At 49.2% G+C, this 131,442-nt stretch overlaps 2 protein-coding genes across 6 annotated transcripts; one reads left to right on the top strand and one right to left on the bottom strand.

Moving 5' to 3' along the window:
- Nucleotides 1-46,630: 46,630 nt before the first annotated feature.
- Nucleotides 46,631-92,666, bottom strand: RBPJL (recombination signal binding protein for immunoglobulin kappa J region like). Of its 4 annotated transcripts, none has more exons than XM_075901288.2 (12): nt 92,331-92,665; nt 78,956-79,070; nt 66,536-66,661; nt 62,696-62,766; nt 58,048-58,163; nt 54,509-54,683; nt 52,849-52,986; nt 50,443-50,552; nt 49,810-50,007; nt 48,634-48,789; nt 47,816-47,919; nt 46,631-47,151 (listed from the first exon to the last, which is right to left on the bottom strand). In XM_075901288.2, the coding sequence occupies exons 1-12, from the start codon at nt 92,350-92,352 to the stop codon at nt 46,878-46,880; spliced, it is 1,605 nt and encodes a 534-aa protein (XP_075757403.2). In that variant the 5' UTR covers nt 92,353-92,665; the 3' UTR covers nt 46,631-46,877. The 4 variants fall into 4 exon arrangements, with proteins under 4 accessions (XP_075757403.2, XP_075757404.2, XP_075757405.2 ...); XM_075901289.2 differs by having other exon boundaries at nt 49,810-49,950; nt 92,331-92,664; XM_075901290.2 differs by lacking the exon at nt 66,536-66,661.
- On the top strand, nt 78,902-113,957 carry MATN4 (matrilin 4). 2 transcript variants are annotated; one of them, XM_075901286.2, is made up of 12 exons: nt 78,902-79,038; nt 80,644-80,695; nt 97,727-97,844; nt 100,943-101,512; nt 104,569-104,691; nt 105,740-105,862; nt 106,731-106,853; nt 107,418-107,540; nt 108,646-109,059; nt 109,571-109,723; nt 110,987-111,091; nt 111,623-113,957. In XM_075901286.2, exons 3-12 carry the CDS (start codon nt 97,769-97,771, stop codon nt 111,679-111,681), a joined length of 1,869 nt encoding a protein of 622 aa, XP_075757401.2. In that variant the 5' UTR covers nt 78,902-79,038; nt 80,644-80,695; nt 97,727-97,768; the 3' UTR covers nt 111,682-113,957. The 2 variants fall into 2 exon arrangements, with proteins under 2 accessions (XP_075757401.2, XP_006121967.3); XM_006121905.4 differs by lacking the exon at nt 80,644-80,695.
- The last annotated feature ends 17,485 nt before the right edge of the window (nt 113,958-131,442 follow it).

Below are 131,442 nucleotides of genomic sequence, written 5' to 3'. Positions count from 1 at the left end.
CAATGGCTGCCTACCCTGGAGCTCTGAGGATAAGGAGTGAGGGCCAAGGCCTCTCCAGGCTCATGACTTGTGGCTATGCTCTGGCACAGCATCTCAGCACAGGAGCATGAGAGGTGCAGAGAGCAGGGCCTTGCGGGGGCTTCATCCGTTCTGCAGCCCCACAGCCAGCCGCAGGGAGTGGGTGGCATTTTCCTGAATTGAGAAAGAACATATTACCCTTTCCCTCCCCCCCAACAGCCGAAGAACCTGGCTCTGAGGTGGGTAGCAGGAGGAGAGGCTCATGTGTCTAGATTTCCAATTGCAGACAGGCAGGGCTGGAAAGAGCTAAAACAGTGGTCCCCAACGCGGTGCCCGTGGGCGCTATGGCGCCCGCCGGGCCATTTCTGTGCACCCGCCGAGTGATTGGGGCCGGCCCTGCTCCTGGGCACACGGCACAGGGTCAGCGCCAGCTCCAGGCGTGCGGCACATGGGTGGCCCCGCCCCCAGATCCACGGTGCATAGGCTGTGCTGGCCCTGGGCACGAGGCGCATGGGCATTGCTGGCTCCTGGGTGCAAGGTGCATGGGTGCTGTTGGCTCCTGGGCGTGCAGCGTATGAGCGGCCCCGGCCCTGGGTGCATGGCACAGGAGTGGCGCCGGCCCCGGGCGCGCAGCACATGGGCGGCCCTGCCCCCAGACCCGTGGTGTATGGGCTGTGCTGGCGCGAGGCGCATGGGTGCTGCTGGTTCCTGGGCACGTGCCGTATGGGTGCCCCCAAAAGGTTGGGGACCACTGCAGAGGAGCAGCCAGCAAAGGGAATCAAGTGTTCCGCTGTGTTCCATGGGTACTTATGCATCCTCTCCCTATCACCACGCTGACCTAAAGGGAACAGAGCGATGTGGTAAGGCAGGGACCGGGACTCAGGAGATCTGGCTCTGTCACTGACCTGCTGGGTGACCCTGAGCAAGTCACTTGTTTCTCTCTGTGCCTCTTTCCCCTCCCACCCTCTGTCTGTCTTGGGTATGTCTACACATCAAAGTTATTTTGGGATACCAGAGATATCCCAAAATAGCTACCCCGTGTCTTCAGAAGCCACCTGTTATTTCAAAATATTTTTCGAAATAACGGGCACACTATTTTGGCATCCCAGTAACCCTCATTCCACGAGGGTTAAGAGATGACTCAAAATAGCCTATTTCAAAATAAACTCGAAATAAGCTATGCAATTTGCGTAATGCAAATTGTATATTTTATTTCGAGTTTACAGTGCAGTGTAGACATAGCTTTGGATGGCAGGTTCCATGGGCCAGGGACCCTCCCTCACTGTGCTAATACCATGCCTAGCACAGTGGAGCCTGGAGCTGTGCTGGGGCCTCACAGTGCTACCATAACAACGTGTGCTGAGCTGAGGCAGGTAGCAGTGGACCATGCATGCATTTCTGGGCCCTGCCAATATGAGGGAGATGCAAGTCCATTCAGGGGAGCTCATCAGAAGGGACAGGGCACCTGGACTATGTCTACACTTGCTGCGTCTTGCGCGAGAAATATGCAGATGAGGCTAAGCGTGGAATATCACCGAGCCTCATTTGAATAAGTAATGAGCCACCATTTTTGTGGAAGAGGCTCCTGTCTACACTGTGTTCTGGGCACCTGTACTGGTAGGAAGAGAGTCCTAGGGCTTTGAGGAAGGAAAACAGGCAAGTCGCCTTAGGGCATAATTAAAAGCTGTTGTTCTCAGTGTTCTCTGTGATCCCAGGGTGCAAGGGGCCCTTCTTGTCAGGACATTATTTTCCGGGAGTCCAGCCTAAACACTTCTCTCCCGCTGTTCCTCCCTGGATACCTGCCACCTCCTTGCAGATGGAGTGAGTGTGAATCAACCGGAGGCTGTTGCCAGAAAATGCTCTATTGAGGCATTAATAGGAGTATCATGTGTACACCACACCAGGTAGTTATTCTGCTCTATTTGGCACTGGGGCGGTGTCAGTTCTTATGCAGTTTAGGGCCTCTTGTTTAAAATAAAAAGGCCAGAGAGAAACTGGAGCATTCAAAGAAGAGGGATCAAAAAAAGAAGGGTTTGGGACCTTTACAAGACACAGTCACTCAGGGCTATTAATTGCACCAGCTTCAAAACAGAGTGCAAGCCACCTAGAGTGAGAGTGCACTATTAGCAGAAACATAATTAACCTGTGGAACTCACAGTTGCATGACAGAATATTATATTGAAACAACTCGATTAGTAGGCTTTAAAAAGGAAGCATATCGTAGTGAGTCACAGCAGATGTGATTCAGACATACTAACATAAGGGCTTCAGAGTTTCTTCTTTAGGTCAGTTATTGATCAGCAGGGGAATGAACAACTGGTAAAACCCTTTCCCCCCACACCATGCTAGTGTTACACAGCAGTGTTTTATGGAGGTTTAAATCTCTGAAGCATCCTGTCTGAGATTAGACGAACTGTTGAGCTGTCTGGAGACATGATGTCCCTGTTCTTGTTGGAACTGGGCCTGAGCCATGAAATTTGAAGTCTGGGATTTGGGTCGGGCCTGTCTATAGTTTCCTTGTGAGAGGGGATCTAGGGAGAAAGGTAGTCTCTGGGTCAAAAGAAATTCAGGTAGTCTCTGGGTCAAAAGAAAAGCTGAGTGAGCTGGAAAGACTGGGAATGTAGTGAGTCTGCACATCTACAGTGGAAAAGAGGCAGAGGGACTGGTCATTCTCCTGAGGGAGGGATAAGCCATGGTTCCAGCAGCAGCACATTAACACTGGAAGTGTCAGTAAAACGTTCAGGATGAATTGCTGTGTGCGCTTACCTAAACACCCACCAAGGATAATATTTAAAATCTCCAATGCAAAGTTAATTCCCACTCGTTTTGTAGTTTACTGCCATCTACTGGGCTAACTCTCTCCCTGCGTCCCTGGGACCTCACGCCACCAACCGCCCCAAGCTGCTCTGGGAAGGTTTTGTTTTGTGTCCATGATGTCATGGTGAAAAGGAAATCAGTAGGGAGCTTTTTCCAGCCATGGACCTGGGTGCCCTCCATCGACTCTGGAACATGCACAGTGGAGTGAGATAAGCACTCGGCATGCAGCCTACGCCTGCCACCGCATTCAGATTACTCGCGTCTATGTGCTTTGCAAGCCAATGGTGGTTTTTTTCCATCCTGAGTAAAAAGGAAAAGGGCAGGTGGAAGGAGAGCAGTTTCCACACTCCTACTACTCACCAGCTCAGCTCGGCCTTGGCAAAGGGACAACTCCGCTAGACAGTGGGCATTTCACTGGGGTTGTCCTGACAACCATAAAATCAGGTGGTAAACAGACACCCCCCATCAACCTCACTCCAGCTACTGTGACTTACCTCATTTCCCCGTATTATTGCTTTACTTTGTCCAACAGGTTGTGTGCTGAGAGCCCTGGGCACCCCTAATTGCTTCTGCTACGACCTCTGCATCAAAATCTGCAGTGCTGTAAGGGAGCCAGGGGCCTTGTCTAGGAGAGGGAATTGCCTTCATGGCAGCTATTAGCAGCCATCTTTGAAACCATGGTAAGCTCTGCCAGGGCAAATGAGAGGCTTAGCCTGGCTATACTATGGGTTACATGGCTGCAACTGTACTGACAGTGGGGAGTTAGAGCAAAAATGAGCTGTGGATATTTGCATCCACATCCAGAGATGTGGATACCCGGGGATATAAAGTGGATACCCATGGATTTGCTATACATTCAATTTTTAAAAATCTCTCAGTTTTGGTAACCTCTGGTGGGAGAGTTGCTCTTTAAGAGCTGCGGGGGGCAGGGTGGGAAGTGTCTTCTGCCCAAAGCCCTGTTCCTTCCTGGAGCGTGGAGCTTCCCCGCAGCCCCGCCCAGGGGCCTGGCGTGACTAGCTCCTCTGGACAGACTTCTACCAGGAACAAGTAGGTTTTATAATCTATGGCTACCAAAATTAGTACACAAAAATAAGACTTGTTACTAGTTGAATGGAAAGGTCATGGATATTAATGATGATCAAATAAAAAAGTTTAATCCCTCCCCCTCCCACCCCCAGTTCACTCTTTATAATTAAGAGTGTAAATGGTTAATCGGTTAACTGGTAAGCCTCACCCTTAACCCGTGCCAGTCAATTGATAGGGGCTGGGGCCGCTTTTCACCCACTCCAGGCAGATTACACACTGTGGTAGCCCCTGTTGGTGGCAGGCCTGGCTCAGATCCCCTTGCTGCAGGTTACACACTGACTCCTCTGCAGTGGGGCCAGCAGCCCCTGCTGACTCCGCTGTGGGGGAGCCTTCGCTGCAGGCCCTGCTTAGGGTTGCCAGATGGTTTCAACAAAAATACCGGACACACTTGACATGACATCACAATCGACATTCCATCTTATTTAGAAAATACCAGACATTTATATTTTCTCAATGTGTTTCCCAAACAGAAAGCTCACTGTCCGGTTCAAAACTGGACACCTGGCAACCCTACTTGCGGTATAAAGCCTATTTAAGTTTTATAGTGCAGAGCCCGCAGCACGTGTAACCGCTAGGATTTTTAGCGGTTACATTTTTAAACAAATGTTTACATCCCTATTTATAATACCGATACATGACTTTGTGCTGCAATAGATCTCCCTAGCGTATGCGTACATTCCCAGGCTTGTTATTGTAGGGTTACTGCGTCTGAGCCCTGGGCGGCACACACTGCTCACTGTTTGCTCACTACAGGATGGAGACCGAGTACTGGGGCACACTCTACTTTGTTACTCTAGGGTTGTTGTCAAGTGTGGAGCCGCGTGAATTCTGTGCTGTGTGCCTGCTCCGGCTTGTTACTCCAAACAAAGCCAGGCCTTGCCCTGAGGCCCTCCCCTCCTGAAGACAGTGGGACTCATCTGTGTGAACTGGAGACAAGTGTTTATTCCTTAAAGAAGACTGTGCGGCCTTGCATTTGGCTGTGATACAGGGAGCACCTTCCCCAGACCTGAAGGGGGGCTCTGTGTGTGTGGCTCAAAAGCTGGTTTCTCTCACCAATGGAACTGGGACCAATAAAAGGAGACCACCTCGCCCACAGTGTCTCTCTAGTATCCTGGGACCCACATGGCTACACCTGTACGACAGCCAAAGATGGCACCAGTTATGTATAAAGGGCAGACCACATTCTGGAAACAGGAGTCTGGGGCTAGTTTGGGCCTTTTGGCTTCCTCCAGGTCCATGTGGTGCCTGTGGATTTCCTGCCTACAGTTGTGTGGCTCTTTTAGCACAAGAGGGCTCTCCTAAAGGTAGTAGAGAGTTCCCCTAGGAAACCACAGTGCTTATATTAAAGCTAAAAATGTGTTCACTTTTTTTTTTGATTGTATCCCTTTGGTATATATAGTCATGCCAATTTTCTTCCACAATTTGATCTGAGGAAGTGGGTCTGGCCCACGAAAGCTCATCACCTAATAAACCACCTTGTTAGTCTTTAAAGTGCTGCATAGTCCTGTCTTTTGTTTCAGCAAGACCAGACTAACACGGCTACATCTCTATTACAGCCAATTCCAGGGCTCCTTATTCTAAAGAGGAGGCTGTTTCCTTGCTCACTTTCACCCAGCCTGCCTTTCAGTTGAGATCCCTGATGTCCCCGGCTCGGAGATGCAGCAACTGATCTAGTGAATCGCACGTGTCACGAATCTGACTCTGGATCCCAGGGGGCACCGTTGTTCATTGGATCTGGAGAGTCCTGGTCTTCTTCCTCTCCCCCACTGCACCTACTGTGATTCAGAAGGGCTGAATGCCTGCCTTTGCCCCGTTTAAATCAATGAGCACATCTCTCGTGTCCCTTCGTTCACTGGGATTGTCCCAGTGACAACGGGTCTCCATATGTGGGCTGAGCGGGTGGGTCTCAGTCCAGTTTTAGGTGAAAAGGTGCCCATGTCTCACAAGCAACCACAGCCACCTGCCCCAAGTGGACCCTTGGGGTACGTCTAGACTGCAATGCTATAGCTATAGACGTCCAAAGAACGCGTCTGCTATTTCGAAATAACGGATATGCTACTTCGGCACCCCTCTAAACCTTGTTCCATGAGGAATAAGGGATGTCTCAAAAAAGCACTTTATTTTGAAATTTGGCGATGTGCTAAATTTCAAAATAGCCTATTTAGAAATAAAGTCAAAATAAGATATGCAATGTGCGCAAATTGCGTATCTTATTTCGATTTTAGAGTGCAGTATAGACAGAGCCTTTGTTGGAGGGCTCTGCTGGGGAGAGGATTGAATAGGCCTTAGTGATAGAACTACTCTTACCCTTGGCGGGTGAGGCTGGCAGAGGCTCACCTGGGAAGCTTATGTTGCTTCTTTCTGTGTTGTCCCTGCTCTGTAGATTAAAGTGGGCCTTGTAGCCACTGGGACTCTCAAGCTGGGCACTTTTCACTTTCTTCCAATCTGGAAGGGACCCATCCCCCCAACCTCCCACACAAATGGGCCTCGTCTCTCTAGCTTCCTGCTCCTTTGTTCTTCTGAGCCAGCAGGCCCCCTCTATCCCTGCTGAAGGGCAGGCACTTGCTTTCCTCTTCCCCTCTCTAAGGCCCTTGCATGCTCCCCATGGTTGCCAGCCGGCCTGCCGCCAGCCCTCCTCGCAGAGACGCCTTGTACACAACTTAATCAACCAGACATGGCAGGAGCACAGGCTTGCGCCCATGCAGGTAAACACAGCAGCGGGGTGTGTCAGGGCTACGCGCCAGGAGATAGCACACTGAACAGTGATAGGATCCAGGGCTGTCTCCGGCGTGAGCCTGGGGCTGGCGCTGGGAGATTGTTTTATGGGTCAGAACAGATTTTTAAAGCTAGGAGAAAGCCTCCCTGAGGTCTGTTAGTCTCAGAGGGGTAGCCATGTTAGTCTGTAACTTTGAAAACAAGTAGCCCTGTCGCACCTTGGAGACTAACAAAATTATATGTAGTGTCATGGGCTTTCGTGGGCAAAACCCACTTGAGTCAATAACTCTGGTCTATTAAGACGATCTCTTTGGGCCCCAAGTCAGTAGAGGGATCTCTGGGGCACTGTTAACACAGCACAGACTGATCCATTTCATGAGGTGCCTCATGCCACCCTGGTCCTACCTCAATAACAGTGGTGAATGAACCACCCAGAGCGAAGGAGCAGCTACTCGCCTTTCCGCCTGAGAGGAGGAGCCCGAGCAGAAGACTCCCGAGACAAGTCTCTTCCTGTCCTTTCAGTAGCAACTTCTCCAAGCCCTCAGGGCAGCCCGTTCTAATACTCAGCAGCAAAGCTGTCTGGCAGTGGCCTAGTCAGACTCCTGGTAAATGGGGATGCTGATGTTCACACAACACACAGCCACAGTGTGAAGCAGCAGCTCCCCCCCCCCCGGCCATCTGACCTCAGCTGACGTGGCACTGTCACCCCTTGGTTCTAGTCCCTGCGATCATGGCGAATGGTTGGAGTTAAGCCCTTAGCACAGAGGTGGGCAAAAGGGCCTCCGCGGGCTGGATCCGGCCCGCCAAGAGGATTGATCCGGCCCGCGGAGGCCCTGCTGCTCCCCCGCCCCCAGGCCAATCAGGCCTTGGGGGCAGGGGAGCGCGTGACGTCTCCTCCCACCCTGCAAGCAGCGCGTGACACTTTGAAGTGTCGTGTGCTCCTCACAGGACGGGGGTAGGGTGGGAGGATGTATTGCTCGCTTCCCCTACCCCGGGGGCGGGGGAGTGTGTGAAGACTCTTCCTGCCCTGCCAGGGGCATGGGTGCCTAGTGGGAAGGGGAGGGAAAGGGGCCAATTATGGTCTGGGGGTGGGGAAGCCCAGAAGCATTCTGCCCTGCGCCTTCTGAGGTGGCCCCCAGCCAAAAATTATTGCCCACCCCTGCCTTAACATTTGAGGGAAAGCCTTGATTGAATTGGACACAAGTTGGTTCTTGTTCTGTGTCATGGCATACAAGCGCAGAAATTGAATGAAGACATAAATAGACTGGCTGGAGGGCTGCAATATAACACTGCTTAGAACTCAGAACAGGCAAGAACTCCAAAACAGAGAGAAACAAAGCAGGCTGCTCTTTAAAAATGGCACCTCGCTGTAGACTGGCTGCCACTAACGTGCTACCCTATTGAGATTCCTAGCTTGCCTCTTTTAAAGTTACAGCTTGCATTTCCAACACCATCCGCAGTACACCACAGCTCTTAACTGATGTGACTCTGGGGCCAAATCCTGACAGGGACTTTCAGAGAGATGCCTTGTGGCTACTCATGGGCAGGTTGTTCCTGGTACTTCCCAATGCTCAGCCTTCCTGCAGACTTACTCCACTAGAGCAGGGTACCACTGAAGCTGGTCAGTGCCCAGAAAGGAAATAACATTTTGGAGGTGTGACGTAGTGGGGGTACTTGCTGGGCTGTGGTGACCTCTGCTGTCTGGAGCAAGACCCAGCAGGGAAAACCTTATTATGCAAAGGTACCATATGGGTTGAACCAGCCTACCCCCCATGGGGAGAAACAAAGGAAGGTGGAATGCTGCCCTGGCTGGGGGGCAGGGCTGGAAGAGTGTGAGTTAGTTGCGGGCTGGGAGCATGGAGGAGACAGCCTAGGGAAAGGGGCTGGAGTTTAGGGGCCCAGTCTCCCCCATCTCAAGGGGGCCTGAGGCATCCTAGCCCAGCTCTGTGACCAGATTACATCTGTGCTGTGCTGTATCCTGGAGAGGCAATAAACTTCCTCTATTCCACCGGCTGGTGCAGTCTGTTTGTGCCATTTCGGGGTTCAGGAGACGGGGGACCCCCAACGCGCCGTCACAGGAGGAAAGGCAGCACTGGGGGTAGAGGAAGGTTTTTGACTGTATGTTGCCAAGAAACATGACACAGTTCCCACTTCCTCCCAACTGTTCCTGTTTCTAAGGGGAGTTCCTACCTGATAGTGAGTGGAATTCCATTCTGGATGCTCCTGGAGCCTCACAGGCCTTGAGGCAGATTGGATGAGTCTGCCCAGATCTCGCCTATGGAAAAGGGGTGTGTGCGCATGCTTGTCTCCCCCCGCCCTCCTTCATCTTGCCCATGCTCTCCCTATTGCTCTGTGCTCCGCATTTGTGCTTTCACTGTTGCTTCTGCCTGGCAACTCTCACTCTCTCTCAATTCTTCTGTCACTGCTCAGGCTCTTTGCAAGCTGCTTGAAATGTTTACCTGCAAACTTGCTGGAGGTTTAGGGGCTAAACGGCAGAGGAGGGAGTGCCTGGTTAGAAATGTGGCAGTCTCATAAATACTAGCTTGCAATGACTGCTTTGTGGTTTGTACTTTGACCAACGTACCAATGAGCTAAGGAAGAAAGAGCAAGATTTGTCCATGTGCTTAGAGCCCTGCACAGATACAAAATTTGTATCAGCATCGGGTTCACAATCTGGGTATGTCTACACTAGCTCGTTAGTTCGAGCTAGGTAGGCAAATGAGGGCAACTGGAGTTGCAAATGAAGCCCGGGATTTAAATATCCCGGGCTTCATTTGCATGTTCCCAGGTGCCGCCATTTTTAAATCCCCCTTAGTCCGAACTCCGTGACCGCGGCTACACGCGGCACGGAGTAGGTAGTAGGTGGTAATTAGACATCCTAATTCAAACTACCTACTCCATGTCGCGTGTAGCCACGGGCATGGAGTTCGGACTAAGGGGGATTTAAAAATGGCGGCACCCAGGAACATGCAAATGAAGCCCAGGATATTTAAATCCCGGGCGTCATTTGCAACTCCGGTTGCCCTCATTATCCTACCTAGCTCGAACTAACGAGCTAGTGTAGACATACCCTTTGACTGCAAAAATGATCTGTGGCTTTCCAGGGTTTTGCATAAGCATGTGCTGCCTCTGCACCAAAGAGATTCTGCCTCTTGTTGAGGCTCCGGGAAAGATCAGCAGTTCTCAGAAGTTGGAAGAATCCAGAAATTCAGCCTGATAGCAGAGAGTGATTGTTTTGCATGAACTGGGCTCTCAGGGTAGTGAGTCCTAATCCTGCTCTGTCTTAGACCTTCCCCTAGCACCATGTCATTTCCTCACTGAGCAATGCAAGTCCTGTGCCTTGTTCATACACTGGTGCTCCTGCTGTCAGACACCACAGGAGGAGAACGGTGTGACAGCCGATCCAGGAGCTAGATCGCTGGGCGGTTCCCTGCCTTGGGGATGTGTGCTTACACTGTGCTTTGCAGAGAGATGTGCTAGCTGGTGGGGCTGATTTTACTTTACAATGCTGCAGAGTTTCTAGCATTTACATAGTGGCCATTAGCATCATTTGAAGGGGAATGTGACAGACACACAGCCAGGTTTGCTCAGGGAATTGTTTTAACCCTGTCCCAAATCAGAGTGGCTGTGTCTAGACTGGCAAGTTTTTCCGCAAAGACACTGGTCCGTGCCAATCTAGACGCTCTTTTCTGCAAATGCTTTTAATGGAAAAACTTTTCCGTTAAAAGCATTTGCGGAAAATCATGCCAGTCTAGATGTAGCCAGAATGTGTTAAGACCCCCCTGCATTTGGGGAATGGGCATGGTGAGTAGCATTATGAACCAGGGAGAGCCAGCAATGATCACAAGGCTGCGTGCTGCATGGCCAGATATTCATGCTGGCAAATACCGGCTCATACCTAGGAACCAACAGGCTGTATAGTTTGCAGAGAGGCCTGGGTCTGCCACTGGTCTGGGCTCAGGGAGCCATTCGCCCACCATTTATAGTCACTGCAACACACGACACATAGTGATAGGGGATGTTGTTTCCTCTGTAAAGCACAGGGAGGTCCAACTTCTCTGCATAGTGAGGTTCAACCTAGCAGAAGAAACATGACATTGATTCGCCTTGAGCTGGGTTCCTTGGGATCGTCACAGCCATAGGCTGGCCTATTGGTTTGTTTATACAGGCAGTCCCCGACTTACGCGGATCCGACTTATGTCGGATCCGCACTTACGAACGGGGCTTTCTTGCTCCGGAAGTCGGGGCGAGAAAGCCCCGTTCGTAAGCTGCTCCGGTGCCCCTGGTCTGCTGGAGACCGTCTCCAGCAGACCAGGGGCACCGGGCGGGTTCCCGCGCTTCTGAGGCTTTGCCAGAGCAAAGCCTCAGAGGCGCGGGGAACCACCGCTGCTGCCGCTTCAATCTGGGTGCCTGTGGTCTGCTGGGGACGGTCCCCAGCAGACCACAGGCTCCCGGACTGAAGCCGCAGCCGCGGCGGGGTCCCTCGCCTCTGAGGCTTTGCCAGAACAAAGCCTCAGAGGCTCTGCTCCCCGTGTCCCTGGTCTGCTGGGGGGGGGGGGCAGCTAGTGTGCTCCCCCCCCCCAGCAGACCAGGCTTTTGTTTTGGACTCTGGGGCAGAGCAGCTGGGGCGCTGCTGATTGGTCCTGCAGCGCCGCTCTGGGCACTACTGGACCAACCCGGCAGCACCCCAGCTGCTCTGCCCCAGGTCCTGATTCAGCCGCTGCTGGTCAGTTTCAGCAGCGGCTGAATCAGGATGCCTGGGGCAGAGCAGATGGGGTGCTGCTAGGTTGGTCCAGTAGCACCCAGGAGCGGCGCTACTGGAGCAACCCAGCAGCACCCCAGCTGCTCTGCCCCAGGCGTCCCCAAGTCAGCTTCTGCTGAAACTGACCAGCGCTGACTACAGGAAGCCCCAGGCAGAGTTGCTCTGCCCGGGGCTTCCTGGAATCAGCTGCTGATCAGTTTCAGCAGCAGCTGACTTGGGGACGCCTGGGGTTCTTAAGTTGATTCTGTATGTAAGTCAGAACTGGCGGTCAGTTTCAGCAGTGTCTGAATCTGGACGCCAGTTCCGACTTACATACAGATTCAACTTAAGAACAAACCTACAGTCCCTATCTTGTACGTAACCCGGGGACTGCCTGTATATCGCAAAATATTCTATCCTGGCCTCACCATTGGTTGTCTGGTGCTGTGTGTTCCATTGCTCTCCCCTACAGATCAATGGCACTGAGATACTCGATGCTAGATATTTACAAACAATTGCAAGGGGCCAGATTTCCAAAAGACCTCAATGCCCACCATAAACACACCCAAAAACCTGGCCACATGCTTTGGGGACCAGGTAGAAGCTCTTCTCTCTGGAAAAATCGAGCCCAGCATCTCTTGGGATCAAATATTTAGACCCAAACTGACGTGGAATGAACCAGTCGTCTCCCGGCGTGCTGTCTGTGTGTGCATGCACAGGGCTGTTTAGTGGTGTGGCTAGGGTGTCAGGCATGGGGTGAGGAGCTTACCCTGTGCAGGAGTGTTTGTATCTGAGGAGTGCTATGCATTTGACCCGCCAGAGTGAGTATTCCCTGTGGGCTATTTCTGGGCAGTGGTTGAGGTAGGAGCCCAGTTCACCAGCCTGGGGCCAAAATTCTTCCCATTGCCTGAAAAACTGAGTTCCACCTTTATCTTCCCCTGGGTTATTATAACGCACTGCTCAGCTCCATCTCCCACGGGCTTCACTGCCATTCCTCAGTGGGTCTGGCTCCCAGGAGTGTCAGCGTTGCTGGCTGGAGGAGAAACTTTCAAGGTGCTCTTTGCTCAATATTGACTTTAGTTAAGTGAAAGGCCCATTTTATCACCGGCTGCTTATCCCAGGCTCACATTGGAAATGGGGAGTGGGGAGTGGGGGACGTGGGCCCCCAGAAGCCTGGCGCTGCTGCGAACAATGGGCTCACTGTTTGTTTGAACTGTGTTAGTCCTTTCAAAAGCCTCCAGCAAGGGGTTTTCAGCACATTTCTATTCCATCACTCAGGTATAATTACACAGGATAACAAAGAGCCCTTCAAGCCCTCTGCAGAGTGCCGGCTTCCTTCTGGCAGAGCTGGAACGGGGGCCAAGGAATTCCTGCGAGGCATTGGGGCAGGGGTGTGATGGAGGGCAGGGTCGAGGGCTGAGTGTGGGGCGAGTGGGTGGCTGCTGTACAGGCTCATGTGTTCCTGGTATCCAACAGGAGATCACAAGCTGAGTGCAGAAAAACCCACCCCAGGGGCACTCCCTCTTTCCCCCCACCCCGGCTTTATAAAGTTCCTCCACTCTCAGAGTACCCCGAGAGGCCCATGGATGGTGGATGAAACCTTGTAAGTCACCATGGGGAGCTGTGTTAAAGTCAGAAACTATCACAGTGATTTACACCACTCGGCCCCTTCTACTGCACCATTTTGTCTGTCCCTGGCATGGTTACTTAACAAGGGATTATCTGTATTATCACCTGTGCCTTTCAATCCCTGTGATAGGGCTTGGCTCTGACTCCCACGGGCTGCGCTCGCTCTGTGTGCGGGTGCCCCCTCCTGGATAGGAGCTGAACTGTTCTGGCTGAGCTAACAGCAGGAGATGCAGGCTGCAGGCAGCTGTGACTTGGTTCCAGGCAGGTACCACCTAAGGGTGCCAACAAGAACATTCCTTTCTTTCTGAGCTCCTTGCAACAAGCAGCAAGAAATACCACCGGTTAATGCAGGTGATTATTATTATTTTATTATTAACAATTATGAAAAATAATATAATATCAGGAGGAGAGGGGCTAAGAAAACGGACCCCTTATTTTTAAAATACAATGTTGGCCCCCCTAGCACCAGCTCACCCAGTTCAGGAAGCTGCTGGTGCAAAAGGACACAGAAAAGCATGCCATATCAGCCAGGATGCCCTGCAGTGGCTCAGTCAGAGGGATCGCTGATTTATCTTGTCACCAAGGCAAGCTAGGCAAGATGATCTCTTACAACAAACATCACAGCGATGGGAAGGCTGAAGGAATTGGGCTTGTTTAGTTTGGAGAGGAGAAGACTGAGAGGGGGCATGATAGCGGTTTTCAAGTACCTAAAAGGGTATTATAAGGAGGACGGAGAAAAATTGTTCTCCTTGGCCCCTGATGATAGAACAAGAAGCAATGGGCTTAAACTGCAGCAAGGGAGGTTTAGGTTGGACATTAGGAAAAACTTCCTGTCAGGGTGGTTAAGCACTGGAATAAATTGCCTTGGGAGGTTGTGGAATCTCCATCTCTGGAGATATTTAAGAGTAGGTTAGACAGACATCTGTCAGGGATGGTCTAGACCAGCGGTTCCCAACCTTTTCCAGATGGACACCCATTCTGACAATTCAGGAAGACTTGGTGACCCAAGGAAATTCAAAAACGGGGAGAAGAGAGGGGGCAGAGCCATCTGGGGAGACACTTGGTGACCCTTTTGAAAAGTAATGGTGACCCATATTTGGGTCCCAACCCATAGGTTGGGAAACACTGGTCTAGATGGTGCTTGGTCCTGTCATGAGGGCAGGGGACTGGACTCAATGACTTCTCAAGGTCCTTTCCAGTTCTAGTGTTCTATGATATTCGAAGGACCTTATATTCCCAAAGGAGCCCTGAGTTACCCCAGGGCAATTGCAGTTTAGCGCTCACTACAAAGCCAATCCTTTTGTGGTCAATCCAAAAATGAAATAGGAGTTAATTGAAGCAGGCACGCATGCGCGCGCGCGCGCACACACACACACACACACACACACACACACACACACACACACACACACACACACACACACACACACACACGTTAAAATCCCAGATTTCAAAAGGCAATGGAAGCTTCTATAAAAAGCCATCACTGTATGTCACATCCTCAGGGCTAAGTAAACACTGGGGATCTCTTGCTTATGCTTAGAAAACTTTTCTCTGGGATGTCCAAGCAGCTTAGAGATCTTGTTCCTTTGTCAGGAAATGTAATTCCCTTTCCCCTTTTCTGAGCTCCCAGCTCAGCTGATAGGAGGAATTCACTTGCAAGTCTCCAATTGTGTGTGTGAATGTATATATCAGGAGCAATCAACAAAGTCTTTTGTCACCTGATGTTCCACAATAGTTGGTCTGGTGTTGATGGTTCATCTTTGTCAGGCAGGAGATAACCCCTCCTTTTGGAGACTGATATTTCACACTAGTTAATGCTTCTCTCCCACCTGGTGATTTACAGTTACAGAGACTTACAGTGCAAACACTTACATGTTACCTTCTGAGATGGGGTACAGATGCTGCAAGTGAGACTAATGCTTCTGGCAGTTTACAAACATTTAATAAAGCCTAAAGCTAAGCACATTTTTATAACACTAAGTGGAGCTATCTGAACAACACTAGCGCCCAGGTGAGCAGACTGGCTCCAGCTCTGTGTTTGTCAGTGTTTGGTTGACATATGGGGCTGTGGCATGAGCTGGTCTGCCAGCATTACACTCTCTGCCTCCGAGCTGTTGTCTCAGAATGGCAGAGATTTCTTGCCTGGCCTGGCTTGACAGCTGCTGACCAGCAGCCTCCCAGCCCGGTGGCTCAGTCAGGGCCTATAACGGGGTTGCAAGGTGGCCTGGCATTGCATTCATCTGCACTGGGATCTACTTCAGTGCTCCAGTGACAGCCTGGTGGGATGAGTTCCTCCCTAGCTACAGCAGCTGTCTACAGCAGCATGTTGGCTGGTGGCAGGAGCGACTGGTGCATGTGGGGTAAGAGATGCAGGGAGGGCCACTCAGAGGGGCAGGGAGGGGTCATGTGGGGGCACCCCGTTTAGAAATCAAAATGTTGGCGGGGACATAGGAGGGTGACAGTGGGGCTGACAGCCACTGCGGGCCTGGCAGCAAGGTGTGTGGGGGGCTGACTCTGTGCCGCAGGAAGGGGCAGAGCCTTGGGCAGAAGGGGCGAGACTGAGGGCAGTCAGTCCTTAGCACGGTCCAGAGTGCACCACTGGGCCTTCCCCACCAGCCCCCAAAGCCACAGGGCATGGTGGAGCGGCACTCCTGCGGTGTTTTAAAGGGGCCCAGAGTTCCCAGCTGCTCCTGCAGCAGCAGCAGTGGCTGGCATCTCCAGGTTCCTTTGAAACGCCAGGCCACCTTTGCCCCCCTCCTCTCGCTGGTGGGCATGGAGGCAGAGCACTTTCAGTGCTACCAGGAGCCTATAGCTGGGGGCTGTGTCCTGTACCCGCAGCCAGAGAGGGAGGCAGGAAGTCCCAGGCCTTCCTGCTCTGGGGTATCCTGCTTTTTGTTAATCCAGTTGTGAACTGGAGCCGGTTTGATTAAGCTCCTTTCCTACTGCCCCTGGCATGGCTCTGCTCACACTTGGGAGCCTCCAGCTGCTCCCCCTCCAGCCGAAGGCTTTCAGCTCCCCTCCCAGGGCTCAGTGTGTATCTACAGAACCCACTCTGTTCTCTACCATTCAGGCAGGCAGCTCCTGGCAGGCCCTGTGCACAGGGCGGTCTGTGTGCTGCCTCCTCAGTGCCCAGGCAGCTCAGGGAAGAGGAAATTACCACTCAGCACCGACCCGCTCAGGGGGGTTCAGTACAGAGCACCGAGGTCTCTGTTGGATGTAGGAGCTGTGGCTGTGAGGGACAAGGGAGGTGCAGGCTGTGGGGGTCCAGCTGCAGCCAGGTCCGGATTTTCTCTCCAAGCTCAGCTGATTCAGGCCACAAAACTCTCTGGAGACAACGGCACATGTGGGCTCTATAACATCTACATCTCCCTGCATGGCTCTGGGGCTTAATCCTGGCCCTGGGCTGAGGAAAGGGGAGCTGACAGACTTGAGGGACCTTCCCCAGAGCCAGGCACTCCCATATCCCCGTTCTAACCAATCCCCCTCCATTGCCCCAGAGCCAGGCCTCCCCCAACTTAATGCCTCCCTCCTCCCCCAGAGCCAGGCATTCCCAGCCCCCCCAACCTAATGCCTCCCCCCTCCCCCACAGCCAGGCCAAGCTAATGCCTCCCCCTCTCCCCCTGGGCCAGGCCAACCTAATGCCACCCCCCTGGGATGAGGTTTACTGGGGCTGCCGACAAAGGGCTTTGATGTCGGCAGCGAGCGTCCAGACTAGCGCGCTGAGCCGACAAACAGCTGATCAGCTGTTTGTCGGCTCAGCACGGTAGCCATGTAAATTTAAATGAAGCCGCGATCATTTATATTGCGGCTTCATTTGCCTTTGCCAAAAAAACAAATCTACATGGCTCCGTCGACGGAGCCATGTAGTTTAGACATACCCTGACTGTTCACAATGCTTGTTTGCTGCCTGTAATTTCACAGCAGCCTCTGGCCTAGGGTGCTGCTGAGGAATGGTTGGTCATTTGCTGTGTCCTGAAAGATGCTGCATCATTTCAGCGCAAATTTCCCTCAGGTGTGAGCGGCTCATGCACAAGGCGCCATGACACTTGAGTTTTAGCTTCATTAAATGGAAGCTGTCTGACAACTAGTTTAATAGGAACGTGTCCAGCAGCAGCTGGAATCCACATGACTCAGGGGTGGCTAGAAAATGACTTTGTTACAAATTTTGTGCTAATTAGGGAGTCTCTATGTGACTGGAGGAAACACAGGACTGAGGCAACCCTGGGCAGTGGGGGCTCGCCAGGAGGATATGCTGCTGCCTTGTCCCAGCCACGGCCAAGGAAGGCCAAGTGCTGGGTCCAGGGAGAGCCAACAACCCTCTTTGTCCTGCTCACCTCTAATCCTGCTCCAGAGCTAGGTTTGCCCTAGATTCTCATACGTCTAGTTCTCAACTGTGTGCACCTGAATGGGAGAACTCCGTGCTGCCTCTCTGGAGATAGTGTCACCAAGGCCCTCACTCCCCAGTGACTCCATTAACCCTTGGTGTGTCTGGGCCTGGCCACACATGGCCTCTGTCCTTCCCTGGGCTGGTTTTGACTGAAGGGTTATTCGTTCCTGACCATTTCTCCTTTTCTCTCACTGGGGCTTGTGCTGCTGCAGCCACTTCAACCCCAAGAAATCCTCAGGGAGTGAAGCACAGGAAAGGGCAATTTCTGGAAGTGGAGCCTTTTGCTTCTGGAGCTGGTTCCCCAGAGCAAGTCAAGCATCGTATTCCTTTCCCATGTGCACTGGGCTCTTGTTAGCCAGGCCCAGGAGGGAGCCCTCCTCATCAGACACCCATTATTAAAGGGCTCAGAGCTGGACCAGAACAGGTCCCTAAGAGCCAACATGTACATTGCACGGTGAGGCAGGAAACAGGACGAGGGCTCTGAAAAGGAGCTGACAGGAGCTCAGGGCTGAGCCTGAAGTATGGTACAGTCTGTTGGCCGCATATGCCAGGACCAGACAACTCTGTACCATGCTCCTGGCCTAATGCCCCACGGGGTCTCCCAGGGCTGAACTCACTTCCTGGGAACCTATTTGCATTTGACTGGACTCTGCCCACATGTCAACAACTTGGGGTTTTAATCATCCATTTCCCTGTTGGCCATGCCCTGACGTTCCCAGAACTGCCACATGCCGTAGACTCACTCACTCTGATTTATGGAGTCACTGGGTTGTCACAAGGCCCCAGCTGGGCACCCAAAACACCAGGAGACTTAAGTGGGAATTAGCAGGGGTCAGTTTCTATGAAAATGAAGCTCTTGCTGCCCTAGTCTATGTGTGTCCTGGTGATTTCAGAGGTTCCCTTTCTTCTCTCTAATCCAGATGGAGGGAGAGGAAGCAGTGGGCGGGCAACCTGTGGCCCATTGGGGTTCACATTGATTGTGAAAACTGTGTGTTCCTGCGCTGCTACAGTTCAGTGGGCACACCTTGCAAATTTTAGGTGTCCAAATGCAGCAAGCAAAACTACCTTATCCCGGGAGACCAGCTTGGCTACGACAATCTTGAGCCCACTGAGATGAAGGAGGGCCACACATGCGGCCCATTCACTAGCCTAGTACTGGAGTAAGGCCTAGTAGTTAAAGTAGGGAGGACTGGGAGTCAGGACTTGAAAGTAGGAATAAGAGATCCTCCGGAATAGGGCTTTATTCCGGAGGATCGCGCCAGTCTGGACGCTCTTTTCCGGCTTTTCCCCAAGCCGGAAAAAAAGTGGCGGCCATGTTTATTTAAATTCCGCGGGGGATATTTAAATCCCCCGCAGATTTCCCTATTCCAAAGTTAGAAATTAGCATGCCTCTTCCGGAGAAGGGGCCAGTGTAGAGGTAGCCTTATTGTTTAACAACACACATAACACAGCTGTGTTCTTCTAGACACTTGCACCACAGACAGATGTATCATGTCCTCCTGTCAAGCAGCAGATTTAGCCTTTCTGGTTCCCTGAGATCTCTCAAGAATTCTTTAATAGCAGCAGCTGCTGCGACCAGCTTTAATAGGGGTGGAATCAAAATCCCCCACCATGCTGACCTGCTACAAAAATGACTTTTTTCTGTTCTCCATGAGAAAAATAGGCCAAAATCCTATGCAATGTAATTACTGAAATCAGAGGAGATACACTTGGGAGCTGCTATCTCAAAGCACCTCAAAACCCGGACTAATCCCCCCACTGGGACTCAGGCATTTGTCTTGGAAGTGGAATAAATAAGGTCACATGGCAAGGAAGCCACATTAGAGAAGGGTTGGCCATTTATTTGGTCAAGTTAAACAAGACACAATTAGGGATAATTTATTCCCTCAAATGTTGGGTTTCTAATCCCATTCCTAGGGGAGCTAAGATATGGGGTGGGGACCAGTTAGGCCGCTGTCTTGTTTACCTTGGCTAACACTTTTCTGAGGTGGTTGTTTCATAGATCTTACTGCTTCATAGTCTTCCAGCTGAACTTTCTAATGTGGCTTATTTCAACTTCTAAAGTGTTTTGGATCAGATACAATTTTTACAAGGCGCCATGTGTGTGTTCACGTGAGCCTATATGTATATATATATGTGGCATACAGCTTTTGCTTGAGTTAGTTCCTCTGGAGAGGAGAAGAGTTTTATTTGATCAGACTTTGCCCTGGTGTACGTTACAAACTTACGTTGGTAATTAATTGCTCACAGGGAGTGGAAAATCCACACCTCCCAGATCAACATGGTTATAGTGACCAAACTCCGGATGTAGACAGTGCTGTGTTGACAGGAACGCTTCTCTGGCGTACATAGCTGTCACCGCTCAAGGAAGTAGCTATGCTGAGGTATGGTGACCATAATTACCTATGCTGAATATGGGACACCTGGTCAAATTACTTGTACTTCATGCAAGTTCAATGGCAATCGATCAGAACTATGCAGTACAAATGTTCAAATTACCATCAAGTTGACTGAGCCCCCCATTAGAAAGAAATACCGACTAGTTGGGAGGCTTTATTTATCTTCTTATATTTAAGGCTTTAGGATTCTCATGAGAAGAGATGACTCTCTCTCTCATCCTGCTCCCCCCATAGCTCTTTCACACACTGGGGTGACATGAACCCTTCCTTCCCTTCCTCCATACCTATCTGGGCCCCCACGATGGACCTGTCTCTCCTGGTACCAGGTGCCATGTATTCCCAAGACAACATGTGGGGAGGGCAGCATGCAGGATCGCAGCCTTCCCGCCGCCCCGCCGCAGCAGCATCTAACAGCAGGGGGAAGGGAGGAGGGATGACCCGGACCATGTCTTTATGGAGCTCATCTTCCCCCACCCCCCCCAGTGGCTGGAAACAACTCCCATTCCTGCCTGCCTGCAGTGTCAAAAGCCAGCTAATACCTCAAGGCTGCTGCTGGCCATCTACATGACCCAGCCACCTCCTATGCCCTAGCTACAGTGTGGGCAGGAAGGGGTTAAGCCCTCAGGATTAATTGTGTAGCAGGGCCCAGAGACCAAGACTGCCAGGGCTTCAGCAAACCCAACCAGAGAGGGGGGCCAGCAGGAGCTTAGGAAACAGGGCGGCCCCGTGCCTCTTAGGGGAAGGACCCAGGATGAGGGGTTGGGGGAAGAGGGTGCTAAATCCCTACCGAGGGGGCTACTATGCAGGGTCAGGGTCTGAACAGACTGGAAATTGCTTCTTCCTCCCCAGCACCACGCGAGTGCTTATCTGGGGGAGAGGCTTCCCTGTGCCAGTGCGTGCAAGACTTTGGCATGTACAGGGAGGGCTCAGTTCCTCCTGACTAGCACCCTCGGCCGGAGAGTCTTTCTTGAGCTTTTCCATGACACCAGCCCAGCCAGAGGTGGTGGGGGGAAGGAAGGAGCCTGCCAGTCAGGCTGTTGGTGAGCTGAGCACTCTGACCAGGGGCTAGTTTTCCACACAGTGCTGGGAGAGGGATGCGCCCCACTGTGGGGAGGGACATGGAGGAGCAGGGCTGGGGAGTGGGGGTGGAGGGGCAAAGCAGGGAGAGGGCAGCAAGAGCACGTTAAGGACTAATGGACGGGCAACAGAAGTGACACATGACTGACTGGCACCCACCCACAAGCACCAGCCATGGCACCCAGCAGTGAGCAGCCAGTAACGGCTGTAAATGTGACCGGGCATGGGGCCCTGCTGGCTGAGAGCTGCCCTTCAGCAGGGGCTGTGCTGACAGACCAGTATGAGGAGTGGCTGGCCAGCCCCACATGCTGCAGCTTTGCCCTGACACCAGCCTTGCACATCCACACGCAGGGCTGGCCCACAACATTTTGGCACCTGAGGCGGGGAGCTCAAATGACGCCCCCATGCCCCCTCGCTTGGATCAAAACTTTGAAAGGTCTCAATTCTGCCTTCTTCCTGTTCTACTCCTCTCATGGTACTGTTCTGCCACCTACCCCAATAAAGGAGAACTAACAGCAGCAGTCACAATTTTCTACACTCTGAATCCTAGTGGCGCCCCCCCACACACAGTCTGGCACCTGAGGCGGCCGCCTCAGTTCGCCTCATGGTAAAGCCAGCCCTGTCCACCCTGTCCTTGGCCCTGGGATCCTCCTCTCCCATTCAAGCAGGGATCTTGCCAGTGACAGGACCCACCAGTGTTGATGGGGGGGGGGGGGGCGGAGACAGAAAATACGGGACAATTTGTCCATTTTTAAGGAAAAGTTGGGATACCTGCAGGAGGGCTTAAATGCAGGACTGTCTCTTTAAAAAGGGGACGTCTGGTCACCCTACACAGAGGAGAGACAATCTCCCATTGGCGCGGTGTCACTCAGCTGTAAGTGTAGACAGGGGGTTCCTTCTGTCCTTACTGCAGTAGTTGGCCATGATGCGGATGTTGTGTAAAAACCCCAGATACTTCCCTTTTTCCCAACGTGCTTCCTCCTGCTAAGTCATCCAGCCAGGTCACAAGCCCAGGGGCACCGCACCACAGCCATGTCATGCTGAGCAGTTAGCACAGCGCTCACCTGGGACTTTACTGTAAGCACTTTCCAGTGAATCCGTCAAGAGGTGCAGGTTGGCTAGAAAAGGGGAAGATTCCCCAACACAAGGGTTCTCAGACTGGCAGTTGTGAGATTATTACATGAGGGGGGTTGTGAGCTGTCAGCCTCCACTGCAAACCCTGCATTGCATCCAGCATTTATTAGTATAAAATAGGGTTTATAATTTATAAGTGGGGTGGCACTCAGAGGCTTGCTGTGTGAAAGGGGTCACCCCATTATAAAAATTTGAGAACCACTGCCCTAGCATTTAAACCTCTGCATAAACCTCGCTACCAGAGAGTCAGTCAGAGGAGCTGGGAAGGAAGATCAAAGGAGACCCAGTGTTTATTTTAAGCTACTGGAATGTCTAAATTAATCGTTTTAATTCATCCTGCTGTACTTTGTTCTGACTATTGAAAATGGCAAACGCTGCTTGGCTCCATGAAATCTAATGAAGAACTGGCTGTTTGCCCCTTATTCAGGCTCCAAAATGGGGAAACGGGTAAGTTCTGGATATTTATGACCATTTGAATTTTAATAGCAGCAGATTTGATTCCATTTCTCTCTAAGGGTTTAGTAAACAATGTCATACTTCAGAGTCTGGGCACCTACCACAATCAGGACTTTGTCCATTTATCAGCCGCAGCTCCCAAAACATGTACCAGAGACAGGTCAGAGTCATTCACCTCGCTTTAGAGATGGGCTGCAGAGGGGTAGCCAAGTTAGTCTATAACAGGAAAAACTTAAAAAAACAACAGATAGTCTAGTAGCACCTTAAAGACTAACAAAACATGTAGATGGTATCATGAGCTTTTGTGGGCACAGCCCACTTCTTCAGATGACTGTAGTATTAGAAGTCCAGATCCAAGAAGGGGGATCACAGATGGGGACACTGAAGCACAAAGAGGAGAAATGACTCTAAGCTCACACAGCAAGTGGCGGGGGTGGGAATAGAACTAATTTGGCAAGGCAGCCCCCTCCAAAGGGGACTCCTATAAAGTCCCTGCTAGATGTCAGCTTGGATACCAACGGGATTAGCATTCACCTTTCTGGATGTTGCGCAGCTGAGACGTGATGCAGGGCAGGCTGCCATTGATTTTAATAGTGTGGGATCAGGGCTCTGATTGCTGGCAGTTTTTGGAGTGAGTGTGTTAAGTCCAACCCCAGTTAGGAAAATGGAGATTTATATTGAGAGACATTCCCCTGCACAAGTGGGGAAGATGTATTCCTTCTATGCCAAACCTCCATCCATACAACAGACGACCGGGTCTGCAGCAGCTGCTGAGGGGGAGGACCTCCTAGCAGCATGCCTGCAGGTGGAGAATGGCACCTGCCTCGTACTACCAGCTCAGAGATCCCCTGGATTATGACCAGGACTGGATAGACACTGTGGTGCCTGGCCAGTGCATGGGGCTGCCCACTCTGCTCATCACCAGTCAGGTGCTCCAGGAGATGAGGGCAGCCTTGTCTCCTGTTTCTCTTAATTTCCTTAGGCAAGTCCTTCAGGAGGATGCTCCCCACCCATCCCATACCCCTGTCACTCCTGTCCTCCTGGAATTTATCATTGGGCCCCTTTCTAGTGGGCCTTCCTAGCTGCCCTGACACACCACAATATCCAGCCTGTCTGCCTCTGAACCACACCCAAAGAACAACTGTACAGGCCGATGCTTCATGCCAGCCATCTCCTCGCTCGTGTGTCCCATCCCAACACCACGTGGGGAGACTTGATGCCACCTATGCAGGGTGAGGAACCTGGGGGGAGGGGCAGTCTGTACACCATGCTGGTTCTGTGTCCCATGGGAGATATTGGCAGCTCCTCCACGGGGCAGTGAGCATGTCCTGTACCTGGAGCAGCTCACAGACTCCACTGACAGTTGTTCCTATTGGGGTGAGAGGGAGACCCTGGCCCACACCTGTGCAGGGTACATCAGACTGCAGCCCTTTTTCTACTTCCTCCAGATCCCCTCACTGAGGTTCTGGCTCCATGTCCTCCTGCGCCTCCTCCTTTATGTGCACCACGCATGGCCCCACAAGTCACAAGACCATCCCATCAAGGAGGAGGATGCTGCACAGGGTAGGGAGGGGGGCGCTCTGTGAGGGTGGAGCCTATTTCAGGTCCCATATTCTATCACGCGTCTAGGCAGAGTTCCTCTGGGTAAAGTTCACTGACTACCCCGGTGCTTTTGAGGAGCAGCGGGTGCCCTCAGGAGCTATCCTCTGGATTTCTCATTTTCAAACTCTCACCTCATTCCCTTGAATATTTTTTCCATTTGTTGCCTCCACTAATCAATTGTAACCTGGGCTTAGTGGTTCTTCCCCTTTAATATAGGAGGAAGGACCTTTCTTTGAAGGAGGCCTAGACCTGCTGGCCCCAGTACTGCAAATGGAGTAAGTAGGCTAGTGTGACACCCGCCATCCATGAAACACAAGACAGAAGCAGCTCCAGCACCTGCATTACATCATCGCAGGAGTAGCTCATGGGCTAATTGTACCTTTTGGGGAGTTATTTAGCTATGGAAATGGGCCAGCCACCTCCCAAATGCCTCTTCATTGCTTGAGGTGGCCCTGCAGGTACCCTGCCTCAGTTTCCCTCTTCAGTTCAGCACGTCATAAATCAACCTGCCCAAACTCTTCTCTGATTCAGCTACATCCCTCTCTGGCACTGGATTCACTAAAATAACAAACAAACAACCCCCCCAAACAAACACAAATTAAAAAAAAAAACCCTCAAAATCCTCAACAAGTCCATATGCCCACTCTACAGCTAGGGGTCTGACTGAACCGAAGGCAGTCTTCCCAAAGACTCAGGAGTTCATAGAATTATAGAATCCTAGAACTGGAAGAGACCTCAGGAGGTCATCACACCCAGCCCCCGTCCCCTACTAGAACTCCCTCAGTCCTGTAGCCTCTCCCCACAGCCAGCCCCTGCCATGTAGCATCCTGCTGCTCTTTATAGGAGAACCAGCTCTTCCATGCACAATTTGTTCTAGGAGGAAACATGCCCCACCAATTCTGGGTGTGGCTCACAGAGCTAATTGGATTGGGCTGGGTGGCTCCAGCTCTTAAAGGAGCAGCGTCTCACCAATTACAAGCAAGTCCCGATTAATTTGTCTGTGGTTATTTCATCCCACATGCTGACTGCTCATGGCAGGAAATTTCCTACAATCTCACGTGCCTAAAAAAGCTGAGGGTATAACTGAGGTGGCCAAGGCAGGTTACGTGATGCGACACAGCGAGACCTTCAGCCAGTTTCAATGGCAGTGAACAGGCCAGTAAGGGGAGGAAGTTGTTAGTGTAAGCGGGGGAATGATCCTGCTATTGTGGGGAACTTTCCTGGCTTCTATACCACCCCGGTGAAATGAACCAGCGAAAGGATCTGAGTCCCCGCTCCCACTTCCTTTACCCCACGGCTCCCTGATCCTGAGGGCTCCCCCTCCACTCTCCTGAGTAGCAGAGCCCTTGAAACCCCAACAAGGCTGGGCCCAGGTTTCCTGGGGCTTAATCCCTGACCTTGTAGTCACTTGGGGCAGGAGTTAGGGTGTCCCCACTCCGAGGTGCTCTCTTTACACTGCAGGCCTTCTTGGCCCAGCGATCACTTCATAAGGTTCAAAGCAAATACAATTTATTAAACAACAACTGATTAAAGAGAAAAGAATAAGACAAAATGAGAATGGTTAAATGAGAACACACAGCCCTGCTCGGTAGCACAGGGACATCAAAACAGCAGTCTGCAGAGTGTAAGGACAGTCCACAGTCTCTTTCTTAGAGGCCCTGGATATGCTGCAGGGGGCTACAGGCTGGACACGCTAGCTCTGGTAGTGACCACACAGTCTCAAGCTCGAAGTGGCCAGACCCCTCTCCCAGTCCAGAGCCTTTCCCCACACTTTGCTGGTCCCAGGTGCTCACCACATCCAGCTGCAGGCTGTGCTGCTTGGCCAGTTCCAGCTCCTTGTGTTGCTTCTCTGTTCCTTTTGGCTCTCTGAGCACTGCCAGTCTGCTGCTCAACACAGGGTCTGCTCTCCTTGAGTTGTGTATGCCTGGCTCTGCTGCTGCAAAAACTGCCCCTCAGCACAGCTTGCTCCTCTTAGCAGTCTCTCCGCTCTCTGTTCCTTTGGCAGGACGACTTCTGCATACAGCTTGCTCTGCTCTCTCAGCTCTCTCCTTGCTCAGAGAGACCCAGAACAATCCCTGCTCACAGGGAGGACGGGGCCTGGCCTCTCACTGTCCTCACTGGCCTGTCCAACCTGTCAATCAGGCTGAGCTGGAGTGTTGGCTGCTTTCCATTGTCTCTGGGGTCAGTCAGTCTCATGAACTCTTCCCCTTCAGATACTGCAAGCTGGCAAACCAAAAACTCCCACAGAGTTTTAGTAAGGGGTAACAGTCCCCTTACATTAGCAAATAGTCAACAAAACTGAGACCAAAGCTATGTCTAGATTGCTGCTTTTTGTCGGAAAATGGTACGCAAATTGCGCTCTGCATACCTTTTTCCGATTTGCATACCTTTTTCCGATTGTTTTTTCAGAAGAAGCTTTTCCAAAATTTGGCCCGTCTACACTGGGCCAAATTTTGGACAAACCCTCCTCTTTCAGAAGAACCCTTCTTCCTGGTAAAATGAGGAAGACAGGACTTCCGAAAGAGCGTGTCTGCTCTTCCACAAAAAATGTTGGAAGAACAGACGCATTCTCTGGATGTGGCGGAGTTTTGGTATCCCGGAAAAACTCTGTAGTCTAGACATAGCCCAAGTGGACTCGCTAGCCTGGTCCAGCTGCTCCATGGGGCGTGTTCTGCTCAGCAGCCAACAGAGGGCAATAGGGCAGGATCCAAAGTGAGAAGTGATTTTCTCAGCCTGCATCAGTGTTAATGGGGCAGCTGGAGAATGCTCATGGTCATGGCTGTCAGTGAAGGCTCCTAGAGCAGGCAGCTCATTGCTGCCACCCAGACAGAACAGAGGCGCCCCCAGGAGGAAAGCACCACTGTGAATGAAAGCAAACAGGCTGAGGCTGGCTGGGCTGGCATCCTCTGGGCACAGAGCCCTGGCCGGCCTGCCACTAGTGTTTGCTCACTGCTGCTGCTCTGTGTAGTTACTGAGCAAAGAGTAGCTGGAGTGACTGGCGGTCCTGACAGCTAAGGCTCCCTGCATCCAGGGCAAGATTCATACGGCTCAGGAGGGCTTTAAATGCACCAGAGGCTGCCTTGTGCCAACGGGGCCTCAACACAGCTTGCAGGTGCAGTGAGATATCTCAGTTGCCCAAGAGTCTGAGATGTGGTGGACTTGATGCCAACGAGGTAAACCCAGCATTCCTAGGGCAGAACTAGCTCCCTCCCTCTGTGCTGGGTCTCTTTGGGGCATAGCACCCAAGACAAATAATCACTGAATGCTTCATGATCTCCTGCAAGGTAACCACACAGAGCAGTGCAGGGAGGGGAACAGGCTGGACTAGAAATGGGTATAGTAGTGGAGGGGAGGGCAGGGAAAAACCAACAGCATGAAGACTACATGCCCTCCCTTTCTCCCCCTACAGCAGGTGGTAAGAGGAGGAGGGTGCCTGGGAAAGGCTGCTCCAGTGCCCCAGAAGCTCACGTTCACCGGCAAGGAGGTTCTGATTTCAGCTGAGCATTTCCCAAAGTGCCTGAGCCTGGTCTACACTACATGGGAAGGTCAAAGTAAGATACGCAACTCCAGCTATGTAAATGATGTAGCTGGAGTTGATGTATTTTGCATCGTGTTTCTGCACTGTCCACACAGTCAGCTTCCCTTAGTCCTTGTGAGGAGCAGGAGTACTGGTGCCGACGGGGGCGCTGTTTGAGTTCCATCTAGTGGCTCTATACTACACCCACTAAATGAAACCCCAGAAGATCGACCGTGGCAGCGTCGATCGTCCATGTAGTGTAGATGTGCCCTTGGGGTTTGACTCATGGTTTCTGGAGCCTGCCGAGGGCATTTCCAACCACTGAGGCTCCTCCTTCCTTGAATTGAGTTGGATGGGGGAAGTGACCTTGATGGGGGGCTGTCAGGACCCAGTCATTCCTTCCTAAATCCTGGATACATCAGGGACATAAATTCTTGTCTAATCTGCAGGTATATATATTAGAGAATGACAGTGACTCTGCATAGAAATTAGGGCTGCATTTGCCATGTCCAATTGTTTATCTAAGCTGTTTAAAAATTTGCCCCCTTGCTCTAGCGAACCCTGAGAAACAACTTCCATGGGTTTCTTTTTAAACAGGATTAAACAACATTGCCAGCAAACTATGCATGCTGCTCCTCAGCATTGTTCTCCCATCCGGGTGCCCCTTCCGAGACCCCTCCCTTCTTTACTGCCCCTCCCTTTAACGTAACATTGGCTCTGCAGCCGGCAAATGCTTAGAAAGAGTCCTTGCCGGGTTTGCGCTCCTGCTTTTATGTATGAATGAATCATTCTTAGAGCTGAAGCACCAGACAGAATCATAGAACACTATAGAACTGAAGGGACCTTGAGAAGTCATTGAGTCCAGTCCCCTCCCCTCATGGCAGGATCCAGTACCATAGACCATCCCTGAGAGATGTCTGTCTAACCTGCTCTTAAATATCGCCAGAGATGCAGATTCCACAACCTCCCTAGGCTATTTATTCCAGTGTTTAACCACCCTGACAGTGAGGACGTTTTTCCTAATGTCCAACCTAAACCTCCCTTGCTGCAGTTTAAGCCCATTGCTTCTTGTCCTAGATACTGGGGTCTAGATACTGGGGTATGGCCAGTTTTCCACTAATCTCCCTCAATGGGCATGAAATGGAACCATAACTAGCTAATTCCAATGAGACCAATGGCCGAATCTAGCTTCCTTCACTGCCTTCAGCAGGGATGTGTTGGAAACAGCTGTAAAAGCCCATGGGCAATTGGGGATGATTCCTACCTGGCTCTAGCTAGCTATCGCGCTAAGATCCTCAGCATGAGGACTGAGAGCCCTCGTTGGAGCAGACCCTAGGAACTAGTCTACAGTGTAGCTCTTCACAGCCATTGCACACAGAGTCTGGTGTGAGGTGTTGCTGTTCTCCCATGATCTCACCTCAGATATTCTGGTCACAGTATCCATGAGACCCTGTGACATTTATCCCCTGCTTCTTGGATGGAGGACTCTGTCCTGCTGACTCTTGGGGGAAACAGGGCTGTTTGGAGCTTCTAAAGCGATTTTAAAAACTGACTTCAGTACAAGAGAGCTGGGTGTCTAAGAAGGACCTGCCGGCTCTCATGGCTCATGTGCTGGGGAGGGAGCAGCAGGGACATGCCCTGCAGTCAGAGCACTGTGGATCTCTGGCTTTGGGAGAATCGCCAATAATACCAGAGCCTGGTGGCTTGAACCATCTGTTATAATTTTAGTTCTGGCTGGTATCTGCCCCACTCTGTGATTAAAGCTCGTTATGTGTGATTCTGGTCAGCAAGCACATATGCATAGGCTGTTCTTGGAGCAAGTAATTGAAATTCCTAAGCAACCAAATTCAGCTTGGGTTTGGCCAATGGACCCTCCTGCATCCCGCCGCCCCAAGCAGCACATTTATAGTCCTGAGAGGAAAAGGGTAAAGTCAGCACATATGTCACGGGCTCTGCTGCTCCCCAACCCTCCTACAGTGCAAACAGGGTCAGAGGAGAGTAGCTGAGGTGAGGAGACTTATAGCAAATGCTCAGCCAGGCTGAGCAGAACATTCCATTTGAAGTGAGCTGGGGCCTGCTGTGTAGTGCAGGGGAGGCTTTTCAGGAAAGTGGTGCATTTTCTCTCCTAATTTGCCCCACATCTGGTTTGCAGAGTGGAGTCCTCTCCCATCTTCTTTCCTCCAATATGTGTGCTCCTGGGGTAGCAGGTGGTGGGGGCTCCAGGGTAGAATTGGCTAATACATTAGCATGGAGGATCGTTCCCAGAAGAGGACACACTTGCCTTGGTAGGCCTGCCAGACTGGGGCACAGGGCTCAGAGACCGTGAGCACGGGGGGCTCTGAGCACCGACTGCCTCCTTTAAATCAAAGCTTCCTTTTCCAAGACCTGCTTTACGGTGGCCTGCAGAACTGTTGGGCTGAACCCAAGGAAGCACTGTAAGCATCTTCAGGTCCATCGGGGGGTTTCATCTGTCTACAGAATCAAACCAGTTCACAGAGTATCTAAATGGGAACAGAACTCACTAATCACTCTACTAGAGGGAAGCTCAGAGTAACAGAACGGCTGATGAACTCTCAGCAGGACAGATGGGATGAGCCATCTTCTCCCTGTGGCACTGGCACGGGATGGGAGGAGGACAAAAAGCAGCCCTTGGGCTGGGAAGAGCTGGCTCAGGGTCACACCTGGGAAGCCATAGCCGGTTCTCAGGCTACGGGGTGGCAGTTTGCTCATCACAACAGTTCCAGGATGCACCCCAGCCCCTCCATCGACTTCCATCCTGTCCTGTCTTCTGGCCCCCCAGAACAAACCCCCGGCCGAAGTGGGCAGGGAGATCTGGTTATGAGATGCTGCTGTTCATGTTCTGGTGCACGAGATGGCAGTAGCTGCTTACACAAATAAACGGGAGCCAGAGTGCTGTCAGAACTCAGCCACTAAAAGCCATCTGGGACGCAGGCACATGGGCTGGTACCATAACAGCGCTGGGCTCAGGAGATCTCCACTGACCCTGTGTCCTGAAGACCAGAGAAAGCAGTGTGGTGGGGCGGCTTTGTCTTCATTATGGAATGGGAGATGTCTCCCCAGAGCAGGGTTGTTTTGCTCCTCATTCAACTAAAAGGGGGGTGGAAGGTGGGGATTTATTTGTGCTGGATCTGCAGGAGCAGGCTGGACCTGGGCATGGATGTACCTGCAGCTCCCCTGGGAGGCTGAGCACAGACAAACACTATGCATTTTAGTGCAGCTAATGCAAATGTCTACACACAGGAAGAGAGAATGTTAGTCGTACTGACAGCATGGGGAATTCTGTCGGGGAAGCCACGACTTGGAAAAGGGATGGGAGGAGGGGGATCATGTGGATAATCAGTTGACGATGAGCTCCTGGTGCCATGCTGTGGCTGGCAGAATCATTAGTTGCATAAGCAGGGGCGTCTCAATCAGGAGTGGAGAGATTATTTTACCCTTTGTATTTGGCACTGGTGTGACTGCTGATGGAATCCTATGACCAGTTCTAGTGTCCACAGTACAAAGAGGATGTTGATACATGGGAGAGGTTTCAGAGAAGAGCTATGAGATGGATTAAAAGATTAGCAAGCCTGCTGCACAGTGACAGGGAAGGTTACCGGCTAGTTTGATCATAGTTTATAAGGACTAACACAGGGAACAAATATTTCATAATAGGCCCTTCTGGCTAGCAGAGAAAGCTCTAATATGAGCCAATGACTGGAAGTTGAAGCTAGACAAATTCAGGCTGAAAATTAGGGGGACATTTTTAACAGTGAGAATAATGAACCATTGGAACTGTTTCCCAAGGGTGGTGGCGGATTCTCCATTTCTGACACATTTTAAATGCTCAGCTCTAGGAATTATTTGGGAAAGTTCTCTGCCATGTGTTACCTAGAATAGATAAACACGATGTTCCCTTCTGGCCTTGGAATCTCTCAGCCCTAACAGTTTAGCATGGCCAGCTAAGAAGGCTACACTCTCTCAATATGTTGGTGGTGCAAAGATTGTTTGTTGGACTCATTCAGAGCTCACCCCACGGCCTGCTTGCAGTATTTTGTTATCCTCAGCCTGGCAATCCATGAAGGCCAAAGTCACAGGCCAAGCACACAGGCAAATGACACAGAGCCCACAACATAGAATTTGGGAATTTCTGAGGCCACAGCCTCTTCCCATATACACTGTCTGAAATAAATTAACTTCAAAACCACCTAGTGCTTATACTGTTCTTACTAAACCTGAAGGACGCATCTCAGGAGCCAAGATTTTCACTTTTACCCCACTGCAAACTCTACTGATTTCACTGGGCTTGTTCCTGATTTACAGCCTGTGTATGTCACAGAAAAATCAAGGCCCCCCCAAAATAAAAGGAGTTAAAATGTGACCGAGAAGCGCTGAGCTGTCTGGGCTGGGTTTGCTGCATAGCCTTAGGTCACAACCTGTCTGATAGGTGAGTCCCCTAGGGCTGGAGTGGACAGTCCCTTAGGGTATGTCTACACTACCCTCCTAGTTCGAATTAGGAGGGTAGTGTAGACATACCCCCAGGGACCTGCACTGCTGGAAGAGCAACTGCCAACATCACACACCTCCTCTAGTTTATTCTTTTACCTCAATCCCTCTGGCCTCCTTTTCAGAGGTGGGTGAGGCGGATGAGTCTACAACAATGCCAGTCGGCTGAGACAAGGCCTATACTACAAGCGCTGCAGTGCCAGGCTATAGTATTGCAGCTAGCTACTGTAAACACTTGCTACAGACATGGAAGGATTTTTTTCCCCTTCGCTTTTAGAAATCCACCCCCTTGAGAAGTGGTAGCTAGGTCAACAGAAGAACTCTGCCACTGTTCTAGCAGGGCTTAGGTTGACTTAATGACATCTCTCCTCACTAGGTCGAGCTCAGTTGTAGGTGTAGACCAGGCCTGAGTGTGTTTTGGGTGCTTGTGGGCAGGATGCCTCACTGAATTGATGGAAACCTAAAGATCTCTTTGGTCTAGGTCTTCCCATGGGAAGCTCAGGCACGTTTGGGGATCCTTGGGAACTGACTGCCTCGACATACGAGGGGATTTAACAGGACTTCACTAAAAACAATAGGAAAAAGTCCAGTGACTCTCAGCTGGTACTTATAAGGTCAGGGTGGAAGTGACCTGCACTGCTCAAATCAAAACAGATGCTGCTGTTACTTTTGCCCATCAACACCATGCCTGGCCCCTCAGGAGGAAGCAGGACGTAGGGAGGAGTCGTGGTACTGACTGGCCAGGTTGGTTAAGCCAAAGTCAGATCCTCCAGGTGGCCTGCGTTGCCTTAGTAACAGCCCGGTCATGTTCCTTTGTGTAAAATCCTTGTCACTGTGACAGCCAGGTGGTAGCATTTGCTGACGCTCATGATTTGCTGACGCTCACGCTTTTTAGCTCCAGCCTCTGGGTTCATGTGATTAGGTGAGGAGCTCAGCTTTCATTTTTAATAAAAGCGCATTTTTAGCTTTCGCTATTGAGGAGAGAAACTTAAAAACCAGCCCTGGGTGTGACACAACAGCTCAGGCACACCCAGATGACGACAAGGAGCCCCAGGCATGTTGAAAAGCCACTTTTGATGGTTAAGCCTGTGGTGTGATTTTTCTGAATGTGTGGGGCTGGTCAGATGCTTGGGGGCAGTAGGTACAAGACAGGCCTAAAGAGTTTGCTTTGAGCTTTTGATACCTGCCATGGGATTAACCCTGCTCCAACACCACAGAACATACCAGGCTGGCTTCAGCTTCGGGGCAGGAGTCCTGAGAGCTGCAGCGAGGGGCAGGGGTTGATCCTATGGAAGCTAGTGGGCCACTCAGTGCTCATGCTTTCTAATACTTGCAGCTTTATGTTACATTCTAGTAGGAAATGGGGCTGCTGATTTACCACTGGGGAGTGAGACTTTACGACTGGAGGCCAGGCACTCTCAGAAATGTCTGTGTTCATCAGTGAGTATGCAAATAAACAGCGCGCACGGTACAACCCCTGGCACTTCCACCGGGAGTCCGAACACACAGTCCCCCCAGTCGCCAGGAGGGAGCCCCTCTCCCCCAGCCTTTAAGGGTGGTGGATTCCTGTGTACAAATCACTTGCAGCAGTTGGCAGGAAAAGCAGAGGGCAAAAATGCACACAGGCTGCTGGCATTTCCGTCTGGTTTAAGGGAGGATGAAATCGATCCTGTCACGATGCGGGCGGACGGGCTGGGCAACCTACGCTAGGTTCCTTCCAAGGAACCCAGGAGCTGCTGAGTTTTCCATTTTACCATGCGATTCAAATTCCTGCAGCTGTTTGCTTAATCCATTAGACTTTAAAAATATGCCACTTGCTGCTTTTCTGGCAGCTCCAGCAAAGTGCTTTGCTATAAACAAAACGAAACAAATCTCTCTATTGTTCAAAGCTCTTGATGTCTAGTCAAAAGTGTCACGTCTTCCCTACACAACACAAAATGCTGCTTAATAGAGCAGCAGGCTCTTTCCATTCACAAAATTGGAGAGGCAGACGGTGAGGAAGCTTCCAGGGAATGGGGGAAGTGGCTCCAGCTGTTTGTTTATCCCGTCTGTCCCGGCGATAGAACTGAAGAATTAAGGCACCAATTTAAAAGAATCTCCCATCCTTTCATGGGATTCCAACACTTGTCAGAGAAGCTCTGGGTAGGAAATAGTTTCAGGAGGGAATTACAAGTTGCAGGGATTAGAGCTATGGTGTCCAATCAATTCTGAAGCCACACTCAACCAGCCAAATAGCCACATGCGGCTAGTGCGTTGGACATCATGGGACTAGAGCAACAACTTTGTCATGGGGTCATTGATTGAAGGGGTTGTTTTGGGCTTGATGCCTATGTACGCTAAGGTCCCTTTTCACCATCCTGGTGCTCTGTACAACCTGCAAAGTAGGTATAAATAAAACTCTAATGTCAGCTCAGCTGATTTACATCAGCTGAGGATCTGTCCATCACCTGAAGGACAGGCATAGTGCCCATGAGGAGAAGCCCTACAGAATTTACAAGGATTAAAGCAATAGGGCTCTATGGAAATGTAATTGGGGCCTACGGCAACTACACTAAAGAAATTAAGGGAAATCTCATTCGCTTTCTACAGTCTTTTTCTTTCTCTAAACCAGTGACACTCAGACCTCAATGGTGCAGGAGTCCAATTAGCGATCAACATTACCCTGGAGAGCCACAATAGTGTGACTGCATCGTTTCATTTGCTTAATACTACAGCTTCCTATTTAAAAAGTATGACAGGGAAACTTTTAGTATACACTGACTCTCATGATTTTATCGTGAGTCTCATGGTAGCTGATGTTTTTAAGCTCCAGCTCCCAGAGTTGTGTGATTAGATGAGGATCTCAGCACTTTTTTAGCTTTTGCTGTTGTGGAGAGAAGCTTAAAAACCTATCCCGGGGTTGAGACAAAAATTATTCTCTTAGCAAAATGCCTGACCAGGTGTTATTATTTTATCAGTGACAGTTTCAGTGCCAGAAATCTTAATGTTACTTGCACCCTGCTTACTCGGAACCATGTGGTATCCAGACTTCAAATGCTGATCCTGACCTGTTTGGCTGTCACTGTGACACTCCTTCCCTGAAGCCAGCGCTGGGGAGTTGGGCTCTCTGCTGGAGACAGCAATTAGAAGGCACTCTTCTGTAGGTTGGAGATGGGTTAATTGGCTAATAACATAGTAAAAGTGTTCTCATTGGTTGGTAATTAAAACACACAGCACTTTAATATGTCTCCAATATGGCTCTTTGTAGCGCATGACACTAAAGAGCCACTTGTGGCTCCCAAGCATCAGTCGGAGTATCCTTGGTCTAAATCATCCTGTACAATTCCTCAACAGGGGTATTACTGTCTCTTACATTCTATAGGGTAGTTAAAAAAGTCTACAGAAAAGAATCATTTTCTGTGCTATTGGCTAGAACTTTGCCACAAAGCTGTCACACCATTCTCAGTGCCAGCTAAGTTGCATGCATACACACATATTGCCTGCTTGCCCCTGCCAATGTGCCTTAGCTGTGCCCTGGAAGGAAACTTTCTTTGGGTGTGAGGGGCATCCAGGCTCCATGATGTTCTGCTGCTGGCTAGGCAAGAAGTTCTGATGTGGTCTAGTAGCTGGAGCATTGGATTAGGACACAGGAGACCTGCAGTTTATCCCTGGCTTTACTACTCAGCTGCTATTTGCTTAACCTTAAACCGTTCCTTTACACATAGTTTTGTCTTCTGATAAAAAGTGCTATATAAATGCTAGGTACTATTATTACTCGGGAATTTCCACAAGCTAGTTCCAATTATTTTGCAATGCTAGCAGAGCCTGGAAACCCTGGAGAACAAGGCTCCTTTGTTGTTATCATTTTGTTATCACAATTCAGGCCTTAATGATGAAAGGCACGTGCTAATTTTGAAACAATGCAATAGACTGTCACACCATATTTTCTCAATATTCAGAAAAGATGTTTTGTAGATTAATTTTTGCCATTCTTTTCTATTCATGCTAATTTCAGAGACAGAATAACCCAGTATGTCTTTATCACATTCTCGCTAGGTCTGAATTGGAATAATTTTGTCAGCATTTTATTTCCAGCCAGCAATTCCCTGGTAGCTAAACATATCTGTGCAGCGAGGAGGCTTGGAGCAGAGATGCCAGAAAGGTTTCACTGTGACTCTGTTGTGTACTTACTCTGGGGTATGTACAAATAATATCCGTCTCTTTTCATCACTAGATCTCAAAGTGCTTTACAAAGGAGTTTCACTACTCCCATTTTACAGAGGGGGAAACTGAGGCAGGGAGTAATGAAGTGACTTGTCCATGGTCACTCTAAGCCAGGACAGAGCTGGGAATAGGATCTAGGCCCGAGTACCATGACCCTGTTCTGTGTAGTAGGCCCAACCCTGTGGATGAGGGTGCGTGTGTGTGGCAAAGGGAGCAGCTGTCCCAGGGTCTAGCGCACAGACCAAGCAGCGCTGAAGGGCTGGCTGGCTGAGGCTAGCTCCCAGCCCTGCCCCTTCTACATGAGGCCCAGCCCCTTCCAGGGGCCTGGAGCTGCCCCACCCACCTTGCCCATGGCTGGCAAAGTCTGTTAGCTGCCCCGACTAGGACATGCTTCTCCAGAGCTAATAAGGTTTACAGTTTACTTTTCATAAGCATTCCAGGGAGTTTCTTTGGCTGGCTTATGTACTGCTTCGAGCAGCCCAAGCAAGGCTAACAGAAGAATATAAGAACGGCCTTACTGGGTCAGACCAGTAGTCCATTTAGCTCAGTATCCTGACTTCTGACAGTGGCCAGTGCCAGATGCTTCTGAGAGAATAAAGAGAACAATTAGGAATTGAGACCTTTGTCCAGTCCCAGCATCTGGAAGTCAGTGACACCCAGTGTAACATGTTAGAAAGAAGCTCTGGGCTCCACTGTATATGAGAACCAGGATGCAATCATGTAATCAAGGAGTATTCTGTAAAGAAACTGCACATGGTACCACTAGATTGAGCAGGAAACCTTAACCCTGGCATTTCCGGGTTCTCTGTGCAAAACTGTGCAATTGTAATGTTCCCTTAACATATATATATTTATTCAAATGTGGTAAATATTTTCTTAGCTCTCTTTGGCATTAGAGCTTATCTTTGATGCTTCTCTTTTAACTTGGTGCTTCCTGGAACCGAAGGAATCTTTACTATTGTGGCCCCTTTCTCCAAAAACCTTTCCTCTTGTTTATGGATGCCCATGCCACATGACTGGGTGCAGAAACTGTGGGAAGGATTCTCAGTGGGTATAAATGGATGTTGCCCCATAGGAAGGTTCTCATGAAGGCCAGCTCACATCTTTCAGACACTGGTGATAAGTGAGCTGCACCAGGTGAGGATCTGCTCCTGTAATATTGCATTAAAAACACAAATTATAGAATCACAGAACACTAGAACTGGAAGGAACCTCAGGAGGTCATCAAGTCCAGTCCACTGCCCTCACAGCAGGCCCAAGTGCCATCTAGATCATCCCTGACAGATGTCTATCTAACCTGCTCTTCAATATCTCCAGTGATGGAGATTCCATGACCTCCTTAGGCAGTTCATTCCAGTGTTTAACCACCCTCACAGCTGGGAAGTTTTTCCTAATATCTGATTTAAACCTCTCGCTGTAGTTTAAACCCATTGCTTCTTGTCTTATCATCAGAGGCCAAGGAGAACAATTTTTCTCCCGTCTCCTTGTAACACCCTTTTAGGTACTTGAAAACCGCTATCATGTCCCCTCTCAGTCTTCTCTTTTCCAAACTAAACATGCCCAATTCCTTCAGCCTTCCCTCATAGGTCATGTTTTCCAGACCTTTAATCAGAGTCTCCCGCTGATCCCAGGCTCCACGCTGCACTGCCATTTTGAAATGCCATGCTGGAGCCGGGTTCAGCTGGGGATTCCCCAGCTGATCCTGGGCTCCAGCGTGGCATTTCAGTGGAACCTGGGATCAGCTGGGGACTCCCCAGCTGACCGCGTGTTCCATGTGGCATTTCCCCAGAACCTGGGGTCAGCTGGGGACTCCTTAGCTGATCCCAGGTTCCGCGGAAATGCCGCCCTGGAGGCCGGGCTCAGCTGGACAGTTCCCAGCTGACCCCTGGCTCCATGCATGCCGTGCTGTGCAGCTGACCTGGGGGTCAGCTGTGTGGTGCTGCCCCTTTGAACGCCTTGTTGTTTCACGCCTCGGTGTGTCAAAGCGGCAGTGCTGCATAGCTGATCCTGGGCTCAGCCGTGTGGCGCTGCCGCCTGCCGCTTTCAAGTACCCCCTTTTCTCCTCCCTTTGCTGCCTCTATCTGATAGAGGCAGCAAGGGGGGAAATTGACTAGTCAACTGACTATCTGATAAGCATTTGTTTAGCGGATACCTGACTAGTCGACTAGTCTTTAATATCCCCTGTTTGTGGTCCACTCTGACCCCTAGGTCCCTTTCTGCAGTACTCCTTCCTAGACAGTCGCTTCCCATTCTGTGTGTGTGAAATGGATTGTTCCTTCCTAAGCAGAGTACTTTGCATTTGTCCTTATTAAACTTCATCCTATTTACCTCAGACCATTTCTCCAGTTATATGTATTGCCTTCTGCAACTAGCCCTGAGGTGTATTTTTAGCCTCTGTGCATTGCTCTCCTCTGCCTGTAAAAATCAATTCCAGAAGCGTTGCCAGTGCAGAACCAGTGTCATAAAGTAGAAATTGACTCGACCCCAAGGCAGTTCAGCACCTCTGCTGGCCTCATTTGCCTGCAACTGGAGCCAGCAGAGGCAATCCAACACATTTTTCTTCTCACCACTCTGCCTGGAATGGTCTGGGGCTACACATTGTGCCATTCATGCCTCATGCCCTAGGGACCACATAGCCGCCAGACCTACCTAGAGTTCTACTGTGCAATATATCTGCCCCTGAGTCAACAGAGAGCTCTGTTGAATCGATGGCGAGGTGCCGTCTTGTAGACATAATGGCTCTTTTTTCTTTATGTACTAAAATTAGAGTTAACGGACTAGCTCAGTAGAATACAGGAAACTATGCCATGGGGAGCAGACTCTTGAGTCTTGACTTGTGCTCTCTGGGGATCACAGACACTGCTTTCCTCTGATCCATCTGCTGGACACTAGCGGGGTGGGGGGCAGCAGGGTGGAAGGGCAGATTCTAGCAGAGTATCACTAAGTGGGGAGGTTAATAGCCTTCTACCTTCCTTAGCTCCTTCCTCCTTCTCCAAGTGCTTTGCAAACTAATGAATTTGGCATGAGCCAGAAGGCAAGTCAGAATCATTCTTTCCACCATTCTAAGGAAAGGAAGGAGTAAGAGCAGTAGAATGAGGATCCTGAACTACAAACAAACCCAGAGCACGGGTGGCAAGGTCCTATGCTATTAAAGGCACAACTGCAAATTAGCCTGATGTGAAGGAAAAATAGTGAGAGGCCATCGGGATAGCTGGCAGTTGTGCTTGTACCATTGTCTTCTTGAGAAACACCAGCTCTTCTGAACTCCTTTCTCACTAGATTTTCTTCCCAGGAGATCTTCCCTACCAGTGCTCTGCAGGACCAAAATCAGAAAGGCTACCACACAAAGTGAGTTACACCTAGCAGGGAACATAAAAGCCAATAAGGGGGAGGGAAGAAAAGCCAAAACAGGGAAAGAATATTGGGATAAGGTAAATGTATTCAAGTTGGCAGGGACTGATGAAATTCATTGTTGGGTGTTTAAGGAACTAGCTGTTGCAATCCTGGAATAGTTATCAATGATCTTTGAGAGCTCAGATGGGTCCCAGAGGACTGGAAAAAGGCAAACATAGTCGCAATCTTTAAAAATGGTAACAACGAGATTATGAGTGATTATGGACCAGATAGTTTAGCTTCTGTACCTGGAAGGGTACCGGAATAAATTATTAGATAATTCATTGGTAAGCACCAAGTTGATAAAAGGATTTTAAGAAATAGCCAGCATGGATGTGTCAAAAACAAATGAAATCAAACCATTTGACTGGGTCACTGGCCTACTGTTGGGGGTGGGGAGAGAGAATGGAAGCAGCATATGTTAATATAGCTTGATTTTAGCAAGGCTTTTGTCATAGTCCCACATCATAGTCTCATGAGCAAACTAGCGAAATATGGACAAGATGAAAGCGCCAGGGTGGGTGTACAACACGTTGAAAGACCACACTCCAAGAGTGGTTTTCAATGATTCAGCACCAAACTGGTAGGAGACATTTAGTGGGATCTCGCGGGGATCTATCCTGGGTCCAATACTGTTCAATATTTTCATTAATGGCTGGGATAATGGAATGGAGAGTATGTTGATACATTTTGCAGATGACATCAAGCTGGGGAGGGGAGGATTGATAGCACTTTGGAGGACAGGATTAGAAATTAAATTTGACAAATTAGAAAATTGGTCTAAAACATCTGCATCTGATGAAGTGGGTCTTTGCCCATGAAAGCTCATGCTCCAACACTTCGGTTAGTCTATAAGGTGCCACAGGACTCCTCGCTGCTTTTGGTCTAAAACAGTGTTTCTTAAACTTTTTAAGACCGAGGAACACCAAACAATAATTTTTTTTATGTGGAACACCAAGGATTTTTTTGTTGAGGAAAAAAAGGGCGGGGGAAAGATATTCAACAACAACAACAAAAAGGGTTCGGGGGGGGGGGGGGAGTTACTGAACATTAAAAAAAAGAAAAGTTGCCAGGCCCTGTAAGGATGGCCACTTGAACTCTGTTCTCCGCAGCACACCTCCGACTGCCACAGTTTAATAAACACTGGTTTAAAATCAACAGGATGAAATTCAATAATGACAAGTTGATCTAGATGGTGCTTGGTCCTGCCATGAGTGAGGGGACTGGACTTGATGACCTCTCGAGGTCCCTTCCAGATGTAGTATATTGAGGGCCGGATTAAGGGGGGGGCTAGCCGGGCAGCTGCCCAGGGCGCCAACCTATGGTGCCTGATGGCAGCTGTAAGGGGCGCTGCGTGCCCGGCCGTGCAGCGCCCCTTACAGCTGTCATTAGGTGCCGCACGCACAGGACTGGGGGATGCGCAGCGCCCCTTAGAGCTGCCATCAGGTGCCGCGCGCCCGATGGCAGCTGTAAGGTGCACAGCATGCCGGTGGGTGGGGCTGTACATGCGCCGTGCACCTGGGGACAGAGCCGTGCATGTGTTGTGCACCTGCTGCCTGGGGCATAGGAATGGCTCGAGCTGGCCCTGAGTATATTCTGATTCTATGAATCTAAGTGCAAAGCACTGCACTTAGGAAATAACAATCAAATGCACAATTACAAAATGGGGAATAACCAGCCACACAATACAACTACTGAAAAGGATCTGCGCATTAAAGTGGATCACAAATCAAATGAGTGAGTCACCAATGTGGAGCAGTTGCGAAAAAGGCTAATATCAATCTTGGGGGGGTTAACAAGAACATAAGAACATAAGAACAGCCATACTGGGTCAGATCAAAGGTCCTTCTAGCCCAGTATCCTGTCTGCCGACAGTGGCCAGCACTAGGTGCCCCAGAGAGGGTGGACCAAAGACAACGATCAAGCAATTTGTCTCCTGCCATCTCTCTCCAGCCTCTGACAAACAGAGGCCAAGGACACCATTTTATCCCCTAGCTAATAGCCTTTTATGGATCTAACCTCCATGAAATTATCTAGCTTCTCTTTAAACTCTATTAGGGTATGTCTACACTACCCCGCTAGTTCGAACTAGCGGGGTAGTGTAGACATACCCTTATAGTCCTAGCCTTCACAGCCTCCTCTGGCAAGGAGTTCCACAGGTTGACTACATGCTGTGTGAAGAAGAACTTTCTTTTATTAGTTTTAAACCTGCTACCCATTAATTTCATTTGGTGTCCTCTAGTTCTTCTATTTAGGGAACTAATAAATAACTTTTCTTTATCGGCCCTCTCTACACCACTCATGATTTTATAGACCTCTATCATATCCCCCCTCAGTCTCCTCTTTTCTAAACTGAAAAGTCCCAGTCGCTTTAACCTCTCCTCATATGGGACCTGTTCCAAACCCCTAATCATTTTAGTTTCCTTTTTCTGAACCCTTTCCAAGGCCAAAATATCTTTTGTAAGATATTATATGGAGTATCAAATGTAAGACACTCGTCAGCCCTGATAAGGCCTCAGCTGGACTATTGTGTGCAATTCTGGGTACCACACCTTAGGTGAGATATTGACAAACTAGAGAGGGCCCAAAGGATACCAAATGATAAAATGATAAAAGTTTTAGAAACTGGAAAGGTTAAAAAATTGGTCCTGTTTAGTCTTGAGAAAAGTAGACTGAAGGGAGACATCACAAAAGTCTTCAAGTAGTTCAAGAGCTGTTACAAAGAGGACAGTGATCAATTGTCCTTCACATCCACTGAAGGTAGGGCAAGAAGTACTGGGCTTAATCTGTGTGACGGCGCGTTGGGGGTCCCCCGTCTCCTGCACCCCGAAATGGCACAAACAGACTTCACCAGCCAGTAGAATGGAGGTTGTTTATTGTTCCTCCAGCACAGCGCAGCACAGATATAATCTGGTTACAGCTAAGAGGCCTCAGTGCCCCCCTTGAGATAGGGGAGTCCCAGCCCCCCTCCCCAGCTCCTTCTTCCCTGCCTTGCAGCCCGGAACTAACTCTCTTCCACCTGCCTTTGTTCCTCTCCATGGGGGGTGTCTGGTTCAACAAGTTTGGCATTACCTTTGCATAGTGAGGTTTTCCCTGCTGGGTCTTGCTCCAGACAGCAGGGGTCACCACAGCCCAGCAAGTACCCCCACTACGTCACAGTAAGTACCCCCACTATCTGCAGCAAGGGAGAGTCCAATTATATATTAAGGGAAACTCTCTAACTATCAGGATAGTTAAGCTCTGGAACAGGCTTCAAAGGGAGGTTGTGGAATCCGCATTACTGGAGATATTTTAAGAACAGAGTGGACCAATACCTGTCAGGGATCATCTAGATTTATTTGGTCCTGCCTCAGTGCAGGGGGTTGGATTTGCCACCTGAAGGTCCCTCCCAGCCCAACATTTCTATGATCCCAAGACTAACTCCATTTTACCACTGGGGAAACTGAGGCTCAGAGAGATTGCCACTTGCCTATAGTCATGCAGTGGTTTGTGAACAGAATCTAGCGGTTCCGCCTCTCAACCCTTGCTCTGACCTCTAGGCAACTGTAGTACCTGAAATCCCTAAGGGCCATATTTTTAAAGGCATTTAGGACCTAATGATGCAGGTAGGCAGCTAGTAGGATTTTCAAGAGCAAGAAAGGCCTAACTCCTATTGATTTCAATGAGAATCCCATTAGATGTCTGCCTGTCTCTTAGGCACCTCACTACTATTTAAAAAGTTAACCCTAAAGGATTCGTACTGCTCTTGACCCAACTGCTCCTCTGCTTGTTATCTCAACAGAGCCATGTCTAGAAACAGAATGAGGCATATAGGTGACTGTGAGGGTGATAGGGCAAAGAGCTTTCCTCCTCTGTCTCCCCCAGCAGGTTAGTTTGAGCCAGTACTAGAAGAGGGGTGCAGAGCAGCTAGATTTGGGGTTCTCTTTCTGGCCACCCCATGGCACACTGCATCGATGCCATGATCAGAGGCTTGCCCAGAGATGGGGCAAAAACTAGGCCAGGCCAAGCAAGTCTTTCAGCAAACATGCCTATAGTAGGGGTTGGCAACCTTTTCAAACCAAAGAGCCAAACTGCATTGAAATTCAGAACAAGTGGTCAACAAAGAGCCATCTAAGAATGCTCATTGGCATGACTGAAAATACACAGCTTAATATTATTGATAATTGACGTGATGATCAATAATAGCATAAATGAAACTGTCCTCGCAGACAGAGCCTGGTTGTCACAGCTTGGAGAAACTCACCTGTGCTGTGGAGTATTTTCACCCTAAATTGGTCTCCCCATCATCACTACTAGATTGCTGAGATGTTATACGCAGTGGAAAACTGAGTGGCTCTGTAGGTTCTTGTAGGAAGGGGAGATATCTACTGCTGGGACAAAATTATAAGGATTTTAAAAGGACAGTGAATCCAAAACCCGCTCTGGGAGCAGCCACATCGCAGCCCTGGCCCCAGCTCCTGCACACAGAGCAAGCTGCCTGCCACACGACCCTGTCCCAGGAACATGGGGCCTGCCCTGGCTGCAGCTCCAGCCTGGGGAAGGGCTGAAACTAGGGCCAGAGCCACGTGGTGGCTGCCTGGCTCCTCCTGGGGCACGCTCACACAGGTGTGCATCCTAGAATGAACTTAGCAGTTGGGGATGGCCAAAAGAGCCATATTTGGTGCTGTACTGAGCCATATTTGGCTCGCGAGCCATAGGTTGCGACCCCTGGCCTATAGTGGATATCGAAAGGGCAAAGGTTCCAGTGTGTTTTGGTGCCAGACTGAGCTTTGCTGCATGTGGCAAGGGTGGACTACAGAAGACCAAACCAAAGCATGGAGCAGGGCCAGGACTCCCATGGAGTTAGCAGGGGTTGTGCGGGTCTGAACAAGAGCAGAATTTGGTCCCGTGTCTTGAAAAAAACCAAACAAACCCTCAAGAGCTGCCCATTGGACTTGAGTGGAACTTGGACGTTGAGAAACATGAAAAATCCAGCTCCCACTCCATGGAAATAAAGTACCTTGCGTAGCATCATCCAACACACGCCCGCCCCATGACTGCACATGCCCGCAAAACACAGTCGTAAACAGGAGGGGCCCCCAGGAGCCCCACTGCTACTAGATGGGCAAACGAAAGAGCCGTTGGTTGCAAAGCTCTGCCAGCCCTCACCAGATTCTGAAGTTCACTAGGCAGCAGCAAGTTTCTTCCAGGTCTCCAGGTATCGTTTTAAGAGTTCAGTGCGGGTTAAAAGCCAGTGCGGCTTTGGCAGGTAAGTCACTTCTAATTCAGCCTCAGCTGAGTTTCAAAATATACCAGAGGGCTTTCGACATAATGGTAATGTACAGACTCTAAACAGAGAAGGTGACCATCTGGACTATAGTCCCTCCCCTTGTTTTTTACTGGGATAGTCCCTTATTTAAATCTTCCTGCCAGCACCCTGGCACATTTTTTTAAAAAATGGGCACGTTATCCTGTATTTCCCCTGCAGCGGGATGGGGGAGGGGTGAGATGGGGGTGAGAGAGGAGCTGCCGGGGGCTCCCCTCCCCGCTCCACATGCTGCAGGGTTGAATTTCATCCCTGTAGCGGGGGAAGGAGGGTGGGCAGCCGGCACGCGGCGCTTCAGCCGCTGGAGCCCCAAGTGTTAGCGGCTCCTCCTCCCCATCCTCCACTGTGGGTCTGAAGTCCCAAGTGCTGGCGGCTCCCCCCACCTTGGAGCTGAAGCGCTGAGCGCCAGCAGCCCTCTTCTCTGAAGGCTAAAGCCGCAAGTGTCAGCAGCCCCCCCCCCCCACTTGGTGCCCTGTATTCAGCACAGGGCAATATGGTCACCCTATAAACAGAGCTCTCAAGCCCACGTGAGTGTAGTGCACAGAACTCCTGTTCCACGAAACGTGGATTCTCCTTAAGGCAACTTTAACTCAGCAACTTGCTACTGAGGCATAGGTTGACGTGTGGGGGATGCAGGGTTGGTCTTACCATGAGGTGAACTGAGGCTGCCGCCTCAGGTGCCAGACTGGGGAGGGGGAGTCGCCACCAGGACCCAGAGAATTGAGACCTTTCAAAGTTTTGTCCCAAGCGAGGGAGCATGAGGGTGTCATTTGAGCTCCCCGCCTCAGGTGCCAAAGTGTTGTGGGCAGCCCTGGGGGATGACAAGGCTAGTAATTGTCCAGGAAACTCAGACTGTTCTGCTGAAACTCAGACTGAAGTTTCTATTTGTTTAAAGCCAAGAGAAAGCAAGAAAGAAAGGGCTGCTAATAAAAAGCACATTTGGGCTCAGATTCTCAGCTGCAATAAATCAATATAGCTCCACTGAAACCCAAGGCCTCTGTGCAGGAATTACTAGGTGAAAAAAACCTCTTTGGGTATGTCTACACTTGCAGTCTAATTCAAACTAGTGCTGCAAATGTAGGCATTCGGAGTTGCAAATCAAGCCTGGGATTTAAATATCCCACGCTTGATTTGCATCTTCCCAGCTGGGAGCCATTTTTTGGAATTTACAAGCCCGAAGTAACTGCCCGCGTCTACATGCGGCAGTGAAACGGGCATTCGAAATAAAGCTCTAGTTCAAACTACCTGTTAAACCTCATTGCAGGAAGAATAACAGGTAGTTCGAACTAGGGCTTTATTTCGAGCGCCCGTTTCACAACTGCGTGTAGACGCGGGCAGTTACTTCGGGCTTGTAAATTCCAAAAAATGGCTCGCAGCTGGGAAGATGCAAATCAAGCGCAGGATATTTAAATCCCAGGCTTGATTTGCAATTCCGAATGCCTACATTTGCAGCCCTAGTTCGAATTAGGCTGCAAGTGTAGACGTTCCCTTTGAGGTCAGACTAGGGGATCACAATGGTCCTTGCTGGCCTTAATCTTTATGAATCCATGAAATAAGTGAAGCCGCTTTACACCAGCTAAAGATCCACACTATGAAATCTGAAAAATGTCTAGTGAAAAGATCACTTGAACTACTTAAACGCTCCGTGAGGCATGGATTTATTGTTCACTTTGTTAGTAAATTTCACAGAAGGGTGATGCTTCCTTCTAAATCAATTAAAAAAATAGACTGGGCACAGCTAGAGCATCAGGGAGGGGGCTAAGTCCCGGTCCTGCAGACCACAGGGATGACTGTATCCATCTCTCAGTATTCACGTCAGCTCCTCAGGATGCTGAGAGACCTTGTCCTAAGCCCGGTTTATGTGAATGTCCTCCACCATCCCAGGCTTGCTAGCTCTGCACGAAGAGGTGAAAATTGGTCCTGGTGAATTCCTGGTGGATGCTGTTGAGTAAGGAATCGGAGTCCTGGGTCAGCTCTGGAAGCAACTGCAGGGCAGGGAGGAAGCTCTGCTCTGGGGTGTAGGTAAATGTGAACGAGCTGGAGTAGATCAGCCCATCGTTCCTTATCAGCGAGAGCGGCACGGTGATGGGGTATCTCAGCCATCGCCAGTCACTGCCGAACGCCGAGACGTCAGGGACAACACACACTAAGGACTTGGGGCTCCTGAGAACAGTGCACCAAAAAAAGATCACATACATTACTGTAGCCTTTCCAGTGTGGAGCCTGCACCCTGCCCTGGTCACAGCTGTAGGGCAGCTTTCTTCTGCATAGGGCGCCTTTGCATAGGACAAACTCTGTTTTGCCACATGCTGGCAAGCGCTTAGTTTTGGGATCAATGATGGCTCCTGATTTGTTCAATATCCTCCCTTTTCTCTTGTGCCTCTTTTTCCCTCCTCTGCTTTGTAGGGTTTCTGTTCTAGGGTTTGGTCCTTTGGGTCCAGACTCTTACCCTGTTTTATTTTTGCCTCATGTTGCAGTCAGAGCTGCAGGGATAACACCACAAAGCCCCGGACGTGGCCTCATGCTCCCAGCCTGAGAGCCAGGCTGTAAATGTGGGCGCACTCATCAATGGTCATTGAGAGCAATCCTGAGCTGGTGCCGGCATGGACCAGATGCCATAGGAAGCCATTCCCCTCTACTTATGATGCTTTCGTATTGGTATGCTAGTCCCAGACTCGTCCTGGTTTGTCTTGTGGGTTACCCAGCACAAATCTCCCACCTAAAGCAAAGGCCTCCCAGATGTAGCTTTTTGGACCAATACCATTTATGCCACCCACCACCACCTCTCCCTCTGCCTGAGTCTAAACTGGCTGGTTCCTCGCTTTACCTGTACATAGTCTCAGCTTCCACGTCTCCAAACCAGACCCTCAGGTTTGCATTGAAAAACTCGCCCTGCACCTCCAGCATGGCCACGTCCCCACCGCCAGTTAGCTGTCACAACCAGAGCACACGGAGGGGGTCACACGCCTGACCCCACAAGGGGCTCTGAGGGCATGCAGTGACATTCCCACTGAAGGGCTTGCTGCCTTCCCTGCCAGGGGTGCCGACAGCCTCTAAGGGCGCCTGGGCAAGGTGGTGGGGCCCTGGCTCCGAGCTCCTGAAAGGGGCGGGGTCTCGGGTGGAAGGCCTGGGCTAGGGCACCCCCAGCTCTCAGAGCTGTCTGGAGTGTGTGGCGTGGCACTTGGACGGTGACTTAAAGGGGCTGGGGCTCCTGCCACCACTGTAGCAGCAGCAATGTCCGAGAGCCCTTTGAATTGCCAGGCCTTGGGGCAGCTGCCCACTTTCCCCCTTCCCCGCAGCAGTCCATCTCCCTGCAGAAGAGTGGGCAGTGCACACGGCTCTACCCCAGGAGAGGGGAGTAGGGCCCTGAGCTGTGGGTGGTCACAAGGAGAGGAAGCTGAAGAGACACTAGGCCCAGTTATTGAGCAGAGGGGAAAAGATCAAATTGTATTGATTCCGCAAACCATCTGTGAAAAGTCTGCCCGTCACATGCCCAGAGGGCAGCCCTTGGTAAGAGGTCTGGGGGCAGGCGATTCAGCCGCACTTGCAGAGTTAGGGGAGGGGAGCTGCTTAGATTTGCAGCCACTTGTGTGTAGGTAAGTTAGGTTAACAAAAGCCTCCCACGGGATGACAAGCCAGCCATACCTCCAGCACGGTTATAAGTGGGACTGGGCTCACGGGATGCTGAATGCAGGCCAGGCTGTCACTGAACGTGTACTCCACAGTCTCCGTCCCAATTATCGTCCAGCAGGAGCCGTCGTTCAGCAGGTCACGGTTTGCTTCCTTTGGGCACGGAGAGGCCTGCATGGAATTTCAGTGTCACGAAGGCCACGTGCCTGCGGGGTTGAGAAAATTGCTGGGCCCCTGAGTTGGGGGGGAGAGGGGCTCTGTGCTCCCGGAAGGGGTGTGGCCTCAGGTGGAATGGGTGGGGCTGCCAGCTCCCAGCACTGCCTGGTCCATGCTGCGCCCCCTCTGCGCCAAGCCCTTAGCATTGCCTGGAGCATGCCGCCCAGGGCTCCAGCAGTGATTTAAAGGGATCGAGGTTCCAGCTGCTGCTGTTGTGGCAGCGGCGGCTGGGAGCCCTGGGCCCTTTTGAATCACTGGGCCCCAGGGCTACTTGCCCCTTTGCTGCCCACCCGTCAGCAGGCCTGCACACACCATAGTGGTGCCAGCAGGGGACCGTAGCCCGGACCCCTCAGTCCTATTCCTGACTCTGTCATTGTCACTCCACCACTCTGTGCTGCTGCCTCGCTGTCAGTCGGGGTCAATAATTCCTTTGTAAATGAATCTGAGAGTCCTGAATGGAGGGCGCTATATAAACACATTGCTATTGCCAGTGCTATTGTTATTCGCCAGCGGCCGCAGCTTCACATTCAGGGCGAGGGAGATGAACTCTGCTGGCCTGAAGGAGCGGCGAGGATCAGTGACTTCACCCTGAAACACTTCTGGCTGAACACAATCACACGGAAGCTTGGCTATGTGACTGCGGGAGGCGGCAAGAAGGGCAGGGCCAAGTGGGGAGCGAGCGAGGGGGAATGCCATGTTGCTATGGGGTGACAGGTGAAATCAGAGCAAATCTCAGCATGGGCAGGTGAGGTGTGGGGGGGTCTCCACCCACAGGTTCGCTGCTTGTGCCCACAACACAAGAAGGGCTGAATTTCACCTGGGGGCTGAGGGGGACTTCAAGGTAAGGAGCCGCAAGTGATGGACTCAGAGCAAGTGACAGAAGGAGGAGCTGGAACTGAAGGGAGTTTGCTTCATTAGCATCTGGGCAGTTTCCCACTTCACGCTGCCTCCCCTGGAACTGGATGACTGAATTACCTGGAACTGGATCACTTTCTCAGTCGAGAGACACAGGTACATCCTTTCGCTGCCCTGGAACTGGAAAGCGCACTTGTGGAGCTGGGAGATGGGTTCATCCACATCCAGCATGGCATACTGTTTGGTAACTTTCCGAATGATCTGTGGGGAGGGACACACAGGCAGGCGGACTGGCTGCAGCAGGCAGCAGCTCGGCGGCTGGAGGGAACCGTCAGCTCCAGTGAGTTCAGCATTTTTATCCTTCAGAGATTTTCTCAGCCTGAAACCTGTTCTGGGACCAGTCATGGGAACGCCCTGCTCCCGCCCCTATTGTCTGACATGGACACATAGAACAAAATCAGCGCCTGGCTTTCTATAGCTTGTCCCATTACTGCCCCCTTGTTCGCGACACCAGAATGGCTTGCAGAGGGGTATCATTTCCCAAAAGGCATTGCTCCATCTTGACTGGGTCTCCAGGCCACACTGCATGCTGGAATCTGTTATCTCCATAAGCCATACTTTATTAATAAAGGTCAGAATGGCTGCAGCCTGCTCTGTGTTATGCCTCAACTGCCAGCCACTGGCTGAGCAAAGTTGAGGCATGGCACTGAAGCCGGAAGCTTTCTCCATCCTGTCTGATGCTAGGAGCCTTACCAGGGGAGGCAGGGTCACGCCGGTGGCTGTGCAGATGAGCTGGACGACAGAGCCGTAGCGAATGTACCCTTCCCGCAGTGGAAACTCACCCCGGGTGCAGTGCTCATCAGCTTCCCATGGAAAGGAAAAGAGATGGAGAGTTGCCAACCGGGAACAAAAAGACGACCACAGCTCACTCTGGTCCAGCTGCAGGACCACGGCAGAGGAGAACTCTCTCTCCATGGAGCCGGGCATCACAGTGGATGAGGAACACTCGCCAGGCAGCTGGTAACATTCTTAGTACAAAGCTCACTCCAATTTGTGCATTTTCAAGGCGCAGGGTAAATGCAGCCTGCAGAAGGGAGTGTTCCCATTCCATTGCACCCGTGTTTTCCCTTGCAACAGGAGCAGGCAGGTCAGCACGCTGGCAGCGGCAGTCTCTGCAGGCAGGGATTACGTTACCTCTCCTACAAAATGGCCAGGCCTTTGGGCTCCAGCCACGTGCCAATGTGGCCCTTGGAAAGGCACAGCCTGAGATGCCCTTGCTCAAACCCAGTGTGCTTTGGAAGCCTGAGCCAAAGCTTGTTTCAGTCAATGGAAGTCTTTCCACTGAGCTCAAAAGGCACTGGATCAGGCCCGAGTGAGGAAAGGGCTTGGGGCGTCAGGGATAAGCTGAGACTGCTCGCAGCCCTTTCTCCCGCTGTCTCCATCCTGGAGAATGACACACCAGTGCAGAAGAAGGGAAATGGCTTGTTACTGAGTCTGGGCCACGCTCTGGGATGCCAGGAGGCAAAACATGGTGGCAAAGGGAAGGAAAGGCAGAGAGGTGACCAGTCCTGGGAATGGGGTGGATGGAGGAGGTGAATTCATAGGGAGGATATTTTCACACTGCCTGGGAGTGCCGGTAGCAAGTATCAAAGAAACCAATGTGGTCAAAATAGGTACCACCTCCTATCTGTTCTTGGTACTTAGGCGGCCCCATCATTGTAGCATCATAACGGCTCGCGCTCTTTCATGTAATTATTCTCACAATGCCCAGGGAGTAGGGCAGAGCTAGTTTAGATAGGAGCTACAGCCTACACCCTCAACATAAGTAGGCTTAGGCCTTGTCTTTACTTACTTGGAGAGCGATGCTCTGGAGATCGATCTTCCAGGGTTCAATTTAGCAGGTCTAGTAAGGACTCACTAAATCAGGCCTGGGCAAAATACGGCCTGTAGGCCAGATTCAGCCCACCGAGCCACCAGATCTGGCCTGCAGATGCTATGGGGAGCCCCAGGCAGGCTCCCCGCTTGCCTTGCCCCACCTGCATGCTGCTCAGAAAAGTGGCTGTGGGGCGGTTTTTATTTAAAAACTGTGAGACCGGAGGGGAGGGGGGAAGCTTTAGGAACTGCTCCTGCCCCCAGCATAATCCCATTGGCCAGTTTCTGGCCAGAAATCGGCCAATGAGATCTGCCTGTTTCAATAGCAGGCAGCCATGAAGCACAATGGGCTCCAGAGCACATGGCTGCAGCCTGTGTGGAGGTAGGGGGGGCTGATTCAGGAATGGCAGCTGGTTGGTAAGTCTCCTGGCAAAGCCTACCTCTGGCACCCCAGCCCCTCCTTTCCCCAACCCTCTGCCCCCTACTCCACATACACAAATCCTCTGCCCCCCTCCTGTACCCATATCCCCTCCCAGATCCATAATATAATGGAAGAATGCGGCCCAAATTCGATCACTTTCCAAATTCTTGGAGTGGTCCCCCATCAAAAATTATTGCCCACCCCTGCACTAAATCAAACACTGATGGTGCCCCCGTAGACCCTGGTACTCCACAGGGTCGTGAGGAATAAGGGAAGTCAATGGGAGAGTTTCTCTTACTGACCGCCTGCAATGGGGACGCTGAGGAAATTCGACTTAAGGTACGTCGACTCCAGCCATTCTATTCATGTAGCTGGAGTTCTGTATCTTAAGTCGACTTTCTCCCTAAGTCTAGACCTGGCCCTTTCATTGGCATCTGGGACTAAATGACTGAGTGAAGGTCACACAGGAAGCCAGCACTGGAGCAGAGAATTGAATCCAGAACTCTGAAATCCCAGACTAGCCACCTACCCAATGGACCATCCTTCTACCCCCTGCAGAGCTCTGTCTGCAGGGAGGGAGGAGAAATGGGCTGCAAAGAGACACAGACCTCCTGCTGGAAGCTGACCTCATGGCTCCTGACAGTTGATACTTCTGGTGACCTATGATTATGACTCATTAAAACCAGTCAGTGCCATTGTTCAGCTAGGAGTTGACTGCCCTGTTTGTCCTTCATTATCACTATGCTTGTGTGGCCAAATCTACCCTGTTAATGAACCAAGCTCCATTGACTTCCCCCGCCACGTACCAGCAATGAATTTGGCCCCCTATAGACTGCTGGAGTTTGCTGCACATGTAAGGTCCTCACCCAGGTGCAGAGTGAATGCTGCCCATTGCCTGGCGCTAGCGATGAAGGCGCCGCCCTCCACGGACAGATAACGGGTGCTGACCGTCTGGGAGCGGAGGCGGTTAAAGAGAGAAACCTTGGACCCAGATGAGATGCACACTGCAAAAGACAGACAGACGCTGGCATTATGGAAACCCACTGTAACCACGATTAGCTTGCCTGAATACTGGATCATGGCTGAGCACTTGGATAGCTACAGAGGCCAGATATTGCTTGGCATAGAGATGGGATAAAAAATGCAGCGAACCATCATGTTACAAAATCTTGTTCTTCTATGACTGCATACTCCTCCTGGTGTGTGAGTGAGATCCTGGCAGACAAAACACCTTGAAAAACCGGTGACCTCTATAAGGTAAGTAATCATTCTTCTTGCTGCCGATATTTCATCATTTCTTCAAAACCAGTGGCAGAAAAGACCTATTAAGTCATAGCTTGTTCATTATGGGATTGTTTTCCCCTGTTCTATGGGACTTTAGCTAATGCTCCATGTGTTGTTCTATTTCTGTAATAGCATGTGGTTTGAAAGCACTGCTCTGCCATTCTCAGACTCCCTGGTGCTGTCACACTGAAGCTGGGGCTATGCAGGTGTACACGACATAATGAACACTAGCCCTTTCTGGATGGCTTCCCCTTTATCCAAGTACCAGCTGAACTGGACTGTTTACAAACCAATTCCACAAGCCAAATACACAGGGAAGGACTGGAACTACAACTCATTCACAAGTTCGATTCTAACGCCCATGGACTGAATAAAGATACTGGATGGCTGGGTCATTATCAACCTACCAAACAATGAAGGTGACAATGGTTCTTGGTCTATGTAGAATCTCATAATACCATCTACAAGTTTTGTCAGTAATGGTTCTTATTTGCCTGTTTTGACTATCCAGCCGTTTAGGTACTTAGACACTATTTGTTTGTCCTATTACATTCCAGCTCGGCTTTCCCCTTGATAATTTTTACCCACTTCCTCTACTTGTCCCCTCCCCTCCCATTTTTTCCTTCTTCCACCCCCCCTTCCCTTCTCCCCTATTTATTTTGGTCCTGGACATCCAACACTCTGGTCATCTGAAGAAGCGGGCTGTGCCCATGAAAGCTCATGATACTATCCACATGTTTTGTTAGTCAGTGCTACCAGACTATTTGTTGTTTTTTTAAGTTTATCCTTTACAGACCAACTTGGCTACCCCCTGAAGCTTCTGGACTTTTAAGATGAGTGATGTCTTTGTCTGAATGTGTTGCACAGAACCAGATAAAGGTCCCGCATTAGATCTTTTCACAGAGTGGTAGGATAAATTCTCAAGAAAATGGACATAAATATGCCCTGATCCATTCTTCCTTCTGGTGACTTCACTGGACTTTGGATCAGGCAGCCTATAATGCACAAACTTGCCATGTGGGAAGACTCAGTCCTCTATTTGTGATCGTTTCCTGTTTGCTTTACATCCGTACCCCATTCTGATAAAGCATCTGAAAAACTGATTCAGGTGTTAGCTACTCAGACAGCTGAAATGGGGCATGCTGCTGAACCAACAGAGAACAGAGAGTAAGACAGAGATTGCTGTTAAAAAACCTCCAGCACTCAGCTCCCATGAGCGAGGCTGGCTGCCTCGCTACTTACAGTCTGTGTTCTTCAGGGACTGCTTCTTCTGTGAGGGCTTGGAAATCACTTTAATCAGCTTGCTGTGGAAAGTGCCGATCTCCTGCCCATTGCTGAAGAAGAGCTTCAAAACCAGCCGGAAATGTTTCCTCTTCTCTGTGTCTGAGATGTAGAGTGCTTTGGCACAGCCGAACTCCTGTAAATAACAAGGGGCTATTGTCATAAGCTGGAGACTGTCTGGAGTGTTTGAGAGCATCTTCCCTGAATAAACAGGCAGAAATGGAAGTCCTGGCATAGTCAAGGAACCATGAAGTGATTGGAATAACAGCGGTAACTCACGTGACTGGAGCATTGTCATGGATGGATATAAACTGTTCAGGAAGGACAGGTGGGGGGAGAAAAGGCAGAGGTGTTGCACAGTCTGACTGTTCAGAGCTTCAGTATGAAACTGGAGAAAGGCCTGTTCAGAGTCTTTGGGTTAAGATTAGAGCTGACAGTGACAAGGGTGATGTGGTGGTGGGTGTCTATGTGGCTTCTTTGGACTACTAACAGAAGTTTCTAGATCACAGGCTCTGGTTCTCATGGGGGACTTCAATCACCCTGGCATCTGCTGAGAGAGTAATACAGCAGTACACAGACAATCCAGAAAGTGTTTGCAGAGTGTTGGGGACAACTTCCTAGTGTAAGTGCTGGAAGAACCAACTAGGGTCCATGCTCCTCTTGACCTGCTGCAGTGCGCGGCACAGTTTGGGGAGGAGGTGAGCAGCCCTCAATAGTGAAGGAACAGGTTAAGGAGTATTTAGGAAAGCTGGACATGCACAAGTCCATGGGGGCCCATGCAATGCTTGTGTGGAGGGAGCCGGTTGATATGATTTCAGAGCCATTGGCCATTACCTTTGAAAACTTGTGGTGATCGGGGGAGGTGCCAGGCGACTGGAAAAAGGCAAATGTAGTGCCTATCTTTAAAAAAGGGAAGAAGGAGGTCCTCAATGAATCCATTTTGAAACACTTTGAGGAAAGGAAGGTGATCAGGAACTTGAGCTCACTAAAGGCAAGTCATGCCTGACCAACCTAATTGTCTTCTATGATAACTGTGTATAGGGGAAAGTTATGATATGGTCTCCCACGGTTTTCTTGCCAACAAGTTAAAGAGGCATGACTTGGATGAATGGACTATATGGTGAATAGAAAGCTGGTTAGATTATTGGGCTCAATTGGTAGAGAACATTGGCCTGATGTCTAATTGGCAGCCGGTATCAAGCAGAGTGCCCCAGGGGTCGGACCTGTTACTGTTTTGGTTCAACATCTTCATTAATTATCTGTACGAGGGGAAGGATTGCACCCCTGACAAGCTTGCAGATGACACTAAGCTAAGAGGAGAGGTAGAGACACCTGTGGGTAGGGATAGGGTCCAGAGTGACCTAGACAAATTGGAGGCTTTCAAAAGAAATCTGATGAAGTTCAACAAAGACAAGTACAGAGTCCTGCAGCTGAGACGGAAGAATCCCAAGCATTGTTACAGGCTGGGGACCGACTGGCTAAGCAGCAGTTCGGCAGAAAAAGACCTGGGGATTACAGTGGATGAGAAGCTGGATATGAATCAACAGTGTGCCCTTGTAGCCACAAGAACATAAGAACAGCCATACTGGGTCAGACCAACAGTCCATCTAGCCCAGTATCCTGTCTGCCGACAGTGGCCAATACCAGATGCCCCAGAGGGACGGATCACAACAGGTAATCCTCATGTGCACAACTCTGTACAAACACAGGCCAAATAGACAATCCTTTCCTCCAGAGGCTCATAGGTACTCATGGTGCTTTCCAGACAACAAACAAGACACAGGCCATCCTCCAAGGAGCTTGTCTTTTAGTTTAGATTGAACAAAAGAGACAATAACAAGAAGGCAGGAGCCCCTAGAGGCTGTGACCATGGCCCCACCAGTCCTTTCACCATATCAAATTGTGCTTAATTCACCGGTGTTTTAGGCAAAAGAGCTTTTAAATTAGTGCATGTGTGAAAAGGCTGGGTGGATGGGAATCTGCAGAATTTGGCACGGAACTTTTCACTCTTTCATTCCAAACTAATTTTGTTTCCTGGGACCTTGAGCCTTTTCCTTGAAATGTTGCCGAGCTAACATTTTGGGGTTCTCTTGCCTCCCCAAAATGTCATAGAAAACCAGGAAATCAACTTCATCATGAAAATTGATGCTGAAATGTAAGTGCTGGAAAGTGGAAGTGGCTGTTTTTGAAACTCTCCCATGGGTCTTTGGGATGGTAAATGAAGGCTCCGATCGTGTAAATGCTGAACTTTACAGATGATTGGTCTCGCTTGGTTCAATGTAAATGACCATGACCATATTAGTAGGGTGGCTAAGACTGCAAGCTCTTTGGGACAAAAACTATATTTTCATATGTGATTGCAACGTGCCCGGTCTAAGGAGGCCCTGATCCTGGCTGGAGCCTCTGGGTACTACCAAGCAGTAATACAGAGCTACCGCCTGGCTCTTGTTAGTCACGTGGCTGAACAAACGGCTCTCTAAGCCAGGATGCCTGGGCCTTCCCTAGAAGGGGTGTTTTTAATAATGGTATTGCTCTGAATAGCTTCAGTGTCTACCAATAAGACTTGGATGAATGAATTTGTGGGGATGGGAGACCCACTGGGGGCTGCAGGACCCAGGTGGTTGTTCTTCGCTGTCCTTCCTTATGTGCTTTGGGTTTTCAGAAAGGAAAATGCCCACATTGCACTGTGCTGTGTGTATTAACGAGGATTCTTAAGCGCTGCCCTGCCCTTGTCCGGAAAACAAGACTCCCTTCACCAGGGCCATCACCACCTCGCTTTGTACACCCAAGAAAATGCGCTGCAGGACCCAGCAGCTCCCACCAGGACATGAAAGGGTCCATTCAATGGATCTATAGGTTCATTTAAAGGGGGAAATGATTAGAGATGTTATTTCAGGTGGAGTGAAGTGATGAGGAATGGTGGAGGCTTTATTTACACTGGGGCTAGAGAATTCCAAATGGAAATTAAAGTTCACATGTGATCTACCCAACATAACAGAAGAAATCTCCCTAGGTTTACAGTTTCCCAGTCATCTTGGCGCTTCAGCTGCGCTGATATGCCTTGCTGTAGCATACAAAGGTCCTTTTTGTTATGTTTCTGGCCAACCCCAGATCCCACATTCTTTGGAGCCCCAAGATAATACTTGATAGATTTCTTTCCCTATAGAAAGATGCCAAGTTATAGCTCCAGCCTGTGATGTTTGTGACAGGTCGGTGATTTTCTTAGCAGTAAATAAAGGACCACGCTGTTGTTTTGTGATGAGTGGTGTTGCCATGTGTCAGGAGAATACTATGGGCTGGGGAAACTGCGTAATCCCTGGCCATTCTCCAGCCACAAGGGTCAGGAAGTTGAAAAGATGGTGACAAAGAAAGATTGGTTTCCTGGCAAGCCATGAGTGAAGAACTCAAAGTGCTGCCGGGAGATGCCAGGTCACATGTGGCTCTGGGGCGGGGGAGCCTAAAGAGGTGTTGTGTTAGGGCAGTCACTTTACTCCTCTTACCTTGGAGTCGGGCTGCTCCTCAAAGCTGAGTTTCTGGGTCTCCATATGGCTGCTGCCCACACTGTCCAGCCCCATGTACCCGCACACCCTGAAATCAGCCTCTCCCAAATCCCTCGCTGGAAAAGAGAAGGAGAAACATTTCCCAGACACAGAAACCTGGACACCAGCAGAAGCCACGGAAGCTGGGACCATAGAGCCTGGAGCCAAAGAGTCTAGGCTGCTGCTGCCCTGAGCGCTGGTGGCAATGGAGAGAGAAGGAGGGCTGAGCTGTTGCTGCCCCCCCCCCACTACAGAAAAAGAGGAGCCTGGGTAGCTACCGCCCCTCTGAGAGGGCACAAGCTGGTGACCCTCCCCAGAAGCGCCAGCAGCATCTTTGGGACACTTGGACACTTCTGGTCATTAACCGCCCTGATGTGAGAATGCTGCTTTCCTGTGTCGCACCCTTCCTGCCCAGCACCCTTAGACGCCTTCGACAACAGGCTGCCAGACAGCTTCTCCTGACTGCCCTGCTTCACCAGGGACGGCTCCCCACCCCCCATCCCCATCGCCCTTCTGTCCCTCATGGCTCTGATCTTCCCACTTCCCTTCTCCCACGTCTGTCTCCCCCTCTCTCCAACCTTTCACCTTCCTGTATCCTACCCAACTTGTGCTGCACATGGCCCTCCCCAGGGTGCGCTCCAGAAGCCCCTTGTTCTGCTAATTCTCCTCAGGCTACGTCTACACTGCAGGGGTTTTGCGCAAGAGGTCTTTGGCGGAAGAGTTCTTCCACAAAAACGTCTTGCGCAAAAGTGCGTCCACACCTCAAAGCGCATCGCTTTTGTGAGGTGCTTTTGCACAAGAGAGCGTCCACTCTGAATGGACGCTCTTGTGCAAGAAAGCTCCGATGGCCATTCACAGAATGGTCACCAGAGCACCTGTGCTACGTCAGATAGGCTCTTTTTGCGCAAGAAACCCTGCAGAGCGTCCACACATGCCTTTTTGCACAAGAGCTGTAATGGAAAAAGGAGTTATTCCTTGTAGAAGGAGGTATATCTACACCACAAAAATCTCTCTGTTCTGTCAATTGATTGTAGATTTTCTTGCGCAAAAACGCACTTGAAGTGTGGACGCTCCACGGGTTTTTGTGCAAAAACGGTCATTTTTGTGCAAAAACCTTGTGGTGTAGACGTAGCCTTTGTGTGTAGGATGCCTTCACCTGTGCATCTACACAACACAGTGGTTCCCAAACTTTTCGGCCTCATGCCCCCTTTTTGATTTTTGAGAAACCCTCATGCCCTCCCACCCCCAAGCAAAACTTGTTAAGCAAAAAAAAAAAAAAAAAGAACTGACCGGGGCAGAAAAACAAAAATAGCAGCAAAATTTAGGGGGGGAGGGGATCGATGGCGGGGGGGGGGGGGGGGGGGGCTGGGTTGCCTCACACCCCCCTGGAATTTCTTAATGCTCCTCCCCCGGGAGTACACCCCCCAGTTTGGGAATGCATTAGAAGGGAACATGTGTCCACGGACAGATGGGGGCACATGTCCAGAGATGCAGAACTAGAAGCTGTGAGTGTGCCGACCTGAAATACCCATGTGGGACATTTGTCATTCCCCACTGCTATCCCCACTCCAGCACTTGTTGTGTCTTTGCCATTTAGGCTGTAAGCTCTCTGGGACAGGGACCTGGGGTGAAATTCTGGGCAAAGCTCCCTTTGATATGGGGAGGACAATGGGCCAGGATTTCACTGCATCGTCTTTCTTTAGTCACATGCACGGTGCCTTGCATGCTTTGGGGCATTCAGTGAGTGGCCAATGAAAACATTGGGGCGGTGCTGCTGCTCGCTGGGTCAGAGCTGCATGGGGCAATGAGAAACATTTTCCTTATCCTGGAACCCAGGGAAGTGACATTTTCTGCAAAGATTTACCAATACTGAGAATATTTTCACCTGCTGGCCACCAAGTGCAGCATCTCCTACCCTTATGGGTACCTACGATCCTCAGATGCGACCTACATCGGTGCTATTTATGCAGCTCACAGTGATCATAACTAACTGCTGAAGCAATGAAACTCTTGCCATATCTGAAAGGAGTGAGCAGTCACACTGCCATCCGGACGTGACCCTGCTGTCAGTGCCCCTTTCAGCAGAGCCAGGCTTTGCCTGACAACCCCTCCTAAAAGGCCCTGCTGTGTCAATGAATCTGGAGGCTGTCAGACCCTCTCTGTGGCCGGGGCACATTTCCTGTAGCTGGCAGCATGACCTAGCATTGCTACTGCAGGCGTGATGGTGTTTTTCTAGGCTCTCAGCTGGCTGGCTGGAGGGCGGGCGGTCCCCTTGAACCCCTCACAATGATTAATTCATCTGATTGTGCCACTTTAAGGTATGTCTGCACTACAGTCAGACATATGGGGGCAGTTATCTAGTTAGCATGGTTACAAATAACTGCCCAAGCCCACCGGGACCCTGTTTGCATTGTGAGCACATACTGGGTTCTATATTGTTTTGACTTCACAGCTGTTTAGCCTTGCTAGCCAGATGAAAGGTAGTGCAGGTGTGCCTACAAGCAGCAACCACAGTTTAGACATAGCCTTCATTTTGTTTGGATCCCTGAGGCCGAACTCAGTCCTGACAAAAGGGGGGAACCTCTCCTATTGATTTCCATGGGAGTGACAGGGGCTCAGACTCTCAAAGGTCCAGAGCTAGGAGTGAGCTGTGGGGTTTGGATCACCTTCACGGGGGGAGGGGAGGTTGGATATAAGGTTTTGTGTAGGACTCAAGTCAAGGGGTGTGTCCAAACTACATGGCTCCATTGATGGAGCCATGTAGATTAGGCTGATCGGCAAAGGGAAATGAAGCCGCAATTTAAATAATCACGGCTTCATTTAAATTTAAATGGCTGCCGCGCTGAGCCTACAAACAGCTGATCAGCTGTTTGTCGGCTCAGCGCGCTAGTTTGGACGCTCCCGCATCGACCTGAAAGCCCTTTATCGACCTCCCCGTTATGCCTCGTAGGATGAGGTTTACCGGGAAGGTCGATAAAGGGCTTTCATGTCGGCAGGGGAGCGTCCAGACTAGTGCGCTGAGCCGACAAACAGCTGATCAGCTGTTTGTTGGCTCAGCGCGGCAGCCATTTGAATTTAAATGAAGCCGCGATTATTTAAATCCCGGCTTCATTTCCCTTTGCTGAACAAACAAATCTACATGGCTCCGTCGACGGAGCCATGTAGTTTAGACGTATCCAAGGGCTCGATAACTCCATCCACACAGAGAGCTAGGAAACTATTCCCTGAGGAAGACCTTGATTCACCTGCCTTTATAGAGGGCAGGGTCCTTAGACCAGATACAGAAGTTCTTACTCAGCTGACATGTCCATTGCCTTTCTGTGAGCCTAGGAGAGGAGAGGAACATCTAATTCCCCCCGATGCATCAAGTAGTAGAGACACCATTATAGGACCATCCCAATTGTTAATGGGTATGTCTACATGGCAAAGAAAACCCCACAGCAGTAAGTCTTCAAGCCCACTTCAATTCACTTGTGCTCATGGGGCTCAAGCTGTTGGGCTAAAAGTAGCAGTGTAGACATTCCCACTCGGCAAACCTGGCAAATGGGGCTCCAGCCCAAATGGTAATGTCTATATTGCTGTTTTAGCCCTTCATCCTGAGCCCAAGCTATTGACCTGGGCAGTGAGACTTGCTACTGTGGTTTTTATATTGCAGTGTAGACATGTCCTAAGTGAGCTTATGGTGTAGAATTTCTCTCCCCTGCTCCCACCCCCACCCATGATAGCTCCCCTCACTCTCCCTTCTGTATCTTCATCCTTGCTCCTGCTGGTGCTGGTCCAGAAATGATCTTTTTCCCCCATCAATTTTTTGATGTATCTGAACATTTTTTATTTCCAGCCACTATTTTCTTTGAAATTGTTCGGGTTTTTTGGCTGAAAACAGAGAAAATGTCAAGTTTTTGGTTGCAGAAAACAAAATAAACAATCTGTGAAAAATTCCGGTTTTGAACGTTTTGTCATCTTGTCTGAAAACCTGAACATTTTGGCCAAAATGGATTTTTCCCCATGAACATTTCCATTTGATAGAAAAGACGTTTTTCATTCATCAAAAACTTTCATGAACAAATGTAGACCAGCTCTTGGTCCCATCCCCTTTGTCTCCATGCATAGTGCCACCCTCCACGTCCTGACACCTGGGTCTTGTCCACATTCTCCCAAGCAGCTCACGTGGCGCCTCCAGACTCTCCTTAGAGGACATACCCTCTGCCCTTCGGCATTTTTAATTGCCTCAATGTCTCAGTCCTGTGAATGGAACACATGTGGCTTCTTCCCATCAGCTCAAGCCTAGTTCCAGCTGCTTTTCATTGCCCCTACTCCACCCGGTTCTGTGAACTTACTAATAGAGCTGAACAAATCACTAATTTTATGGATTTAACCTTGCAATCTGAGTACATAAACTATGTATTCCTTTGTCACGGATATTTGCTCTGTTAAGGCTCAAGCTCTCGGGCACTAGCAGGTCAGATACACACTCAAGCCAAAAATCAATTTCTGTCTGAAGGAATATGTGCAGACAGCTTTTCTCACTGTGCTCAACTCTGATGATTGGGAGTGGATCAGTGGCAGGACTTCCGCTCTCCAAACACACATGGCTTTCTTCTGCCCTTACCTTTTATCTGTTCCCGCTTCAGTTTCCATCCTGGGCCAGTCAGATAAACACAAGGTGGGGGGCAGAAAAACCTGACAAAACAAAACATCTTTGTTAAGTGAACCCTTAGGGTGTGTCTACACTACTCAGCTTTTAGCAACAAGGCTGTGTTGACACAGCCCTGTCTCTAAAAGTTGGTGTGCGAAAATGCTGTTTGTCGGCACTTTTATCGACAAAATACTTCCACCACAAACAAGGGGGCTTCACTTTGTCAGCAGCAGAGGGTTTCTACCCACAAAGCAACACTTACATTTTCACTTGCCACAGCAAAATTTTGTCACTGATTGGTGGGTAGGGTTAAGCTATGATTCTATGATTCTAAACACCTGAGAACCACTAAAGTTTTGTCAATCCAGTGCAAGTGTAGACATAGCCTAAGGTAAAGGACTTCACCAAGAAGGGTTGTTTCTTAGAATCATAGAGCTGGAAGAGACCTCAGGAGGTCATCAAGTCCAGCCCCCTGCCCAAGGCAGGACCAATCCCAACTAAATCAACCCATCTCTAGGGATGGAGATTCCACCACCACCCTAGGTAAACCCATTCCAGTACTTCACCACCATCCTCGTAAAATAGTTTTTCCTAATACCCAATCTAGACCTCCTCCACTGTAACTTGAGACCATTGCTGCTTGTTCTGCCATCCATCACTACTGTGAACAGCCTTTCTCCATCCTTTTTGGAACCTTCCTTCAGGAAGTTGAAGGCTGCTATAAAATCACCCCTCACTCTTCGTTTCTGCAGACTAAACAAACCCAACTCCCTCAGTCTCTCCTCATAGGTCACGAGCTCCAGTTTCCTTATCATATTGGTCACCTTCCACTGGACCCTCTCCAATGTGACCACATCCTTTCTATAGTGGGGGGCCCAGAACTGGACACAATACTCCAGTTGTGGCTTCACCAGAGCCAAATAAAGGGGAATAATCACTTCTTTAGATCTGCTGTCAATGCTCCTCCTAATGCAATCTAATATGCCAATAGCCTTCTTGGCTACAAGGGCACACTGTTGACTCATATCCAGCTTCTCATCCACTATAATACCCAGATCCTTTTCTGCAGAATTGCTACTTAGCCATTCGGTCCCCAGCCTGTAACAATGCTTGGGATTCTTTTGTCTCAAGTATAGGACTCTACACTTGTCCTTGTTGAACCTCATCAGTTGGTTTGTATGATTGTGAATCCAGAGTCTTCCTCATTGCTTAACAAAGTGTGAGAGGCTTAGACATGACCTGCTTTGGGATCACTAATGCCAGCATATACCCAGAACAGGTCTAGGGTACAGCTTTGAATGGCTTGCTATCTCTGCAGTGAAAGGGGGATGGTACTGCTGGGAATTAGTCTGGCAAGCAGCTTTAGAATGAAAACACCAATAAGAGAGCTATAAAACTTGGAAGATCAACGTGAGCGAGGGCAAAAGTCATAAGAGTTAGTGCATCTGCTATGTTGCTATCCCAAGGCAAGATTGCATGGGAGATGTACCCAGGGAATAGTGGGTGCCTACATTGCACCCATATTCACATGTGCAGCTATGTGCAAAGTGCACAGTCATGCAGTCTGCAAGGCCAATGGAAGATGCTTGAAGGCCACAGAATCATAGAAACATAGGGCTGGATGGGACCTCAAGATGTCATCTGCCCATTCTCTGGTGCTGGAGCAAGTTAAAGTCTACCTAGCCCATCCCTGACAGATGTTGGGGCCACGATGGGAGGGAGCTCAGTGCACTCGTGGCAAGAGGCGGTCTCACCCCTCCAGCGCTATGCAGGGTACTGGGTTGGTTGACTTGTCATGCGAGGGGGAGAAGCTAAAAGAGCTGCCTTTGCATGACCTAACTCGTGCTGACCCCTTGCTAATGGCACTTCCACATGGTTGATCAGCTGCTGCATTTTCATCCTCCTCAAGTGCTTCAAGAGGTGAGTTTAGGGACGTGCTCTGTGTCTTCATTAGCAAGGGGTCAGCATGAGTTAGGTCATGCAAAGGCAGCTCTTTTAGCTTCTCCCCCTTGCATATCAAGTCAACCGCATCCAGAGCCTTGCAGAGCACTGGAGAGGTGAGACCGCCTCTTGCTGCAATGTCCTTCCTCCTGCCCCAGGCGCCTGTGTTCACAGCCACATCTCTCAGGTGCTCTGTTAGTGGAACATGCCAGTCCTGCCCCAGGGCAGATGGCTGATAGGGCTCTTATGGAAAGCAGACTTCAGATCTTCCCTCTTGGAGTCAAGAGAGAATTTGTTACAGTGACTTTTTCAGCGTGCATTGTGGAAGTTTCAGCTGGTTGAGAACACAGTTTGTATTCACAGCCAGCTCCTGAGACCAATGCAAACAAATCTATAGCCAAAGTTTTGGAAACACATTTTCCTGTGTTTTATTTGGGTTTCCACTGTCTTTGCATTCATGTGAATAGCACAGATTCATCTCATATTGATACCGTGTAACACGTTAGCAGTGAAAACACCAGTCTGGGCGGGTTCCAGATTTTTGGGTCCTAATCTCCTTGGAGATGTGTTTATTTAAACAAGTTAGCTACACTGTAGGACCCTGAATCCTCTTATCCAGGAAAAATAGCACTAGTTTATTTAAACTTTAACCTAGAAGCTCTGTGCCAGCTCGTAATCACTTTTTAGATTTGCTTCTGTTTTTCTTGCCAAACCCACAAAAACCTGCTTCCCAGCAGCCTTTGCACCATGCCTGAACCGGGATGCGCCAGGGCTATGTTTTTGGCTAGCCCCAGTGACGCAGCAGCTCCGCTGCCTGGCTCAGTGCCCCAAGAAGATAACAATCTCAGGGCTGTTTGGGATGGGCCTGAACCAAAATCCCAGATCCAAGCACCTGTAAGCTCTGGAGAAGGCTGGATCTGGACTTGCATTTTGTAGCTGGCTGCCAGAGCTTGCAGCTTTCCTCTGGGGAAGTCTGGATCTCAGCTCTACAGCCAGGGTCTGTCTCTGTGAAAAGTATCCTCCATTGATCCAGTGATGGGAGAGGGAGTCAAAAAAGCAAAACTCCATCCTCAGTACAATAAGGCCTGTCTCAACCTCCTACAGAGAGAGGGGAGTAGAGGAGAGGGAAGGGCATGAGAGAGAAGAGCAGAGAAAGGCGAAGGAGGAAGAAGGAGGGTCTCTCACTGAGCTGGACAAAGACTATGAAACGCAGTGAGGAGGGGCTGCAGCAAAGACGGATTGCCGATGGCTCCAGCTAGCTGTGTGGGGGAGCGGAAATGGCCAGTGGAGTTCCAAAGGAGTCAGTATTCAACCCTTCCCCCCTTTGACTGATCCGTGACTGAGTGTTCGAGCCCAAACCCCCTTTTTGTTGCCTGTCAGAGCAGCGTGTAGCGCAGTGGGGCCCTGATCCCTAATTGGGGCGCCTAGGCGCTATCAGAATTGTCATCATGAATGATTGTACGATTACGACACTGCGGGAAGATGGAAAGGTGAGCACAGTGGGGTTATGTTAGCTCAGCTGCATCATCAGACTAGATAATGAAACCCTAGGGCCTTTGAAAGGGCATTGTAAGAGTTTGGGGTTTGGAAGCTGCTATCTAAAGGCAAATCTCAGAGGGGCTGCTATGTTCATCTGTATCCGCAAAAACCACGAGAAATCCTGTGACACCTTAAAGACTAACAGATTTATTTGGGTGCCAGCTTTCGTGGGCGAAGATCCACTTCATCAAATGCATTTGGGTCTTCACCCATGAATGCTGATGCCCAAATAAATCCATTAGTCTTTAAGGTGCCACAGGACTTCGCGTGGTTTTTATCTAAAGGCAGGGCTGTATAAGAAGAGCTGTATAAGAAGCTGAGCAAATATCCTACCTTTTTTCACTGCCATAGGATTTCTGTGCAACTTTTGCATGCAGTATAAGCACCGTCTGATCAGCTGGGAGCTGTAGGTATCTGCGCACCCCATCCCGGAGAAGGCCTATTTGATCTGGATTGGATCTGAAAGAGAGTCCAGAGTAGTACCATACTGAAGGCAGCACAATGGTTGGCTCCCTATAAACCCCAACTACTGCTTGATACTGCCTCGGATCCAGAGCCACCCTGAGGGGTATTTAATATGGAGACAGCCAGCACAGTCCCTTATCTGTAGGTGGTAGCTTCTGTCCTCCTTTCCCTGATTCTAATGGGCTCACTGTGCACCGGACCTTGGCAATAGCCAGGTGCTATAACAGGCAAAAGCCAATTATAGCCAGGTGCTGCAAACCCCACTCTGCTCACTGCACCGGTGTGATATTGCATATAACAAATGCCCCGCAGCTGTGAAGCGTCCCGCTTCCCTGTGTCAACATCTGCATCAGTGAGACAGGTGCCTCTCTCTGTAAAAGCTGCCAGGGGCCCAGTTTAAAGATGCAAAATAGGGATGTAAGAGAGTAGCAGAGTACTTGACTACCCAGTAAGCCTAGGCTTATCAGACAATCAGTCGAGTACTAGGCTACTTGACTTGCATTCTCCCTCTGCCCCCGCAAGGATCCGGGACAAGCCAGCTGTTCTGGGGGCAGCTCAGCTGCCACTCTGCTCTCTGCCTGTCTCGTGCCAGGTTGGCCCCGCTCTCCCAGGAGCCTTGCTCATGCCCAGCAGGCAGAGAAGGGGTCAGGGCTGCCTGGCGCTATACCAGGAGCTGAGGACTGAAGCCCAGTGGGAGGAGCGCAGCACCCAGGCGAGTGTGGCGTTCCTAGGCTGGGCGCGGGAAGATGTGGGCTCACCTCACTGGCCAGGCTGGCGGTGCTCCGCGGCCAGGTCTCCAGTGGTGAGCCAGGCCGATGCTGCCGGCGGCGCTGTGCGGAGTCCTAGGCTGGGTAGGTGGGGGCAGCGTAAATGTAGTAAAAGAGCCGCATCAGGAGTAGCTCCCGGAGGCTTCCAACCCAATTGACTAATCATGTAGTCGACAGAAATTCTATCGACTACACGATTAGCTGATTTTTCGTTTCTTAACAACCCGAATGCAAAATAGGACAAGAAGAAATCCCATTAGAATGCATTGGGATCGTGAATGTTTCAAAGCTGCTGTAAGGCAAGTCCATCATTCCAATTGTGTGGTTAGTTTACTAACTACTTTCTCCAGCACATTACAACACATATAGGGAAAGCTTATCTTACACCTTGAAAACATTCCCATTCCCACTGCTTCCTAATGGGGAAGCGCATCCTCTTACGCCTCTCGGTCCCATGTTACCACAATAGAGACATGCTGATTGTCACTGTTGTTCTTTTCTTGTATGCATGGCCCTTAAAGACATGTGACCAGCTGCCCTGTGTCTTGTGCAGTCACATGCTATCCAATTGGAGTGGTGCCATTTTACACCCATTCCCTGTATACCAGCATAAATGGTGCTGGGCAATGGTAAATCAGGTGCTGTTATCTTTAGTGATCTCCTCCTCCTTATATAACTGACTGATAATTACAGTCTCATTCATGGCAGTGGAGCTTTCCACCATATAATGTGATATCCTTATGTGCATTGTTTAATGTACCTTGGTTTTTACATCACCCCTTTGTACATTATGGATGTTTATGTTAGCTCATAATGAGCCTGGCTAGGAAGCCATCATTCTGGGGATTGGGAACTTATTTGGTTACTGCTGGTGATTGCTCCATGGAAATGTCCCCATTTTGCCATACTGTGAACTAAGGGCCAGGTTCTCCACTGGTGGAAACTGGCATAGCTCCATTGACTTCAGGGGAATTACCCAAGCTGAGAATCTGGCCGGCCAACTTTGTTCCCACAGTAGGTTATGTTTTCACTGATTGGAAGCAGATAAGGCTGGTCTAAATCACACAGCCCTTTGCTGTGTTGTGCTGTGACCTGCATACAGGATGTTTGTTTCGGAAGGAAGACAGGCCATAGAGAAGTTGGAAAAGTTAGGCAGTTGGCAAGCACTGTGGAGATGTCCCGTACTGTACTGCCATCCCATCTTTGCAGGAAGTGAAATTCACCCTGTGCAGAGTTCTAGAACAGAGCCTACAAAGCATTCCACAAAGCCATCTCAGTACGGAGTAGGTGGGTGCATGGACTTTGTGCTTTAATAGGGCAATGGGCCACTTTCTTAAGGGAAGGAAACTGAGAAGGGAGGAAGCAGGAGCTGTTCAGACAGGTCCTCTCATTCCCACACTGACACCCTTTTGATGGAGGGCAATGCAGTGTAGCCAATGAAAATGTACCCATCAGTGGAGGACCATACTGGCCAAATGTGGCAAGAACATAATTTGAACTAAGCTCACGTTTCTTGTCTCCATGCCCAGTGACACTCACAAATGAGGGTGTTCATACACACAGGACCAGGCACAACCTGAATATCTGTGCCATGCTCATGATTGATAAACCTGTATGAAAACTGTATAGAAACTGGTTCCCAGCCTTTGGCATGGGGTCCTCCTTCACCGCAGAGGTCATGCATTGTGTTAGAGAAATAACCTAACATATTAGGGGGTCAAAGCAATGGTGGCCGCATGGTGGAGGCTCAGAACTACCAGCTATTATTAAAAATGTTGTTTTCAGATACACTGCCACAGTGGCTTCCAAGTGCACAGAGCTTCTCACTGCTCACACTTACAAGCTACGCAGCTGTGAAAAATGGGGATATTTGCTTTTAAGGACACAACAGACACTTAGATGTAAAAAGGACGAGCAGAAGCTAGAAACCGCAGATCACAGCTGCATACATGATGCTGTACCACTGGTTAGACAATGCCAGGTGACAGCCAATCCTTGGTGATTTGCTCAAAGGACAAGCTGGCGATTGGAAACTCAGAGTGGCATCTGCTACAGCACAGGGAAATTCCAGCAGTAGCAATTTGGCTGCGTTTTCATTGAAAAAATAATCCATCCGGCTCTCAAATACACTTCACACTAGCCAGAAGCTACAAGTAGCAAATATGTAAAATACCAACCGTTTGGGAGCAACTACAAATCTGATCCCGTTCAGGATTCCAGACCATCTTATACTTATCTCCTGTTGGACTCAAAATAATGTAGCACCTGGACTTCTTAGAAAAACAGAAACAAACAGCAGCAAATGATCTTCATCCCAGAAATCCTGAGGAAGTCTTTAAGACGTTTCACCTGCCAATGCTGCACTTTTCAGGAGAACGCAACTCTCCTGGAAAAGGACAGTGCCCTTTACAGCTTTTAGGAACAACTCTATGCACCGGCTTAAGCTTGCGGACACTCCGACAAAGATTCATTGCCTGGCACTGTGATGCTGGTGGCTCTATCTTCAGGTTGTCTTGGAGACTAGAATAGGCAACACTATTGATACAGCAGATGTCTCCAGCACAAGAATGTAAAAACCTGGAATCTTCTTTATCTGCAGTCCTCCTCTCATAATAGCTCCGGCTGTGTTTTCACTGCACCATCTTTTCCACCACTGTTTCCCCTGGTTTTTAAAGGGATACTCTTGATCTCCTTCTCTCCTTGTTCCCCAGTGTCTTCTATACAGACACTAAGCTCTCCAATGTGTGACTGAGACTCTCAGCAGGTGTATGTTGGCACAGCTTCACTTAAGTCAGTACGGCAATGCTGATTGATCTGGCCTTGGGTCAGCAGATAACATTAGCTGCTGCTTTGTATCTGAGAAATGAGGGGTTTATGATTGCTGAACCTATTCAGAACCACCTAGTACAAACTGCAACCGACATTCACTGGCACCCAGATGTGCTGTTGCTACTGACGAGGCTGACACGTTGGCTGTAGTTGTTAGTACAGTGACAGTTCTCTGCAGACATTTCATTATTTATTGCCCGATGCCAATTAGCTTCTTTGCCAAAGTGCTGGGGCAGTTCTACTTATCAGATGTTCTCAAAAACATTGACATAGGTTTGCTTCTGAGCCAGTGGTAGGTGCTTCTGAGCTCCCAACTTTGTCCCTGGAAAACAATCGGCACACTCCATTCCACTTATCGTAGTCAGTTAGTCCTGGCAGGTGATTTAATTCATTTATTTATATCTATTTAATGGTTTATACCCAGGCCCGGCCAAAGACAAAGCAAGCCAGCACTTTGAAATAATATTGGCCTCCAGTCCATGTCATCATATGCCTCACATGTAATGCTGAAAACCCAAACTGCAATGTGCAGTTTCCACTTCAGTTTGCCTTTGTGAGTTTTTCCCCCCTCATTGAACCCCGCAAAAAGACTGATCTTCACCTGGGAGAGGCCTCTCTTTGTCCCTTGGCGGAGAATTGGACCCCGTTTTGGTTAGGAACCAGCTTGAAGTGTACTGCATGCCAAGAGGCAGTGTCATGCAGCATGGCCATCCTGTAAAACTTCCCGCGGGCCAAACGTGGTGCTGGCTGACTCTGTTTCTTTCCTCAAGGTGGGTCTCTTCAGCTCTCCATGCGCTGTGCTGAAGATATGGCTTAGCCCTTTGGCCAAGTCGCAACAAAGCGTATACCTTCTGGGTGGCACAAAAAGTAACTAGGAAGGTTCTTCTGCCCTTCATGGGCTTTTCTTTGACCCACTCTCTGGGCCCTGTTCCCACTCCTTTATCCTTCAGTGTCTTTCCAGATCTGGGATAAAGCACTTAACCCCTGGGCTGGTTCCCCTGGAATCCCCAACCTCCTATAGACCCTGGCTCAGGGCTTTCCACAGGAGCCAGACCATTCTGTAATTCCATTCTCCCACTGGTGTTTCACCACCCTTCTATATGGTCACCACTCTTCTATAAGGTTTAGGTGTCTATTAAGTGATCACCTGATAGTTTCTCAGTCCCACCCTCTCAGGCTGGGAAGCAGCTAATTAATTTAGGAACAAACTGGATAATGAGTAATGAGTGGATGCAAACTGTTGCCATTCCATTTGGTAGCATTGATACTTTGCAAATGAGGCTCCAGGGAAAATTAGACACAAAGATGCTGATTTTTTTTTCAGCATCCCAGCCTGGCTTTCAGTACCATGGGTGCAAAATCGTGGGTGCACTGGTGGGTCCCAGTTCAAGTCTTAGCTGTGACAATGTGCCCAGCTCATTCACAAAGAGTCTGGCCCCCGATGAAGGATTCTGCTGATACATTCAATCCGCTCTAATGCTGGGCCACCAGCATAGAAGCTTGTCAAGTTTTCTATCCACGTGGTTCTGTAGCTGCTTAATGGGCTTTGATCAGAGACCAGCTTCAGAGATACACATTCCTCCTTGATTCAAGTATTAAAGGATTGTCTGGAAATGGAGTCAAATGCTGAAGAAACAACAAAAGGGAGCATTATTCTCTGGAGTTATCTTGATTTAAGCAGAAGGAGCTGCTCGGAGACAAAGACTAGGTTTGTGGAGCATGAATCAGTGGGAAAAAACATGCTGCTCAGATTTCTGTTTAGCCCTTTTTACTTGCCTGCCTTCCAACATTTAACCCAGCAAAGAAGCAAAGCTCCCATCAGTCATCCACTCCACTCCAGAGCTGCAGGATTCTGTTTTCGTACAGTTCTCATTCACCTGCATAGGGATCAGATAGCTCCTGATTTGCAGAATAGCTAAATATCCCAAGCAGTGTGAAATCGGACCATTTCCAAAGCTTGTTGGGAGGAAAGGATCTGGGACAAGGGCTGTGCGCCCTTTGTGAAGATGGATTCTGCTTTCAGAGTCCCTGAAATACCAACAGCAGGTGGAAGCAGAAAGGAAAGCTGTGACCAAGGCCAACGGCCTAGCCAATAAATATTACTAACTGGAAAAATAACCATGGTAATTCCAGAATAGGGAACAACTACAAGATGAGCAAGGGGCAGCAGCAAGGAGTCCTGTAGAGGTAGTGGGTTGCAGTCAGACTCACTGAGTTGAATGGTAACTCCCCTGCTCAGGTTTGCATGGGAGGATATTTCTGCATAGGGTTATCAGTGTGCATTTAGAGGGCTATTGAACCAGGGAGCTGTTATTTAAAATTTGCAAAGAGAACCACGAGTATGTGGGTTATTGCACAGGGCTTACTGAAGGGCACAGTTGTCCCTGTGGGGTTGTTTACCTCACAAGACTGACAAAGCAAGGACAATCAGACTTCTTCCAGCTGTGCTGACAATGGAGGATATGAATCAGCTACAATGATCATTTAGGGAAGTGAGGCCCTGTCCCCCGTCTTTCCTCTGCAGCCATTGCTGTCTAAATATTTGGACTAAATTGTTTCAGTGATGCACTTTTAAACAGAGTTCAGCATTCTGAACTCAGGCGACCACCCAGAGTCCATCTGGTTTAAATTTACCTCATGAAAGTCAAAGGGCCTTTGCCAGAGACCCGCTCTGCAGTTTTCTGGCACCTCCCAACTGTTATGGAGTAGGGAATTATTCACTCTGTATGCCATTTATTGTATGGAACTATTAAAATGCTTGGATCAAAGTATTGTGTTATTACAGCATCATGTTTGCAGTGGAGCATGGGCCAGGTTATTGGAGCTCTTTCTAAAAACCCCTTTTCAGTGCCTGAATTTCTAGCTGGGAATGGAATGACTGTGTAGAGTGAACTATTGTTTGGAAGCAAAATCAAATAGAGGATTTCTCCCCCAAAGACCTTTCTCCTCGTTGGTTGATTTTTGTAAACCACGCCAAGTATAGGATGTACTGTACTTGCTTGTCCCTTGGGCTCTTTCCTTTCTAGAGATATTATCTTAGAGAAGGGTTAACCCTTAGGGAGGGGTTAAATTGGTAGTTTATTATCAAATGTGGTTTGAGCTATGACAAGGGAACTGAAGTATTTAGGTAGCAAGGAACTTCTGGGTAAGTAACGATCTGCTCAATGAGGCCATATCAATCAATGCTTTGTCTTGGTTCCACAGTTCAAATGGACCTTTCTTTCTTTCTTTCTTTCTTTCTTTCTTTCTTTCTTTCTTTCTTTCTTTCTTTCTTTCTTTCTTTCTTTCTTTCTTTCTTTCTTCTCACTAGATAAGGTGACACCATACATTTGCTACGCACATGCTGTCTTAAAGCTCGCCTTCCATTTTATCTTATACTTGGGGCCTTGTGCTGGCTGCTCCTATCACAACATGACTGCTAGGATTCTATTTTGCAAATATATTATATTGGATTTTTAAATTAAACAAAACAAAGGTACATTCATCTCTGATATCTCTACTGTGCTTCTGCTGCCCAGCCTTTCTGCTAGTTTGTAACATGACCCCTCATAATTAAGCAAGAATTGCAATTTATTCTGTGGCAAATTTAGAGTTAACGGAGCCCCTGCACAACTTCATTGTGCCATCATGCAGCTCCCATTGACTGAAGTTCCTGGCCAATGGGAGCTGCAGAGTGGACATTGGCCGGGGCAGGGACAAAGCACAGAGACATCTCCCTAGGCCATGGTGTCCAAACTAGCCATACTCATCCAGCCAAAGAGCCACATTTTTCAAGCCATCTAGCCACACTCAACTGGCCAAAGTCACATGTGGCTAGTGGCTAGTGTGTTGGACACCACAGCCCTAGGGGCTGCAGGGACAGAGGGCAAAAAGGCACGGAGGGAGGAAGGCAGAACAAGCAGGGAGCTGCTTTAGCCCTGCTCTACTATTGTTGGCATGTCTCTGCATGTCCCTTGTGGGGAGGGAGTCTCTGTGTGCTGCCCAGGGCAGGGGCAGCATGTGTGGAGCTGCCTCCCTCACCACACACACATCCCCCCACAGGGGCATGCAGAGACTTGTCAGCAGCTGGCCACTTCCAGGAGTGGCGTGGGGTCACTGGCCATGGTATGCAGGCAACCTGCCTGAGTCCTGCTGCACTGCCGCATTTTGGGGGCCCCCTGTCATTGGGGGTCCCATGCTAACAAATGTGTGTTTAATGGTAAATCTGTTCTTGAATGTATTGTTTAATATGAATTCCCATCAGGAAGGTATTATAGCTCTATCCCAGCTTCCCTTCCTTTGTGGGGGCAAATAAGGGATCTGTCCTACAACTTATATTTGTGCCCACAATTGAGGACAAGTGCAGAAAAACATGGGTGCAATTGTACAAGCACAAATTGTGCTTTCTGGGTCTTAGAAACTGTTACTCTTTGTATGAAACCATAGCTCTAATGTTAATATGTGCTCTCTAACACACAAACAGGATTAAAAATGCATTCATTTCTGTGAAGGGAGTTTTCCAGCTATTCTGGTCTCTAGGGCTACGTCTACACAGCAGCGCTATTTTGGGATACCAGAGGTACCCCGAAATAGCTATTCCACGTTTTTTGAGCGTGCCTGTTATTTTGAAATATAACAGGCTCACTATTCTGAGGTCGCTGTAAACCTCATTCCATAAGGAGTAAGGGATATTTCGGAATAGTGATTTATTTCGAAATAAGTGCTGTGTAGACAGTGCCAAATTTAGAAATAAGCTATTTTGAAATTGACTCGAAATAAGCTACGCAATTTGCATACCTCAAATTGCATAGCTTATTTCGAGCTACGGGTGCAGTGTAGACTCACCCTAGGTAAATAAAGTAGAATTCCATGAAGATCAAAATATGTTCCACATAAGGTTAGGGCCTGATTCTTCAACTCTTTAGTCATGTTATCCTTTACCCATGTAAATAACCTCTCATGAATAACTACTTGTGAGAAAGATTTGCAGGGCTGGGTCCTTAGCTTATATTTACACCTTCTCTCAGCTGAAGGACTTGATTGTTTTGACTTTCTGCCTGCTGAATCCAACTGCATTAGAGCTTGACTGAGTGTCACTGTTACCACGAGTTATTATAGTTTTGTACTGGAAATAGAACAATTTAAGTAAAAAAAGAAACCTACTTTACAGGTTTGTGATACACATTTTACTGAGTGTTTGTGATAGTTGCTGAATGCATTGCTCCTTTATATGATGTCAATGCTATATTTTGTGTGAATGGAAAAGTCATTACAAATCTCGTTGATGGGAAACCTGTAGTGACTGAGAGCCCTAACTTTTCAATACTTCTTTTAATTCAGAAGAATCCGCCCTTGAGGTGTTGTTAGTGAATGTATATTTAAAAGTGATATATTTTGGTTACTTCACCCACAAATGAAATGCAGCCTTTTTCTGGGTTTGAGGAATGCACAGCCCAGATACAGCAGCACCAATATTACATAACACATAAGAATAGTGAGTAAAAAAATGTGGCCACTTGAAATTCACCAGGAAACTTATGTCAGCTAGGGGGTTAATTACTTCAGGCAGAATGTAACTGGTTATTTAAGTCATATATCACCTGCCCACAGCTGACTGGGCTCATGAAAATCTACTGTAATACAATACTAACTTTGTTTCCCTGAGCAGCACGCTGGGAGGAATTGATCTAATTAATTAGACAAGCCAGATTCTCCACTGCCCTGCACCTCAGGCGAGTTATTTATGGCACTTCAAAGTGTGTATAAAATGCAGCTAAATCGGAATGGTAATGGTTCACACGCCCTTTGCACTTGTGTAAATGACTGCATAAGGAGTAGGGCAATGTGTCTAATTGGTCATGCCTAATTTCTCCATAACCAGAAGTCACAATATTGTACGTGAATTTTGTGTTGCGTTATGCAGAAGGTCTGACCAGATATTTGTAATAGTCAATTCTGTCCTTAAAATCTATGAATCCATGGCCTCAAAACTACTCGCTATCCCCATACATTTCCCTACACAGGGATACCCAAACTGCCCAATCAATAGCTTCAGGGGGTAGTCGAGTTTTTTAAGTTTTTGAAATTTTTACTATCACATACCTTTGCTTGCCACCCTATTATGTATTTTAAGACTATTTGTTGTTTTTTAAGTTTATGCCAAATCAATGCAATTGGTATATCTGGACAGGCACATTCTCACTCATTTTCCCCTGGGGCCTTCACAGTTAAAAGGTTTTCCAAACATATGCTAATAGTGCAATAGGGAAGAAAAACAAAACCACTCCCAGGCCTTTAAGATGAGTGCAGATAAAGGCTAAGCAGGTGTGAATAATTCTGTAATTATATAAAGTTTGAATTTGATGGATATTTTTTATGATTGAAATTTTCCCTAGCACATCCCTTTGCTTGCCACCCTATTCTGTACATGCACGAACATGAAAAACTCAAGACAAATTATGTGGATATATGATTATGACCTGCCAAGGAAATTCCATACAATTAACCACATCACTATATAAAGTAATGAAACTCTATAGCTATTGAAGTCCAATTCATCCACCTGGAAACAAAATATTCTCAGAACCTTTAACTTGTCCCAAGTTATTCCTGCTTAGGTCTGTAGGAATTATGTGTTCTTCAACATGCTCTGGTTCAGAGTCCCTGCTTGTTTATACTCATGTAACTTCATTAAAACTTCAGTGGAGACACTCCTTATTTACCTCAGCAGTTTGGGGTAAGAAGGAAGTCAGTCAGGGGGTACATCTAGACTACAGGCTTTTGTCCACAGAGGCTTTGTCAACAGATACTGTTGACAAAACCTCTGTTGAGAAAGAGCATCTAGACTACAGCCAGTTCTGTCAACAAAGCAAGCCGCTTTTTCGACAGAGAGTCTAGATGCTCTCTTTTGAAAAAGCACAGTGTGGATGCAATAGCGCCTTTTTTCGACAGTTATGTCGAAAAAAAGGTGTTATTCCTCGTAGAATTAGGTTTACCGCCATCAACAAAACTGCCGCGTTCTTTCAACTTACTGTAGATATGCTGCTGAGGATCAGAAGAAACTCTTTAAACAGAGCGTAGCCAGGTCAGATTTGGATTTGATTCTCCTCTCATCTGTGCTAGTATAAATGGGGAGTAATGCTATTCAAGTCCATGAAGCTACACAACTGTATAACTGGTGTAGATGAGAGTTGGGGGGGGGGGGGGTCAGGCCCATTGCTTGTTGATGTGTACATGGATGCTGCAAATATAAACAGGAGCAAAAACCTGGGCACGTTAGAGATGCAGTGTTTATATTAGCGGTGGCTTGGTGTCTACATACAAAAGTAGATAATATAAATGTGGGTCTCCTTATGGCAGTGGTCTCCAACTTTTTTAAGCACAAGATCACGTTTTGAATTTAAATGCAATCCAGGATCTACCTTAAACCCATATACCCTTGCCCTGCCTCTTTCGTGCCTCTTCTCCGAGGCCCTGCCTCCCCCATCCTCCCTCCTTTTCACCAGGCATGGACAGAGGGTTGGGGCACAAGATCTGGTCTTGGGCTAAGGGATTTAGAGTGTGAGAGGGGCTCTGAGCTCAGCCTGGGGCAGGGAGCTGGGGTGCAGGAGGGGGTTCAAGGTATGAGCTCTGTAAAGAAGTTTGGGTCCAGGGGCTCAGGGCTTGGGCAGGGCTTGGGGTACATGACTGGGGCAGGGGTTCTGAGTTGGCTCCAGCTGGACACTGCTTACCTCAGGAGGCTCCTGGGTGGTGGTGTAGCGGGCTTAAGACAGGCTCACCCCTGTCCTGGCCCTGCACCACACTCAAAAGCAGCCAGCAAACTCCCTCTATCCCAAGCCCTGTTGTGCCCCCTTCCATTCTGTGGAGATAGAATACAGGGTGGGAGAGGGGGCCCCTTGACATCATGCCCCCTCCTCTCCCTTCCCTACTCTGCACAGCAAGCAGGAGGCGCCTAGGAAGTGGGGGGAGGTAGCTCCAGGAGATGCACAGCAGTGGGGGAAGAGGTAGCTGAAGTGCTGTGCTTGTTAGTCTCTTGGCCAAACCAGTCAGGATCACCTGTCAGAGGCTCCAAGATCTACGGGTTGGTGACCGCTGCCATGCAGGAGGCTAATTGTCTGCGATAGATTGTATCTTGGAAACTACAGCCCTAAGTCAAACCAAGACCCCTCCTTACACGTGTGACCCTTTCGTGCGCTGAAGCCACCTCTGACCCGCCACGGGGCTAGCAACCTGCGGCAGCGCCTGGCCCCCGGGCGCCGGCAGAGCTGTGCAGCGGAGCCTGTGTGCAGAAGCGCACGTGTCAGCCCCCCGCCCCGGCTCGGTCGCTCTGTGCGAGGGGCCGCGTGTGCCAGGCAGCGCTCGGGGGCCGCCCCGTGCAGCGCCCGTGACTCTGCCCCGCGGTGTCCCGCCAGCCCCGGGACCGGCCGCTGCTGGGAGCCGCTGGCGGCGCTAGATGCCCGCAGGGCGGGGGGGGGAGCGGCTGGCAGCGCCGCCGGCCCCTCCCGCGCCCCCCGCCGTGCGCCAGCTCCTGGGGCCCCGCCCGGCCCCTCTCCCCGGAGCAGCCCCGCTCGCTGCGGTGTGAAAGGGGGAGGGGTCGGCTCCTTCCCCGGGCCCCCGCCCGCGAGGCCGGGTTAAATGCGCCGGCCGCTGCCCCGGCCCCTCTCAGTGCAGGACACGCCGGCGGCTGGAGGGGGTCCCCGGGCGCAGCACCCACCTGTACCAGCAGCACGGGGGTGTCCTCCGCCCGCCTTCCGCCTGGCTCCGCAGCCGCCCCTCCGCGCTCTCCAGCCGGCCGAGGTGAGTGAGGGGCTCCGGGGGCAGCAGGGCACCTGCGGGGCAAGGCGCAGCGGTGGGCGCGGGGCTGCCCTTGGCCGGCGGGGACACCCCGGAACCGGCCGGCGGGGCCCCCTGTGTTAGCGCTGTGCCCCAGCGGAGAGTGGGCGCGACCCCCGATCTGCCCGCCCCAGGGCCACCCGCTAGTTAGAGGAATGCAGACTTCCGGGGCTCCCCGCCAGCCAAAGGGAGTGGGGCACACCCCAGAGCCCCCCACCAGACCAGGGAAGCGAACCCTTTAGGGTTAGGGGCGCCCCACCACAGTGCCCCCCAGTGGACCCATTTGGATTCTCCACCTCAGTGCCACCTGAATGATTGGGAACCCCCAAGAATCTCCCCACCCCAGCGGTACCTGCCAGTCAGAGGGGAGCAGTCCTGCTATGGGGTTCCTGTGCCCAAAGTTCTCTAGCCCATTGACCTCTTCCAGTGCAGAACCATCTTTGCCCCCTAGGAGCTGTCCACTCCAAGTAACCCTACCCCCAGCTCCAGCCAAAAGGGAACAGTCACACTGTGAACTTGTCGGGACAGCAATTGTCTTTTGTGGGACATGATCTGCTCCCCTGAGACCTGGGCCATTGCATGCCAAGAATCAACTCTCTTCTCTGTTTGTACAGCACCTACCACCGGTCCATATTTGGGTCTTGTAGGTGCTAACATAATACAAATAAATAATGACCATGGGGATTTCCCAACCACCTTATTCCCTGCTACACTTCCCAGCTCCCTGCCTGTCAGGATAGATGAGCTCTCCAAGACTGTCCTAGTGTTAGGTGTTGGATGCAATGGATGGACTGGGCCAAGAATCAGTCTCCAAACAGAGAACTGTGTGGTGATGAGTTGTTTGTATAGCAGCAGCAGCAGCATACTGGGCACTTGTGCTTGGGGTTCATGATGCCAGGGAAGTGGTGGTGGAGGTGGGAGAAGGAATAGAGAGGTGCATGCCTTGGGAAAGTGATTCCCTTTTAGCTCACTGTGCCCCCAAAAGGTAGGAGCTGCTGCCTGCCTGATCAGAGACCCTGTCATTCTGATGCCCAGGAAAGAGCTGGGGGAGCTGAGCCCCAGAATGGTGCTTTGGAGGAGCATGGTGCTCAGAGGGAGTGGGAGCCCACAGGTCATGCCATTTGGACGGTGCAGGTGCCCACAGCAGCCAGCTCACGGATAGGCTCCCAGGAGTACAGACCTGGCGTGTGTTCAGAGCCAGCAGGAGCTCATAGGACCTGAGATCTAACACCATGGGCAAAGAGGCTCCCAGGGACCAGGTCTGGAAACATCAGTGAGAAAAGGTGGGAACTGAGTTCCCAAGAGCCAAGTCCTGGCCCCAGCGCTCAGAAGAAGCGGAATCCCAACATTTCCCAGGAGTTAATCGCTGCCTGAGTGCATAGAAAGGAAGGATGCAAAGAGCTGAAGAATGAAATACCTGGTCAGTGGGAGTACAGTAGGAAGGAAAACTAGAGGAGGAAGGAAGGGTCCATTGGGACATGTGCTGCTCAGCTTTTGCCTGCTTCCCTGAGACCTGGTCCATTGCATGCCAAAAATCAACTCTCTTCTCTGCCTTTGTTCTCTGCCCAGGTTCAGATCTAAACTGCAGCAATCCAGGACTCCCCACTCTTTCCTTCCCACGGTAAGCACTCGGTATTGGGGATGTGGTGCTGGGAATAAGGCTACATCTATGCTGCCTTTTTTTCCGGTAAAGATATGCAAATCATGCTCTCATTTGTATATCTTCTGCTGCTTCTTTTTGCGGAAGAGGTTTTGCCGCCAAAAGGCCCTGTATAGATGGGAGCATTTGTCAGAAAAAAAACCCTTTTTAACACAAGATCCCTTATTCCTCAAAAAATGAGGTTTACAGGATCCTTGTGCAGGAGGGTTTTTTCCCAACAAATAGCCCCGTCTACACGGGGCTTTTTAGTGGCAAAACCTCTTTTGCAAAAAGGATCGGAAGAAGATATGCAAATGAGTGTGATTTGCATATCTTCCGCTGGAAAAAATGGCAGTGTAGACGTAGCCTAACTGAGCATGCTCAAACGTGTTGCTATTTAGGAATTATGACACACTGTGTCTCTGGAATACTTTTCATCTCTCTTTATAGTCTCATTGGAGATTATGCTCCAGTAACATGTTCCCAATTGTGTGGGTGATTTATCTCACACTGGGCTACTTAACACGTGGCCCACGGCCTGTTTGTTTGCGGCCCGCAGTGTGGTTTGGGTCTATGTGGGGCTCAACACACGGCCCACGGATAGTATCCTTTGAACATAGCCTCCACTGAACGGTGAGGTGTCTACCAGGTGGGGTGAGCATTGAAAGACGCAAGTGGACGGGCTGGCTGGATCAGAAGGATACAGGGTATTGGTGTTTCTAGCCCCCAAGGAGGAGGTTCCGGGAGCGCTGGGGCATTGTAGGAAGTGCTGGCTGCTTAGCCTTGTGGGAAGAGCCTGAGAGGTGCTAACTGTCTCACACTGGCCACCTTTGGGTTCGGTGCTGCAGCTTAAGGCTTAATTTTTGTATTCATGCCCGTCAGTGTGAAAGAAGCTATTTGCATTTATATTTGCATGTATATGCAACCACACTTAAGTTGCTGCCTTTGGCATATGCTGTGAGTATCATTGTGGCCCCTGGGGCTTCCAAAGTTGAGTAGCCCTGTCTTACACCATGCATGTTCATCATCTGCCGGTGTTAAGAAAGTTCCTACAGATACAGTTCAATATCTTATTTGACAGTGAGGCATACAGATTGATATCCGTAGTGTGATGTAGCATATCAAGCATTGGAATGTCTGGTTTGTGTAATAAAATATGCATTATACATGCAAACTGGATAATTGTGATAATTATGTGGGAAAATGAACCATTCTGTTGCATGCACATTTCACACAAGCAATTATTCAGCTAACTCATTTCGAATCTCATACTGTTATACATTCATAGTATCTGTGCTAATATGCAATAATTTGAACAAAATTATTAAGCTGAAGTTAAGCAGATGTAGAACATGAAGTTATTTGCTTTTTCCCATTGTGCGGGATGGAATAAGAGAAGCATTTGTGATGGTGCAGAGAATCACTGGGTTTTACCTAAGTCCTTCTTTTGTCCCTTCGAGGCTGTTTTAGAGTTTCAATGTTAGGGTTAGCAATGTCCCACCTTCCAAATGTATGGAATTGATGATAGCCTCTCAGAAGGAAACTAACAAGCTTGATATGATCATCAGATTGGAAGTCTGGCATGCAAAGGAACATTCTGTAATTTGAATGGAGCCTACCACATATATAAAGTGACTGGGGGGGGGGGGGGGGGAAGAGAGCTCCCAGGACTGGTGCAGGTTTACTGGGCCTCAGCTGCCAGGAAATGTATCATTTTAGTATTGAGATGCAGGGTCTAGTCACACACCAAGAAAATGAGTGGGGTCCTGCCTCATTTGAGCCCCAAGTGCATGTGGGCTAAAGTTGTTACACTGAAATTACCTACAGAAACTTTTCCACACTTCATAGAGGAGCCTTTGATAATGAACAGCAGATTTTGCAATAATAATAGGAATTAATAAAAGGCATTGAACGTGTAGTTCAGAACTACCATTCCAAATTGAGTTTCAGAAGCAGGTCTGAGTGGTCCATTCTGAGTTGTCATTAGAATTGCCTTTAATTTGTGCAAAATCCCATCTCAAATCCTGCACTCACATCTACCTGGTATCTATCAGCTCTGATATTCTTCTCTCAGAGCATGGCTCAGTGAAGCGAATAGCTTTTCTGCATCTGGAAGGCATGCAGAAGATCTTGGTATTTTGGGCAAAAATAACGCATTGCGTCTGAGCAGACAGGCCATGACCACATCCAGTTGGAAACGTCCAAACACTTTCATAAACTCCACAAAAAGGAAGAATTAAAAAAAAGTTTAATCAGATTAGACAGGCTAGAGTGTGGGCGTTGCCTTAAAGATGCTTTTGTTGGAGATCACAATGAACAGAAAGAACACAGCTAATTAGGCTGCAATTGCCGGTGGTTTGTGGTCCTAAAAAGGGCTTGTGCTGTGCTTGCTCCTAACGCAGTTATTTATTTCCTTGGAGGCTTCCAGCAAGAGTTAAAGGGTTTCAAGGGAAGCCTTGCTTAAATCATTTAAAAGTTTCCAATAGGGGCCCCTTTGTTAGATTTCTGAACAATGCGTCTCCCTTGTTAAAAATGGGGAAAATCAGAAAATGCAGTTCATGAATGTTTGCATGAATAGGGCTGAAACATGAAGGATGAGGAGCAAGGTAGTGTGTGTGAGTGAATGACAACCAGATGTTACCATGAGTAAATAAGAGAGGAAGGGAAAACGGTTGTGAAAATAATTCACTTGTTTTTAGAAAAACTTGCTGGAAATCGGCTGTTTCCACAGAAACTGGCTGATCGATTTATGCCAAAAGTCAAGCACAAGCATCACCTGGGAATAGTACAGGGCTGAGCTGCTCATTTGACTTGTTGACAGTAATGATTAGCTAATAACTTTATCTCCATCATGGTAGCAGCTGGAACATCTGGGTTCAATCCACTTAATGTGAACTCATCCAGATTTTAATCAGAACTGGCATAAGAATTTTATTCAGAGGTCAGTCACTGAAACCCAGCATCCATGCTTCTTTGTTACCTGTGGCTGTGGCTGGAAGAATTGGCCCCCTGTAGATCTTTGCAGGCAACACAGACGTAGCCTTCAGTGTCATGTAACACTTTTAGCAGATAGAAGGGTACTTTCCCCTTTCCAGTCTTGGCAATATAAGATTCTAAAAATAGTCCAGTTAATACAGGGAATGGTACAAAAATGTGCATAGAATACACTATACAGCAAGGCTACTCAACTTTGGAAGCCCCGGGGGCCACAGTGATACTCATAGCACATGCCAAGGGCAGCAACTTGAGTGTGGTTCCTTATACATGCAAATATATATGCAAATATATGCAAATAGTGTATTTCACACTGACGGAAATGAATACAAAGGTTAAGGCAAGACTACACAACATGCAGGCCCCATTTAAGTCAGTTCTGCTGATATTAATTAAATGCAATATTTACCCGATTTCCACCCATACAACAGCACTTTTAATGAGCAATGACAGTCCAGGAATTTAACTACTAAAACGCATCTCAACAGAGGACCATTATATTGACTTGCCATTGTGGAGCATGTTCCCAGTGTAGGCCATGCTCAAAGGATCCCACCCACAGGCTCCGTGTTGAGCTCTGCATAAACCCAAACTGCACCGCAGGCCACAAACAAAAGGACTGCAGGCCGCATGCAGCCCACGGGCCGCTTATTGAGTAGCCCTGCTATACAGTCTACCCTTTGGGGGCAGGGCAGGATAAAATTGTAGATCATCTTGTTTCAGTTTTAACTTTATAAGCTTGCAGTAAAATGACAAAATATTTTATTCCATCTCTAAATGCAACATTGTGGGAAACAGGTAAAATCTTGCTTCTGTTCTTGGGTTTCTGTTTTCCTGGGGTCTAATGAGCCTCTTTTGTCAAGTAGAGAGGTTGTGTGTGTGTGTGTGTGTGTGTGTGTGTGTAAGTAGATGGATCATTATTTATCAAAGGTTCTGATACGGACTACTCGTTCCATAGTCAATTTAAGCACCTTATAATCTTGAATGCTTTTATCCTCACACACCTCTTGCAAGATGGAGAAGTGCTGTTACTCCAATTTACAGATGGGAAACTAAGGCCCAGAGCTGCTAAGTGACTTGCCCAAGCTCACACAGGAAGTCTATCACAGAATAGGAAACTGAGTGCCATTCTTTCAAGTATCAGGCTACCACTGGACTATGATTGGACCCCTCTTCAGTGGTGTGATTTTGGTGTGCTTGATGAGTTGTCTAAGCCTATTAGTGGAGTATGTTGGGCTTCCCTCCCCATCCAGAATAAATTTGTAGAATCTCTCTCTCTCTCTCCTGTTGAAAGGCAGCTAAAACCTTAATATCTAAGGGTATGTCTACACTAGCCCGCTAGTTCAAACTAGGGAGGCTAATGTAGGCATTTGAAATTGCAAATGAAGCCCGGGATTTAAATATCTTGGGCTTTATTTGCATGTTCCCGTCCGGTCGCCATTTTGAAATTCCACTAGCCCGAAGTAACTGCCTGCGGCTACACGCGGAAGTGAAACGGTAATTCGAACTAAATCCTTAGTTCGAATTAACTGTTACACCTCATTCCAGGAGGAGTAACAGTTAATTTGAACTAAGGTCTTAGTTCGAATTACCGTTTTACTGCCGCGTGTAGCCGCGGGCAGTTACTTCGGGCTAGTGGAATTTCAAAATGGCGACTGGACGGGAACATACAAATAAAGCCTGGGATATTTAAATCCCGGGCTTCATTTGCAATTTTGAATGCCTACATTAGCCTCCCTAGTTCGAACGAGGGGGCTAGTGTAGACATATCCTAAGCTCCTTTCCATTCTTTTGACCACAGTGGACCTATCTTTTCAAGTATATATTCTCTTAAACACTGTACATGATCAGTAAAACATCCAGGCCATATATAATTCAAATACGCTATTTAAAAGCATGAGGCCATTTCTCATATGTTTGCGTTTAGAATTAAAAGTTTAGAAGAGAAGACTAGTTTGTACCTTAAGGAAACTGGTGTAAGTGGTTGACTAGTGACACGGGAGCTACAGTTCATGAAAGGTTTGCTGTTTCTAAACAGGGATTTTATTTGAAAGGTGGGATGTGGTGGAGCTGCAAGATTGTCCCATTGGGTTGGAGAGAAACTGGTATGTCAGGTGGGAGGTAACTGTGTCTTTCAGGCTCAAATGTCACATACTTCCCTAGATGCTCCTCTGAACTGCTTAGTTCAGTTCTGCTGGGTGTCATGCCTGGGGGTATGTCTACACTACAACGTTAATTCGAACTAACTTAGTTCGAATTAGTTAATTCGAACTAAGCTAATTCGAACTAATGGATCTAGACTAAAAAACTAGTTCGAATTAGCGTTTTGCTAATTCGAACTAGCATGTCCACATTAAGTGGACCCTGAACCAGGCTTAAGGATGGCCGGAAGCAGTGCCAGCAGGGCATCAGAGGAGGACTTAGAGCGTGGAGATGCTGTCTCAGGCTAGCCGAGGGCTGCGCTTAAAGGGTCCCGACCCCCATCCCGGACAAACAGTTCTCAGGGGTGCCCCGCTTGCAAAGCAGTCCTGGCTTGGAGTGCCCGGAGTACCCACACTGAGCACATCACAGCACTCGGCCATCAGCCCGGCTGCACTTGCCGCAGGCTGCCATCTGGGGAGAGGGGGCAATCGGGGGGCTGCAGGAGAGGTTCCACCCCAAAAGCCCGCAGAGCCAGCCCAGTCCTCCCCATCGGGGACTCGTGCCCCATTCCTCCCTCACCTCCTTCCACTTACCCTTCCCTAGCCCCTTTTCTTGATGTACAAAATAAAGGACAATTGTGTTCAAAAATGTAATCTGTCTTTATTGAACAAAACTGGGGGAGACTGGGAAAAGGAGGTGGGAGAGGGGAAAAGAGAGGCTGGGAGAGGGGAGGGCAACTACAATGATGAGGGGTTTGGAACAGGTCCCATATGAAGAGAGGCTAAAGAGACTGGGACTTTTCAGCTTAGAAAAGAGGAGACGGAGGGGGGACAGGATAGAGGTCTCTAAAAGCAGGAGTTGGGTGGAGAGGGTGCATACAGAAAAGTTCTTCATTAGTTCCCATAAAGAAGGACTAGAGGACACCAAAGGAAAGGAATGGGTAGCAGGCTTCAAACTAGTAACAGAAAGTTCTTCTTCACAAAGCAAAGAGTCAACCTGTGGAACTCCTTGCTGCAGGAGGCTGTGAAGGCTAGAACTGGAACAGAGTTTAAAGGGAAATGAGATCAAGTCATGGAGGTTGGGTCCATGGAGTGCTATTAGCCAGGGGGTAGGAGTGGTGTCCCTGCCCAAGGTTTGTGGAAGGCTGGAGAGGGATGGCACGAGACAAATGGCTTGGTCACTGTCTTCGGTCCATCCCCTCCGGGGTCCCTAGGGTTGGCCACTGTCGGCAGACAGGCTACTGGGCTAGATGGACCTTTGGTGTGACACAGGACGGCCATTGTAAGCTCAGGGCTCATGGTCGGGGGTCTCAGTGGACCCCCTTGATTTTCATGCATACCTGCTCCTGGGTGGCCAGGCTGGCAGCTCTCCTGCCCTAGCCTGCCACTTTCCTGTGCCTAGTGCGGAGATCGTGGACGAGGTCCACGATGTCCGCACTAGCCCAGGCGGTTGCCCGCCTCTTGCGGTCCCGGGCAAGCTCCCGGGAGCCGTCAGCCTGGTCCCAGGAAGAGGGGGAGGGCTGGGGGGCATCGGGTGGGTGGCTCGATCCGTGCCAGGTGCAGGGTCTGCTGGCTGGGTGCTGGCAGGCTTGCACCTGGCACGGGCACCGTAGCCAGCCCGTGCCCCTTTAAGGGGTCCGGGGCTGGGAGGGGGGCAGACGAGTTTCCCTGGTGTTGGCCAGAGTGGCCACCAGGGAAACCTGGGGAGGGCTAGCCTCCCACTAGTTCGAATTAAGGGGCTACACAGCCCTTAATTTGAACTAGTAAGTTCGAACTAGGCTTAATCCTCGTGGAATGAGGATTACCTAGTTCGAACTAAGCGCTCTGTTAGTTCTAATTAAATTCGAACTAACGGAGCGCTAGTGTAGCGCCTATGAAAGTTAGTTCGAACTAACGTCCGTTAGTTCGAACTAACTTTGTAGTGTAGACATACCCTGGGAGTGTTAGGAAGCTGGGTCATTTTCCAATGAACTCGGTAGCAAAAGTCAAGATGCTATTTTGCACGGCAGAAGCATTTCACATAGATTTGCAAGTCCTGGTATTTGGAAAGGCTTGGGATCAAGAGAACCATTGTCTCAATCATAAACTGAGGAGAGGTTTAAGTTTACTATGGGTTTACACAAACCACAGAGAGGACTTGTGGCTATCCTGGAATTTTTATGCAAAATTTCCAAGGGAATCCATTTTAGTGTCAAAACCCTATGGAGAACATGAGGAGCAGCCTCAGAATATTCCTGGATCTCCAAAGGCAGCAGAAAAGTTTGCATGCAGCTCTGAGAGCTTTGTGAACACAAGCGGAGTTAGAGCTGATTACATCTGGTTCACACATGCAGATCAGACTCAAACCAGGGCTCATTTCAAATTTGTCTGAGATTCAAATTGAATGCTTCTCAGCAAGGATCTAAATCCCGCTTGGTGGAATTATAGAATGCTGCTGAATGTTTCCATTATGTGCCTCTTCGGGCACATCTACTCTGCAGCTGGGAGTATGCTTCACAGCTTGAGTAAACAAACATACACTACTTAGATGAAGCAGTAATGCAGGCTCCATGATTGTGGATTATAATGTGCACTAAGGTGTTGCACATAAACTGGTCCATATAAGTCCTGCTGGAGTGCACTAAGAGTTCCCAAGTGTATTATTTGAAACACTACTCCACTAAAGTGTACTAGGGAGCATTGCAAAGAGATTATTAATTACATTACATACTGCCATAATGAGTAATGTATTTTATATACATTGCTCATTATAGTATATAGAGAGAGCCTTGGAAATTCCCAGGTTTTGGATATCTGCATACAATACAAAATTGGCTAAAAATAAAGCTGAAAATGAAATTAATAACTTGGCATAGCAGAAGCAGGTTATGTGCATTTTAATTTACTATATGTTTGAGAGAGTTTGTGTGTCTGTGAGTCTATTTGTTCAAGAACTCCTAAATGGTAGGAGCTAGGACCACCAAATTTGGTATGCAGCTTCCTCTTATCATAACTTAAAGCAAGATAAGGGGTTGGGTGTGCCAGGACAATAGAATGTGCCTGGAATGCGATTGTTTCTCATAAAATGGAAAGGGAGGGTCTGCTAAAAGGTACAGTTATGCTGCATAATGACCACAGGAGGGCAGCAAAGGGTCAGAGATGGGGACCAGGATAGCCATAACACCATTGGGGCAGCAGGGGTAGAGAAAGGGACAGCTATGTACTATATATTTGGGAGTTTGTGTGTGTGTCTGTCCCCCAGCCAAGGGACATGCACCACTCTCCCAGCTGTGCTCGTTGCAGCAGCCATGGACAGGCACTTTTTTACATGTCCCCGGGCGGCTTTGGTGCCAGAGGGCTGGGGTTGCCCCAGGGCAGCCTACATACTGGACCTCTCATCCCCAGACCTATCCCAGAACAATTTAAATGAGGAAAATAAAAAAATATTTCAGTCAAGGACCCGAGCAATGTCAGGTAAATCCTCTAGTGTGATCTATTACATTGAGTATTATATTTAATATTATAATGTTAAATTATAATTGCACTATTTTGGCATGATTAGAATTAAATAATTCAACACTGTTGACATGAAACATTGTGATGTTTCCAGGCTGCTGTGTAATAGCCACCATTTCCTTCATGTCATCGTCCATGTGAAGGTACTTGAGGAAGCGATGGCTATTGCCCTGCAGGGAACTGCACGCATCTGAATGTACAAACAGGAAGCATCCAACCCTTTGGTTGCTGGTTGTCCTCTTTACATTCCAGTGTAATGTCAGGAAGCACCTGGAATGTCTGACAACAGGTAAAGTGCAGGTTCTATACCTGGGATGCCTGGCCACGCTTCTTACTCTAAAGAGTCCTTGGCTGGTTTGGGATGGGGTATCCAGCGAGAGGAAATGGAAGAATTATCATGGACCTAGTGAGAAGCATTTGTTGATCTCATCTTTGCTCCTCTCTTTCTGTTGTGCTATTGGTGTCTGAGAGCAGGCACCACCTGCAGCTACTGTTCTGTCTTTCTCTTGGTTCACATAAACCTCTCCAGCTGCATGAATTCAGCACAGCTGGTGGGGAAGGCAATGTTAAACCTTAGCCTTTTTTGCTATGCTGCTGGAATAGGGTCCTGCAGAAGGGGGTGTGTGTGTAAGTTAATTTGTGCCTTGGATGATAAAAATGAGTCCCAAAATATTTAGAACTGGGATTTGCTTACCCCACTAGTGGAATTTAATGCAACATAGAAAAGTGTCACCCCACAATACCAGCACTGGCCCACTAGTATTGTATTGTGGGAGAATCTAGGGGCTCCAGGCACAGACCAAGGTCCCATTACGTTAGGTGCTGTACAAATACAAAACAGAAAGAAGTCACTGTCCCGAGGAGTCTACAATCCCAGACCCTTTCTAGGGAGATAGCATTACCAAAGGCACAGTATGATGCCATGCTCATCCTGTCCAGCAGGTGGACCCTATGCACACCTGATCTCTTGCCATGAGAATTTTCACCCCTTAGCCAGCAGCTTAAATTGCTTCTCTCCTATCTCCTCCCAGGATCCTCAGGAATGAAGGAGCTGCCCCGTTTAGTTTTGCAAATGGCATGTATTTATGCGTAGGGTTCTTAGGCCAGAGTAGGAAAGAAATAGCTGAATAACAGTGTGTCTTGCATAGAGTGGAGCCCTAATATTCAGTAAGAAAGGGGCTAACCCCTTGCTCACACACATGCAGGGACTCAGGGAAAGTGATGAAGCAGGGTTTGGGAGAAATGGCTCCATCAGACTTGGGGGCTGAGGAAAAGAGGCAGGGAATTTTGTAAGAACAGCATCTTGTAAAGCAGGAGAAACTGCTTGAGAGAGGCCAGGTGTCTGCACCAGGGAATACAGGTTTTTTCCATGTGAGAGGGTTCCTGTGTCCCTGCTTGGTTTTCCCTTTCCTTTGTGCAATGACCAGACCTAAAAGCCACTCAAGAATGAAGATGCTTGGTCCCTACGCAACTTCCCTGCTCAATGTGCTTCTAGTGTTGCTAAGTCATTAGCTAAGTGCTGGCATAACCAGTGAGGAGTGCAGATACAAAGCCTATTCTGGCATGAGTCAGAAATCAGCTGAACAGTTTGCTTGACCCGGCTCTGCAGCCTGACTGATCCAATGATGACTCAGCCAGCGGTTGCTCTGTGGGAGCTAGGAGACCAGGCTTCCAGGCTTTGTCACGGGCCTGCAGCATGACCCTGGCAAATCACCTCTATGGCTTAGCTTCCCCCTCTGTGTAATGGGGAGAATAGCCCTGCTTTCAGATCTGTGCTGCAAAGCTTTGTAAAAGGCCACAGTGTTAGAATTTCTACTAGAGCTGAGTGCAGACAGGCAGTTCCCTCGCACGGAGGCTTGAGATATGTCACAAACTGTGTTAGGAACGAAACCCAAACATTTCACAATTCTCCATGCAAGGAATGGAATCCCAGCTCTGGGGCTGTCCGCTTGGTGGAACCCTGCGGACCCTAAAAAGGCCCTGCCTAGCCCTGTGACAGTCCACTTAGTTGGCTGCCCCAGAGCTGTGGAGCCTAGAAGCTGGGGCTCCCCAGCAAAACCTGCCTTCAGAACTTGCCTGGCCAACCTGTTTCCATCAGAACTCTGGCAGAATCAGACAGTCTTTGTGGCACACTTCACATTTTCCAAACGGGGACATTCTCACAAAACAACGGGTAGTTGGAATTTTTCCAGGCAACTCTAATTATGACTCTTGTCCCCCATTCCCATACCAGGTGATGCTGGAGCAGCTCATGAAACTTCCTGGCTATTGACCTTCCCTGTCCTCCACCAGCTTTCCAAAAAGTCTCTTTCTCAAGTGGACTTTGAGAGTGACTGGTGCCTCACCACAGACCTTGGGACATTGCCCCATCTCCTCTGGCTCTTGATCTCAATGTGGCCATCTTTGCTATTATCATTTTAGCAGGCGGAACACGCCGTTCTGAGTCGGAGTCTTGTTTGCTCCTGGAGTGTTGAGCAAAGCAGCAGAAATCCCAGCAATGCAGACAAGCTGTGTGAGTCACAGGAACACTGGGGCATGTCCAAGTGACTCCCAGGGTCTAATCCAGAATCCATTTCTCTTCCTAAAACACGAGGGACAGAGATTTTTCTGTCTGTGAAAGTGCTTCAGTCCCCCCTCCCACTTCCATCTCCTCTCTCATCCACTCATAGGGTCCAACAAGTAAAACCCTCCCATCCTATGATAGCAATTGATCTGCATTCTCTGTGCATTCAGGTCCTTAACCGGTGATTACGGGTCAGATGTGGAATATGCCAAACATTTCTGTTAACCTATTGCCAGGAGAAAAATTGCAAAGGAGGCCGCGCTGAAATCTGAAGCTGCTGTTTTCCCTGAAAGTCAGGATTTGGCAGATAATCCAGACAGACAGGCAGTCTGAGCAGAGAGTACTATAAGAGAGTTGGCACTTTGCTTGGACGTGCCAGTGTGCATGGAAGCAGTGGCACGCAGAGGGTGCTGGGCTGACATACCTGCTTGCCCTGGGGGATCCATTGTGAGGTGGGACGCCTCCTCGTCTGCAATCGCTTGGTGAGCTGAGAGGAATCTGAAGCCACCATCTACTCTTCTGCTGTGTACTTTCCCCGTGCTGCCCTTTTGCTCACGTATCAACCACCAGATGAGGCATCTTTCTGTCCAATGCAAAGCAACTGATTATTTATGTCCTTGCGCCACTCTGAAAGTCAGAGAAGTTTGATCTTGGCACCCGTCTTGTTTTGGAAACCTTTTTGTTTCCTGAGCTGGAGCCAAAGCCCCTGCTGGAACAGCTCCCAGCAGCCTTTACCTTGAGCAATTACACCCTGACTGTATCTCTTACACTTTATGGCTGAACCATTATCTCCCAGGGCTCCTGATTATTTCCCAATTTTTCAGCCAGCCCTGCCCAGTATTTGCTTTTCCTTTCAGCACCTGTTTCCCAGCTGTGTGCTTCCCACACGTCTCCTGCCTCTGCCAGACAAACAACAGCGGTGGCCAAGGGAGACAGGGCAAAGCAGAGAAGGCAGAGAGAGTCAAACAGGCAGAGCCCAGTGGGCAAATCCCACCTCACTCCTGGGAGGGAGGAGTGGAGAAATGGGGGGTCACCCTGTGGGCTGTCATGGGTGCATGGCATGGCATTAACCACAGCTGGCACAGATGCACTGCCTCTGAGCTGCCTCTGCTATGCTAATCACAGCATCAGGCATTACAGTGTGCTTCAGGGCCGGTATGCAGTATTGCCTACTGTCCTGAGTGGGGTGCAGCATGCAGTCTTATTCTACAGACCTTCCTCAGGCTGACAGTAACCCCTTCCAGCCCAGTGGAATTCTCTCTCTTCTGTCTCTGCTGGCTTTGAAGTTACCTGGATATTGACAAACCTGGGCTCCATGCCAGCCTGCCACTGGAGTAAGGGTTGGACTCTAGAAATGTGATGTGTGGCTTACCTGCCTAGAAATATGTGTGGTTAGCAACTGCTTTTCCCCAGACTAGTATCTCTGAAAAAAAAATCTGTTAAAAAAGGATGAAACAAAACAGATTTCTATGGGCTGCAAGTGTTTCCTGCAGACGATTTCACTTGCGGATGTTTAGCTGTGTCTCAACAGATGCTCCTAAACTGGGTCAGCTTATGTCAAAGAAGGCAGTGGCAAAGAAGAGGATCTAGTGTGATATGAGGGGAGGTTTAGATTGGACATTAGGAAAAAATTCCTAACTGTCAGGGTGGTCAAATATTGGAATAAATTGCCAAGGGAGGTGGTGGAATCTCCCCCTCTGGAGATATTTAAGAACAGGTTAGATAGACATCTGTCAGGGATGGTGTAGACGGAGCTTGGTCCTGCCTTGAGGGCGGGGGGCTGGACTCGATGACCTCTTGAGGTCCCTTCCAGTTCTATTATTCTATGATTCTGTGATACTTTAATATCTTCATACTGCTCATTTCAGCAATACGCATGCTAAGCTGCAAGCAAATGTACATTGTTCAGGAAGAATTCATGGTGTCATAAACTTTAAAGGGTAGGAGGGATCTTTATGATCTTTATGATCTTCTAGCATGACTTCTTGCATAACACAAGCCAGAGAACCTCACCCAGTAATTCTGGTATCAATCCAATAACTTCTGGTTGATCTATTATAGCATCTCTTTTGGAAAGGTATCTTATCTTGATTTAGAGACTTCAAGGGATGGAGAATCCACAACATCTCTAGAGACATTGTTCCAGGGCTTAATCATATTAAAAATGTGTGCATTGTTTCTAGTCTGAATTTGCTGAGTTTCAGCTGCTAATCACAGGATCTCATTGAGTCCTTTGTGATAGACTAAAGGACTTACTACTGAACTCCCTTCCCCGTATAGGTGATTACAGACTATGGCCAAGTCAACTCAACTATTTCTTGGTTAGAACTAAATCGTTTGAGCATCTTAGCTCTCTCGCTGCAAGATATCTTTTCCAGATCTCCAATAATGCTTGAAGCTCTTTTCTGACTTTCAGTCCTTTCCAGTTTTTCAACATCCTTTTTCAAGTGTGAACACGAGAATTGGAGACAGTGTTAAGAATACAGTTTTAAACCTATTAACTGGGCCTGCTTCCGAACAAGAGATTGAGTCAATGGTTGTATATTGGTGGTTAAAAGAACATTCAAGAGATTAGTTATGTCTATGACCTTAGAGCACTAAATAAATATTTACTGATGATTAGATTTTAAATGACTTTCTAAAAAAGCATTTTTTCAGCATCTTGACTCTGTAAGTGGTGTTGCTGCTCTCTCAGGGAGGTAGTTTATTACTGATATTTTCCAAGATGGGGCCGTAAATCTAAATTGCTCCACAACAACTTAAGGAGATTGATTTCCAATGTGTGGGTGAATAGGAGATGCCCTTCAGAATGAAATCAAATGGACTATCTGTTCTGATACTCTGTCTCCCACAAAGGTTAGAGAGGCAAATGATTCAGAGTAAGGTAAAAAAGCAGTAAAAAGGTGTTCTCCTGAAAAAAGAATTGTGCAGTAACATACGCAGGAAGAATCTTCCGAGCTGCAGGAAGTTTGCTGTTGATTTCTGTCCTGGATATGTGGACTGGCATAGGAACCATGGGGGTTCTAAAGGGAAAGATAGCTCAGTTCTACTCTTCACTGGCTGACTCTCAGAGTATTTGCATGGCTGGTTATTGCAGCCGCACAGATGATCCAGGTAAATATCTGCTGAGATTAGAGATACAAATGCACATGGTTTTCATGCTTGAAAGCATGGGCATCCAGTAGCCTAGAAGGGGGAAACAACCAGGCAAGGCCATGCCCACACTCCGCTCCCAGAGCACCTTCTGTCTGTGTATTGAGGGAGGAGTATTGCTGCCCCTGAATGCTCTGGGGCCAGAGAGGCTGGAGCCACGTGCCTTCCTGGCTCCCCGGTGCTCTGGGGCCCAGGGAGGCTGGGGCGCACATGCTCACCGCCTACCCTCCCTGTGTGGTGGGGGGGACTGCATCTTGCCCTGCCTCCTCCGCTCCCTGTGGTAGAGAAGCATGGCCTCAGCAGAAGGGGTGGGGCTCTAGGCGGGGCTAGGGGCCTGCCCCTCCCAACCCTACCTTTACCAGTCGCCCATGCTTGAAAGCAGGGTTGCATTCCTGAGAATCTGGGCCCTAAATATTTTTGTAGTGTTTTTGTTGTCTTGGTAATTAGATGAAATGAGCAGAGTCTCACCCTTACTGTAATTAAGTTCTCCTTTAATCATTAGGCAGGGAGAACATCCCCCAGATAATGGATTTATCACCTGACTTACATGTTAACTCAGACCAACAGCACTTTTGGCATGGTCCATGTCTGGAAACCTGCCACTTCTTAAGTTCCCTGGTGTGTCGTAGATTCCAGACGGCACCAGTCCTGGAGTATGATCCTCTAGTCCCAGGGCTGTGTCTCCCAGCAAAGCCAGTAATGTATCTACCTCGGCTGGCCATGAACGACAGGCCTAAATGGCCTTCAGAACTTATTCTAACCAACCTTCCTTTCTCTAAAGCAATCCCAAAAAAGGGATTGATCCTAAATCTGAGAAAAAGCCAGAGAGGCCCTAGTTCAGTTTCCAGGGCTGAGGTAACTTACACAATTTGTTCGTATTCCAAAGAGATGGTGTCTTAAGACTTCTATTTTATCTCCTTAAAGTGATATTTCCTGAGCGTTGCCTGGTATTTCCTTTGCATGGCTCCGATGCGGATAACATGCAAACAGACCGCGACAGACCGGGCTCTGTCCATCCAGATCTCGCTGTTTGCCGCCTTTGCTGTGATACCTTTCTGTCTAATAAGCCATCTTGTTAGTCTTTAAAGTGCTACATAGTCCTGTATTTTGTTTCTGTCTCCCATTGCTTTGCTCTTGCTGCATTCCTTGCTTTGCGCTGTGCTGCAATTTGCATTTTAATGGCCATTTGCAGCCCTCCTGGGGACCTGTGGGGGATATGAGCTGCTCTCCCAAATTGGCCTGCCTGTTTGGGAATGTGGGGTCTCCCTGCCTCCTCTTGGATGGAATGTGCTGCCCGCAGAGAGCTCAGCACAGAGAGCTCCTTTGTGCATTGAAAGATTCAGGGCTAGAGCAGAGTTTGAGTTTCACTGTGCACATCCAGAAAGGGGAGAGTCAGGTTATTCTGAGGGTATCTAGCTATTTGCTCCCTATTAAGCTTTTCCCCAGCATAGAGAGCCCTATTGTTTGGCCATTAGGATTATTCATTTATTTTACTCATACAGCACCATGATTACATTAATACAAGCAAAGAAGTAAATAAAGATCCCCAAAGGAGATGGGCACATGCAGTGTAGAACTCACATACTCAGGGAGGAGAAAAATGGGGGTGGGCATTACATCCTGAGGTTTTGAAAAAGCAAACCAAATATCTTTCCCCCCTAAGAGCCCGAACACCCAGTTTTCTGCATCAGACAAATAAAATCAATATCGGAGCACAGAGGGTGCAGTAGAAAGGCAAACAAGGAATTATCTCAGGAAGAAACAGCAGAAAAACCCTAGAGATTCAATGAGGTAGCATCTGCTTGCTGGATTCTGTGGGGAAGGGTGATAGGCATAAACGGATGGTGGCCCTTGCTCTTCAAGGCAGGGAGCAATTTTCTCTATGTATGTACAGCACCTAGTGCATGGGGCAGGGCTGGCATTTCATTCATGAGTGCTTCATACACAACCAGTGTCCCTCCGTCCAGTCTGATGCTCTTCTCTGAGAAGAGAAGGTGACTAGATAAGGACTGTCTCACTTTCCCTGATACAGGTCTCCTCCTCCCTTGTTGGCTCGAGAGGGCTGTGGTGCAGCCAGTTGAGCGAGTGTTCGGCAATAAATCTGGTCTGCCCGGTTTATGCCATAAGGCTTGCCTGACTGTCAGCTCGGCACACGCTTTGCAAATCCAACGGAGCTTGTTCTGTTGGTGCATCAGCCCCAACACCTAATGGAATTTAACTGCAGTGATGTTGCTAAACCACAGATGGGAAAACTCACCCATGTGTGAAGAGGAATTTAGGTGTCGGTTTAAAACTACTGCCGGTGCTCTAGGTTGAGGCTTTGAAAGCTGACTAAGGGATTTGGGTACCAGTTCCCATTAACATGCATTGGAACTGTGTGCCTGAATTACCTACTCTTTGGAAAGCTTATCTTTAACTTTTGTTGTTGGTTTTTGGCTGCCGCTCTTCTCCACCCTGTCACTGGCTTAAATTCCTACCTTCTCCCATATTTAACATCCAGATAAGCCTTTTGAAATGCTGCTGCATCCATCTTCCTGGTTGATACTTTGATCATTCACCATGGGCTAGGATAGTGACTGTTGTTGGCTTTTAAGATCCCAATGTATGTTTGTATTTGCATATGACATCCCAGAGTAGCATTGTGATTTCTCTGTCCTCTTCTTGCAGTGACCCTTCTAACCTCCAGTGGCTGTGTGGACTTGGAGCTGAATGATGAAGCTGCTACTTACTGTCCCTTTTCTCCTGCTGCTCTTAACCACCTTAGAAGCCAGACCAAAGCCTGCAGGTGAGCAGCTGGCCAAAGCTATGCAAATCATAAGCAAGGAGCCAAAGCCCTGGCTGGCTCAGACACATGTGTGTGTAAGTCAGAATAACAGAGACCCTATACAGTGAGCAAGAGTCCCGTAAATCATTAGCTCTTGCTTCCAAACTCATCAGCGCAGCAGAATCAGACTTTGTAAATGACCTGAGCAACAGGTAAAGAACCAGAAAAACTCTTTGCCTCCCCTATCATGGACACCACATTTCCTAATAGAGTAATAGTAATTAAGGAGCTTCAGGGGGTAGCCAAGTTAGTCTGTACAGGTAAACTGAAAAAGCAACAAATAGTCTGGTAGCGCTTTAAAGACTAACAAAACAGGTCGATGGTATCACAAGCTTTCGTGGGCACAGCCCACTTCTTCAGATGACCGGAGTGTTGGATGTACTTTGGTCCTAGACCAACACTCTGGTCATCTGAAGAAGTGAGCTGTGCCCACGAAAGCTTGTGATACCATCGACCTGTTTTGTTAGTCTTTAAAGCGCTACCAGACTATTTGATGTTCCCGATCCCATCGACAGGTTTTGTTAGTCTTTAAAGCGCTACCAGACTATTTGATGTTTTTTCAGTAATTAAGGAGACAAGCAAACTCCAAGAGCAAGACAGAGATGAGGGCTGACCTCCCAGTCCCACTGCAGCATTTGCCTGAGGTGAGAAAAGTCCATCCCAAGTTTTATGCCTGCAAAACAGGAGCTTGATAAAAATCCAGGCAATGTTGACGTTAAAGGGAATAAAAGCATTACCCTCATTGACACTATTGCAGTTTAATGCTTGCACTAGAAAGAACAACAAAGTGCTCCTACTTGTGCAGGCTTTTATTGTATGCAAACTGTAGGCTCCAAAGAACAACACCATCTCACCCCCAGACAAACTGCTCGGGGCGGCTGCCTCATTCGTTGTCAGGGCCCAAGCAGACAAGCACTGGAACATGCTTTTCTATATTGGGACCCCATGAGCCGGTGCAGAAACGTCAGCACCTCTCCCTAAAATGACCGCTCACAGCAAGGAGCCAGGAAAGTCTGGACCGGTTCGATTGCCCCCCAAAGTAGTTTAAATGCTTTGGCAGAAGTAGATAGACAAACAGACAGGCGGATGGGGAGTCTGCAGCAAATCATAGTCTCCTTGGAACAGAATGGGGTGAATAATAGATAGACTGACAGCTGGGACAGTAAACAAAGGGTTAACTTCTAGTTGAAGTCAGGGGAGCTGACAGCTGTGCTGGGCCTCTGGGCAAGGTGAGGTGGTGAGGAGGCGGCTCTGGGCTCTGGGAAGGGGTGGGGCTTGGGGCAGAAAGGACGGGCAGCCGAGCCGTCCCTCATTGTCGCTCACACCGTGTTGTGCTGCCCCCGCCCCTCCGCAGCCCTTAGAACTGGCCAGAGTGTGCCACACGGCACTCTGGGGGCCATTCAAAGGGCCTGGGGCTCCGGGCGCAGCAGCGACAACCCGAGTCCCAGGCGTTTTGGAACCGCTGCCCCTCCCCACCCTCCGTCTCCCGGCAGCGGCCTGTTTGAAATTGACAGGGAGGAAGAGCTCTTGCTCGAAGGCTTACTGATGAGATCGAGGAAGGGCCCAATCCTGACTCCTGAGCCCTGCGGTGGCCCCTGCGTGCAGGTGGTTAAATAGTCAGCTCAGGAATCCCCAGTGGTGGGGGAATCCCTTGGATAGCATAAAGCCAGGGCAGACTGTGACACTCCCCTGAGGGACGGAAGGGGTGTGCCTGGTGCTCCGTAGCCAGCTAGGCGTAGCTTTGAGCAGCCCAGGTGAGCATAAAGCGTGTGAACAGCAGACTGGGGATTGGAGGAGCTGAGGTGGAATTCAGCTGCCAGGACCAAGAGAGCCACTTCCACGTAGTCGGAATCACCCTTCCCAAAGCTGCTGAGCAGCTCTGCCTCCCGAAGCTCCCGGGCACGGCTCCAGCATTGCCCGTGAGATTTGTCAGGCGTGTTGTTAGAGCTGATTTGCTGAGGAGCATTAACAGGGCTCGAGTCAGCCAAACATCCAGAGAGGCCGCTAATCCTCACTACACGGCTCTTCTGGCAACAGGCCCAGGGGACTCCGCTTGTGGGAGTTGAAACTGGGGCAAGGGTTAGCTCTGCAGGGACCCTAGTGGCTGCAGATTGGTCTCCTTCCTTCCACTTGTCTCTGGAACAGGCAGTGCTTGGGTTTTAGGAGAGGCCGGGGGAGTATGCGTGAGCCCCATTGGTGCCTCGTCGGTCCATCTGGGCAGTCCAAGCCTGCGTCCCTGTGTTGGCTCTGCCGGGATGCTCTCATTTACAATCCTTCACAAGCCCAAATCTCAGCCCCCAAGCTGTTGGTGGCAGGTGCCGGGAGGAAAGTTTGAGGCATCAGAAACTTCCCGGCGAGCTCAGCCAGGAAAGCTTTGAGCTCCCCTTGGAAATGAGGGTCTGTCCCAGAGGGTAAAACACTGGGCGGAGGGATTTCAGGCGTCTCCACCAAACATGACTCCATGTGTGACCTCCACTCACCCGCCATGCCGCCATGAGCGTGTAGTTAGCACCTGAATGGCTGTCCTGTTCACAATGCAGCAAGAGCGCAGCTGCTGGGAATCCCTTGTTCTGTGAGGTCATTTGGGGTCCCCCTTGACCTTGGGCACTTGAGGACTCTGTGACATCCCTAGGATCGGGGGGGACTCAGGGAGCCCAGGGCAAGTTTTAACCTTCCCATGGCGACGGGCAGTGCCCTCTTTTTTCACCCAGTCTGGCACATCCATCTCCTCCATCCCCTGCTGACATCCTGTCTCCCCCCTCCGTGGTAATGGTGTGGAGCTCAGAGGAGTTCCAGACTCAGTGTGTATTTTGATCCCATTCTTCCGTGACTCCTGCTATCTCCATGAAACTGTTACCTCCAAGATACGAGGGGCAGCACCAAGCCTGATCTCTTATCCCCACCCCTCATCACACCTGCAGGGGCTCTTGCTATGCGGCCGGGTACGAATGGTGCAGCTGTAAAGTTGCTTGGAGAAGGAATAAACCCTGCGCCCTCCACCTCCCCAGCCATAGAAAGGCAAGGAGATCCAACCAGCTCTTTGCTTTCTCCTCCTCCAGCGGTAAAATGTAAGACTGGCCCCCTGGACATGGTGTTTGTGATCGACAGCTCACGCAGCGTGCGCCCCTTCGAGTTCGAGACCATGCGGAGGTTCATGATCGACATCATCCACAACCTGGAGGTGGGGCCCAACGCCACGCGGGTGGGGGTGATCCAGTACTCCAGCCAGGTGCAGAACGTTTTCTCCCTCAAGACCTTCTTCAAGCGGGCTGACATGGAAAAAGCCATCAACAGCATTGTGCCCCTGGCCCAGGGCACCATGACGGGGCTCGCCATCCAGTATGCCATGAACGTGGCCTTCACCGTCCAGGAGGGAGCACGCCCGCTGCACAAGAAGATCCCCCGGGTGGCTGTCATCGTGACGGATGGGCGGCCCCAGGACCGCGTGACAGAGGTGGCAGCCCAGGCCCGGGGTGCTGGCATTGAGATCTATGCCGTGGGCGTCCAGCGGGCAGACATGAACTCCTTGCGGGCCATGGCCTCCCACCCGCTGGAGGAGCATGTCTTCCTGGTGGAGTCTTTCGACCTTATCCAGCAGTTCGGCAAACAGTTCCAAGACAAGCTGTGTGGTGAGTGAAGGGGGAGAACCTTAGCCCCGGCCTGTTGTGGGACCAGATGGGATTTACTACCCACGTGTGGAGGGGCAGAATGAAACGTGAGCTGGCAAGGCGCTGGGTGGGAGTGGGGAGCAGCAGCTGCTCCTGCCTTTTGCCTCTGGAGTCTTGCTGAGATCATGGGTGCAGTGAGCATGGGGTGTCTCCCACACGTTGCAAAACCACAGTGCCGTTCAGAGCAACTGCTCCCCTGGGCTCAGGAGAAACCCACTTCTGAGGGGCAGAGAAACCCACAAGGTAGGGTTAAAGAACTGAGTGCTGGTGCCCAGGACTGGGATAGCTGGGGGCGCTGCAGTGTCAGGACTAGGGTGCATTGGTCATGCAGTTGCGGGGAACAGTTTAGGAAGAGCAGGCACTGACACAGGGTCAGGACCAGTGTTCCCTCTAATCTTTTCCATCCACGTGCAGGACACACATTTTATGTGCACCACCAGTAGAAATCAGTGGGTGCTCTGCTAATCAGCTGGGCGGAATTTGAATGTCTCCTGAAGGGCCACACAAGCGCCAGCTCACAGGGAACGCTGCTCAGAGCTAAGGTGCATTGGCCGACCTGTGGGTAGGAGGTTGTAGAGCATCTGTCTGCAGGATACCTGTTTGTAAAAAGTGAAGACCTGTATCTTTCAGGAGTGAATATGTGCACCCATGTCAACCCTCCCAGGCTCTCCCCACACCCTCAGAGAACAAAACCAGCCCATTGCTAAGTCAACTTCTGCTGTGTAAGAAACTGAGCTGTGGGGGAAGCAACATTTCCCCAGGGTAGCACAGAAGGGGGAATGTTGCAGTGCTGGGCTGTGTCTAGACTGCATCCCTTTTCCGTAAAAGGGATGCAAATTAGACATATCGCAATTGCAAATGAAGTGGGGATAAGGGATCTTTCAGAAAAGGCTTTATTTTCCGAAAGATCCACGTCTAGACTGACGCTTTTTTCCGGCAAAGCTCCGAGCCGGGAAAAAGTGGCAGCCATTTTTATGCTAACAAAGCGGGGGAGATTTAAATCCCCGCTTCATTTGCAATTGCGATATGTCTAATTTGCATCCCTTTTACGAAAAAGGGATGCAGTCTAGACACAGCCCTGATGTTCTTGAGAAGCTGCTACAGACAACGAGGCGATGACACTCATCCTAGACTCCTAGATAGGGACCTTTACGAGGAGTCCTTTTCTCACCCTTTCCCCTTATTGTACATATTTTTAAAGGAAGGTTCCAAACATTTCATAAGCCAGCACATGCACCCCCTAGATCTGCTCTATGTCAGAGTTCTGAGCTGCATTTGATATTAGGGATGTGAGCTCACAGAAGCATAGAGCTCATTTCCCCCCGCCCCTCCCCCAGTGAAGGGGCGGGTGGGGTCACGGAGCTCAGAAACAGTTATTTGAGAGACCTCAGGCAAGGCTTGGATCGTGCTTGCCTTGTGTCACTCTGGATGGGCAGATTTCCTCGTACGCACGCGCAGGGCAGTAACTGCGCGCTTCCCATTTCTGCATCAGTATTTGACCAAGCCTGGCCGGCATTGCTTCCTCACAATCACCTTGCTGGCTTTGGCCTGAAATGGGGTGGAGGGGGGGAAGGCTTGTTTCCACCACAAGCTGCTTTGCGCTGTGGCAGCTCAATAATGGGAAAGGCTGGTGCCTGCTTGCCCCTTTTGTGTCGACAGACAACACTGAACCTTGGAGACTTTGCCTGGGACCTTGTGTTGCAGCCAGTTGCTGTGAGCTTGGTTGCAATGTCTAAGGGGACTGTGCAGGAAAAGGACACAGTCGGCTTTTCTTTGTGGGAAACCTGAAGCCTCTGTAAGCCAGTGACTGGCCTCCACAGCTTGCTCTCCCGTTCCCTGTGCCTCCCTACCTTGAGAGCTGAATCAAGGGCTCGTCTATGCACAAACATGCACTGATTTGGTTAAACTGGAGCAGAAGACTGACACATTGCAGGTTAGCTTAAGCCTTTATCTGCTCAGCTTCAATTGCTGCAGTTAATGAGACCCAGCTCTTACACATTAGTAAATCTCATAGCATTTGGCAAGGAGGGTGACTTGCCCACAGTCATCTAGCAGGTCAGGTCAATTAGGACTAGAAGCCAGTCTTCTGAGTCACTGGTGCTTTATCTGCTAGGCCACACTGCCTCCCTAAACCAAAGTAAGCCTAGTTTAAGGAAGCACTTCTTCACACAAGGCACAGGCAACCTGTGGAACTCATTGCTGGGGGGTGCTGTGAAGGCCAAAGCTATAACTGGCAGATCTATGTTAATGACAGATAGGTCCGTTGATGGCTATCAGCTAAGATGACCAGAGATTCAGCTCCATGCGCTGGTGTTCCTTGGCATCTGACTGCCAGATGTTGGGGTTAGGTGATGGGATGGATCACTTGATTATTGCCCTGTTTTGTTCATTCCCTTTGAAGACTTGGCTATTTTTGAAAGACAGATACTGGGCTAGATGGACTATTGGTCTGACCCAACATGGCCTTTCTTATGTTCTTAAACTGAAATTAAAGCACCCACCCAGACTTTTCCACTGGTTTACTTATGTCAGTGTAAAGTCACATGATTAGTTCAACTGGTGTAAATCTGCATGTAGACAAGCCTTGAATCTTATTGTGTCTGTGGATTTTCCCAGCTTCAGGGGCTCAGCTGAATTTGGAACATTTCTTAGATCCTTTGTCTCAAGATACAGAGCCCCAAGACCTTGTTTAGGTGAAGAAATCCTAAAACTAGCACTGTGCAGCATCAGTAACTTGGAGAATTCTGGCAAACAGTCGCTAACTTGTGGGGCTGTTAAGGGCCCATTGTGCTGGTAGCAGCTCTCATGTCCCCCAGTGGTGGGTGAGTGGTCTCTGTGTGTCTGTGTGTCAACTTGAGATGCTTTTGAAGATGAAAACACTGAGAATGTGAGTTCTACCCACTGATAGCGGAGACCTGAACACCATCAACAGATACTGGAGGGATGGGGGCAGTATAAGATCTTAGGTAGATCACTTGAGTCAATGAATGCCTGGCAGGATCAACTATGTCTTTCAGGTGTGGATATGTGCACAGAGATGGACCATGGCTGTCAGCACACCTGTGTCAGCATCCCGGGCTCCTTCTATTGTGAATGTAACCCTGGATACAAGCTCAACACAGATGGAAAGACATGTTCCCGTAAGAGCACGTTTTATGTGATCTGTGTTTATATCTTAGATCTCAAAGTGCTTTACGCAGGAGGCCAGTAACATTATTGCTTCTTTATAAATGGGGAAACTGAGGCACAGGGCTAAAGAGACCTGTCTAAGGTCACCCAACAGGGCAGGGGCAAAGCAGGGAATAAAAACCAGGTGTCCTGAGTCCCAGTCCAATGCATTACCCACTAGCCCATTTGATTAACTTGCTGGTGTTGTGCAGGATGTAGGTACAAGTGCTAATGAGCTATTAGTACCTTATGACCATATGGCTAGGTCTGCATTAAGGATCCTTGCTGACAGCAATAGGAATGCCGGCAAACTAGCTTTCGTTCTATTGCCAGGTGATAACTGTGTTACTGAGGTAGGAATGATTCATCTGAAATATAATCACCAACAGCTCTGGCATCTTTTTGTTTGAGATCCAGGCAGAACAAGTTGAATGGGGACATAGGCTCTTGTCCAAAATACATGGGAACTCTATACGTGATCCCTGCACAATGTCACCTGATCAAGGGCAGGGGAGGGGAAAATGTGCATTCAGATAAGCAGAAGACAAACTACCGAGGCCCTGTGCTTTGGAAGTGGGTTGTAAATGCATAATCCCACAATGGTCACCTGGTCCTGTCTTTCTGCCCCGTTGGCGGTGTGTTTGGGAGCGATCCCTAAGACTATACAACAATTTTTCCTCTAATTTTTTCCATCCATGTGCAGAATAAATGTTGTTGTGTGCACCCAGGCATGTGTGGATGAGCATCACCAACAGAAACACATGCTGCCCATTGTGGGAGGCTGTGGGTGCTCTAATCAGCTGAGCAACATTTGAATCTCTCTAGCCCCAGTAGTGACTCCAGCTCTGCCTGTGAGTTTGTGGGAGATGCCTCCCCATCCTTGTTTGAGAAATGTACTGCCTGGGCTGCCTCTTCTTTCCGATGCCAGGAGGGCAGAGGGGGGGAGAGGCTCTCTGGGAGGGTTCTGAGGAGTGAGATAGTGAAGGATTGGGTAAGAAGGTGGTGCCTTTTCCTCTGCAGCCATTGATGCCTGTGCCGACGGGAAGCACGGCTGTGAGCACCAGTGTGTCAGCTCTCGTGGGTCCTACACTTGCCGCTGCCGGATGGGTTATGAGCTCAACCAGGACAAAAAGACCTGTACCAGTACGTAGCCGTCTCCTCCATGCCACCTCCTCTTGTTTTGCATTCTCTGGCCTCATCCCCTCATTGCCCCAGACGTTCCCTCCTTTCCCCGGTGTCCTCTATTCCCCCCACCCTCCTCTCTTTGTGGGCAGCCCAGTCCTCCCTCTCTCCAGCATTTGCCCCCTCTTACTTCTCCCAGACCATGGGCTCTGCTCCCTTTGGCTCCTTCCTGACATCTGTGGCAGCCCCGTATTTCCAGAGCCTTGTAGAACCTCAGGACAAGTGGCAGCAAAGAGCTGATACAAGACCTGTGCTTCCCACCTTGGGGACAAGCCCAGCAGGCCATTTTGCTTTTAGGGTTGCCAGGAATCCAGTGTTGACCTGGACAGTCTAGTATTTTTGCCTCCTGTCAGGTAAAAAAAAAATCAGAAAATACCGGACACTAAAATACCAGGAAGCGAAAATACGAGACACCTGGCAACCCAATGAAACTCAGTAACAGGGCCCAGCCCCCAGTCCCTCCTGGACCCCTCTCCCTCCCCAGCTCCTGGGCCTCTCCTCCCCTCCGTTTATGTAGTTCTGCAGGGAAGCTGTCTTGTGGCACAGAGGAAGAAAACAAAATGGCCACCGGCTTAAAGGAGCCATGCTGGAGTTTTTGGCTTAATAATTGTCATGGGTTTTTTTTTTTTTTTTTTTGCGCAACAACTTTGGTCTCCCCTTTTTTTTCTCTCTCAACAGTATTGGGGTTTTTTGGGGGGGAGGGGGTTGTTCGGTATTTTTAGTTAAACCATCTGGCAACCCTGTTTGCTTCTGAGCTCTTTGCAAGGTTCACGGGCGAGCTCTGGGAAGCTGGTGTCTCTCATTCCAACACGTCTCCTTCTCTTTCCAGTGATTAATTACTGCAACTTTGGCAACCACAGCTGCCAGCACGAGTGCGTGAGCATCCTGAACGGATTCTACTGCCGCTGTCGTGACGGCTTCACTCTGCAGGCCGACGGCAAGGCATGCCGAGGTGAGCGCTGCATCGGCATCTCTGCCGCAGAGGCCGCCCTCACTCCAGCCAGCACAGGCAGGCGGCTCCCCTCAGAATCCCAGCAAGTCTCACCATCGTGGGTCCTGTGGGTCAAGGTGCTCGTTTGCCTGTGAGGCTCCTAAATGCCCTTCCAGCACCTAGCGAGTGCACTGGTTCCCAGGGTGTGCCCTGAGGTCATATCTGAGGGACAGATGTGTTGCTGGTGGCGCTTCTGATTCCTTTCCAGCCCTCAGAGGAATTAATTTCTGCAAATGTGGGCCGCAGCTCTGAGCACCCAAGGATTGTGGGGCACAAACCCCAAGTTCCATTGGGCTGAACGAGAGCTGTCAGTGCAGAGCATGCCACTGAACTGCCCAGGGACCGGCTTCCCGGCAAGTTAGCCAGTGGCCTGCCTCTCCCATTGGTGGGGGTGGGTGTATCAGCAGCTCCACTGAGCACCCATCTGAGAAGAGGTTGTTCTCTGCATGGCACTTTTGTGGTCACCACACAGGTAATGTCATGTCCTGTAACAGGGTGTCTTTGTCCCTTTGGTTTGTGTTTTAGCCACTGACTTTTGCAATGGGATAGATCACGGCTGTGAGTTTAAATGTGTCAGCACTGCTGGCTCTTACCACTGCATTTGCCCAGAGGGACAGCAGCTCCAGGCAGATGGGAAAACATGCAACAGTGAGTATCCATGACATGGTCTGCATGCTGTGCCCTTAATGTATGGACTTGGGTCTGTAGCAACTGGCGTCTAGACTCACTGTGCTCCCCATGAGGTCTGGGCAGCTCAAGATGTGAAATTGAACCTGGATCTAGGTGGGAATTTCAAACCACCCTAAGGTTCAGGAATGCTTGATCTTGGGGTTTTGCTCCAGACTCATCTCTGCTCCTGGCACCTCCAAAGCCCAATCAGCGACAGGAATTCCAGGGGCATTCTCTCATTAGAACATACAGGGAAAATGCTGGATAACAACGCAGCCCTGAGGCTGGCGGGATTGGACACGAAAGGTTAGGAGAGAACTGGGAGATGTGAGGCACAAGGGGGTGAATGTGCTGGAGAAGCTAGCATGGACCCCTGGGAAAAGACAGAGAAGCCTTTGGCTGACAAAGGAGAAGCGATGACTTGTCTCTGAATGGAAGGGTTAAGGCACCATCTGGTCCTCTTTGGTCAGAGGGACAGAAGCAGCAGAGCAAGGTGTGGGCTGGAGATGTGCAATGGATGTGAGAGGGAAGCACAGAGCCCTCAGAGGGAATTATTGGGGGTGGGAGTTTTGGGGGCTTCGACCAGGGTGCCCTAGAACCACCGAGGCCAAGCAGAAGGCCGGAGTGGAATTCTCGGGCTGCTTGCAGTGCTGTTGTAGCCGTGTTGGTCGCAGGATGCTACGGACTCAAGGCGAGCAAGGAATATCTTTTACCGGACCAGCTTGTGTGGGTGAGAGAGACAGGCTTTCGAGCCAGGCAGCGCTTGCCCAGGCCTGGAGAAGAGCTCTGTGAGCTGGAAAGCTTGTCTCTCTCAGAAGCTGGTCCAGCAGAGATAATCACCTCACCCACCTTGCTTCGCAGGGCGGTGACTGTGTAGCCACATCTTTTCCCGTTGCACTTTGCCCTGCTTTCCTGCAGCCCACGCATCTAGCTCAGCAGTGAATGCAGAGGGAAGAATCCGTATTGAGTCCCAGAACTCTGCTCCACCCTACCCCGGTATCTGCCCACTCTCAGGCCTCCCTTGGTACCCTCGGGAGGCAGAGCTGGTGCCCTCTAAAAACTTTCACTTCCTGCTTTGGCGCAGAGTGCAAGAGCGGCCATGTCGACCTGGTGCTGCTGATCGATGGCTCTAAGAGCGTCCGGCCGCAGAACTTCGAGCTGGTGAAGCAGTTTGTGAACCAGATTGTGGATTTCCTGGATGTGTCGCCCCACGGCACGCGGGTGGGGCTGGTCCAGTACTCCAGCCGCGTGCGCACCGAGTTCCCACTCAGCCAGTATAGGACGGCAGCAGACATCAAGAAGGCGGTGCTGAGGGTGGAGTATATGGAGAAGGGCACCATGACCGGCCTGGCCCTCAAGCACATGCTAGAGCACAGCTTCTCTGAGGCCGAAGGGGCCAGGCCCCTCTCCCAGAACATTCCCAGAATTGGGCTGGTCTTCACCGATGGGCGCTCGCAGGATGATATCTCCGAATGGGCCCGGAAAGCAAAGGAGTCAGGTGAGGGTGCAGTGGGGAAGGGTGACGAACCAGAGGTTCAAAACACATTGGGCTATGTGTGGGTGGGACTCAGGGGCACTCTTCATGCACCCAGCATTCCAGGCCAGTTTGCCACAGCTGCCCCTTGCTGGGGGTGTCCCCTGGGTGACTGCAGGGACTGTGGCTTCTCAGCACACTGAGTCTCCTGGTCCCTGGTACATGTAACCTGCTGGCTCTCAACTGGATAACACCCATCTTAGCTTATAGCTGAGGCAGAGAAAATGAAGGACTGGCCACTTTGACCAGGCCTTTGCTTTTAGCCCCAGCTACCTGGCCCATCCACACAGCTGCCACATTCAAAGGATGCTCCCAGAAGCACCCAGGGCCTTATGGTCACGAGCCTTGTGGCAGCACCGGCACAGCTGATCGATGATTCTAGATGGTCCCACCCTGCGTGCATGAGCCATTGAGCCCAGGATGCTGGTGGAGCATGTTCAGCTCGTACAGAACCACCCTTCCCTCCTTTGCGCAGGGATCACCATGTTCGCCGTCGGGGTTGGAAAAGCTGTCGAGGAGGAGCTGAGACAAATCGCCTCTGAGCCGGTGGAGCAGCATTACTCCTACTCTGCGGATTTTAGCACCATGACTCATATCGTCGACAACCTCAAAGTTAACATCTGCCCAGGTAGGTCCTGGCAGAGTCCGTGTGATGGCTTCACCCAGGCTGGGCCTTGGATTGTCACCTTTTTAATGTCTGGCAACAGGACCCTAGAGGCCCCGCCCTTTCTCTGCCTCTTCCTCCATGCTCCGCCCCTTTGCTGCCTCTTCAGTCATCTGAAGAAGTGGGCTGTGCCCACAAAAGCTCACAATGCCATCTACATGTTTTGTTAGTCTATAAAGTGCTGCCAGACTATTTGTTGTTTTTTACATTTTTCCAGTTACAGACGAACTTGGCCACCCCCTGAAGCTTCTTCCCCCAAGTCCTGCCTTTGTTCTGCCTCTTTTTTTTCTCAGATCATCAAAATCAGGGCTTGTCAAACAGCATGTTGAAACCCTGGACAGGTGGCAACTCCAGCTGGGCCAGGGCCCTCAGCCTTGATTTCTTGTGTGATCTTGATTATTATTTAATATTGCAGTAGCCCTTAGACACCCCTCTTCGGTCACCTCTAGGTAAGAAAGAGAAACAGCTCAGTCTGTTCAGCAGAGACCTTTCCATAGCCAAGCAACCAAATATATGAGTGATTGAGTTAGGGAGGCTGCATCAAAGTCCCTGTCCCATATGGTGTCTCTCCTGATTGCAAAGCACCTGCAGGCAGGAATGCAGAGGCAGAACGCTGGCATCTGTGACATTCAGGATCCGAGTCTTTCCTAGTTAGCAACAATGCAACGTGCCCTGCTAGTGTTGGCTACAGATACTCTGTCTGGAAGTTTGCTTGGCAAATATGGGGAATTTGAAAAAGGGAGCGTGTTGTCCGGGCTGTTTGACGTTATGAGTTCCCTGTGATAGGCCTGTTGGGATTTTATTAGATAAGCAGAGATACAGTGCTGGGCGAATTATCCGGGACTTAGAAATGCTTGCATTCGAATCATAGAATCATAAGGCTGGAAGAGACCTCAGGAGAGAGAGACTGATAAAATCACAGGGCAGAAGGGCAGTGACGGGTTCTGCTGGGCTTTTTCCAAGAAGAGTTAATGGTGATGTTAAACCCAAAGGATCTATTCCCTCATCACAGCACAGGCTTTGCCCTTGTTAACAGGCTCTGGTCTCATCGCTGAGCTGAGCGCCTGCGTATCTTTGGGCACATCACTTCCAAATGCCCCATCTATAAATGCGGAGAGTAGCCACCTGCCTCCCACAAGGGCTGTGGGTAAGGCTGATCAAGCCCTTTCATAGGGTTCCACAGAAGGACGGCGGGTCTCAGATGCTGTTTAAACTCTTGTTTTCCAGAGGAGGGCAAAGGGGAGATGGAGATCCGGAGCCCGTGTGAATGTGAGGCCCTTGTGCAGTTCCAGTCAAATACTGTGGCCATCCTGGAAGACCTGACAGAGAAACATATCCTTTTGGGTCACCAGCTGGACTGAGCAGCAGGGAGTGCAGGACCCAAATAGAGCTGGGTTTGTTCCAGCTGCTGCAAGGAAAGTGTCTGCCTTGATTTGTCCTCTGTGTAGTTCAGCCAGTGGGATTTCCTGGGCTGCACTGTCCACCATGGCAGAGTTTGGCCTGTAGCGTTTATGATATTGACCAGGCAGTGATGGGTACAGGGGGTCTCTGGAACTGTTTGGTCCCAACAGGAAGGGGAAAATGAGTGCACTGGGGGCAGAGGCATGTTTGTGGATGTCCAAAAGTTGTCCTGGGGAAGACTATCTGTGTGTCAGGGTGCAGGCCTCCCAGGAAAGCGGTAGCTCTAGCAGACACAAAGGAGGACTTGCCTCATTTAGCATGGATGAAATACTCACGCTGGTAGTTATTAGCCATATGTTGTTGGGCTGACACTCTCCTGACCTGATGCTAAGCCTCCCAGCCCTCTTCTCACCAGCAGGCCACTCTGGTTCCTTTCTGTGTTAACTTCCTTAACACGACCACTCGCTCAGATGACAGCCAGACTCGAAGCCTTGGAAAACCAGATCGCCAACAAGAAATGATCCCTGCAGAGGGCCCAGCAGCACCTGGACTTGGGGGGGGGGGAGAACCGTTCCATAGCTGCACGTCATTGTTATACCTAGAGTATTGTAAAGGGTCGTTGTTTGTTCTTGTATCGCAAAATTCTGACGGGGACTCAGAGGGTAAAAAACCTCGCTCTGAAAGTGAATGGACAGGGCCTTCCAGGCTGTTCCATTCTGCTGGACTAACAGGGTCAGGCTGAGGTGTGACGAACGGGTCAGTTTGGAGCTTCAGAGAGGAGACCTGAGAGGGACAATCAGCATCTTCCAGCCCACCTGCTGTTAACTGACAGTAGCTGGCCACCGGTTTCTCGAGTGAGGCCTATGCGCACAGCTGAGAGCGTCCATCCGGCCGCAAGATTCTTCGCAAAGCAGGCATTTCCACCCTGAAGGCTTCCAGTAGCTCAGTTCCTGCTTAGCTGTAACTTGACTGTGTGTAAGTGTGGGAAGGAAATACAGCAGCTTCCAATCTACTTTCTGCCCCTCACCCTATGTGGGAAACTCCCTCCACTGCCCTGTGAAATCAGAGCACCTGCAGCCACCTCATTGTCTCTGAAGCTTTTTGCTTTAATTGCACAGGAATTTAATTATATTTGATTTCAGTTAGAGAGGGAAAAGAAAAAAAACCAGAATAAATCGTCAGACAGAAAAGAAGACCAAATACAACTGGAATATTCCTCATCAAACACTCTTGCACCCTGATATTGGCAGAATTGTTGCAGGATTTGTCATTATCTTTTTTTATCAAATACCAAAAAATCCTATAAATGTGTATGTGAATATAGCTTTACTTCTGAAAGCAGGATAGTGCTATTTATATATATATATATATATATATATATATTCTGACAAACACGCTGAAGAATTTCATGACACTTCTCTCTCCTCTTCACTAGGCACCTCGGAAAATTAGGTCTCTGCATCAAGTCACACTTCATACAACTCCAGCTTTCACAAAGCCAGGCCAATGTGCTCCCAGCCAGACAGTCCTTGGGCCATTAGTACTCCTCTCCCAGGGAGGAAGAACTGACTAGTATAAAATCTCTACTTTATCGGTTACACGTGATATATTGCACAAAGTGCCTTAAGTGATGGCAACTCCTTTTGATGGGAAATCACTGTGACAGTGCTGGTATCCCTGACACTTGCCTTTTTGTTGCCTGTCCCCCTCCTCGAAATGGACTCTACCTTCTGTTAATATTGCATAATGGACCCAGGCCTTCATGGACAGCTAATAACCAGGTTCCCTGTAAGCTGAGCACTTGAGCAGCCATCCAGGAGAGATTCAAATGCTGACCAGCTGATTAGCAGAGCATCCACAGCCAGCAGCATGTGTTTCTACTGTTGGTGCACATTTGCATATGCCTCAGTGCACATAAAATTTATTCCATACATGGATGGAAAAAATTAGAGGGACCACTGCTCATAATCCCCCTGGTATATGTCACCAGGAGTCAACTGTACAAAGCACCCACATCGGTGGAGCTATGCCAGTTGACTCCCAGCTGAAGACCTGGTCTGTAGGCTCTTAACTTTGGGCCCAATGAATAATAACTGGGGAGCAGCCTTGCAAGCTGACCCTGTGGAAAAGTTCTGCCCCAAAGCGTGTGCAGGATTACACTGGAGACGTAACAGCATTAAAGACTGCCTTCCTTATTAGCTTGTCCTTCTGATGTGATGCATGAGCTACCAGGTCTTCTCCATCTCCAGCTGCTGTGACAGCCAGGGATTGTTGTGCTTGAAGTGTGTTATGATAAAGGCTGTTGATGGCAGTCAACAAGATAGAGGCCTGAGCAAATACCAAATTATATAGAAAGCAGATATCCATGAATTTGCAGGGCTCTAGAGAATGGAACATCTGGCCCTCATTAGTCCCGAGCCATTGTGATGCCATGAAAGCTACATTCACAGGAAGGGGACTAGCCTGGGTGTGAGGCTACTCCCAAGCCCTAGCCCCCTCCCACACTGCACTGCGGGGGAGGGGGAGTTTGTCTCCCTATGTCCTGGGGAGTGTGTTCTGCCAGTCGAACAGTGGGCTTCTCAGGAGTGCCAGGCCTGGAAACTGAACCCTCCTACTCCTGACTGAGCTTTATTTAAATGGCTGCCACATCCCAAGGTGCTCGTGGTCCCACAGCACGTGGCATGTCTGAGTGCAGAGTTGTGCCTCAAAGTCTCCTCTTGCCTGGGGGAGCTGAATCTGCTAGAGGCTAATGTGCCCTGGCTTCGAATCTCATCAATAAAGAGACCTTTTCCAGACAGCGCCTGGCTTTGACTGGTGTCTTAATCTCACGATTGTTTTGTTACAAGCGTCGTCCCTGAGATCGGGCACTAAATGCACAGGTGGAGCAGCGCAGGCTACAAATCCCAGCGCGCAGCATGATGCCAGCCTTCAGCCAGTTTCTCCCCAGATCTCAGACTTTGCCCTGGCGCATACACAGCCCCAGGCGGTGTTAGTGTATGAGCGAGGGTTCTGCGGTGCTCTCAGGAGCCCTCAGCTACTGACTCACCAGGGCTGGGGGAGGAGCTGTTCAAGATAACGCAGTATACGCACTGCCAGGGGAGGAGCTGCACGGGGCTGGCATCCATGTGCCAAGCAGGCAGGGAGTTGCTGGGGTACAGCACTGGCAGTGGTGGGGTGAGCTGCCCACATGCTGTCTTGCAGGGACTCGCAGAGGGAAGAGGGGGGCACAAGAATCAAAGCCGGGTCACAGGTTCAGCTGATTGCCAGTCCTGCAAAGGAAGGCTCTAGCTGTGCGAAGTGTCTTGTGTGTTAAAACACTAAGCTGCGCTCTGCACACCTGGGGAGTGGTTCTCCTGTGCTAGTGACTCATGGAACATGCGGATGGACACAGACCCCGCCCTGAAGGTCTTACCCGGGCCTGGAGCAACAACCAGCCGGAAAGGAGGAGGAGGGAGACAGCAATGCCAATGGCTTGGGTTAAGCACATGTGCAGCTTCTCTCCCCCTAGCAATAACACCACTGCAGATTGACTTCCCCTTGTGGGCACAGGGGAAGGGGGAGCTTGCCCTGGTCTGCGTGCCTCAGGAGGCACTAAGGCCTATTGGTGACTGTCACTGCTGGCCTGAGTCGTTCTGCGAGTGGCTCCTGCCTGTGGCGAGAGCAAAGGGACACTTGTGGGGTAAGAGGCTGAGTGAGCAAGACTGGCAGAACCTGGCCCCTTCTCATCAGCAGTGACAGATTTGAACTGGCAAAGGGCCCAGTTCAGATACACTTACACCAAGCAGCACCGCAGGCCAGAAGCAGGGTGGGGGAGACACTGCAATCAGAGGGGTGACTGCGGCATGGACAGGCATGCCCACATAGGCTGTAATCTAGCCGAGTGGTTACAAGAGCCATGAAGACATGGCAATGTGGATTTCAGCACAGACTGCACACACCCGCTTAGGCTCTGAGTGCAGCCACACAGGGCTAGTCTATACTGAAACTTATGCCACTGTATCTACTGCAGATTTAAGCTAAAAATAGCAGGGAAGAGAGAGAGCCTGGAACATGGATGGTGCAAAGCCCAAAACAAGAGCCATGCTACGAACCAAAGCCAGGCCCTAGAGCAGATGTTTGCTGACAGGGTCACTGACCAGTACAGGAACTTGGCCAAAAGCACAGCCAGCATTGGTAGACCTCAGGCACTGGATAGTCACGTAGACACATTCCTGGGAGGGAGTACAGGCACATGTCAAGGATGAGCCAGGACAAGGATGGAAGTTCAGGAACCAGCAAATACAAGAGGGAGGGTCAGTCACGAACCGCAGCAGGAGTGTAATACCTAAATCGTTTGTATCGGTGTATGGAAAGGAAAGCACAGGAGGGCATCTTTGTCCAGCCGAGTATCCCCTTGCTAACTGCGCTGAGTCCATTGTCATGAGCATACATTTGGGAGAGCATTCATACCAGTCGCCATGGATCCAGGCCTCACTGACGGTAAACCTAACCAAGCGTCTTTGTCCCTGAACTGGGTGGCCTGTCTGGGTAGTGCTAGCCTGGTTGCTGGGCCAGCTAGCTGCACTGACCTGGTACAGTGCACAGAGAGCACACACAGACAACACACATGCACCATCAGCTGTCTACCCACGCAGAAATCACCCCTCCAAATGCAGCACAGTCAACACACCTTTGAGAGAAAGGGGGCTGAGTCTGTCCCAAAACAAAGGGGCAGGGTTGTAACTGTTCCCCCTGCTAAGCTCAGGAGGAGAAAGCAGAGCGCCACGCATCCTTATGGGGCTGCTGTTTAGATTTTTTCCCTGGGGAAGGAAATTGGAGACGGCTCTGATTGGAGATGAATTGAAAAGTTTTCAAATCTTTATTTTGCTGAAGGTTCCATGTGACATTAGAAGGAGCCTTGCCCTTGATAAATCAGGTGTTTGAAGCAACAGCTTTCAAAGCCAGCCTGATGGCAGAGCAACACATTACAAGCAAACAAGATCCCTGATGCTTCACAGCAAGTAGGACATCAGCACAGAGCATCTGCTGTTGGAACCTTATTCACTGTGAAGTAGGTGCCTGAGCGTGGCCCCAGCATGTTTCTGGGGGAGCCAGATGGAGGAAGGAGAGCAGTATTTTGGGATAGGGCAGGTCTGAGTGTCAGTTGGGGGCCACTAACCTGCACAGAAGCTGCCTGTATTGGTGGGGTTTCTATCATGGGCAAGATTTGGAGAACAGCCCAGCTCTTCTCAAAATTACCCCCTACACCAAAGTCTCCCAGCCTGCAACTAAGGGAAACACATGTAAAAGTCTCAGGGGTCTCTGGTTGTCTCCCACCTGCAGCCCCAGCATCGCACCCCTACAGAGTAGATGCAAAGAGAACAGGCTGGCTCCTGTGTTCATTGGACCTTTCATAGCCACTTGGCCAGCTAATCCCTGATTCTGCTGCAGCTCCCTGAGGGCCTGGCTTCTCTGTCCTGGTATGATGGTTGTAGCCACACTAGCAGCAGAGATGTAACTGCTCATCCTCTGCCCTTCTGTCAGGCATGGAAGGCTAACATTACCCCTTGCTTCAGCTCTGGCCATGGCTCTGGCCATGGCTAAGTTCATGTTCCATGGCAAATTCCCCTCAGATCTTCTGCTGCTTTCAAGTTCCTAAAAGGGTGTTACATGGAGTTGGGAGAAAAAATATTCTCCTGGTGCTAGGAGAAGCAGCAAAGGGCTTACATTGTAGCAGGGGAGGTTTAGGTTGGACATTAGGAAACATGTCCTGTCAGGGTGGTTAAGCACTGGAATAAATTACCTTGAATCTGTCTAGATTGCAGCGCTATTTCGGGATACAAGCAACGCTGCGTCTTTAAATGCGCCCGCTATTTCCCGAAATAGCAGGCACGCTATTCTGGCGTCCCTGTAACCCTCGTTCCACAAGGATTAAGGGATTTGTCGGACTATGCCTTATTTTGAAATTTTGGCCAAAGTGCAAATTGCGTAGCTTATTCCGACAGAAGGGTGCTGTCTAGACGCACCCCTAGGGAGGCTGTGGAATCTCCATCATTGGAGATATTTACGAGCAGGTTAGATAAACATCTGTCAGGGATGATTTACATGGTGGTTGGTCCCACTGTGAGGGCAGGGGACAGGACTTGATGACCTCTCAAGGTCCCTCCCAGTTCTAGTATTCTATCAGTTTATGATTGGCAGGTGCCAATTCCCAGGAGCAAAGATAAAAGTTTGGGGAAGTGAGCCGGCAGAAAGACACACCTACTTTGCCAGGGAACCCAGCAGGAAACAGCCACAATGACCTCGGCTGGCTGTGACCATGGTGCCTCGCTCTGGGACCCTGCAGCCTAAGCTCTAAAGCACTTTGCAGACATTATTGACTCTGCTTTCATAAGCTCACTGTCTGTATCAGTACCCCATTTTACAGATGAGGAACTGAGGCACAGAGAGGGGAAACAACTTCTCAGTGCCAGGCAGTGTGTTACCGGGGGGAGTCAGGAATAGAACAGGGTTCTGCTTTATCCATTAGACTGTGCTACAGCTCAGAAGCCAGCCACATGAATAGTGCACTTTCCTCCCACCCCTTACATAGCTGCCCTGTCTGTTACACAGCTGGGAAGTGAAAACTCCTGCAGATGGTTCTTGCCACCATAGTGTAGGAGATGCATCCATTCTATTCCCTGCTTAAGCCCCCACAGGGATTTGGTTTTCAGAAGAAAACCACAAATAATCTATCAGCCAAACCAAAGACGCTTTGCAGGCGACAAAGCAAAACCTTACAAAATAAGCATACTCAGAAGCAAATGCCACTGAAGCCTGTAATAAATTGGAGAGTCTTATACAATGTTAAAAAGGAATACACAGATTGTCCTTCCATCTCCTCATGGCACGGATGGGGCAATCTATAACCTAGGAAAAGTACAAAGACCAGCATTTAAGAAAAGCAATACAAGCACTACTACTCACACAAAAACCACCCACCTTGGCATATAAAAATGAGACTGGGGTAAAATAGGGAGAATTTCAAATCTCTTCAAAAATGATTTTCAATTATTGCTAAGGCCAAAATTTCGTCTCTGAACCAAACATTAGCCCTGCAGAGCATTGGCGATATTACTTCCGCATATGAGCTAGTACCTTTGTGACCTTATATTCCATATTCTTTATGAAATTGTGCTTACAACATGAATATGGCATAGCTAAGATCTGCTTTCTGCAAGATAACTCATATGAGGTGTCACTGGAAAGGTTATGATTTACTGAATAGGATTCTTTTCTTTGTGTGCATGTGTCGTGGTAGCTGAAGATAAGAATATTGACTAGTGTAGCTGTCTTTCAAATATGCTACTTTGGTTGATGCCCACTGCTTACATTTTAAGTACCACAATGGAAAAGCCAGGAAGGGCTGATGGCCCATCAGTGAGGACAATGGACTGTGAAAAAGGCTTGGCTATCCTGCCGACCTCTATACTACTGACTCATGGATGCTAGAATGCTACAGTCAGGTGACCTAGTCACTTGACACTAATCTCCATTTTGGACTGCTCAACTTGGGGGGGAGGGGGAGGATCAAAGGATTCTTGCCTTATGGAAATTCTATATAAGGCAGGAAAGGAAAACAATCAATGCCTTCAGGATACTTTGCCTCCGCACCCAGAGGGGAAAACACCTGGAAACAAAAGGATTCCAACTTGGGGGTTAGTGGGGGAAAGAACTGCTGGACCTCTGGCTTGTGAAGGACTCTACCTAAATAATATCTAGGACGAGGAATTGTTATTTTCATCAATTTCTTTAGTGAATCTAGCTAAGCTTGCATGCATTGCATTGCATTATTTTCTTAGTAATCTGCTTGTGTTCTGTTTACTACCTCTTTAGCCACTTAACATACACTTTTTTTAGTTAATAAACTTAATTCCACCTCATATGTACATTTTTAGAACAAAGCTACCTCATAATCTTAACAGAGTTTGACAATAAATGTAAATTAACCTTATCAACCAATAACTGATCTGCATCAATATCTGTAGGGGCTGTTTGTCTTGGAAAACTAAACAGCCATACAAGAGTCCATTTATGTTAAATCCTAGCGAGCCAAACTTTTGGCATCTTCTGAGACGCCGCTATTTCAAGGATATGTAAGGAAGGGGGATTATGCTTGGAAGTATTTAAATCAAGAGACAGGATTTCTGGAACCTTGGAGATCCTGTCTATGGTAAGTCATGAAGAAGAGTCAATTTTTCTTAAATTTGTTTTTGGAGCATTAAGAAAGCTCTGTCTATTTCTCTCCTAAGTCTGAATCAAATTATCTGTCTCTGTAGGGCTGTATCTACATTGGCATCCCTTTCCGGAAAAGGGATGCTAATGAGACACTTCGGAATTGCAAATCTGCGGGTAATTTAAATATCCCCCGCGGCATTTGCATTTACATGGCTGCCGCTTTTTTCCGGCTTGGGGTTTTTGCCGGAGAAAAGCGCCAGTGTAGACGCGATTTTCTGGAAAATAAGCCCTTCCAGAAAAGGGCTTATTTTCCAGAAAATCGCGTCTACACTGGCGCTTTTCTCCGGCAAAAACCCCGAGCCGGAAAAAAGCGGCAGCCATGTAAATGCAAATGCCGCGGGGGATATTTAAATTACCCGCGGATTTGCAATTCCGAAGTGTCTCATTAGCATCCCTTTTCCGAAAGGGATGCCAATGTAGACACGGCCTAGGTGTTTTCTGTTCCAGATCAGACTTTTTGTTGGGGTCTCTCACTTGCCAGTGAGACCATTCCTCTCACCCCACAGAATTTTAAATTCAGAAAAAGTTCTCAATGCTCGCTAAAACCTCCACAAGAAGTTTTAGCCAAGATAAAATCAATGGGAACTGAGAATCGTTAAAAGAAGGAGGGTCAAAACTCACCAGGTCTGATACTAGAGACTTGTAGATTTTGCTCCTACTATTCATAAATTCTAAGTCTGTATGGGTATGTCTACATTGCAGCACTAATTCGAACTAACTTAACTCAAATTAGTTAATTCGAACTAAGATAATTCGAATTAGTGCATCTAGTCTTAAAAACTCATTCGAATTAGCGTTTTGCTAATTCGAACTAGCGTGTCCACATTGAGTGGACCCTGAACCGAAGTTAAGGCTGGCTGGAACCAGTGCCGGCAGGGCATCAGGTTAGGACTTAGAGTGTGGAGCTGCTGCCTCAGGCTCGCCGAGGGCTGTGCTTAAAGGGACCCAACCCCCACCCCGGACAGACAGTTCTCAGGGTTCCCCGCTTGCTTGTCTACCTCGATGAGGGACAGCAAAGCCCTTAATTTGAACTACTTAATTTGAACTAGGCGTTAGTCCTTGTAGAATGAGGTTTACCTAGTTCGAATTAAGTTCGAACTAGCGGTTTGCATGTGTAGCGCCTATGAAAGTTAATTCGAATTAACTTTGTAGTGTAGACATACCCCCGCAGAGGAGGGTTCACCTCCACTCTCCTGTTGCAACTTTCTTGTCAGGCATTCAGAGTACCACAGGCAACCATGTGACCAACTATCAGGCCATATGTACGTAAATACCATTAAAAATCTAATATCCCCATGGGGAAGTGAGGCATTAGAGGGCCCACTTTTTAAAGATATTTAGGTGCCTAACTCCCACTGACGTCTATGGGAGGTAGGCACCTAAATACCTTTAAAAATCTAGCCCATAGTGTTGTATCTCAGGTCACACAGGAGCTGTGTAGCAGACCATGCCTCGTTAGCAGGCCTATATTCTAACCACTGGACTCTCCCATGTCTCCTTATATGCGTGAGTCTCTAATTGGGTACCTAGATAAGTGACCTGGTTTTAAAAAATGCTGAGCACCCAACAGCTCCCGTTGTCTGCCACTTTTGAAAATCAGGCCACTGACTAAGGTGTCTAACTCCAGATTTACAGGGAGCCTAACTGTAAGCACCCATTTTTCAAAGCCCTGCCCAATACCTGGAAGACTTGATAACTGAAATAGGATAATCCAAATACAAAAACCCAAAGATGGAACTTGTTTGCATTGTGATACAGTGAAGGGCTTTTTCATTTGGTTGAAAACCTTGATTGGCTTTCCTTGCGATGGTGGCAATAGAAGCATTGTTGATTGCACAGGGCACAAAAAAGATTAGTCTCCGGGGAATGCTGCACAGACTCGACTGGCAGGTTGTTCGGAGACAAATCTTATATATTGGAAAGTTTTTCCTTCCTTTTTGGCTCTTCCCAGGAAGGTGTTAGTGACAGGAGTGGATTGTGGTCTTGCCTAATGTGGACCTCATGGGTTCGTTTGTTGTGTGACTAACCGGCATTTCAGGTTACAGCACTCCATTTAAGACTGGAGATGGAGAATAATGAAACAAGAAGGATCCCAATGATGGCTGAAGGAACTCTGCCAACAATACCATGCCAGCTGGGAAATCTGATGCACCTAGAGCTCCTTGTAATTTATTCTTGAAGGGTTTACCTGTGATTTTGCAATGTTATGATGCAATGTCAGCGTCTTGAAGCACAGACACTTCCTTGAAAGGAGACAAATAGGCCCCTTGGCACCTAAGGAGTGATACAAGGGAGCTGGAAAGTTATGCCCCTGCAGAGGAATCTCATTGGGGGTTGCTGCAGCCAGAACTTATTAGGGCAGCTCTAATTTGTGTCAGTAGTGGAACCCAATCCTCAGCATGCCTGCGGGTCAGGGGTGAGCAAAGATGGCATATAGGCACTTTGCTTCCATGCTGAGCAGAACTCAGCAGCATTCAAGAATCAGAGCCCGCGCATCTGCTCAGCTCAAATCCTTAAAATGATTAGTGCCAACAACCACCAAGCCCTCAGCTGAAATCAGGGAACGTGCAGAAGCTAAGCCGAAAAAACACACAGCACCCTGCAAACAGGTTTGCAAGAGTGTGTTGCACATGCAAACACACACAGAGCAAACTCTGTGAGCTAAGTCATTCACTGAGACAGCAACCAGACACCCACCACAAAATGTATCCTGCTTTTTCTCCAGGGCATTTCTAAGGGAAAAGAAAACCAGTTTTTTTTCCTTGAATGCACAGAAGAACTAAACAATTCGGCTGTTTGACTGTGGGTATGAATAGGGGGCCTGTGAAAGGTAGGTGAAGTATTAACCTTTTACCCACTCCTGAGAACAATCCTTTTTTCACAGGGGAAACACTGAATGGACCATTATGTCCCAGGCTCCCAGTTAATCCATTAAGGGTTCGACTCCCATTAAACCCTGAGCTGACGGCCTGGCTCAGAGCAGGACATTGCTCTGCTCTGCAGGAATCCATGGGCAAAGCTGAGCAGACTAGTGAGTCTGAGCATCTTCTGAGCTGCCACCAAATTCAAACGATAATTCTTCCTCTTGGGTGGTGCACAGAAGAGTCCAACGCCCATAGGTATTACAGTCCCAAATAGGCCATTCATTCCCCACACATGACAACTGCTCCCCTGATTCAGGATTAAGGCCAGGACACTGGACCTCCCTGATTTCACCCACACGCCTTTCACCCCGGCCCATCTCCCCCATGGGCAAAATCAAAAGGTGCCCTGTTGAGTCCAAACAAACAAACAAACAAACAAGACAGTGTGTTCATGTTGCCCTGAGTGGGTTAGAAAGCCCTGTCTCTCTCAAGTGCCAGGTGAGCAGCCCATCCCAGAGAGAGCGGCTTTGAGAGAAGGTACAGACGGTTCGTTGAGTTATTCAGAGATGGGGCTAGCCACGAAGGGAGTGTGGGCTTGGCCTGCCGGGCAGGAGGCTCTGCCAGAGGCGTGTTTGTGGTTGGGAAGATGGCAGGGGGTGGAAGGTGAAGTGAGGTGCTTCATTTACCTCAGCCTGGGAATTTCCCTTTATGTTGCTCTTTAGGGGGAATGCGGAGCCACCCATGATCCTCTGGGCTGTTGTTTGGATGGGAGGTTGATGGCAACATTAGCAACACCTATGTAGGAAGAAAAATTAGGTAAATTAAAGCCAGTTTGGACCATAGCCAGGCAACACATCAGATGAGAACGGACAGCCCAAATGAGCTGAGCAAGGGGGTTGTCAGCCGACGGTCAGGGCAGTGTGTGTGTGTATGCTTCCGAGAAAAGGTTTAACGTCCGTGTCTTTACTGCTAGGACCGGGGTCCCGTCGCAGAGGGTGGCCAGCAGGCCAACAGACGCCCCGTTATATAGGAAGAGCTTATTACACCTTAGATTTTAACTGCTAGAACACAAAGTTCCTTCGCAGCGGGCACCCTGGGAAAGGCTGGAAAGGTGCCCCAACGGATCTTGTCACCTGGGAGTGACACAGATCCAAACGCCCAAGCTCTCCCTATGTCTGTCCCTTTATGACCGGCTGAAGTTCTTTTAAATTGTGCTTGGTTCTGTTACAGCAACTGAAGGAGTCAGGTTAAAACTTAAACAGTTACAGGTTTATTAAAAGACTTATAAAAGCATATGGTTACAATGGCTATTGCTCTATTTCTTAAATGCTAACAAATACAGATTTTAAAAATGGTTACAAAGAAAATAAAGATAGAAAATAGAAATAATGGTACCAAGTGACAGCTTAATCTTTAAAGAGCTCTAACACTGTGTATATATATACTTAAACAAAGGACCACATCCAGGTACAATTTTTACCCCTTTCTGTGCCTCTCGACTCCAGCGTGTCAGGCCAGGGCCGGTCTCTCAATTCCTAGGAAAGATGAATACGAGGTGGGCGTCCCCTTGGAACCTCGGGAGATCAAACACCTAACCCGACCAGCAGATAGATGGTAGATTGACACTCAGAGAAAATGTGCGGCTGAACCCATCTTTATACCCCTGGGGGCCCGTATCCTCTTTCTTATCTAAGAAGCCGAATTCTACTGGTCCGTTTTGTGGCGCCAGTTCTTACAAGCAAGTTTCAAGTTAATTTACACTTGCAAGAGAGATAACTAAATTGTGAATACTAGACATTTTTTTACTGGGCGAGAGATTCCTCCCCCCCGCGGATGGATGTGTGTTCGTATCAATATGGGTTTGAGTCAAGGGCACTCCTTGGCAGCCTCTTGGTCAGCAATTGGCGTATCTCTGTTTACAGCCATTCACGGTCACACAGCCTGGGCCTTTTGCTCTGTGTGCCCTGTATGCTCCAGGCAAGCAAAAATGGATGTTACAAGGGGGGGGGGTTCCTGTCTGGCTACAGGGGTGGACGTGCCATCGCAGTGCTGGAGAGCACAGTCCTCTCTCCAAGGCATGGCCAGTGGCCTGGCAGGCTTTTCCACGTTTCTTTGCCAATATGCTTTGCCCTGACCTAGAGGACCTACCTCTAGAGGCAAGGAAGGGTTTAATTTCCAGCCCAGGTGGTAGTCCCTGGCCTCCTAGACAGACAAGCTGAGGGGAGGGTGGGCCAGAGAGAAGGCTCCATCCAGAGCACATTCAGGTATTGGCCTCCCAAAGGTGTTTTGAAACCTTAGGGTGCTGGGTTAGTGGAATGAGCCATGAGGCAGCATTACATAGCAGGGCTGGCTCTTCAGCTAGGTCATCCCTGCCTACGTGCAGGGAGAGCCACGGAGCAGGTGTCACACGACAAGGATGCTGATGACATTAGCTGGACACTTGAGTGTTTCCTCTGCTACTCCTACACATTGTTGAGACAAGAGGCACATGTGGGCCTGCTGCGTGCTTAGATCTGGAGTCCTGGCTGGCAGAAATGTACCTTCATTCACCCCTCAACCCTCTCCATATGGGGAAATGGGCGTAGCGGGGGCTGTAGAAGTGCTACGGTTCTCACAAGTTAGGGGCTCGATATAGAAATTACTGGCTGAGGTTCTCCGGCCAGGGGTTTCCGGGAGGTCTGACTCAGAGGATCAGGATGGTCCTGTCTGGTTTTAAAATCGAGTGTTCCATGAATTTCATGATCAGACTTGTCCTTCCTCTTCCCTCCCCCCTCCGGGCCTGTTGTTGGCTTCCCACGGTTATGACAGATCAGTCCTACAGTCTGTGGCGCAGGGCTGGGATTTGTGTGGGTTTTGTTTCGAGATGCCCGTCATGCTGCTAATTTGCATCATCGAACTCCCTCCAGCCTGCGGGCGGGGGCAGTGTCCTGGTTCCAGAGCCAGAAACTTGTCAATAACATTGGCTGTTGGTTCTGGCCCATGGGCCAACCTGGAGGCCACTGCTCTTGTATTCACACAGGGCACACGTTGCCATGGATTCACCCCCCTCTTTGATTAACAGTCTGTCGCATACACCACATAGATGAGGCCCTTTCACTCCAGCCCAGCAGCTCAGAGGGTCCCCAATCTACCATCCAGAAAGGGCTAATTGTGAAGAATCACCCTTCCCATATCCCGGTGAGTGCAGACTTCAGCCTGGCCCGTGGTAAAGTAAATACACAAACCAGGCAGACTCCTGCTCCTGAGAGCGCGGCCGGGTTCATGTTTCTCTGTGCTACTGTGAATTATGCGCTCCATGTTTGGATAGCAAGACCCTCCCCACCCCAACACACACACACCCAACCCCTGATCGTTTTAAAGAAAACAAATAGCTTTTTAGCTAGCCCCACAGGCTGATCCGCAGAGCAGGCTGCCTGTCAGAGGTGTGCCGACAGCAGTCCCGCAAGCTTGTTATTCTTGGAGTCCGGAAGGGAGGCGGCACGGCATGTTGTGCAGCTTGCTCTGCTAGAATCCTGTGTGGCACTGACAAGCAGCCCCGAGCGCTACAGATACAGGGACTGATAGGTCCCTGTCGGTCTCTTCCTTGTTTTCTGCAAACAGGACTCAGTCGGGTACCCCTCCCCCCGGCCCCACTGCAAAGACTAGGACTCTGAGGAGCAGCATGATCCCTCATACTTGAATTGCTTAAGACTTGTGTGTCCCCAGTGCAACTCTAACGGCATGGAGGGATGTGACTACAGAGTGTGACATCAGTGGGGCTCCACAGGCATTAAACCTGGTCCAATATAGAAGCAGACTAATGAAATCCAATTGCAATTCTCTTATGCCGTCCTCTGCTCAGCCAGGCTGGAGCCAGTCCTGTTGACAGAGAGATGTAGATTAGGCACATCGAAATTGCTAATGAAGCGGGCATTTAAATATCCCACACTTCATTAGCATAAACATGGCCACCGCTTTTTTTTTTCCGAAATGGAGCTTTTTTGAAAAAACCTGGCAGTCTAGACGCGGATCTTTCAAAAAATAAACCCTTTTTCGAAAGATCCTGTAAACCTCATTTTATGAGGGATAAGGGATCTTCTGAAAAAGGGTTGTATTTTCGAAAGATCTGCATCTAGACTGCCATTTTTTTTCGAAAAAGCTCAGTTTAGAAAAAAACGGCGGCCATGTATATGCTAATAAAGTGCAGGATATTTAAATGCCTGCTTCATTAGCAATTTCAACGTGCCTAATCTACATCTTGCTGTCGACAGAGAGGTGTAGGCTAGACACACCCCTGGTTGCCCCCATCCTATGCCTCAGAGTGGGGCTAGTGCTGAACTGACTCTCAAACCCCAGCCTGTGAGACTGGCTTGTTGAATTAACCCCTGGACGGTTGATTGGGTAGAAAGCTGGTCTCAGGCCTATGATCATCTTTGCCTTGCTGGTTTCTGACACAGGGACCCTGGTAAAAGGGGCCATTTCTACAAACAAGGGAAGCATTTGGGGCATGGCAGAGGAACTAAAAATGGACCTAATGAGCTGAGCATGGTGTGATGTAACTGCAAACACTGAAGGGGATGGGTAGTCAAAAGGGACCATACTATTTGGGGAATCCTCTTATGGGACAGCCTTGAAACAACTAGGGGACATCTACACTTCACGGCTATTTCGGGATACTGGAGTTTATCCTGAAATAGCTACCTCATGTCTACACAAGCCCCCCATTGTTTCAAATTATTTTTCAAAATAATGGGCGCACTATTTTGCCATCCCAGTAAACCTCGTTGCACAAGGGATAAGGAATGGCTTGAAATAGTGTGTTATATCAACATTTGGCACTATATAGAGGGGCCAATTTTCAAAATAAGCTATTTTGAAATAGATTTGAGATAAGATACGCAATTTGCATAGCGGAAATTGCAGATCTTATTTCGAGTTTAGGGTGCTGTGTAGACACGCCTATTAGATTCTAGTTTGGACCCCTATGTACTAACAAATGGGTTCTGAGCCTTCTCAAGGGAGCCTGCCCCTTTGCTACTCTGGCATTGATGGTGGGAGCCTCCTCCCTCCCCAGTGATTAGTCTGGAGCTGAGCAAAGAATTCATACTGAATAACCGCACCCCAAAATGTGAAATATGCCTCCCCCCAGCACAGAAACCCTGCTCTAAATGGGATAACTCTGCTTCACAATGGATCTCACAGTCTCTCACTTTACTGGGTTGCCCTCCTTACCCACAGTGGCTACTGGGACAAGAACAGCCATGCATTATGGATATGGAAGGAGCTATAGGCCAGGGCTGTTTCTGGAGGGTAAAGACACCTCCCTCCATCTCCTAACCCAGTCCCCCGCTTGTGAGCCTAGCCTTGGATGAATTCAAGGGGCAAAATGCACAAGTCACACTTAAAACAGGTTCTTTGCTATTTGGGACTTGTTATAGGGAATGAGATTGGTGAGGTATGTACAGAAAGGCACAAGGACTTTACTCAGTGTCCAAATAAAAACAAATAATTGAAAAATAAGCAGTGTAAGAACAATAAGATAAATATTGCAAAGCGACCATCCACACTGCACATGCTCAGAACCTGAGAGGCCATCCGACGTGTAGAGGGAAAGAAGGGTCAGTAGGGCATGACCATAATGGACTTGACAATGAGGTTTTCATCATCCTGCCATCCCCATGTCCCAACTAGTGGTTGTTGTGACAATATTTTATCACCATGGTTCCTTGTGTCTGGGTCCACATTGGATTAGGTCTCACTTCTTGACCACGCTTCTTATTCTGAGTTGGCAATAATGAGGGTTCCAACAGCTAGAGTAAGTTACTACCTCAACCAATACCTTTCCCAATGGTCTGGATAATGAAATGTGGTTTCATGTACCAAAAAGCCCCTAAAAATCTTGCTATTTTAAGATCAATCAGATATTTTGCAGTTTATCACAGAGACATATTGCTAAATCTTTTGACCCAAGGTCAAGCGCTTCTCGGTTAGAACATAAGAACGGCCATACTGGGTCAGACCAACAGTCCATCTAGCCCAGTAGCCTGTCTGCTGACAGTGGCCAGCACCAGGTGCCCCAGAGGGGGTGGACCGAAGACAATGATCAAGTGATTTGTCTCTTGCCATCCCTCTCCAGCCTCTGACAAACAGAGGCCAGGGACACCATTTCTATTCCCTGGCTAATAGCCTTTTATGGACCAGTTAGGTCTCAAGCTTCTTGCAAAGTCTATTTCAAACACCTTCTAATCTTTGCATTGTAGCTCTAATTGTTTTATTGTCACTTCCCTCCTATCCTATCCACTGGGGTGGGGCTAGTACCAAGGTATCTCCCAGGCTCTAGGTTGTGAGAGCTGATCTCAGGCATATGAACATCTTTATCCCAATGGCTGCAGACACAGAGGCCCTAGCTCCCAACAGCAGAGGCTCCTGCCAACTTGGCAGTCCAGGCTTCCTGGACTTCCAGGGCCCCTGCTCCCAGACTCAGGTGCCAGATGAATGAGGGGGAGGTCAACCTCTCCTGCAGGAGTAGTAAGCATTGCTCATTTCTCTCTGCAGTAGATGTCACCCCAGGGTAAGAAAATCCCTGTGATGTGGTTTTTACTGGTCTCTCCTTCCAGTTCTCAGCTCTCCATCCAAACAGACAGGACTGCCTCAGGTCCTGGCTCGCACAGGCAGCAGGGAGAAGTCCTCAGACCCTCCCAAAAGAGCAACTCCTCCTCGAAACCAAAATAAAATCGCCACCTCTGACTCACAAATTATAGCACTCTCCAGATATTCCCCCTTTGCCTTAGGTGGGTGTTCAATAACGTTAATTGAAGGTTGAGTATACAGCCATCCACCTCAATAATCTCAATTAGGTGTGTGATTCATCTAGTCATTAGTACCTCGCTGTTTAACAGTAGGAGCCAATGGAAGGAAATGGTAATTGAGAAGCCTGTATCTCAAGACCCTCCAAATGAAATTACCTCAACTTTGACACACTAAAGCTGCCCTGCACCTCCATGAGATACGCTGATTTTCTGAGCAATGTGAGTAACCGTTTGGATGATAGACCACTCATAAGTATAACACTTTAAAGCAGGGATGGGGAATCTCAGACCGAGGGGCCGGATGCAGCCCCCAGCTTGCCTGGATCTAGCCCCCGAGGCTCAGGCACTTCAGTTCCACCCCCCACTGTCCCACCACAGGTCTGGATCACACAAAATCTACTAGGCTGGGCCCGCCCCCCTAAGCTCTGGTGTGGGAGGGGAATGTGGGGGATGTCTTAGTGTCTTTCTCCTCAGACACATGAGTGAGGGGTTTGGGGGATTTTTTTTACTTCTCACTTGTGTGCGGCCTCTGGCTGATTTTTCTGTGGGTCAGTGGCCCCCACGACCCAAAAAAGGTTCCCTACTCCTGCTTTAAAGCAAATAAAATGGCACCTCTAGCCTTTTGTTAGGTATTGGTGCATGCGCACTGTAAAAAACACTGTTCTGAAATATCATTCTCAATTTGGAGCCCCCCACGATACAGTGGATGTCAATGCATTACCTCAGGTAAATGTCCCCAGCCTGAGATCATTGTGACCCACATCATAACACCATTTTGATCTCCAGGGCTGCACAAAACACATCACCACCACCACCACACAGAAATGGTTTGGAAACTGGCTGTTTTTTCAGGGATGACATCACCCCTATTCCGGTCTTAAATGGTTCCAAATTTGGATCACTAACCCTACTCTGGAACACACTGAATTTCAGAGGAAATGGACTAAGCGCTGTCTGATTGAGAAAGGTCGACTTTTAAGCAGACGGGATGCAACCTTAATTATATTGGTGCTGCTCTGCTATAAAAGTTTGAGTACCTTACATAATATATTGAATTTATTTTTCAGACTCCAGCCTGGCTTTGCAGGGCTCTGATGGGCTATTCCAACAGCCAGAGGTATGTCCATTTCACAGAGGATTTTGATAGCTCAAAATCTGGTTTCACTCTGATTTGGATTGAAAAGCAAATTGCGGAATTCTCTGGTATGGGGTCCAGTGCCCGGGCATGTGGTCTGGTGAGCTGCTGCAGAGCCACGCCACCTCCCCCCGCCCCGGCAACTCAGCTTTTGAAACCTGCATTGAAATCAAACCAACCCTACAAAGTGTTTCAGATTCAATGAACTGGCACATTCACACAACAAATGTTTTGCTGGAATATTTCAAACCCGCTCTGCAGTATAGGCTTAGAACATTAACACCTTCCACTGGACTGTGTTTAGTGGGGAGAACTTGTAGCGAGACAAGCATGCAAATTCCTGTACTCATCTTAGTTAATTAAATGCCACTACATGGCACTTACACGCCCGCATGTGAGACACCAGCTTGTAATTAAGCTTGGAAGGATTAGATTTATATTGGTAAATTTATACTGGTAAATGTGGGCAAATGTCAATGTCGCCGCACACATACAAATCAAAATTTACAAATGGTCAAAGTAAGAAAATTGAAAACTAATTAGAGATTGTTTTGAGTTCTGATGTGAACAATCTGTGTTTTAACCATTCCAAAGCTTTAACTTTCAGAAGCTCATTTATGACTTTTAAATAATTATGCCACGACTCCCTCTTTGTCTGAATTCCCCATCATTTCCCACAACTGCAAAAAGGTAGATGGATAAAAACAGAAAAAATTCTTAAAAGTAAACACAGATATTATCAATCTAAATATATAAATAAAAATAAACATGGAATACTACCAACCATACTTTTAAATACCAACGCATGTTACAGCCCTGGGCTATCTATCTATCTATCTATCTCATAGAACTGGAAGGGGCCTTGGGAGGTCATCGAGTCCAGTCCCCTGCTCTCATGGCAGGACCAAGTACCATCCCTGACAGATTTGCCCCAGATCCCTAAATAGCCCCCTCAAGGATTAAACTCACAAGTCTGAACTATCCCTCCCCGCTGAGCAGAGCTGCTGACTAGGGTATGTCTACACGGCAGGGCTAAAGTCGAATTAAGCTTCGCAACTTCAGTGATGTCAATTGCGTAGCTTAAGTTGAAATAGCTGAACTCAGCTTTTGGCACTGCCTACACACTGGGAAGTCGAAGGAAGAGCACTCTCCCTTCGATGTCCCTTACTCCTCATGAAATGAGGGTTACCACGAGTCGGAGTAAAAAGTCCTCCAGCTCGACATTGTTTTGAAATAAAG

The sequence above is a fragment of the Pelodiscus sinensis genome, chromosome 17, assembly GCF_052426305.1.
Source record: "Pelodiscus sinensis isolate ZL-2025 chromosome 17, ASM5242630v1, whole genome shotgun sequence".
NCBI lineage: Eukaryota > Metazoa > Chordata > Testudines > Trionychidae > Pelodiscus > Pelodiscus sinensis.
This window is presented reverse-complemented; position numbering and strand designations above follow the sequence as displayed.

What these genes read in the sequence shown, in the direction of transcription:
- RBPJL (XM_075901288.2), bottom strand. Translation starts at nt 92,352, where the DNA reads ATGGATCCCCCAGGGCAAGCAG. An exon ending in AGGAGCAGCCCGACTCCAAG is followed by an intron (nt 54,684 to 58,047) that starts GTAAGAGGAGTA and finishes TGTTATTTACAG; the next exon opens with GAGTTCGGCTGTGCCAAAGC. An exon ending in AGAAAGTGATCCAGTTCCAG is followed by an intron (nt 48,790 to 49,809) that starts GTAATTCAGTCA and finishes AATTCCATGCAG; the next exon opens with GCCTCTCCGTGCCCAAAGGA.
- MATN4 (XM_006121905.4), top strand. Translation starts at nt 97,769, where the DNA reads ATGATGAAGCTGCTACTTACTGTCCCTTTTCTCCTGCTGCTCTTAACC. An exon ending in GGACAAAAAGACCTGTACCA is followed by an intron (nt 105,863 to 106,730) that starts GTACGTAGCCGT and finishes TTCTCTTTCCAG; the next exon opens with TGATTAATTACTGCAACTTT. An exon ending in CAAAGTTAACATCTGCCCAG is followed by an intron (nt 109,724 to 110,986) that starts GTAGGTCCTGGC and finishes CTTGTTTTCCAG; the next exon opens with AGGAGGGCAAAGGGGAGATG.